Source organism: Elgaria multicarinata, chromosome 7, assembly GCF_023053635.1.
Source record: "Elgaria multicarinata webbii isolate HBS135686 ecotype San Diego chromosome 7, rElgMul1.1.pri, whole genome shotgun sequence".
Taxonomy (NCBI): Eukaryota; Metazoa; Chordata; class Lepidosauria; order Squamata; family Anguidae; genus Elgaria; species Elgaria multicarinata.
This window is the reverse complement of record NC_086177.1, coordinates 22,734,337-22,878,515: the sequence shown is the minus strand read 5'-3', so window position 1 is coordinate 22,878,515 and position 144,179 is coordinate 22,734,337. Positions and strand designations below refer to the sequence as shown.

General features: G+C 42.3%; 1 protein-coding gene across 4 annotated transcripts; it reads left to right on the top strand.

Moving 5' to 3' along the window:
• The first annotated feature begins 27,921 nt into the window (after positions 1-27,921).
• LOC134401045 (cadherin-9) lies at positions 27,922-142,565 on the top strand. 4 transcript variants are annotated; one of them, XM_063129749.1, is made up of 11 exons: positions 27,922-28,207; positions 56,525-56,819; positions 86,917-87,036; positions 89,711-89,878; positions 102,169-102,356; positions 107,371-107,624; positions 115,898-116,034; positions 118,239-118,353; positions 137,635-137,771; positions 137,868-138,119; positions 141,799-142,565. In XM_063129749.1, the coding sequence occupies exons 1-11, from the start codon at positions 27,977-27,979 to the stop codon at positions 142,287-142,289; spliced, it is 2,388 nt and encodes a 795-aa protein (XP_062985819.1). In that variant the 5' UTR covers positions 27,922-27,976; the 3' UTR covers positions 142,290-142,565. The 4 variants fall into 4 exon arrangements, with proteins under 4 accessions (XP_062985819.1, XP_062985818.1, XP_062985817.1 ...); XM_063129748.1 differs by having other exon boundaries at positions 118,239-118,360; positions 137,654-137,771; positions 141,805-142,565; XM_063129747.1 differs by having other exon boundaries at positions 118,239-118,360; positions 137,654-137,771.
• The last annotated feature ends 1,614 nt before the right edge of the window (positions 142,566-144,179 follow it).

The following is a 144,179-nucleotide window of genomic DNA, read 5'->3' as shown; positions in this document are numbered from 1 at the left end:
CTTGATCCAGGAAGGCAAAATCACCGCCACCACCACCACATTTATATCGTGACCATTCTCCAAATATCTCAGGGCAGCATATATGGAGTATTGAATCATAGAATGATAGAATAGTAGAGTTGGAAGGGGCCTATAAGGCCATCGAGTCCAACCCCCGCTCAATGCAGGAATCAACCCTAAAGCGTATCTGACAGATGGTTCTCCAGCTGCCTCTTGAAGGCCTCTAGTGTGGGAGAGCCCACAACCTCCCTAGGTAACTGATTCCATTGTCGTACTGCTCTAACAGTGAGGAAGTTTTTCCTGATGTCCAGCCAGAATCTGGCTTCCTTTAACTTGAGCCCGTTATTCCATGACCTGCACTCTGGGAGGATCAAGAAGAGATCCTGGCCCTCCTCTGTGTGACAACCTTTTAAGTATTTGAAGAGTGCTATCATGTCTCCCCTCAATCTTCTCTTCTCCAGGCTAAACATGCCCAGTTCTTTCAGTCTCTCTTCATAGGGCTTTGTTTCCAGACCCCTGAGTATCCCCAGTTTTTCCACATAAACAGCAGTCTGAGCCACCAATCCAAATGGGGGAGAAAGATCGCAGTCTTACCTGATCTGGATAATTAAGGATATATTTGTTCAGTGGGACTGCTTCATTTCATTACTGATTTTTATTTTCCTGTAAGTGGTGGCTGCCCATTTTTTAAATTTGTTTTGATCAGGTTGTGGCTGCAACCACAAAATTGCATTACCGAGAATCTGTCCTTAAATCTGGAGTATGTGCTACACTTTGGATTCAGAAAATTTTATGTACTGTAGCATGTTGAAAAGTTCATGGTGTTAAAATGCACCAAAGTTAACCAATGTCCCATAGTGTTCTGATAATAATAATAATAATAATAATAATAATAATAATAATAATAATAATAATAATTTATTTCTTACCTGCCTCTCCACTTGGATCGATGCGGGAACAACAGCAAATATAAAACACATAAAAACTGATTAAAACATAGTATACATGATTAGAACATCCTTAAAACATCCTAAAAACATTCTAAAATTCCACTGGATAGGCCTGCTCCTAGCTACCATACTGCCTACAGGAATGTACAGCTCTTATGCAATGCATTAGGTCTTAATGGCATCCTGTACAAAAATGCAGGTCTGAAGTGATATATTGAAATATAAGCTGAGACAGTAAAATAAGGCAAAGAAACCACAGGAATGAAAATGACAGATTTCTATTAGAATTCCTAAACTCAATAGGAGTCTCTCTAATAAGCCCACCTGGTGCTCCATGAGTGTCTCTGCACAGCTTTTTCAAAGGTATCGTGCTTACATGCAGGACCATATAAACAAAGCAGTGTTGCTCCTATTTACCTAGATGACTCAACACTCCTGAAAATGTGAGCAAAGGTGAGTCAATTAAAATTGCTCACTGCTCAGCACTTTTGAGAGTTTGGTTCAGATGCGGAGAACCTATTATTATTATTATTATTATTATTATTATTATTATTATTATTATTGCACCATCAGTGTACATGGTGCTGTACAGAGTAATCTGACCATTTACTCCTTCCAGGAGGGAGGGGGAGAATCTCGGGCTTTCCTGCCTCCAGGATCATCCAGCAGCATCCAAAAGCCACTGCAACATCCTGGAAGAGAAGAGGGATGTCCAGCATGGCATTTTTTTGTTTTTGAAGGGGACTTCAACAACCTGGGTGTGATTGTGCTGCAAAAAGTTTAATAAAAAAAAAAAAAGAGAGCCATCACTATGATGGCAAAACAACTCCCCCCTCACCCCCTGATGGGCACAGAGCCCCCTCAGAGAGCTCCATGTCTGGTGGCAGAGCCCCGCTATTCGCAAGGAAGAAGGGACAACCCCGAGAGCAGGTGCCACCCCGCCTGTGGTCCTCAGGTGTGTCCTGGGACTGTGGAAAAACTGGGAAATCCGCGGTCCCAGTTATCCCAAAGAAAGTCTCTGGTTGTCCCTGCTTGACCTCGGGATCCCCTGTGCATGATTTGGATGCACAGGGACAACCTAGAAACAACCATGGGATATATGCATCGTGGAGACATGCCCTCAGTCTTCTGTGTATGGCATGGGTGGGGGACCACTGCGAGTTGGGCTGGACTTTCACATCTCTGGTCAAGGATATCAGTGGCCAGTAGTTATGATGGCTAAATGTTGCCTCCAGAATCACAGGCAGTATGCCCACAATACTAGATGCTGTGAACAGACTTGAGAGGGTGGTATTGCAAGCGTGCTCTGGTTCTGGGCTTCCCAGACATCTGGTCGGATACTTTGGGAACAGAAATTTGGACTAAATAGACTTTTGGGTTGATCCAAAACAGCTTATTTTATGTTCTGAAGACCGCTGGAATAGGATGTATTCTGTAGGAGCACCCACCCTCTGAAGTTGCCTGCCTACAGTCACCCATAGATTTATTTCATAGAATCATAGAGTAGTAGAGTTGGAAGAGGGCTATAAGGCCATCAAGTCCAACCCCCTGCTCAGTGCTTTCTTTTCATTATCAGGGGAAAACATCCCTATATACTTTACCTGACCATTAAATGATCAATACTGCTGGTGTTTGATTTAGTTGTTGCAGGTTTCTATCTGTGCTTTAATCTGTTGATAGCATATTCGATAGTGTATTTGATCTTTATGATGTAAGCCAGTTTGAGAACTTATTTTACTGGAAAAATAAATAATGAGTTTATTGAATACAACAACAACAAAATTACAGGAAGCAAGGTCTGTAATGAATACTAGCTATATCAAAGTAAGAAGCCAAACAACATAAGACATTAATTCTGTAAACGCAATTGACACACATGTGTAAATGGTTGCAGTGGCAATGGAGGAGGATTGGGGCCACGGTGGGTGTGGAATACCAAGGATGTACCTGCAGTACTAAGGATGATGTTATTAGCCCTGGGGTAAACCAAAAAGATCTTCTCTCCTGATGCAAATAGCGGTTTAAGGATATATTTGTATCAGGACAATGGGGAGGAAAAAAGTTAAATATCCTCTTCTCTGCATGCCTAGCACAGTCCCAATCACGCTCAGCTGCTTACATTAAAAATGGATGGTTGTTGCTTTTATGCAATAAACATCACATCTAGTTTAGCTCTACAACTGGTACATGGCTTGATTATGCATTGAGATCTTCTGCATATTGGGAGGCCATAATGCCAAAGTAGCAGAGTTTCTATCTCGAGGAAGAGGAAAGCCCAAGAGTGCCACTTTGTTAATCACAGTGTTGCAGCCTGTGGGGCAGAAGGGAGGGAACCCTAGGTGGAATGTTGGTCTGCTCCATAGCTTCAGTGTAAAAATGTGATAAATAAATAAATACAGACTTGTTCTTTTAAACACACCTACAGAGCTATGCAGGGAGTACGGCCCTGACATCACCCAGTACAACCACACGTCCTGCCCATAGGTTCACTGACATCCATGAAAAGATGTCTCATTTGCATAGCCTCTACACATGTGCACATGAAAAATATATATTAACATAAGTAGGCTCAAATTGCATAATTAATATTTCACAGAATAAACTGGATGATAAGGGCCTACGTACCTTTGGATTTTTGCATGATTTTGTTATATTGCTTATACAAATAAGAAGCTCATCTTTGGACAACCAGCAGGAGCACAGGTGGGCGAGAGTGGCAGGCAGCCATGATCCCATTCCAAGTGCATCACACATAGCCAGTGAGTTGCCAACATCAGCCGTATGTTCGTTTTGGCATGGGGTCACCCTATTACTGCATAAGAAAATCATTTAGGCTTGTTTACGTAGTTAGATGCTTAGATCCTTCCTTGCTAGATTTATCCAAGGGTCAAAGCCTATGATAGTGCTTGTGCCGAAACCTGTCCTCTGATCTCCCAAATATTTCTTCCTCCTTGAAAGAAATTTCTGACACATTGTTAGGATGCTTAAAGTTTCCTGTGAATGTCTTTTGGCAGTCTTTTTCAGCTTTTTATTGTTGCAACATGGCCAAGGATGTACTGTCTTTCCTCCTTTTATATTACACATATTTTGTTGCTGTTCAGCCTCCCCAACAGCCCACACTTCCTGTTCTTAAGAAGTCATTGGAGAAAATTATTATTATTATCATCATCATCATCATCATCATCATCATCATCATCCCACCTTTTGCCCAATGCTGGGCCTCAAGGCAGCATCACAAAATTTAAAACATATACATTTAAAAACCTATAAATAGAGATATACAAAAATTAAAAGTATATTAAACACATTCCAATTTTAAAAAGCCCTTGACACATATGGAGGTCCAGTTCATTCACCAAAGGCCTGCTGGAACAGAAAAGTCTTTGATTGCCTCCTAAAGCACATCAGGGAGGGAGCCAGTCTAGCTTCCCTGGGAAAACAGTTCCAGAGTACTGGAGCAGCCACTGAGAAAGCCCTCACCACCCATGTTACCACCAGGCATGCCTGTGATGTTGGTGGGACTGAGAGAAGGGCTTCTCCTGAAGATCTTAAAACACAGGATCATACGATCTTTCAGATAACTCTTTTCTTTGGCTTTTCTTGAAGTGTGCTAAGCCAGGGGACCTTCAGACTGCCAGAGAGGCGATTTCACAATGAAAGAAAGAATACTCATATGCAAGAACCCTGCACCCCTCCCAGAAGAATTTTGTTCCTCTAAACCTGCCCCTTGCAAAGCAATTGAATAACAGTGGATGGGAAAAGTAGAATATATTTTTGGTCAGACTACTCATTAAAACTCCAAATGCTTTTTTTCTTTCCTTTTCAATGGAGCAAAACGTCTCAATCTTCATAACCATGAGATCATAAGAAATTGTTGGAGCAGGTTAATCTGGTCTTATCTCTCACTTACAGCACTTGGAAGTCATATGTTCCCTGGGAAACTCATAAACAGGGCATAAGAACGATGGTCATTCTACCTCTCTCCCCAATGTGTCTCCGACATCTGGAACTCAAAAGTATACTCCCAACATCAAGAGTGGCCAACTTGTAGGCCTCCAGATGTTTGGCTTCAATTCCCATCAGCCCAAATTAGCCTAGCCAATGGTGAGGGATCATGGGAATTGCAGGGCAAAACATCTGGAGAGCCACAAGTTACCACCACTGCTCAAAGTGGAGGATCATTTCTGTTATCATGAATAATAGCCATTGACTGAAGCTGTCTTCACCACACATTTTAAAGCAGGGGTAGGGAACCTATGTTCCTTCAGATATTGTTAGACTCTAACTCCCACCAGACCCAGCTGTCCCTAGCCACAACAGAGCTCATGTTCAGGGACAATGGGAGTTACAGTCCCATTGTCCCTGAACAAATATGGCCTGCAGCATTTGTAGCAGAAGAAATATTACAGTTGAAGATGGCGGCAAAGGCAACGACTACGAGTTATTATTATTATTATTATTATTATTATTATTATTATTATTATTATTTATATAGCACCATCAATGTACATGGTGCTGTACAGATTACACAGTAAATAGCAAGACCCTGCCGCATAGGCTTACAATCTAATAAAGTTGTAGTAAACAATAAGGAGGGAAAGAGAATGCAAACAGGCACAGGGAAGTGTAAACAGGCACCGGGTAGGGTGAGGCTAACAGTATAGAGTCAGAACAAACTCAATATTTAAAAGCTATAGGGAAAATCTTAGCGGCAGAGTGGTGGACAGAGACCAGCGGACTGATGTGAGACGAGGGAAGGCCAGAGAGAAGAAGGTTGCAGTAGTCCAACCGAGAAATAACCAGTACGTGAACGAGAGTCTTGGCAGAAGAGACAGACAAAAATGGTCGAATCCTGGCAATATTATACAGGAAGAAACGACAGGATTTAGCTACTGCCTCGATATGAGGAATAAAGGAGAGCGAGGAATCAAATATAAAGCCAAGACTACGAGCTTCCTTGACCGGAGTAAGCGTGACATCGTTGACAGTAAGAGAGAATGAGAGGTGAGGAGAAGGTTTACGAGGAAAAACAAGCAGTTCAGTTTTTGCCATATTGTTCGATGTAGCAATTTTCTCACTGAATTCAATGAGACTCAGGCTAGATCGAGTAGAATGAGATGCTCAGGTCCTGAGGTGGTAAAATGACCCAGTTCACAGGTGGGTCAAATCACATTTTTAATTCAAAAATAAGGAGAGGTGAAACTAGCAAAGGAGAGAGAGTGTTGGGCTAGTTTCTGTGTCCCTGCTTCACTAATTTTAGATTGCAAAATGTTTTGTTTCTCCCTGGAGCATTTAAAATCTCTCTCTCTCCCTCTCTCTCTCTCTCACACACACACACCTATAGTCTGAAATGGGAATACATTATCTATCACTCTGCTGCATATATAGTTCTACCATATGTCTGTTCTACACTCCTTAGGGTAGCAAGTTTGGGATTTGCCCTTCCTTATACATTCTTGGTGTTGTCTTTTGAGATTACAAATTTGAGAGCAGGCTCCTGTCCTTTTATTGTCATTATTTACAGCTCCTAGATGCTGAAGACCTTTATAATATTTTATTTCCAGGGGACCAAGGGTCCACCACCTCAACATAACCACCATTTTGTCTCTGTAAAGCACACTCAGGAATTTGGGCGTGACTGTGACAAAATGCTCGATTTAAATGCCTTGCCCCTTTCCAGTTTTATGGAAGCCCCCACCCAGGGTGCCTAGCAAACCTACCCACCTCCCACACAAATCTTGGAGCCTGGCATTGCAAACATCTTAACACTCTAGCATTTCATTCTGCTGCTTATGTAGATCCAGCTTTAAATCTTTATTGTAAGGACTACAGCTTTCATAACTCAAAACACAAGGTCAAAATCATGGCCTCATAAAGCTTGTACATGTCACATTGTTCCAGACCAATAAATCCAGGAAAAAACTTGGGGGGGGGGAGGAGAGGGGAGAGAGAGAGAGAGAGAGAGAGAGAGAGAGAGAGAGAGAGAGAGAGAGAGAGAGAGACTTATTTAAATAGGCTCTATATTTTTCAAAGGAACATCAGAAAAGAATATCATTAAGCTAATAGGAACATATGGATTATAGAATTATTTATGAAAAACATTCAGTCAGACGTATTGATCAGAGCAGCTTAAAGAACTGTTGCCTTTTCAGGGAACGCTACAAAGCCCTGTGGTTTATGTTCTACAAGATTCCATCGGTAAACAATGATTTGTCGCAAATGTTCACATTTGCAACATAGAACATCTAATCAAGTGTCTTCAGAATATTGGCTCTTTAGACGAACGTTGACACTTCAGAAACAAATCACTACAAAGAAAAACAGCAAAGCTGTTCTCCGTCTGAATATTAATACCCAAGTGAGAATGTGGCAGATGCAATGGAGGAATACATGAAAGGAAAAGCCTCATAAGTTCTGATCAAAAAAGCAAGGTCCCAAGGCATACTACACAGCCACGTCCTCTTGTTTCCCCCCTTTTTTTTAAGGACTGAGAAATATCACTTGCCCCTTATCTCCATATTACTAGATTTAAAACCAGCAGCCTTATATTACAGAAGTTTCTGCCTATCTGACAATAATCAACGTGGGTCATATGGACCGGTGAAGCTTCTTGATACTCACTCAGACCAAGTCTAAATGGCAGAGGCTCTTCACCATCTCAAGCAGAGGTTTATCCCACCTATGCTACTTGGGAGCCTCGTGTGGTGCAGAGCGGTAAAGCAGCAGTTTCTGCAGCTGAAACTCTCCCCACGGCCTGAGTTCGATCCCAGCAGAAGCTGGTTTCAGGCAGCCGGCTCGGGTTGACTCAGCCTTCCATCCTCCCGAGGTTGGTAAAATGAGTACCCAGTTAGCTGGGGGAAAGGTAGTAATGGCCGGGGAAGGCAATGGCAAACCACCCCGCTATAAGGCCTGCCAAGAAAACGTCAGCGAAAGCTGGCGTCCCTCCAAGAGTCAGTAATGACCCCGTGCTGGCAGGGGAATACTGGAAGTTGTAAAACTCCTCCCCCACTCTATAAACATGCATAGTATTGCACCTTAAACCATTCTTTCTTGCAAGGGAGGCTGGTGTCCTTGATTTCAGTAGGACTGTAAATCCATTCTGGGTTTCAGTCAGAATCAGCCAGTACTCTAAGGGAGCTATCCAAGGTGCTGAAACTAGTTGAGAATAGGGTTCAGCAGTTAGGATAGCTCTTTTAGAGTTCTGGCTAGAATACTGATTGAAATCTAGAATGAAGTCACAGCCCCATTGAAATTGGAGTCACCAGCCCCCACTGCTTTCCCTTGCTGTCCACTTCTCTTTCATCACTTTCTGTTCTACATCCATTCACTTTTTTTGTGATACTCCAGGAGTGACAAAGTGCTACAACTTCCCAGTGTGTTCCCATTTCTCACACCATTTATTCTTAGTGTACAAGGACGTGCGGCACAAATGAAGGTTTTGGGTATCAATATCACACATCTGTTAGACAGCACCAAACTGCCTTGACCAAGAACTAGGTCAGACACAACTACTGGTTTTCCTTAAGGATGGGTGAGTCTAACAGTTTCACTTTCTCCTGCAATTTTTTTTTAAAATACTCAAGTTCCTTCTTGCCCTAATATGAAGAACTTCACAAATTCTGGTAAATTCTTATCAAATACTAACTGGAAAAATAATCTCAGTTGTCTGTGTCAGCCAAATTCAATAGTTACAGCTGTTCCCAACACAGAGGGAACTATGATGTATCTCCCTGCCGTATACCTGTTAGAGATGAAGAAAAAAGGAACAGCAACCCAAATTAAGCACTAACATGGTTGGAAAATACAGGGACTGAAACCCAGACTTTTAAAAGCAAAGAACTCAAAATCCTGGGCCTGGATGGACTTATCTGTCAAGTTTTGGTTCTCCCACATTTTTTTTTTTTAAAAAGCTTCAATCTTCCCCCACATTCATTTTGTAGAGCTCTTTTTGCCCTGAATATGGAGAACTCTTATCAATTTTTGTAAATTCTTATCAAAACTTAACAGAAATGAATTTCTCCTATCCCTAATTTTCCTATCCAAGCAAAAAGAGCTAAGAAGGTGTGCATCTTTGGAGGCTCTCAGTTGGCATGATGGATCCTGGCATGATGGAGCTACACCTTGGGCTCCATCACACCTACTTTTCCCCCCTGCTATGCACCCACAATTTTGACCTCCGTTTCATTAGTGCAGCAAGCACTGGTAACTTACATAATTGCCACTGTTGTTTGCTCTCCTGCTACTGTTTTACTCTGTACAGCACCATGTACACTGATGGTGCTATATAAATAAATAAATAAATAAATAAATAAATAAATAATAATAATAATAATAATAATAATAATAATAATAATAATAACACTGTGCCCACTCCACTCCACCCTTTTTCTTTCCTCCTTGAGTTGATTGGTTCTTGTCGTGTGATGGATGTCGTTGCCTTCCCCCCTCCGCTCTGGTTTTGTTGTCTAGGGTTTTACCGATTCAGCATTTAATCAGCTGGATGTCGTGGGGTTGGAGCAGCAAAAGTCTGTTCTACCGGCTCTGCACAAGTCCATTCATTTGACCAACAGACTCAGCAAGCTGGAGGAGAACCGCCCCACCCTCCTCTTTCATCAGCAGGACCTCCCCCAACAAAAGCAACATAGTGGGAGGACAACAATACCCAGGACATAAGGGCACATTTATTTTGTGCGGAGAAAACATATTGGACTTTCTGGGTGGTTTTTTTTTGTGGCATGAGGAAGGCCAGAAGGGGCAGGAGGCATGAAGGAGGTAGACAACATTGTGAGAGGGACCTGCAAAAATCCCTGAGTGCTCCTTGTGTCCAATCATTACGAATGTGGGATAAAAAGCAGGATAATAACACTATGGAAGCGGTATATGGAATGTGGATTGGGTCTCAAGAGTTATCAGTATTTCAAGCAGTAGTGTGGACCTAGCCTTACAGTGGCTGACTGCTGCTATTTCTTCCTCTGATAGCATCAACTGTGCCATGGACACTGAACACACAGAAGTGCAAATGTGGGGCAATTTTGGGGGGGCAATTCACACAACAATAATAAATTGTTATAGTCATGTAGATCTTGCCAGTGTCTGCATTTACAGAGCCAACAATAGCTTTCTTTATGCATTACCCACATGAAGGTGCAACATGCATACAACACAAACCCCCGTGAGGATGCATGGCTCCCCTTGGCCTCCCATGTGCTGAGGGATAATGTCTGCAGTGCAGAGCTTTGTCTATATATGAAGACTCCTCAGACACTTTGGAAACCTGATCTTCCAGGGTTCTAAACTGTGTGGAGAGTGGCCACAGATAAAACAGCCCCCCTGGTACAGAAGTTTTTTGTCAACATGTGAGGGGCTGATGTGGGAGAGTGTCATGATCTACAGTCCATTTGTATCCGTCTTGTCCCTTCATTAGTGTGAAGAGAACTAATGTTGACAGTCTGTTCTGTGAAGAAGATCCAGTTAGATGGATCCCATACGTCTTAAAGACCCATGTTTGTAGAAAGTAAAGTCTTAAACCTGGGACCCAATGGGTTGTCAAGGATTCAGCTTGACTAGTAATACTGAGCGTTATTCAAATGAAGGAAGTGACAGAAGGCCACATGGCAGATTGTCTTGTTTTGTTCTGTACAGCGCCATGAAAATTGATAGCGCTTTATAAATAATAATAATAATAAGGCCAGCCATATTAGCACGGAGGCCACTAAGAGCAGTAGACCAGAGTAGTTCAGAATTTAACCTCTGAATATTACAAAGGTTTACAGGTTAGGCTTAATGACCCAAGCAACTTGGGCAGCCTTCTCCAACTGCTGCCCTCCAGATGTTTGGGACTAACTCCTATCAGGCCAGCCTACATGGCCAACAGTCACGAATTCTGGGAGTTGTCATCCAAAAGATTGGGGGAGACTGAACTAAGAGGAGTTGCTGTCTTTATTTTCCATATTTTGTGCTGGCAGACTGGTTTTACCTTTGCATTTCTTCTTTTCTGTCTTACCCCCAATTTAACATGGGGTGGTAAGTTTTGGGAGCAAATTGTGGCCATGTGGAGGGGAGGCTAAATTATTCAAATGTTTCTGGGGACATGAGGCTTATCATCCCAGTGTCAGTAGCAGCAGCACTGCTGGTCCTTTTTTGTTTTTTCTTTATTTTTAATTTCATTTTAGCTTTGTCACAATAGGCAACAATGGAAACATCCTTTTGTGTGTGCTAAAGTAATCTGGATGTAGCATCATTCTAGGGCATTCTGGGAGAAAATATCAGAAATTTTTTAAAAAAGAATTGTCACTGGTGCCATCACTACTATGGACACACACACACACACACACACACACACCAGTTTCAGGGAACACTAATTATGAAACACCATTCCATTTCAAGATGAAAATCCAGATATGAGAACTCTTGCCTCAGGACTGGTGGCATCATATTACAGTAAAAACTATTTCAATGCAGTGTTTAAATTATAAGCTTAAATTATTTTATTTTCCTTCACAAGGTTCCCACCTTAATTCTCTAGGGTTTTCTCCCATGTAAAAAAGGGGCAAAGAAAGCTTAAAGAAATTGCTAAGTGAACATATCATATCATCATCCTTGGATAGTCAAAATAATTAAGTGCTCCAAACTTTGATTATAGAGGGAAATAATTTTGCTTTGTCTTGCAGTGTGACAATATGCAACTCAAAGGCAAGGACTCCGAAAAAAGAAAGAAAGAGAATAACAACAATAAAAAGTTACATAGTCTGAAAGTAATGTAAAATTCAACATCTAGCACAATACTGTGGCTCCCTCTTTTGGATGGCACATACCTTGAATTTAGCAGTACACACACACACACACGCTAAAAAGTGACATATCCTTAGCATCACAAAATGAGCTTCTGTTTGTCTAAAGTTGTAAACAGAGTGAATAAAACATGTGTTTCTATAACAGTTTCTTGTAAAGTATAATCATTCTGTACATAGAGAATCTGTATCCTGTATAAAAATAGACATTCATTTGCCACTTAACTGCTGTGACAAGATTTTCCCAGGCAGCCAGTGCTTTGGAACAGGAGTACATTCCACGAAAAGAGCACAGGATGAGAGAAAAGGGGAGAGACAGGGAAAAAAATTGTAATAGATGGTGCCTTCTTTTCAGGTAGATGAGCCCCTACTTTTAAAAATAAGGCCAAATGAAACTGCAAACACCCAGTGCAGAATAAAAGCAATTGAAAGCCAGTAATTTGCTGGTGAACACTTTGCTCATGAACCTAAAATAATAAATAAATAAATAAATAAATAAATAAATAAATAAATAAATAAATAATCCACCCAAAACAGGAAGAAGAGAAGAGCTTGACATGACCATCTTCAGATAAATGAGGGTGCATCCTTCAAGGCAGCTGGCTTGCGGAGCAAAGGTTCAAATGTGCTCTGAAAAGTTGATTTAAAATCCACTCTGGTAAGCTTATCACTCTTCCATAGCTCTTGTGCAGGATTAATTCTTCAAAGGAATATTAGCATACCCCCAACATCTCCAGGTATAGTTCAAGATCAGCTAAGGTGAGCCCTGTAATTGATAGTGCCAGCTTCAAAGTACCAACAATATCTTAGAACTTTGGAATAATAGTAATATGCTATTATACCCTAGATAAATCAGGGCCCCTTTCTGATGTGTTACCATTAGCAGGAACTGGAGCAAATCTGTACTGTAGACTACTTCTAATGTCTGAGTGCCGCAGTTCTACACCAATAGAAGTAGTATTGCAAGAGATGAATTTGGGATGAAATTTTATTGTGACGACTGAATAGGGATAGACAGAACTATTTTTGCCCTCCTCACTGAGATGGTTGGATTTTCAAGAAAAAAAAATCATTCCATCCCATTTCTGCATAGGTTTGTGAGATTTTTTTTAAAAAATTAAGTATTCATGGAAATTCACCCTTTTTTTGTTCACATTTTCCCCAAATGTGCCCATTTCTGGGCAAGTCTTCAAAATATTTGATGATTTTCCAAGTATGTTACCAATGATGTAATGCTGCTTTGTGTCTGCTTTTCTCATACTCTGTACAGCACCTTGTACATTGATGGTGCTATATAAATAAATAATAATAATAATAATATGTATTCTGCATTACATGCAATTAATACTGATATGTGCTTTTTTTGGTGTGCATTCCCCCCCCCCCCCCCGACAAACTGCATCAGCAAGCTAGAAAAAGTGCAGATTTTGGCACATAATTTTGTTTTGCCTCACTTATCAAGTCAGAGAGGCAAATTTAGTAAGTTCCTAGAGAAATCTCCACCGAACAATTTTCTCACCCACCCCTATGGCTGAGGAAGAGATATTCCAATACCTCTTTCTGTGAAGTATGTACTTAACCAATAGCTGGAGATGAAGGGAAGAGAAATGAATTATAATAATGCTGAATTGGATGTAGTCCAGAGATGGGCAACACAGAAGCGGCTCCTGCCACCCCCTTTGCCAAAAACTGTGGTGGCAACCCTACCCTCCACCCCCTAATTTGCCACACAAAATCATCAAAAAAACACACTAAAGAACAGTACAATGAACTGCACTGCAAACTTCAAAAATGTCCAGATTTCGTCAGCAAACTACAATTATGTTTGGGAACACCACAGTGTGTGTGTGTTTTGCCATAGGGGCAAAAAGTCAGTTTTGAGGGCAGAGCTAAGCTCCCCTTTGTCTGATTTGCCCCAAATTTTGCATGTACATAGCTGTGGTAATTTGGTGGCAGATTCTCTTGGATTGATGCATAACAAAGTTTATTATGGGATGTTATAGGGAAAAAGGATTCCCCCATGTAGGGCTTCATGGTCAGAAGTTAATGTTGCCCTTCAAAATATAAAGCCATGGGGAGTTCCTCTGGTGCATAGGCTGTGGTAGAAGGTTTTTTTAGTTTGAACATTCAAGGAAAAAATGAGTGAAAAGGCATGCTCAACCACCTGCTGTGAGAAATATGGATGGAAAGCCACCAAATTTGCCAGGCTGGAGGAGAATGGGTCAACTAGCAGTGAGGTTCAAATCCAGCAAGATCGGTGAAAATTTGGGGAGCTTCTACCCCCCCCCCCAATTTTTTGTACTGAGGGAAATTAGTTGGAGGCTTTGGAATGTTCATGCTGAAAAATGATCTGCCAGCTTTTGTGTGTCCAGTTCAAACATAACTCATGAACCACCATAGGTTTTGCCACTGATTGCTTTTTATTTGGGGCAGTGGAATGAAGAAGGAAAGCAAAGGTAGGTTAATGAGGGAACATTCTTTCTGCACTCATTGGCTCTTAAGTATATGCCAATGGACTATTGGATTGCAAAATGGTAAAATGTGATTGGCTAGAGAGAATAGATGGCCAAGCATCACATGATGAGAAGCAGTTGGAATTAGAGTGAGTCAGAGAGGAATCCAAGGAAGAAAGGTGGTAGCAAAACTTCGAAGAAGAAGCAGAGCTGAGAGCTGAAAGGTCAGAGTCGGCAAGCAGTGGCTTTCCAGAAGAAAACAGACAACAGAACAGAGTTGAAATCTATGCTGGGAAAGGATCTCTCCAGCAGCATTGATTGATTTAATATTCCTGTAGCACTTTTCACTGATTGGGATACCAGGATGGTGTGCAATATACATAATACATTATTTAAAACTTGATAAGCTACAACAAAACTAACATTCAACAGCCATAATAAAAGCAGACTGAGAAGTTATACAAATGAAGATGATGGAGTCACAGAATCACAGAATAGTAGAGTTGGAAGGGGCCTATAAGGCCATTGAGCCCAACCCCCTGCTCAAGCATGCCCCTTTAAGGAGGGAATACTAAAGCCAGAGTGCCACCACAAAGAAACCCCTATCATCTGTGATTACATAGCACATTTCTGACAAGGAAGGCATTTGGACTAGGGCATCAGAGATCTTAACACCCAGGCAGGCTTGTGTGGGAAAGGTGCTCTTTCAAGTAGTTTCAAGTAGCTAGATGGGGCTTTATCCCAGGGCAATCCCCAGGACCATTTCTGTGTGTTCACATGACACACAGGGGATCCCGGGATCAGGGAGGGATGAACCTTCCCTTGCTCCAGGATATGGCCCTACAATTTAGGCCCACTTTTCCCACAGTCTAAGGATGATCCCGAGACTGCGGAAAGTGTGGCCCACCGTCACTGTTTGTACCAGCTCCTCGCTCTGAGGTCATCACGCACCATGTGTAAACAGAGATCTCGTAAAATATTGTGAGATCCTCACCCCTCCATCACACTAGACTGGTAGGTCTAGCTGAGGCCTTAGAGTTTTAAAGGGAAGTGTCAGTAGTTCCCCCCCCCCCACAATTTTAAAAGAAAACTCAAGTCAGCTCAAGAAAGTTGATATCAAGAGGCTGTGAGTCTTCAGAGAAAACAACCAAAAGCCTTCTATGTGGTATCCTTATTAGCTGGTTCCTGGCCAGACGAGTTCAGTGATATGCTGTGATGGCTAACTGGGGAGGATGTAGGAAAAGGGCAATTCACTGTTGGTTTTCATTAAAGAAATGAACTAGTTTAAGGAAACAGTAACAAAAAGTAGCATACCTCCCCCCAAAAGCACTATTTTAACATCTAACCTGCTAAATAATTACCTTATAGAGTAAATAATTTTTAAATCAATAGTAATACATATTTCTTCATCCTTAAAGTAAATCTCTTATTCTGTTTCTCATATGCCTATAGCCTAAACCGCGCGTGTGGTGTGTGTGTGATTGTGTGTGAGAGAGGGGTGGTGGTAGGTGGGAATAGGGATAAAATATTCTTAGATATAATGGATGGCAATGGAGATTAAGGGATAAGGTAAGCAGTACATCCATCACATGCACTAGAAACTTTGTGAGATAAAAGCACATGTAGTGTTGCCAAGCTCCCAAAAGGTTTGGTGACCAGGTCCAGGGAACACAAATCTGCATAAAATTTGCATATACTAATTTAGCATGCATATGGAACTGTAGAAATAATCACTAGGATTTATTAAAATCTTACAGGAAGCAATTCATGTTCACACTGCCCCTAGATCATCCCAAATCAGTAATTCCTCTTCAGTTACAATGAATTTGCAATGGCTGTGAAAAGGTGCATTGAAAGAGTGGCTGGTAGGTTGTTGTTGTTGTTGTTGTTTTCATGAGCCTGTTCATACACACACACATTTATACACACACTAAAAATAGCAACTTTTACACCAAGGTTTGGTTCAAAAATTTGAGAGAGCACTGGTCACCCCCAATTAACCTCCCAAATCAATCTGTATCCTGCTCCTCATTTCCCTTTCAATTAATTATCCCATTCATCAATCACTATTGCCGCTGGAAATAACGGGCAAGTGGAAGTGTTTGTCCTAAGCGTCCAATTTATGAGTTTTCCCTAAGTTTATGGCACAGTCCTATGTATGTGGAGACAGCATGGCAGGCTTGGGAACGCTACAAATTGTGGGGGTTATTTTTGTCTAAACTTGCTTAGGATTGTACCTTTAATTGCAAGGTGGGGGTGATCTTCTTGGGGGTGTTGCAGCACATGTGGAAGGGAGAATTAATCCTTCTCTCCCCAGCAGTGATCCCCCTGAAAATCTGCTCACCCCCATATGCCAATTGAGGTTAGCAAAAACTTTCATTGGCCTCCAGTAGACAATCAGTGCTCAACCCAGAGTCCTGGGAAATAGCTATGGGGCGGGGATGGGAGATCCATGAGGGTCTATCCACACGGTGATGGGAGTTCCATGAGAGTCTACCAATGTCCCTGGTCACAGTCTTCCAGATTTGGCATTATAGTATGGATCCTTCCTTTACAGGTTGTCTGCAGACTTATTGGTGGTCAGCAACTGTGACAGGGCAAGGCAGCACGTTAGCATACCAAAGGAATTGTGGAATAAAGAAATTAAGTAGCACTGCCACTAGGCCTGATAAATTATATGACATGATGCTGTCAAAGGTGACCCTCACCCATTCCATGGAGAGATGCTTATAAGAACAGACTTTTATGGAATATTATGCCATGTACACCTGTGCCTTTCTCTTTAGAATTTGGGAGACATAAGGTTTTGGTATTCATGAAACACCAGAATGCCTTAAATAATGCTGAGTGTCAATATGGGAGAGCAGGCAAGCAGCTTATGAGCGAGAGGGCTTGTCATTTTGAATAAACACAGAATTTCTACAAGGGGAAAATAAGCTGTGGGAAGAAAAGTAGGAAAACTCCTGCCTTATATGAGTCCATTTAATTCCTCCTACCCCTTGTTCTCTTTAGCTATGAGGAATATCCCCCTTAATACACTAGGCTAATTATGTCAGAGAAATCCATTTGGGGGGGGGGGTGGAGTTCAACACATTTTCCCAGGCTTGGACCCCCTCCCCCCCTCCAGGTTTCATTTTTATTCACACTACGGCAGCTGACACAATCTGCAGCAAGTTGGGCCAAATTTTGTGGGAATTTTGCACATTTTGGGAGTGGGAGAAGGTTCTGTAATTTGCACAAATTGAGACATAATTTATGCAAATATCAGAAATTTGCACAAACTGCAGAAGCTTCCAAATAATGCACAAAATTATTTCCAGAGTCCGTTGAACAGCCCTCAGCTCAAGTCACAGAAGCAAAGTGAGTTGTACACGCTGTGGAACTCACACAAGTCAAAAGAGAGCCAGATTTTCCAATGATGGACATCTCTACACTGAGCATGTTGACTTTGTAAACAATGGATGGTATGTCAAGATGTGAAGCTCTCTAATTTTATTATATGGTAAGGGTAAAAATAGTTTCCATAGGAGTAAAGTCAAAAGCAAAAGGTCAAAGGAGCAAGTTTAGAAGGCTTGATTGTAGGGTTTTTACAAATACTGTTTCTTATTCTCACTCTACCTTCCCCCAACCCCATCTGAAAATGAAGAAGGTGATACACTGTAAATAGGGGCAGTGTCCTGTCTTTAATGAGACTATACGTGGGCTTTTCTTGAATTAACTGAGAAGGTTAGCACTTCAAGTCTTCTTCTTAATGGCTGGGCTGCAGATCATGAAACTGCCACAGAATCAATGTGGCAAGTCCACAACATCCACTCCAGCCACAGTGCTGAACATGTTCTTACAGGCTGTCTTGGTATCACCACATGATGGACATCCTAATGCCCTCTAGCAGCCCCCATTGATGTGGGAATCCTCCCAATGGGATGCTACTGCATCATGCATTAAGAGAGTTCATCAGTTTTGCTAGATGTTAGCAGTACGACAATGGAACCAAATACCTGGGGAGGTTGTGGGCTCTCCCACAATAGAGGCATTCAAGTTGCAGGTGGATGCCCAGCTGCCAGGTGTGTTTTAAGGTGGATTCCTGCATGGAGCAGGGGGTTGGACTCAATGGCCCTTCCAAGTCTACTCTTCTATGTTTCTATGTATGAGAATCCATATGCACAGATAAATAAATTGTCTCTGCTTGAGGTGCAAAGCCTTTGGTGTCCTCATGTGCCAATATATGAGAATTAAAAATTGCTCAGTGTAGCTAACTCAGATAGCACCATAGCAGGTCCTTCCTGGTATGACCGACAAGTCTTGAGCAAGAGCATGAGTGAGAAGATATGCTGGACAGCTAGAGAGGGGGCAGCAAAGGAGAACTCTAGTTGTGGACCATCAGACCCTGTGACAGCAGTACATGTAGCCGTGAATTATGGGGAATGTGGACTCCCTTCCCTCTCGTTTCTTTGGACTTATTTATGTGGAGTTTAGGCTGCTTCCCTCCCCTAGCAGTGCCACTTGGGGGAGATGAGTTGAGTGAAATATAATTTATTTATTTTTAAAATAAGAGAGCAGTTTAGTGATGGGGGAGCGAACAGTCAAGAAAGGGAGAATCCATCTTTTGCAGCTCTCTATTAACTTAAGTTGTAGGGGTAACATTACACTATCAGAAGTGGTAGGAACAAGACATGAGAGAGCATAACATTTCTCCTAAATTGGCCTTTCCCCCACCATGCCTCATTCTGCCTACTTTTCTCACTTTGCCCTGCTGGCTGGGTGTCAATACACTGCAGCATCTTTGGTCTCAGCTGATGTAGGATTTATAAATAAGAGATCCTATCAGTGGATATAATTTCAGGATGGCACCACACTGCTTGGCAACTAATTGGGCAGCCTTATACCAAGAAGTGACTATCCTCAGATGGAGGATGGCAAAGCTGACATTTGGACTACCAAGGAAGATGTCAGATGCACAATAACAAGCTTCTGTGTTGGCTGCTGAGTTGCTTGGAAGAAATCCAAGACTCGTTTTTCTGTCAGAATAAGAGCTTAGCAACTGTGGATGTCTGGATCATTTTAAACTGCAATGCTAATTAAATCATTTGGGAGTTATTGCTCAGCAATTGGTTTGATCTCCAGTCCACTGAAGTAGTAAATTTTCCATTCGCCAATCATTTGATATACAAGCGTTGGACATATTGCATTTGATGTACAAACAGTTGGACATATATCCATTGTAAAAGTGTTTTGTTTAAGATGGTTTTGGTGTCTAGGACCAATCTGAGAGGTGGGTGTGTTTTTAGTACTTTGTTTTACCTACTTTAATGTATCAGGATGAGATTACACACTTATTCTATCTATCTCACTTTTAAAGGATTGGTTTTTGCTGCAAAAGTGGGGGAAGGGGACAAACATCTTTAAAACACACACACAAAAACACCTCCCCATATTCCACTTTCTCCAAGCCAAGCTGCAGCCACTGTTCCTCCGATCTCCTGTTCTGCCATGTGCCAATGGCAACTGAAGCCCACTTCCCTTACCATTGGGATGCACAGCCTAGTGGGCGGAGTGTCAGCCGAGACATCTCAGCAATGGGGATGCCCCCTCTTCCTCTTGACCTTCCTTCCTTGTGAACGCTTCCACATCCTTTCCCAAAGGGCTCTGAAGTTGCCAAAGGAGGGCTTCATTGGACTAGGGGATATATTCATAAAATATACCCACTCCATGTTTGGCTCAGCATTGCTGTACCTACTACTAAATGCCTGAGCCAAAGAGTTGCCTTACTTGAAACAGTATTAAAGGATTTCTGTTTATTTCATGTTTACAACTCCTGGCCATGTATATATTTCCTCTCCATTCATACTCTCTCCCAGCTCTCACTTTCATTCTCTGACTTCTCCCACTAACCTGCTCCTTTTAGGATTGAACTCTACATTGAAAGTGCAATCCTATAAATATTAGACGCACATACAAAAAAGTCCTGCAACTCCCAGCATGTCCCAGCCAGCCATGAGTTAATAGTGTAGCTGAGCCTGTTCGCTTTCTTTACTCGAGAATAGGTGTGTGTAGCTCTGATTCAGATTGGAACCACTATGCACCTGTTTGCTTCCCAAAATTCTGCTGGCACAGGGATGAAAAGAAGAAAAAAGCCTCTATTGACTCCAGTGGAGATTTGTGTTTGTTTGTTTTTTGAATCCCCAGGAAACAAACAGCTGTGGGAAGGAGGTTTACACTGGTGTCTACTGCTCCCGGTCCAAAATGGGGCCACAAGCACTTACTCTCAATTAAAAAGAAAATAGAACGGGTTCAGCCACACTCTATGCAGCGTGTAGTTTCCCTTTCCTTTTTTTCCTTCTGGACCAATCCTTATAACAAAACTTCCCTTCCTAGAAGAACTCCCTGCTTCCCTTGGTTGTTCTTTCTCAGGCCTGTTTAGACCCTTCTATTCCCTCCCCATCTCTGGAACCTCAGCAGCTCAACCAATGGCAGGCAGAAACTCCGAGGATGAGAGCCGTTTAGCCAATGGCATACTACCTCCTAGACCATCTGTGATAGCTAGACAATTGAGCCAGCCACTGTCAAATGTTCCATTTCCATCAATACATAGAATCCTAGAATAGTAGAGTTGGAAGGGGCCTATAAGGCCATCGAGTCTGCTCAATGTAGGAAACATACACATTCACACACACACACACACACACACACACACACACACACACTGCAGGGTTGGGCAACATGCAACTCATGCTGCTCCCCAGTTCTGCCATCACTGCACCCCGTCCAACCCCTATTTTACAAAGAAGGGGAAAAAGTCATGGTTTGCTGCCAAAATTCAGTGGCAAACTGCTACAGTGGCTTAAAAGGGACAAAATTAGTTTGTCCCCCACCCCTACCCCATTTAACCTCTCTCTCTGTGTGTGTGTGTGTGTGCGTGGGTGGGTGGGTGTGTAGCAGTGGGAGGAGTGTGGCCTGCAGCAGGTCGGGTGTGTGTGTCAGAATTCTGCCTGAAGATGCCCACCTCTGCCTTAGTGCATTATAGACATTTATTTCCTGCTCATGATTTTGAGATGAGTAGGCTAGTCATATAAAACAGCCAGGGAACATTAAAAACACACAACACCACTTAATTTGCTTACATTGTAGTTTAGCCCCTTTTGTTGCTGCCAGTAGAAGGTTTGGCTCACATTTGCAAGGCTTCCCTATTCAATCTGCTTAAGAGCTTAGGTTTTATTTCTAGAAGAGTAACCGTTGCAGCAAAGCCCACTGAGAGTCTCCTGCGGTACTGTAAAATTAGTCTTTAAGGCACCACCACACACTGTAAACTTGTTTATGCCTTATATTTCCATAATGGGAATTCTTCCTCAATGGTGTATGTTACACTTTCCTCCCTCTTACTTGTAAATAGACTTTGCCATTTTTAGACTGGCCTAAGTGAAATATGTTGTTGTTGTTGTTGTTGTTGTTGTTGTTGTTTTAAAAGTTAAGGTTCAGCAAGTAGCAGACATTGAACAAAATCTTGGACAAAAACGGTGTTGCCTGCCTCCCAACTACCTGTGTGTTGATAACATGCCCCGCTGGGTCTTGCCCTTCTTAACAGTGGACAGTTAGAGACCAACGTACATCCAGAAAACATTACATAATGCTCCCTTGCCATACACACACACACACACACACACACATACACACACACTCCTACACCAAGAAAACTAGAATATCAGGGATAAAGGCTGGGCCAGGACCCTTCTCTCTGAGAAGGCTGTTTCCTATGTGGATGAAAATTTATTTGTGAGGAAGCATCCAAATCTGTGAGCCCTCATCTATGGTCTGAGGTAGTACAGCCCAGACACAGAGCCCAAGAACACACTATGTTAAATGTGTAGCCTGCAGCTTTGTCAGTTTGTTTTTAAATTAATATTAAGTGTGGGGGAATCGTTGGGTCTGCAAAAGGAGAGGAAAAGATAAACATTCCTTTCAGCACTGTAATTCCAACAAAAAATACCCTCCCTTTTTGCATATGGCAATGGGGGGAGCATTGGCACCAAATGGAGCCTTTTTTTTCTACTGCTATTTGTAGCACAAGAGATGTTTTTTGTTGAGACCGATCTCCCCTCCCAACACAGTACAGTCCTGATTTAAAAACACAAACAAAGAAAGCAAGGGACCATTTTTGTTTTTGTTTTTAAAGAAGCCCTGTCAATGATATGAACATTCATGTTGCAACTCTATGTATCTTTAGACAGAAAAAGGCCTACAACCAGCATCCTCCTCCATGCATAGGTTTGCGCCCTTTATATAACATAAAAGTCCACAGATATAGTGAGAATTAAGCTTTAAATGGGTTTAAGTTTGGACATAAATGAAAATGGCCTAATGATCACTCAGGGCTCATCTACACCAAGCAGGATATTGCACTATGAAAGCGGTATCTAAAAGGCAGGAGCCACACCAAGTAGGATATAGTGGTATGAAAGCAGTATATGGTATGTGCCAATGGGCCCCAACAGTTTCAAGTGCACTTCAATACTGCTATAAAGCAGCAGTGTGGCTCCTGCCTTTTAGATACTGCTTTCATACCACTTTCATAGTGCAATTACCTGCTTGGTGTAGACAATGCCCTGTTATAAAACCTGCTGGGTGGCCTTGATGGTTTGCCATCTTTCACTCTAAATTCCTTCACAGGAATGCCGGTGGCATGAAGTAAAATCATAGTATTTTGTAACCCCACAGAATGGGGTGAAGGGACATGTAAAATTAGTGAGATATTTTGAAAGAATATTGCTGTTTCCTAATGAAAGTAGATGCAGTTGGGTTTTGTCAGACACTTTAATCCTCCAGAGTTGACAAGGAAATGCATTTCAATGAAAGCAGGACAACCATTCAGCAGAATATAGCAAACCTTCCCAGTATCTTCCCTCAATGATGAGTGGCAATGTTGTCCTAAACAGGCAATAGCTCCCTCCTCTGACCAGTTGTTCAAGTTAGTAGGAACCCAACATTTGGTTTCCAAGGTTCCTGCAGCACTCTTGCGACAATTTCGACAGCACTTTCCCCGTCTTTCGGAAACAAATTTTGTGACTTCGAGCACTGTTCAGTATGCTCTGCTTTAAAGTTGCCAGAGCTTAGGATAAACTCAGTATCATGGTTGTGAGTGACTATGCAGAAGTAATTAAAAACATTACCATGGTGATTGCTATAGTAACATTTAAACTGACATAATTGCTAACAAATCCTCACCATTGATCTCAGCAGGGCTCATTATATCATGAATCTAAACACAACCTTGAATACTCAACACCATATATGTGGGAAAATATGTATTGCAGGCATGTCCCTACAAAGGTTTACTCAGTTAAAATCGTGGGCTCCCAGGAATGCAATGTTGAATCTACTCACTGTTAAAGCCCTGTTATTTGTACCAGCAAGGGTACAAGGAAAGGGGACTAAAGTTCACCCACTCCAGAGCTAGCATATTTTCCTCCCTGGTCAGGGGAATTTCTCTAATACCTTTTTGAAGTCCACTACACCACTGGTCATTAGGGATGGACTGTGTTTTGAAGATTGTCAAGTGCCTTTCTTTTCCCCCATCCACTCACTGACAGAATCAGATATTTCCCATTTCCCCAAATTTGTGCAAATTTGTACTTGTAAAAATGCACAAATATCCACCAAAATGTATGTGCACGCGCACACACACACACACACACACACACACTGCACATTTTCATGCTTTAGCCTATGGGAAATGCACTTTTTTGGCATTTTTTTTTCTATTTTACATATTTTTCTATGACTAAATTTGCATAAAATTCCAGAAAGTTTTTTTTTAAAAAACAAACAAAACAAAAACAGTCCACAAATCCACAGAATTATGGAATTTGGGGAAAGCTGGTATGCTGAAGAATCCATGGGTTGGATTCATGGAAATCCAAACTTATTTGATTCCATTATGGATTTCTCTGACATTGTTAGCTGTCATCACTACCGGCTGTGAAAGTAAATATCATGCATTGGGTGATATTTATTATCTTTTCTCAGCCTCTTGCTGGTCAATTTCATTGAATGATTCTTAGTTCTAAAATTATGAAAAAGGGAGAAAACACTTCTCTAGCCATGTGTGTTATTGTAGTCATATTTCACATTCACCCTCTCTCTTGTACTCATCCACATAGAAGTCCCCCCACTCTCACAACGAAGATGTTAAAGGAGGGGTAGCTCTAGTTAGCTATGGAACTAGGGATAAAAAAAGAATATAAATCACATGAGGGTTTTATAGGGCTATTCTTCTACCACCACCACCTGCCCCACAAGTGTTGAAAATGATAGAGGCATTGATGTCCATTATGTGCTCACTTATTTCATTTGGGAACTGACACATGATGTCTCCGATTGCAAATTGCAGTGGCCGCCCATACATATATATAGTCCCCATGTGCATTCACTACGTCATATGAATGGGACATCCATCAGAACATGGCCCAACCTCAGCCCACTGACAGCCTCACAAAATCTCTCAAGGCCACCAGCAAACATGAACTGGTTCCTTGTGTATTTATTACTGTTATCTCTACAGTGACACAGAATGGGTGCCAACATCTATGAAATGGAATTCAGGTGTATATCAACAAATCACATGCTGATTGGGGAATGCTGGGAGTTATAGGCCTTTTTCCCCTGTCTGAACATGCATATAAGATTGCACCCTTAGTATATTTTGGCGGGACTAGCTTCAATAAATAGTGTCCTCCAAAGATTCCCTCCTTCCCCCAGGCTAGCTTCAATGAGCAGTGTTCTCAATATGTAAAAAGAGAACAATTTAAGATGCTAGATCTAGACCAATGATGCAATATCCTATGCATGTTTAGACGGTAATAAAAGTCCAACAACCAAGCATACCCCAGCCAGCATCCCTAAGTGGGGCATGCAGGACTTTTTGCTGTATTAACATGTATTGAATTGCACCTTAAGCTAGCTGAATTTAAGATCCAGTGAAATCACTGGGAAAAGTTAGTCATGACTTAAGACTTAAGTCACATTAATTTCAATGGGAATTAAGTGCAACTAATTTAGTCTGGAAGTAGCCCAAGGAGTATTTTCCTTCATCTTCTTCACATTTAACTAGGGCTGAGTGAAAAAGTCATAATTTGTTTCTTATGAAGAACTGTTGTGCAATTAGAATAATAATCAAATACAATCTGTTTATGAGATGCTTTGTGCCTCCCCCACCACCAACACAAAAATATCTTTTCTGCTGCTGTGGTCATGATTCATTGCTGAGATTCTTAGATAAAATAACATGGATCTATTCACTGATACACTGTTATCCAAGATACTGTTTGCCTTTTGTGCAGGTTCTCTAGAGAGGAGTTCGAACCACTCAAAACATGGGTGAGATATTAAACAAAGGTCACTAAAAATCATAAAATGTTAAAGTATTTTTCAATCTGAGTAATTTTGGCTCAGCCCTGCATCCAAAGCGTTTCTAGCTTTCAGGCTTATGGGACCCAGAAGCCCATATTCTGGAGAAATATCCACCTCACATTTCAAGTTGGATAAGCAAACACAATCAGCATATGTTATGCTGTATAGCTTGTATTATATTGTACATGATGCAGACATAACTAAATTAATTCTCTTCTGTGATTTCTGATTGAAGGACATATCTTTTGCTTTAGCCCTGTGTCTACATCCACATTTTTGTTTGTTACTGTTACAAGCGGAATTCTATTAGATTACACTTAATGGGATCCACAGTTTCTTATGCCTCAAATAAACTGGGAAATCCAGTTCACACACAACCTTATTAAAAGTGTTATTTACCACGCTATGCTTTGATTTGTCAATAGGAATGCTAGCCTAGTATAGTCCTGGTGTGAGATAATCAATATGCATATTTATTTTTAAATAGCCCCATGAGAGTATGGATTCACTGAGAACACTATCCATTAAACTACACAATCTTCTTTAATAACAAGGGGATTTACGGATTTAAGCTAACAACAGAAGAGTTCCCTGGTTGAAATAGCAACACGCTGAAGAGTATGGTAGTAGTAAACACATTATTTACAGCTTATTAAATATCAAACCTCTAATAATAATTTATATCTATGACTGCAGCACCATTGTTATATTAGGCAAAATTGTTAGGGGGAGACAGGGTTTAAGTTGAAAATGAAATAAACAAAGATAGTACTTGTGTATTACAATAACTATATGTATATTACATCCCAAGATAATATTTGACTCAACATTATTAGCCAAACGCTCCCACTACAATTATCAAACCCCAATGCTCTAATTTAATTATGTTTAATTGTACTAGGTATCAAAAGTTTGTCAAACCCAAGGCTATTTTAATGGGCAATTCAGGCAGTACTTTAAAGACATAGCTAGCAGCTACATCTTTCTTCCATTTTTACTCTATAGTAGAGCAGGTAGCTTGATCCCAATTGGGACCCTTGTGTAGGGGTAGGCCCAGTCCAAATGGGGGTACACCTGCAATTGGCATTGCAAAATAGTAATCCACAAATCAAAAGGGATCAATAGTTTTGCACAAAAAAATCAACTATAAGACCCCTCAACTCAAGACTGGACATAGAACGTGTGCATGTATAATGGATTCCTGAAGTGATGGAATGGACTGTCCCCATTTCAGACTACAGGTGTGTAAGAGGGGGGGGGAGGAGAGAGGGAGGAAGGATTAAAGACCATTACTCCTATGCAAGAGTCCAAATCTGGCTTGTGCCCCCTGCCTGTACTTAAAGTAGAAATGAATGTCTGTCCCCCCACCCAATGTAACTGAATTAAAGAAAGTTACCTATTTTTTAATGAGCAATCATCTTTATGTAGATCATGGGTGGGTTGGATCCAGACTTAGTCATCCATAGAGTAGACCAATGAAATCAATGGCACAAGCTAAGACTCTTTGGCCCTCTTCAGATAACATGCTAAATCATGATGGTTAAGTGTTTTGAGCTAAACATTATAGCTTAGTGTGTCGTGTGAACTATTCCTAACCATGGTGGCTACATAACCACAGTTTAAGCATGCGTAATAACCACTGCTGCAAAAGGGTTAGCAGCCTAACCATGGCTTAGTGTGATGTCTGAACAGGCCCACTGAAATCTATTCTAAACATGACCAGGGCTAGATCTACACCAAGCAGGATATGACACTTTAAAAACAGTTTGAAAACCATATATGGAGTGTGTCCTGGGTCACAACTGTTGTCACTACTATTATAAAACATTTTAAAGCAGTACTGTAGATCCTGCCTAAGTTTGGATTAACTAAATTTGGACTAAGATGCAGTTTCCAAGTGGTGCTTTGAGGTATGCTGGGAAGCTTATCAGGAATCTCTCAGTGAGAAGGTCATTAACTGCAGATGATCTTCTTGGAAAGATAGTTGGCCCACAAAGGCCAATATTCACTTGCAAGGTCAGCTGCAGGAAAATGTTGAGTGTATCTAGGTTCAGATTACATTTTCATTCACACTTGTTAACACACTGGATTTGCATATGACCTAGAATCCTTGGCAAAGCATCAGCTTTTTGTGGGGGGAGATGTTTTACATGAATCAAAATAGGAATGTTCTCTGATGACAGAAAAATCTGAAAACCAATCTGGCAAAACCTCAAGTTGTGTATTTATTCAGATTTTTGTTTTAAAAGGTTCTTAAAAGTCACCTAAATTTTTATCCAATTCACAGGTCACTTGAAAGCGGAACACGACAATAATATTTGCGAAGGATTCTTCTGGCTAAAGCAAGCGGAGCACAGCCACCTTTTTGCAGAAGGCACAAATGATGAGAACTTGCTACTGCTTGTCATTTCTAATCTGGACTTGTATATTTCACGAGGTTCCCACTTCACCGTCACCAAAAAGGACTAACATGTATTTGCAAGCTGAAAGGATACTGGGGCTGTCTAAAGATCATGGGAAAGCATTGCATCGAACGAAGCGAGGATGGATGTGGAATCAATTTTTTTTATTGGAGGAGTACACTGGTCCGGATACTCAGTATGTTGGCAAGGTAAGCACTGTGATCCAAAGACTATTTGATGAGATGACAGGATCCTTGAATAAATATAATACATGCAAATTCTCTCAGCAGCAGCACTGAAGCAAGGCAGATTGAGTGCAGCTTTCTGCTGGGAACAAAAAGGTTTTAGCACTAATAGTTTGCAATGGTGGACAGAAAAGTGATCTCCAAATGTTTTGAAATTCCATTCCTGACCATTGGCCATGATGGCAAGGACGTCTGGGAGTTGAAGTCTAAAACATCTGGGAATCTACCTTCAGTTCATCCCTAATTTAAGGAATGCTTTAGTAGAGGGAGAATGCTTCCCTGATACCAGGCTGCATATTTGGAGGAGAGCATTATTCTTCTAGCCATTTTAATTAATGTATTTATTTACTATACTTTTAAACCACCCAATAATCTAAGTTTTCTGGACAGTGTACAATTCAGAGTTATTTGTAATCTAAGTACTTTTGTTTATTTTTAGTTTCTTTGCACCTTGCAATTTATTTATTTATTTATTTATTACATTTTTGTACCATCCAATAGCCAAAGCTCTAGGGGCGGTTCACAAAAATTAAAACCATAATGAAACAACCAACAGTCTAAAAATACAAATACAAAATACAGTATAAAAAGCACAACCAGGATAAAACCATGCAGCAGAAATTGATATAAGATTAAAATACAGAGTAAGAACAGTAAAATTTAAATTTAAGTTAAAATTAAGTGTTAAAATACTGAGAGAATAAAAAGGTCTTCAGCTGGCGACAAAAGGAGTACAGTGTAGGTGCCTGGCAGACCTCTCTGGGGAGCTCATTCCACAGCCGGGGTGCTACAGCGGAGAAGGCCCTGCTCCTAGTATTGAAAGTTGCATAGTTTGCCTGTAGGTACCAGCATTTATCCACATGAATGTTATGTATAGAGAGAGTACTTAACAAGAATGTAAGTTCAACTACGACCAAAATATTATGGGATGAGAACTAATCGAATCTGCACCCAAATCAAAAGACAGATATATAAGATGTTAATACAGTTCCCACATAAACATTTTTCCTAAGAGCGCAAAGTGGTTTAGATAAAATGTTGCAACAGTTCTGTAAAATAGGCTAGTATTCCTACCCCCATGACACAGATGAGGGGCTGAAGTAACATAGTGACTTCATGGCTGAAGGAAGGTTAATATTTATTTAGGAAATTGATAGCCCACCTTCCTCCTAAAATAACTGTTAAAAGAGGTTTAAAAAAATTAAACTGTTCAAAAATACAATGTGTTTTTTCTATGTTCCGAATCAAGTGGTTATCTGATTATTATTATGGTTATTATTATTATTATGAGAGAGAGAGAGAGAGAGAGAGAGAGAGAGAGAGAGAGAGAGAGAGAGAGAGAATGAATACCTTTTCTGGGTTTTTTTTAAAAAAATTGAATATAGGTTAAATTAGGTATATAATTGATATTTGACTAAAAATCACTTTTTGTTAGAGGTAATATTTTACAAATATTGGATATCAGATTTTATACTGTTAAATACTAACCTGTTGTTACACTTATAATGTTTCTTTTTTTGTTTTGTGTGCTTGGTTTTGCAGTAAAAACGAATAAAAAATAAAAATAAAATCAATTATACAAATCTAATAAATAACTCTTCTAAAATACATTAAAGACTTCAGCTAAACTCCAATAAAACAGTTGCAGTAGGACTAGAATCACAGTGTTAAAAGGATTTTGCTTGGCACCAAAAAGATAGAAATGATAGTGACGGGTGAATTTGCCTGGGAAGAGAATTTCACAAGTAGGACACAGTCACAGGATCCACCGAGAGCTAAGCAGTGAAAGCCCTGTCAGTTTCACTTTCTCCCACATTTGATTTCAGCCCCCCACCCCAAATCTCAAGTTCGTACCATTCCATTTATGGAGAAATTTGCAAATTAAACAAAAGCATTGATAAGTGTGTGTGTGTGTGTGTGTGTTTATGTATATGTATGTGTATATATATATATATATATATATATATATATATATATATATATGTGTGTGTGTGTGTGTGTGTGTGTGTTTATGTATATGTATATATATATATATATATATATATATATATATCTATCTCCAAACAAACCCTCATCCATACCAAAGCACAACAGTATTTACACTGGGCCTGTTCAGATGACACACTAAGCTATGGTTAGACCACTAACCCTTTTGCAGCAAATGGTTCATGACCATGTGGTTATGTAGCCACCATAGCAAAGAATGGTTCACATGACACACCAAGGGCATGGCTAGTTGGGGCGATATCCCGGGGATCACCCCGGGATCGTCCTTGTGCATCCACATGATGTACAGGAGATCCCGGGAGCAGGAAGGGATGATTCCTCCCTTTCCCTAGGATATTGCCCTACCCTTTAATCCCGACTTTGCCCGTGGTCCCAGGATGATGTCAAGACTGTGGGATGTGTGGCATCCCGTTTTCATCCCAGCTCCTCATGAGTAACCAGGAACTGGGCATAGGGTGCGGAGCTCCTCAGGAGCTCCGTGCCCATCAGGGTGGGGTGGGGGGAGCAGAGTTTTTCTTTAAAAAACCCTGACATTTTGTGCAGGAGCTCTTCTGCACTCTTCTTCAATTAAACAGTTTTAAAAATGGTGGCCGCGATATCCTCTTCCTCCAGGGACGTCATGCGCTGCATGTAGACTAAGGGGGAGGATCTCGTGATCATCATATCGCGAGATCATCCCCCTCCACCCTCCCTCATCTAGCCATGCCCTAAGTCATGGTTCACATGACACACTAAGCCATCATTTGTAGCTCAAAATGCTTAAGCACCATGCCTTAGTGTGTCGTCTGAACAGGGTCATTGTGAGCAGAGCTAAACGTCTCACTAAATACACAACTGCTGCTGAATATGTCAACCTGTGTGTCTTGCTCCTCCCATGCCCTATGTAATGTCTCACAGAATTTACTAGCATGACGATGGCATGACACTCCATTCTACCCCACCTACAGCAGCACATAAGGAACAGGTCACGACAGAGACAAGTTTTGCAGCAGTCACACATATTTAGAGTAACATCTAATTAGGTCCCCAGCGACTATCGTGAGATATTAAAAGGCAAGGCAAGGCATGGCAACTATCATGGTGGTATGTTATATGCCAATAAAAAGCCCTAAACAGGGAGTGGAAAACCTGTAAGAACGAACTCATACATAACGACTCTGGCAGAACAATCTGGCTGTCTGCTTCAAAGGGGGATGTTTTCCAATGACTTGCCTGTCTCAGTGAGGCTTTGTGCATAGTCACCTTGAAGAGGAAAAGAAACGCTGTCAACAAGCAACTGTCACAATCCTCAAGTCTCCCCTCCCCGCCTTGCATATGTCTGATACGTTTGATCTTGTTCTTTTTCTGACAGTGATTTGCACATTGAACTCTATTGTAAACCTGAAAGACAAGTGCAGCCTGTTCTCAACAATAAAATATTTTATTGGTAGACCTGTCTCTGTGAATGTTAGGGATAGGCTAATGTTTTTATATCTGGTCTGTGTTGCTCTCACATACGTTCACCCATGCTGTCCCTTTTCTGCATTTTAAGAAATCTGCACAAAAAAATTATTTACATATGTAATTAGACACATATTTTTAACATAGTCTCTCATAAAATAAACATTTCTAAATGCATTCGTTTTCAAAAATACACTTGTTTAAACAAAGTTTGATATTTTGACCCAAGAACTGCAACAGAATGTTCAGGAAGTCTGAAAGCCAGGGGATAACTAAGGTGTGATCTGCACATTCGTGCAGGAAGTGTTCTTCAAGTATTACTTGTGTTTGTGTACGTGTGAATGTGTGTCCCAGCTAGGATGAATTCATCATGTTGGCTGGGGCTGATGGGAGTTAAAGTCCAAAACCTCTGGAAGACACCAGGTTGGGGAAGGTGGTGTGCACACATGTGCATTTGTATGTATACAACTAGGTAGACAATAGAAAACTGACTTCTTACTAGATCTTATAAGCATGTTGTTATGATTACATGGACCACTTAAGTACACTGCCACACAATCAAAGAGAGGGTCAAACCCTGATATCAGCTATACTGTTTTGGAGCTAAACTATGTACGACATAACCAGAACCAGAACCTTTAATGTGGGCCTGCCTTCCATTTATATGTAAATTAAGGGATTGTACATATGAATAGTACAAAGAGGCGCAGTGGCCAAATGGTGATGAATGTTCCTCCTGCCAGCCATTCCTCAAGTGATGTTCTCCCAGGTGGATTCTACAACCAGAAGTGAGTCAGGCTGGGAGGAAGGCACCTGGAAGGGTTGTGCAGGGAAAAGCCATCTGCAGGGAGAGGATGGGTCAGAATCCCTGTCACAGCACCCCTTCTGTCTCATCCGTTTTCCTCTTTTTCAGTAGATGGACAGCTATCCACATATCACTAATGGTTTATAAACACTGGAAAACAATTATTATTATTAATAATAATAATAATAATAATAATAATAATAATAATAATAACAACAAATACAACATAAAAACAACCAAGAATCATGTGCCACATTAAAGACTAACACACACACAGAATAAGCTTTCATGGACTATAGTAACAGACTAATGCAGCTAGCCCTCCAGAAAATAACAACAAACATGAAACAAACAATAGATGTGCATTTATTAAAAGTGCTTTGAGTGTTCAAATAGCTTCATCTACCAGTAATCCTTACAAAATCCTATCAACCATCCAGAGAGCTTCAGCTATTGGTTGGTATAAAAATGCAATAAATAAATAATAAATAAATAATAAACTACACCAGCAGTATCACCCCACTGTAGACGGGGGATTAAGATAGAGAGATAGCATCTTTTCTGAGACCACCTAGCGAGTTCATGAAGAGTCTTCCTGGCTGACAATTATATGGCCAGATCTAGGTTTGAAAGCAATCTTGGCAAAGTGCCCACTGATGTGGGTCTTCCTATGCTGGTGGGTCCTTACAGTCTTACCTGGTGGTGGCAGCAGAAACCAACAGCACTGTGATCAGTATGGGGGGTGGCTTGGAACAGCCATTTAAACCTCCCACAATGCCCTGGATTGATGCTATATCAGGAGCAGGTTGGGACATAACAATGGTACCTCTAAGCTATCTAATGCACAAACTTCAGGGCAGGGGTGACTTCAGTCAGCACAAAAGCTGCATACTAGAGAGTGCAGGGCCATTTCAAATGCATTATGTGTGCGGGGATATTTTTATTAATGCTGCAGCTGTCAACACTTTTATTCAACTATCTCAGGAAGCAAGCCTGTTTGACACAGCTTCCAGCATGGTTAAGTCTGAGAGGCTTATCACTTTAAAGAATTATGTTACCCAACTTCATCAGTGCAACTTGATTAGTATTGGAACCAGCCTACAGTGCTATTAAGGATGTTTTATACACAGGAGTAAGCCATCAAAATGATGCCTTACTGATAACAGCTATTTGATTCCTTTGACAGTTTACAAATGGATGTGGGGTTTTTTTCTGTTATAAATTAGCATTTGTGATGGATAAACACTATAGAACACCAGGCGGTAAAATGTCTTTAAAAGCCCCAATTTTCCCAGGGAGGAAACCTACAATCACGTGCCAGACTTAGCAAGTGTGAGAGAGAAATGAAATGTAAATGAATTCATTGAAAGGATTTGTATCAGTCTTCCGGAAAATTAAAAGGCTGGCATGGATCAGTGAATGCCTTTAGGTACAGAAAAACGGAACATCCCTGGTGACAGTAACATCCCTTAGATCATGGGTGGGCAGAAGGTAGATCTCCAGATTTGGCCTAGACATTTTGGACTTCAACTCCCTGCAGCCCCAGCCAGTATAGCCATTGATCAGGAATTCTAGGAATTCCTGCTCTAGATAGTGGCATCCTCCCACCACATGGATACCACTTATCCACGAGCACCACCCATGTACCTGGGAGAATATCTAAATACCTAGCCACATGGGTGGGGGTAGATTCTGTTGTGTGGGTTTTTGCCACTAATAAGCAATCATATAACCATCATGTTTGGACTGTAAATCTTATGCCTTTTTCTTAAAAACCAGCATGGAAACCCTTTCCAGAAAGACAGATTTCCTGCTATCCTCTGTTATTATTTTTGTGGTACTTTTTACACCACAGATCTCATCTACCCACACAGAGACATATTAGAGTTAGGGGGGTCTGCTGAATTTTAGCGAATATTTGAACATCATCCAAAGCCAGTTTTATAACTATTTCATCATTTTACATTCCAGAAAGAAGAAAAAGATATTATTTTTGTTTGAAATAGAAATTCTGGCTTTATAAAATTAATACAAGACAGTCCTTAAACTGTGGGTATTCTCATACTGTGGGTATGAGAATACCCACAGTATTCTCATACTGTGGGTGAATCATAGATAAGAAGGGGTGTCTAACCACCATATCTCAACATGGTATAACCATCTCAACATGGCATAACAAGGGAGATGCCTCTTATCTACCTGTATCCACCTTATGTATCCACTGAGAAATTTCAGAATTATCAATATCTTTGCTGTACTGGAGAGCTCCAAATTCCATGTTTTGAAAGCATCCCTATGTAGATGTAGAGTGTTTCCATATGAGGCATTTATGGTAAACAACACACTGTTATTTACAGGTTCTTTAGATGCCATCACAATCCTCCAGTTCCATGCCTGTTTTGTCAGAGCACTTTCCTGATTTTTTTTTTTTTTAGAATGGAGAAAATGGGGTATTATTTCTGAAAGCTCAGTTTCTACTGGTGTATTTGTGCTATTCTGCTAGAGCACAGCTCCACCTAGAGGTTAGGTAGCAGAAAAGCATAAAGGAAAGGTTCTTTTATTTAGAGCTCAGATTCCAATTCTGTGATGAAAGCAAAAGTAAATAGAGCAATTAACAACCTCATAGCTGGCATGACAAGAATTTCATTTTTCATTCATGGCAGGGGTTAGTGAACCCCCCTGTGTGCCAGAAGATCTGTATATAGAACTGTGACAAGTCATTGGAGCGAATGGGAAATCTTAAAGCTTCTGCATGTGAATGAATTTCTGACATGTGCAGCAATGCCTCTGGATTGGGGCAAATAACATGGTGCCTTCTACTGTGTACTTGAAGCATCATGTATCTGGCAATGTGTTTACTACTAGTACAGGCTGGTGGCTGATTTCAGTGGGACTGTAAATCCATTCTGGGTTTCAGCCAGAACTCTAAAGGATTTATCCGGGGTGCTAAACCATATGTCCAAAAATAGGTCCAGCGCCTTGGATAGCTCAACATTCTGAAAGACAGAATGGATTCACAGCCCCACCGCAATTGGAGCCACCAGCCTCCCCTTGTGTTTACACTGCAAAAGTGAATCCACATAAGTAGCAGTGCTCAAACCAATAGTTTGTAGAGGAAGGGAACTGAAAACTAAGATGGACGTTTCAGCCTTTACGACACAGTTAAAGGACCAGGGTGTTTAATGTGCCCTTGAAAGAGAGTTGTTTGGAGATTTCAAATTTAACTTTCTGAAAGAAAAGGCAAAGGTCTGTTAGCTTTAAATCAATGTCAAATAATATGATAGAAACAGAAAGTAGCAACTCTCCGGAACTTTCTGCCTTCACACTCCACATTTTCTCTCACAGGCTATAATTTTACAAAATGGGCCAAAAGCAGAAACACACAGCTTCAAGGCCTGGCTTGAAAGGATTGGACTTTTAAGTATTTGGACTATGCCATCTCTACATTCATGGCCAATGCTTGACACCACTGCTCTTTCCTTCAAATTTCATGAAACAGTTAAAGACCGCCAAGGGAGCTTCAGCTCTTGGGCGGTATAAAAATTCAACAAATAAATAAATATTGGAACCTATTTCACCTCCAAAACAACAAACACTAGGCTGGTACAAATGCTGCTGCTTAATCAACCAGAAAAAAAATGTAGCTCTTGTAAGGCCATGTACTCGACTGCTGAAAAAACCCAAGGGAGAGAAAGAAACATAATCTCCCATCAGTTCCATTCTAAGTTTTATTCAGGGAACTTTCATATGGGTGCTTCCATTGCTTCTTATTTTCATTTAAACATACATCACATTGTGTATATACTAACCTTTCTCCAATTAGCTGAAGTTGGTATGCATGAAGTAACTCCCATTTTCTCCTCATAACAACCCTGTAATGTAGGTTAGGCTGAGGTACATTAGCAACACCACATTGTCTCGCAAAAAGGGAAACAGGCACAGATTTCTCCCAACAGTAGGACTGTATTGCACTTTCCTGACCCCTGGAAAGTGGAAAGTGGAAACATGAGAAGCTGTACTAGAAACAAAAGGTGCCGTCACGTTGCATGAGTTTGTGCATATCCTTCCAGCAGACAGACTACATTCCGGGGTTATCTATTGAAGCTGGATGGCAGGAAGTTTAGGACAGACAAAAGGAGTGCATAGTTCTCACAGTGCATAGTTAAACTATATGCGATGATGGGTGTGTTATCTCCAGTATTCGAGGCAGTAAGACTATGTGCACCAGTTGGTGTGGAACATGGGTGGGAGGGTGCTGTTGCACCATGTCCTGCCTTGTTGGTCCCTGGCCAATGGCTGGTTGGCCACTGTGTGAACAGAGTGCTGGACTAGATGGAACCTTGGTCTGATCCAGCATGGCACTCCTTATGTTCTTAAATTAAGGTAGCTTTTAAAAAGGGATTAGAGAAATTCATGGAAGGTAAGACTATGAATCACAAGCAGTTTTGAACTTTTGATGGCTGTATGCCTCATGTAAAAAAGCCCTTTACGAGGTTATGTGCAGCATTCTGGTTCTCTCTTCCTCCTTTGCTTTAACACACCACCATTTGTTTTGAAATTGGTTCAGTTTCATAAAGCGATTGTGTGTAAATGACAATATGGTTCCATGACAAAGACTTGCCTTTTGTGATGTTCCGTTTGCATGGTGCAATGCCGACTGAACGATCTATTCTCTATGTGAAAAAAGGCTAAAAATAATAACCATGGCAGCAGCTTTTTCACTGCATTTCCTCTATACCTTCTTGGCATTGCCATGCTTAGTTGTGACAACTAGGGCAAGTTGTCAGCTGCATGTTTAATATACATACATAGTTCAATTGCTAAACAGTTACATTTAGGGTAGGAATATTCATTTTTAAAAAAGTTCTTACTATCCATATGCCACAACATATACATGCATACTGCAATGTTGCATAATCTGGAGTTGCTCTATTACAGCCTTACCCAGCCTGGAAGTCTCCAGCTGTTTTGGACTGTGACCCCCTAGCATCCTTGACCATTGGCCATGCAGACAGGGGGGAATGGGAGTTGTTGTAAACCAAAAGATCTGGAGGACAGTAGGTTGGGGAAGGTTGCTGTGTTAACTTCAACATTCAGTCATGGGAATCTCTGCTAGACAGCTTACGTAAGTTGTTGTAGCCAAGGCTATTGCAAAAACATAATTCCAAGATTTTAGTGGCGTACATGTTAAATCTGAATTGCATATGTGTGTGAGAGCCAGTGTGGTGTAGTGGTTAGGGCATTGGGCTGGGTCTTGGGAGATCCAGGTTCCAGTCCCTGCTCAGCCATGAAGTTCTCTTGGTGACTTTGGGCCAGTCACTGGCTCAGACTGGTATGCAGCATCTTCAGCTTAAATTGAGGTTCTGATTTGGGAGGGTTTCAGGGACATAGATATTTACTATACCCACATATATAAGACATACAGGGCATATTTAACCCTTCCTATATTCTGGCTATACTCCAATGACTTTGAGAATGTTTACACACTCTTGCAAAGTGAAAGGATCAGCTCTACATGACCATTCCAGATACTCCCACCTACAGGAGGAGACAGACCTTGAGATTTAGCCAAGGCTTATCTAAAGATATTGCTTTTAGTTTCTCAGTTCTTGAACAAATAGCTGACTCTGACAAGGAGAAGCAGAAGCATAACTAACCACTAAAAGCAAAAGGCCCTACTGGAAGTCTAGGCAAGAGAAGGATTTATTTATTTTACTATTAAGTCCTCTAAATAACAATTGTCTTCTGCATTTCCACTACCTGGGGTTCCCCTCCCCCTAAAAGGTCAGGTGCCATAGTTCAGTGGTGCTCATTGGAGGCACAGAGCACCTTTAGAGAGAGTTTAGCTACCGTTATCCATGCTCTGAAAATCTCTTGTTTGGATTATTATAATGCAATATAAACTGCCCAGAGACCTGACTAGACTCTAATATCATCCTCAGAGGCCCTTCTCCAGGTACCCCTGCCAAATGAGGTGTGGCACGTGGCTATTGAGAGGTCCTTTTCTGTGGTGGCACTCAAGTTGTGGAATGAGTTCCCACGTTATAGTCTTTTTGGCACCAGATGGAGGCGTTTTCTTTCCCCAGGCATTTTAGCCCTTCAGTTTTAAAAATCACATTAATGCATTTTTAGATTTTTTGCACTGCGGCTGGCTTTTATTTTGGTTACTTCTTTAGTTGTGTTCTGTTTAAAACTGATGGTTTTATATTATGTTTTATGATGTTATTGTATTTCATGGTTTTAAACTTTGTCTTGTAAGTTGCCCAGAGAGCTTCATCTAATGGGCAGTATAAAAATATAATAAATATATAAGTTCAGTAACAAGGAGCTGCCCCTACAAAAACACCTCCTGAAGTCCCACCAAAGCTTGAGCCTGGATATTCTCTCAAAGAAGTGCAAGATGTCATTATTCAATGTGGATTTTGGCAACCAGAGTTAAAAAAATGATTTGATAGAATGGGTAACATATTGTTATCCTACCCCAAGCCATTAATTAAATATATACTTGAATAATCCAAGGCCAAACCACCAGCACAGTCAACAGCTCTGATAAGCTTAGATTTTTAAGGTTTGGCCAACCCAACACTACTAGCCTCCATTTTAAAAATGCAAGATGATGTTCTGGGAATCTGCAGAACTAGTTTGCCTTAGATATCATGTTAAATGTATAGCTAGTAACTACTTCTGGGGTCAATCACAGCCAGGGAAGGGGGGAAGTTGCACCAGAACCACAGTGTGTAGGGAGGTGTTATGCTGCCCAAGTCTAAGCCAAGCCTTCCAAAACAAAGAGAGACCAGCAAGGTCTCAACAGTCCAGGTCACAGGCAACAAGGTTCCAAGGCAAGATAACGGACAACAGCCAGGCAGGAGGAGGGCCAGAATTCAGTTCAGAAGAACTCATGCCAGAAATCAGTCAAGGACACAGGCAAGCTTGACTCAGGAAGATCTGGTAATGTTTCTATCAACTCTCCCAGCCTGACACTGCTGATTTTATGCAGAGGCTGTCAGAGCCACACCCAAGCCTCAGCTATGTGTGGTCAGTGACTGTATCTGAAAAGGTCTACTTGTCAGCAAGCCTCCTTTGTGCAAGTAGACCTTTTCCCACAAGAAGGCCTCTGGCTCAGTCTAGCACTCCTTCTGAGTTCCTGTCTTTTCAGGGAGTATCTCTCTCGATGACTTGGGGATTTCTCTTCCTTTACTTCTGAGGCCGAGTACTTGTACTCCACAGGTGATGCCATCATGGTAGTCATCCCTGAGGATCTGGGCTCTACCTGGTCTACTGGCAGATCCTGGGCATTTCTGGTGGTGAGTGGTTCCTGGTCCTCCAGCTCTTCCTCTGAGCAGGAAGGGCATGACAGAAGGAGAAGTCCAACTTTCCCTCCCTAGTTGTACTTCTGAAGAAAATCCCTCCCCCTACCATATGCAGTAACTAGCTCCAGGGGGAAAGCTCCCACTGGCAGAAATAGGTCCATCCCATCACCCAAGCTGCATTCCAGCTTTATGTGTGTGCCTGGGAGAAGGGCAGGATGCTAGGTTAGGGGCTGCAAAAGGAAGGCTTAAACCTCCCCTCGCCATGAACTGTGGTTCTGATGAGACTCACCCCATCATTGCTTATGATTACTCCCATGCTTGTGATTAAATAAAGAAAGATATCCAGACAGAGTTGCTAGCTAAACATTTAGCATAATGTCTACTTCCACCCTTAATTCCTAAGTGCATTTCTCAGTCTGTCACCCAGGCAACGACATCTCATTCTTTCCCCTCTTCATTCTACCTAATTTATTGTCATCCAATGAGTGCCTGTCCATACGTTGACTCAGATTAGCCTCAGAGAATTATTATCCTTTCTGCAACCGTTGCTTTGGTTTAATCTTTGGATCAGCACCCGCCCTCCAAGCTTTGTTCTTCCCGGAGGAAAGTTTCGGAGGAAAGTTCCCATTGGTGCACTGTCAATACATGGAAGGCAGGGAAGTCCACTTAATGTGGAGCTTGTATGCAATGATAATCCCCCTTAAAGCAGACCCACTGAAATGAATAGAATATTGGATACAATCCTGAAAGCATAAGGATTCCTTGGCAGCGTCTGTCCCTGAACTTCCTGCAACAAGTGTGTTCTGCTCACCTTTCAGGACAAATTGCAGCTAGGGCCCTGTGTTCACAGCACTCATGTGGTGCCACCTCCCCTCAAAGCCCTGAAGTTTTACTCACCCAGGGTGGCATCAGGTAATCCCAACACCAAGGAGAAAGCACGGAGCAGGGGGTTGGATTTGATGGCCTTATAGGCCCCTTCCAACTCGATTCTATGATTCTATGAGTTTCTGACAGTCATCTGGGTACCAGAGCTACTCTGCACCCTCTTCCTGGTAGAAGGCAACCAATCACCAGTCGCCTCCCACCAGGATCTCCCTCTGGATTGGCCCAAGGAACGAGGTCAGACGGCAGAAGAGACATAATGACCTCATTCCCAAAGAATAAGTCCCTGGCTTTTTCAATGTCCTATCCCTCCTCCTCCCTCCCAATCCCCTTTCCTTTTGTGTCATGTCTTTTAGATTGTAAGCCTGTGGGCAGGGACTGTCAAGAAATACTTTTGTAAGCCACCATGAGAGCCTTTTTTGGCTGAATGGCGGCATAAAAATCCTTAAATAAATAAAAATAAATAAATAAAAAAATGTGCAGTTTTGGGGGGAAGCCCCACAGTGGCTACAAAGCTGCATCCGCATCATACAGCTAGTGCTGTGCCAAAAATTTCTACCATGAAAATTTCAACCATTCTCATTCAATTTGATAGAAAAGAAATTGCTTTTAAAAAGGAATTCAAAGGAGATGAAATTTCAGACAAATTCTCATGGGTTTGGTCTAGGGTTCTTGTGCTTAACTTACGTCTGAGATAGCTGAGGAGTGTGTGTGAGTGTCCTGTTTTTCATTGTGTAGTCACCTCTGTGACAGCCTGTAGCTTGCTTGACTTCCTGCACTTCCCACCCAGGGGAAGACGTCATAATTTTACTCCTCCCATAGGGTGTGTTCAGATCAGGACAATGCAGGCAACCTGGAAGACTGTAGAGCAATGGTGAGATGTGTAATAGGAAGAAAATATAGACAGTACCCTCCGCCACCTCACAGTGATTGGTTAAGATCAAAATCACCACCAACACACATTCAAAATAAATTACGAAGTGCCCTGAGAATGAGGCAGAAAATGGAAGACCCTTTCATGGGAGAGCTTCGGCTATTGGGCGGTATAAAAATGTAAAAGAAAAAAAAAATGGGGAAAGAAAACTTTCAGGAAAATCCTGAGATTTTTCTTTTCTTACCCCTAGGAATAGAAGGACACTTTTAAGAAGTTTCTCCACATTTTCTTCACCATTATTTTTTGTGGTGGCTGCATTCCCTCCCATCAATGCCCTGGAGTGACACTAGGGCCATGGCTAGACAAGGGCTTACCCTGGGGATCAGCCTGGGATCATCCCTGTGCGTCCAGATGATGCACAGGGGATCCTGGGGACAGGGAGGGATGATCCGTCCATTTCCCCGGGATTTTGCCCAACACTTCTAGCCCGTTTTTTCCATGGTCCTGGGCTGATCTTGAGACCGCGGAACGTGTGGCCAGGCATTGTGGTTTGTCCTGGCTAACTGCGAGGAGCCAGGACCTGGGTGGGGTAGGGGGAGCTGGAGCGGGTTTTGTTTTTTAAAAAATGCTCATGGTTTGCACAGGACCACTCCTGCGCTCCTCTGCAATAGAAAAAACAAACAAAACAAAATTGTCCTCTTCCTCCTAGGACATTGCGTGCTGTGTGTAGACAAGGGGGGAATCTCACAATCATAACATCGCAAGACCATCGCCGTCAAACCCCCCCCCCCATCTACCAATAGTCTAGGTATATTGGGCCTTGTGGAGAATGCAAAATGGGGGCCATGCTGCCAACACAGTTGATGCTGCTGCCACTTGCAGCAGCAAAAAACAACCCTTAGGAAAAAAGAAAGAAAGAAGCTGTTCTGCAACCATTGCCAATGGTGATGCCTATCTGTGAGAAATTATTGGAGAAATTCTTCTGCCCTTGGGGAAATTCAGTAAAATTATCCTCCCCACCCCCTCAATTTCTCTACCCAAAATTAGAGTGGAAAATTTTGAGAGGCCACTTGTGCACATCGCTACATATAACTGATGCAGCCCAGATTCACAACCACTGAATCTATATGTGGCTGTCCCCACATATAGACAGCTCCTAGGAGGTGTCACAGGAATCCAGTTGGGAGGCGGTAGTACATCTTGACAAGCTTTACATGGCTCAGCCCCCCCCATGCCCCCCCATTCCAATTCACAGTGAGTCAGGCTAGCTAGCAGATTTTCTATATTATTTATTTGCACAAATAGATATTTACACAAATTGCACAATATCTACTTAGGTATTTTTTAAAAAAATAATAATGGGAAAGTTCCCAGATTTCTGGGGAAAACCTGCAGCTTGGCCCACAAATGTTAGTCAAGTCTGGTGGACAGTGGGAGCCCATCAAGACCATTCATTTCATTGAATGTATTCTAAGTAGGCCTTATGTTAGATTTTACCCCATGTATGTCCCTACCTTGTGAAAACAACGCCCTGCGAGTGACATAGCCTGGGCCCTGTTACTTGGGGTGTGTGAACATCTTTTCTTTGTCACAAAATGCAATTTGAAATCTGCCTGGGCACCTATTTTATATATAAGTTAAGAAATTGGGAAGAAGCAAAAAGCACCAAATGTTGTGGTTCCTTCCTCCTGATTATTCTGCAAATGGGATATTTACATTTCTTTCAGAAACTGAAGGCTTAGACTAAGCAATACCAGGACATGTCCAGCGATGGCAGCGTTTAGATTCTTTAGTCATTCAGATCGCACTGGTGCTAGTGATCAATCTTTGCTTGAATAATGAAAACACGCAAGGTCATTAGATAGCTATCCAACCTCAGTACAACTACAGGCAGTACAGATATGACAGATTCTATCAATGAATTTTGAGTTTTGGTGGCAACCCTAGTAACTGGAACATTGGGAGTGGGGAACAGCTGTGCTAAACAAAAATTATCATCAGAACTATGGTGCTAAGCAGGTAACAAAAGAAAGAGGAAGTGCCAGCCAGGAGAGTTCACAGGAGCAGAAATCAAATTTGATGGGTTCATATTTGCACCTCAGCTACATTCTTTGCTGCATCACACCTCCATTCTTTTTCTTGTCTTTTCATACCAGGGTATGGCAGGGTGTGACACTGCAATCCTAAGAGAAAGGTTACTCAGGAGACCCCTTGTGTTCAACCAGACATGCTCCAGAGTATGGTGCATAGGATAGCTGCCTAAAGGTGCAATCCTATGCTGAGAGAGGAATGCTGGGAACTGTAGGACTCCCCCCTCCCAAATGTTCAGTAAACACACACAGAGCACCATCCAACATACACACACACATCCATCCATGCATGCAAGAATGTATGTGTTTCAATATTTATTTCATAAAGTCGAAAGCACAGCTGTGGCCTTTGTTCCATTTAATACACATGCACTGTCTATTTCGCTATCAATGGAAGAAGAGAGAGAGAAAGAGAGATTGGTTTTTGATGGGATGTTGGGCTCCATACAAGGTAATGCAGTGTAGTTAGACTGTGCAGGAGAACTGACAAGGTTGCTGGTGCCCACTGTGAATTTTGATGCATATTGGTAGACTGCTAAAACACAGGGAGGCTCTGTTGCATCGCAGCATACTTACCCCAAAGGGACATAAAAAGAGCCCTGCTGATTCAGACCAAGGGTCCATCTAATCCAGCACTCTGTTCACACAGTGGCCAACCAGCTGTTGACCAGGGCCCCAGAAGCAAGACATGGTGCAACAGCACCCTCCCGCCCATGTTCCCCAGCAACTAGTGTATGCAGGCTTACTGCCTCTGATACTTGAGGTTGCACTTTGCCATCAGGAGTAGTAACAGCCAGTTTAAATCCTAACAAAGGAAAGGAAAACAAAGGTTTTTTAAAAAAACAAAACCCTCTTCCTCCCATCAGCCAGCCACTCTTCACTATTAACCAGCAACCTCCCTAACTAAGCAAAGGATTTTGCCCAGTAGACATGTCCTCACCAAGAGTTCCAGAAAGGGGGGCATGTGGTTAGGTAGATCAGATGAGCAGCATCCCTAACAAAATCAAGCAAGGGCAAGAGGAGGCTTCAGTCCAGCATTGTCCCCGAGTGTGCCTCAGGTGTGCCCCTTCATATGGAAAAGAATTAAGCATGACACCTGGAGGTGACATTGCATAAAGAGATACACTGCACACTACAATATACAAGTCCTCTGTCTACCTGACATAACAAGTCATTTTGTCTCTCTTATCTGATGGAGGGAACAATCCTAAGGCCCCTTGACATTGTCTGAAGGTAGTGTGGATTTCCCCCTCTGAGGTCAGAGACAGCGCTGTGATGTCAGAACTCTCCTCTTCCACCCTTCTCAGCCAGTGTGGAAAGAACCAAGATGGATACCCTCTAAGGTTGGAAAATCAAACTCAGAGAGGGGAAAGGAGATCATTCTGATGGCCGAGGAGTGAAAGAGACGAGAGAGGCCAGGATACAAGTTATTTTGAGCCTCTGCCAGCCTCCTTCCCTCCCCCTCTGAAGCACCATCACTGAAATGCTGATCTACCAAAACATGCTGGGTGGAAGGACAGGGAGGTGGAGATGGCCTCCGCTCCTCCTCCTATCATTCACTAGAAGTTCAGAAGCCTATGGGCTCATCTACACCAAGCAGGATATCCCACTATGAAAGTGGTATATAAAAGGCAGGAGCCACACTGACAACTGTTGGGGCTCATGACCCATACAGTATACCACTTTCATACCACTTTCATAGTGTTATATCCTGCATGGCATAGATGTGTCATGGGCCCCAACAGTTGTCAGTGCACTTCAGTATTACTATAAAGCAGTAGTGTAGATCCTGCAGTACACTTCAATACCACTATAAAGCAGTAGTGTGATTCCTGCCTTTTATATACTGCTTTCATACTACTTTCATAGTGGAATATCCTGCTGGGTGTAGATGAGCCCTATGAGTTCAGGGAGTCCTGATCCTTGAGGGTACAATTGAAAGGACTGCACCCCAAATTTGACATGTTATAAATTACATAGAACATTGCATATACACTGAAGTTCGTTATTTGTGATTGACGTTTTCACTTTGGCTGGGCAACAGAGATCCACAGGTGGAAACAAGTCCCTATGCACGAAACAGGTCATGATCCTTATCTGCACAGTCATGCTCATAGCTGATGGCTTCATGTGTTGATGTGGATCCATCCAAGGCCACTAGTTAAGTGCTAATGCTTTGTCCCAATAGTATTTTCATATGGTAATGAGGCATAAATCATGTTGTAGCACCCTGATTGTATCCTAACTGAATAAGAATCCTCAGATGCTCATTTGTTTGTGAAAATAACTAACATGATCAGTTCAGTTAGTAGCTATCAAGTGGCACAGTCTTATCCTTGTTTTACTCAGAAGTAAATCCCATTGAGTTCAATGATACTTACTCCCATGTAAGTAGGTATAGAATTGCAGCCTAGCTCGTTGAGGCTGATGGCTCTGATTTTGGTGGGGCAGTGAATCTATTTAATCAGAACTAGCCAGAACTCCAAAGAACCTTTCCAAGGTTCAGCACTTTGGACAGCTCCTGAAGAGTTCTGGCTACTTGTGTCTGAAACCCAGAATGGATTCACTGCCCCAGTGAGATCTGAGCCATCAGCCTTCACTGGCCTAACCTATTGAGAAAGTCTACTTGAGACAAAGGAGCAGTGCCCTCAATGCAAACTTCAAGTTAATTCCTATGACCCGTCCAACTACCACGAGGACCTCTTGCCTGTTACTGGTGCTCCCTTCTCACCTTGCTAATGGTATTAAGCCTGAAGGGCTGCTGCAATTGCCACTAAAGCAAATCCAAAGTTAACTAGAGTGTCCTTCGTCAGTTGAAATATCAGAAGAATTTTTGAGGGGAGTCAAGCTTTTTTATAAAGAAAACACTTGGCTTCTGTTGGGAGAATGGAGAGGGGTTGATTCCACATCTTCTCTGTGAGCATCTGCCACATCCTCAACGTCTGCACCAGAGTTGCCCACCCTGGACCAGATGGGGCCCCAAGGGGCTTCGCAGGGACATTTTGTTGCAGGAGCAGACATCTGACTGTGTAATGCTGGACTTTGCCCAACGCTTCCACAGATCCCCTCCTCAAATTAGAGCCTTTTGCTCTTCTTTCACCCTTTGTATTAGAATTATGTGCATTAAGATGGCATTGGAAATAGAAATTCTCTTTCATTAGCGGCAGCCATTGAAATATGGCCCTGTACAAAATGCTACCCTGGGCTGGCCTTGAGAGAAATAAAACACCATTCTCTGGGACTCATTCTAGTTTAATGTAGTTTAGCATTTTATTCTCTTCCAAAGTTCATATACAATAAAATACATGCATTCTTTACCAGAGTCTGAAATCTGAGCTATTTATTCAAATTTCGTTCACACACTTTTTATTATTATTTTTATTATTATTTTAGCGGCTTATGAGTAACACATACTTTGTAAGAAAAGCTGCTTCTTGTTATAATTATGAATATTGGAAAGAAACCCCACTTATAGAAAACCAAGCACTTTATTGTGCCCTGTATACATATATTAATAGGATAATTTACAAAGACTTGAATTATGAAACCACTTACCAACACAGATCTCCCTTGAGCCAACTAAAAACGAAATTAGTTAATTTGTAGTCTTCAATCCAGTCAGTTATGCTTTAGCAAACACTGACAACTACAAATCTATGGTCAGAGCACTAATTTGCTAGGTAGAATGCAAGTTTCTACTCAATATGCAACAAAAGCTCAACTTCTGAATCAAATATCCTGTGAAAGCTACTTACTATTTGACACGAGGCTTTCCACAGAGAGCCAAACTCCATTTTATGCAAATTGCGTAGTTGAGGCTTCCCTTAAGTTTTACTCTATTGTAAGCGTGGATGGTCCCAATTTGGTTCAGCACCATCCCACTTCAGGCGAGGATGATTAAGCATTACTGTTTACTTCCCAGATATGAAAGAGGGCAGGGCTCCTGTAGCTTTAACTGTTGTGATGAAGAGGGAATTTAACCAGGTACTTTGTTGTTGTTGTTTATTCATTCAGTCGCTTCCGACTCTTCGTGACTTCATGGACCAGCCCACACCAGAGCTTTCGGTCGGCTGTCGCCACCCCCAGCTCCCTCAAGGTCAAGTCTGTCCCCTCCAGAATATCATCCATCCATCTTGCCCTTGGTCAGCCCCTCTTCCTTTTGCCTTCCACTTTCCCTGACACCTGCTGAAAATCCCTTTTCAATACAACTGTTAATGATACAGGAGCCCTGTCCTCCTTTCCATATGGTCACCCTGTTGTTAATTGCTGGTATTGATATTATAGCCAAGTTCAGTAAATCTGAACTTGATTTTATTTATTTATTTATTTATTTATTTATTACATTTTTATACCACCCAATAGCTGAAGCTATTGTAATGGTGCAAGTAAACTTCTTGGAAGGTCTGGGCTGGCATAGCAATACATACATTTTACCTATTTTTAAAGTTACATATATCTAAAACACCAATGCATTTGGGACACATTCCACTGTGACATAAACCCTATTTTAGGGTTATTAAGAACTACTTAAACTACTATGCAGGTGAGGATGGGGCCATGAGTAGCAATTGACTGAGAAATTGTTATATTCGTAAAATGGCACCTGATTGGCTAGGATTGCCCACATAACCAGTATAGAAGGAATCTCCTTCATTGTAGTAGGCTTCATTTGCCTGCAGTAATGTTAACGTATATTCAATAAACAAAAAACCTACGGTTTATAAAACAACGTTAAGGATGTACACTTTTCTACCAAGCACCAAAAAGAGGGGAAATTGGGAGTTAAGGCTCACCAGCCTTAACGCCACATCCTCCCTAAGGAGGTAGAAAGTACCAGTAACATTCTCATTCTCCCAAAGCAGATAAACCATGAGGAGAGGATGGAGAATAGGATATGCAGAGGTGACTGTGGGGTTGTGGAAAACTGATGACGAACAACTTAGAGCCACCTACTTCTTTTTTTGTTTAGAGCAGCCCTTCCCCAACCTGGTGCCCAAGTCACTTGTAATAGCCACATCAGAGATTTAAATGCATTTTAAAATAGTGCTTCCAAGAACTGCATTTGCCTTGTATGCTGCAACCTAACAAGGCTAGCTCACATTGAGAAATCCATCCAAAAGGTTAGCTTCTTTCCACCTGGCTATCCCAAAGCACATATCTCATATGACTTGGATGTACTTTGGAATAGGCAGGTGAAAAGAAGCTAACATTTTGGATGGATTTCTCAATGTGAGCTAACCGTGTAAGGTTGCAGCATACAAGGCAAATGCAGTTTTTAGAAGCAGTATTTTAAAATGTATTTAAATCTCTGATGTGGCTATTACATGTGACTTCCAAGTCACATGTAATAGGCACATCTGAGATTTAAATGCCCCCCCACCAGCACTTAACGCCCCCTCCCACACCACTTACCTTCTCCGTTGGCGCTGTGCCCAGGCTTGAACTGAGTGCCCTGGCCCAACCAGAAGCAGGGCCGCACCTGCAGCCTTCCTTCCTGGTGCAGCCGGGGGCTCAATTCAAACCCGGGCCAAGCGCTGACGGATCAGGTAAGGGCACACACATACCTCGTCCCACCTGGCCCCGCTGCCGCACGAACTACAGCAGCGGCAGCACCAGGCAAGCCCACCCACCCCCACTTCACTTACCCGGTTCATATCTGTAACAGTTGTATTGAAAAGAAAATTTCAGCGGGTGTCATTTGTATATATGGGGAACCTGGTGAAATTCCCTATTTATCACAACACATAAAGCTGCAGCTGCCCTGCCCTCTTTTAAATCTGGTCACTCTAGTATAGCTCCTGCAGCTTTAACTGTTGTGACGAAGAGGAAATTTCAACAGGTTCCCCCTATATACAAACAATACCTGCTGAAATTCCTTTTTCAATACAACTGTTAAAGATACAGGAGCCCTGTGCTCCTTTGCATATGGTCACCCTTATTGAGGCCCACAGTAGATCAGGGGATGCGTGGGAAGGCTGGGTGTAAGCTTGGTGAGCTGAATAGCTGCTGGTGCTGCCCAGAACTCCTGTGCTGCTGCCTGCCATGGGGATTTGTTGCTTCCACCCTATAGCTGTGATGCTTCAGGGTTTTGAAGGAACAAATGCCAAAGTGTCACCATCAAGACACCTCTCTTATAGCATGAGGATGATCAGGGGTCTGGAAACAAAGCCCTATGAGGAGAGACTGAAAGAATGGGGCTTCTTTAGCCTGGAGAAAAGAAGATTGAGGGGAGACATGATAGCACTCCTCAAATACTTGAAAGGTTTTCTCACATAGGAGGGCCAGGATCTCTTCTCGATCCTCCCAGAGTGCAGGACACAGAATAACGGGCTCAAGTTACAGGAAGTCAGATTCCGGCTGGCCATCAGGAAAAACGTCCTGACTGTTAGAGCAGTACGACAATGGAACCAGTTACCTAGGGAGGTTGTGGGCTCTCCCACATTAGAGGCATTCAAGAGGCAGCTGGACAACCATCTGTCAAGTATGCTTTAGGGTGGATTCCTGCACTGAGCAGGGAGTTGGACTCAATGGCCTTTTAGGCCCCTTCCAACTCTACTATTCTATGATAAACTTGAGACCTTTCACATGCAAAACATGTGCTCCATCATTGCACTTGTCTCTCTGCTTCTCTTTCGATTTTGGCTAGGCTTTGAAGTGAGGATGGTTCATTGCGCATGCTATTAGTTTATTGGCAAGGACAATGTGGGATATTGGGTTTTCTTTGGTGAGTACCATGAGTCATCCTTTTGGATGAAGAAAGGTTTCTTTATAGTAGCGCCTTTAGAGTCATGGGGCCACTGATAATAGGGTCAGGACTTTCATTTGGGATGTGCCTGGGTCACCTACAGGGACTAAATGGAGATGATGCAGGCAGACCTTTATTGTTCCACTTAAATGTGTGAGCTGGGAAGGGGTAGGAATAGAGGCATGGGTCGCCATTGCCCCTAAGCCAGGGGAGGGGGCATTTGTCTGGCAGACATACAAGGAGGGAACTTTATTTCCTCCTTCAGCCTAGTAGGAACACTGAAGGGTAGTCATTAATTATATAGACAGTGGAATGCTTTCCTATGTAGATCTGCCTTTGTCAAATTAACTTATTTACTGCGTATGGGTACAAAGTAAGTATTTCAAAGAGAAGATTGGGCTGGAACTCAGATTCCTGATTTTTACTAGTTTTTCATGGCTGAGAAGTGTTGATGTAAGAACAACTTCAAATATGTAACCTCCATTTGCAGTCTGAACTGAATCAGCCCAGGAAGAGCTATACCATATTATGTAATTATACTGAGTATATTTTCTGTCTTATGATTTTTGATATTCCTTCCAACTAGCCCATATGAGTCATACTGAATTTTCTGCAAAGAATAAAAATATTGCTTTGCAGTATAAAATGTTTTGTGGGTGGATAATCAAAGCTCAAATTTCACCTGCTCACAATAATGCCCTCCTTTGACCATAGAAATGGGAGCAGAAGACACAACACATTTTGGTAGGACTATCTGCTTCTTTGAGGAGGTCTGCAGAAGCAGAAAACTTAAACACATTGTCACTGAAATTAAATGCCATTTAAGGAATTAAACAATCTTGTGCAGAAGTATATGCCAAAAGATATTTCTATTAGTGCAAGAGGAATATGGAGGGATGTGTATCATGTAAAAATGATAATATACCAGTGCAGTCATTAATATACCAGTGCAGTCATTAATTTTTATTGCATCGTGACAGTTCCCAGTATAGGAAGATGTAAAAATAATATTTGCAAATATCCTGTTACAGATTTGTCTTTGTCTTGGAATATAGGATTTGGGTATTTAGTCCACATGGATCAGCAGGTACATTTTATGCATATTCCAGGTACAAAGGTGTTACCTAGGAACTGTAAGTTTACAATATTCCTGGTACTAACACAGTGAATTTATAGAAATAGAGGACTCTGGTTTCTGGAATGTCTTTTTATATTTTAGTTCAGAAAAGCACTTTTTACATTTCATGATATAATAACATTAAACACACGAGGATACATAGTGGTTGTAAATAAAACACAGTTTAAGCTTTTAAAGACTTATTTAAGAGCATTGCCTTTAAGGATTAAAATATCTTACCCAATGACATTTTTAAGCTGGAAGCAAAATGGAACAGAGAAGTCAGCGAGGACTGATGTCATTGTCCTTATGAGGACAGGTGTAGCATCCTATGAGAACTGACATTGGGTTTTATGAGGACAGGTGGAATGTATTTTGCCTCTCATATTTAAATGAGTTCTGACATATGTTTCTCACAAAACAGGAATTCCTCTAACAATTAGTTAACCGCCCCCCTGCAAAATTCTAAGCTATGCTTTTGGGAAGTAATATATTTATTTTATTATTTGCCAGCTTGTTGAGCCACATTTCCTTAAGTCTCCCAAAAAAGACACTAACTGCCTCCTTCTCATAGGTCCTGCTTTTTTCTTTTTCTTTTTTTTAAATCTTAAATGTTTCTTAGATCTGTTTATTTCTCAGAATATTTATGTTTATTCATTTCTGCCATAACTTGAACATGTACTTAGCACCTATTCTCCGGTTACCAACTTTCTTCTATGAAACACATTTGATTCCTTTCCTAAGATCACCTGGGCAAATTTCATCTTCATATGTCTGGCTCCTAGGTCAATGAAAGGTTCAGTCAAAAATCACAGCCTGTCAGCACAAACCCTTCTGTTGGAATGCCTCTATAAGAATCAAACTGATTCAGCCTTCATATGATGATACAGTTCAATATATCATTTATTTCTCTATGAAAAAGATAAAATTGCAAGAGAGATACACGTATGATAAATATGTGGAAGACCAAATATTTCTTATTATGCAGGTTGAGGCAGGAGTCTTTGTTACAGTCCATAAACATAAAGCTCCAAATTGATCCACTGGTTGAATCAATACTTATTCAGAATTAAAACAGATGCATTAAAATCAATGAGGCTTAAGTTAGTCATGACTAATTTGTCACATCTGCTCTAAGTATGACTTGTGTCTGGATCCAACCCATGTTTTGTTTTGGGTTTTTTGTTTTTTAAAAACATTTATTTCAGTGGAGGAAAACTGTGAACTTCCATATGTTGTTGGACTCCAATTCCCATCAGCCCCAGCCAGGGATGATGTGAATTGGGAGACCAGCAACATCTGGAGAGCCAAAATCCTGTCACACTTTCAGAATATGACTGGCAACTATTTTTCTCAGGGGCAAGTGAATTTCCCCCATTCCTTTATCGTTTCATGGGTTTCATGGTTCTGCCCCTTGTTCTACTTCTCCAAAATTTAGTTTAACCAGGAGAATTTCTAAAATTATTTCTGGAATTGGTACATGTGAAGTTGTTTACCACTGCTTTTAGTTCCTACAGTTTATTTGAATCTTTTCCTATCCTGCTTCTCATGCATATTAACAATTCTGCACATGCAAATTGGTAAATCACAACCCAAAAGCAATCTTGGTATATGTGTTTTATAGATGTGCACATATGTGGTACTGCATGTTGGTGAAACACTACACAAAAATAATCTTGATGTAATTGTATGTACCATTGCATGTAGGGATGTGCTCCGCTTCTAATCGGACCGGCGAATTAGAAGCGGAGCGGGGTGCTTCACCTCCCCTTAAGGCGGAGGCGAAGAGGATTGGGGGGCCGGCGGAGCGTGGCAAAGAGGATCGAGGTGAAGGCGGATCCTTCGCCTCGATCTGGAGCTCTGCCGGAAAGGTAAGTGGGGTTTACCGGGCTCTGCTGCTGTCGCCCATGCGGCGACAGTGGCAGGGCCCAGTACCCCCCCCCCCCCCGCCCTCCTCTCCCTTACCTGCCTCCATCCGCGGTCCGTCGGCTTCTTCAATTGAGCCCACGGTTCAACCAGGAAGTCTGGGCACTTCCGGCCCAGACTTCCTGGTTGAACCGCAGGCTCAATTGAAGAAGCCGACGGACCACGGACGGAGGCAGGTAAGGCCCCCCTCCCTCTTGGTCCCTTACCGGGCTCTGCCGCCGTCGCCGCACGGGCGGTGACAGCAGCAGGGCCCGGTAACCCCCCCCGCCCTCCTCTCCCGGCCTTACCTGGCACCACTCCCCTCCACTGCAGAGCTCAGATTCGGAGCCGGAGCCGGAGCCGGAGCTCTGCGGCGAAGAGGAGCGGAGTATGGGCGGAGCAGTGCGGGGTGGAGCGGGCCGATCTGAAATTTTCGGATCGGCCCACGGGGTGGAGCGGGGGGTCCGTGCACACCCCTAATTGCATGTACCAGAGTGCTGGACTCGATGGGCCCTTGGTCTGATCCAGCATGGCACTTCTTATGTTCTTATGAAGATTGCTTTTCCCCCAAAACAACATTAATTTTTTTGCAGTACTTTATTGATATGAACACATGCTCTGGTAACACCAAGGGGAGACAAAGATACAAAAGAACTCAGAGGTGTGGCAGCCTCTGTATCCACAACATTCTATATAGGATTTGGGAAATAACAACCAAAAGAAGACAAACAATGCACAATTGCTAAAACATCAGTGACACTTCAAAAATAAGACTAGGTAATTTGGAACTTCCAAAACTGGAAGGTGGGGTGGCAAAATTGATGAGGAGAATTGCAGAAGCATCCCTGGTTTTCCTGGAAGGCCACGTTGAGGAGAGATTAAGGGATGGCGGACCAGTGCCTCGACATTATGGCCCCTAACTTTGCCAGCCAGCTCTACAGCTCATTACATTTTTTATCCCACCTTTCCTCTAAGGAGGTACAATGCACCAGGTATTTTTTTTTCCTCACAAGAGCCCTGTAGGATGGATTACATGGAGACTGAGAGAGAGAGAGACTTTCATAAGGCTACCCAGGGAGCTTCATGCCAATGGGGAAACTAATCTGTTCTCCCTGGTCCAAACGGGATACTTTATCAACTATACCACATTGGACAGTATGCCAGATGCCACAGATGCCACTTTCCCCACACCTCTTTGACTCCTTAGAGCAACTGGGATGGGGTGTGGCAGGGGAGTGGAACATCTCATGGAGTCAGATGGAACAAGTTTAGCCCTCTTCTCAATAGTACCCTGGGTGCACCTGTTCACTTTCTTAAAAAGTGAACGCATGCCACTCCCACTTGTTTTCCATTAGCTACTGAACAGAGTTGTCTGGAGTATACATAATGGGGTTCATTACATTTAAAGATTTCAGGTCTTGGGAAAATTATACATACAACCATAAGTACATCATTAGCAGATTAGACATGTTTAAGAATGAGTTGCATGTCTTCTTACCAAGACTTGACCCTAGCTTTATATGGCAAACTTTTAATCTTTCAATTCCCTCATCATTCTCTAAAATGCTTTAAGGAGGGTTAATCTGTAAGAATTCATGAGGCACATTTCCCATTGGACTTCCAATTTTAGGCACATGTTCAGGCAAAATTAAAAGGCCTTTTCAATGGCAGGATCTACTCTGTGGGAATTTGTAACCTAGAACAGCTGATACAAAGATTTTGGAAAGATGGAGAAAAGGTTATCTACTTGATTTGCTTATTTTAGCCATTTTTTTATATTTTTGTGTTGCAGGTTTGTTTGTTTTTTATTGGGCTTTTATGGTAAGCCATCTTGAGGACTCCTCGGAGGTCAGAAAGGCAGGTATTAAATTGTAAAGAAGGCTTAGTTATGAAATAGCTTACCCAGAAAGGTTCACCTATACCATCCCTGTGATCTTTTTGGTGCCAGGTGAAGACCTTTCTGTTTACCCAGTACATTTAAATAATTCATATAGTCTGGGTCCCTCAGTTTTAAAATGGCCTGGTTCAGACAACACACTAAACCATGCTGCTTAACCACAAAGTGGTTAATGGAATGCATTAACGTTAATGCATTCCCTTAACCATTTGTGGTTAAACAGCATGGTTTAGCGTGCTGTCTGAACCAAGCCAAAGTGTGTTTAATTTTGGGCTTTTGTTTTGTTGTCATATTTTATGTTGATTTAGATTGCATGGTTCTATGTTCCGTTTTGCATTTAAATTGTTTTTATGTTCGTTTCTTGTAGGCCACCTAGATAATGTATGGCATACAAGTCTTTTAACATAAAGAACTATGTAAATCAGTTAAAAAATGTCATGTAACTCCAGCACGAGCTATTTAGTTACTGGTATACTCAAGTGTGTGTATATACATAACACACACACACACACACACACACAGAGAGAGAGAGAGAGAGAGAGAGAGAGAGAGAGAGAGAGAGAGAGAGAGATTTAAGCTTCCCATTTTACACGTGGTTTCAAAAAGAAATTGCAAAAGTTCTAATCCTTAAATCCCATCTCCTTGTTATTATTATACAGAAAGTGGTCCTACATAAAACACACACATAACTGGTTCATGCCCAGCAGGAAGAGAGTGTTTGAATATGTAGTTTGTCAATAACAGCTTTCAATATTTTAGGGCAAATGTCTTTCAAAAGCCCTTGGATAAACACCTGAAGTAGCTCTTTGGATCATGGCCTAGATTTTTGTTGTTGCTGTTAATTTATTTATCTATCTTACAGGAAGCAAGCCGATAACTTTCTTCCAGAAGAGAACAGGTTTCTGAAAGTACATTGCAAAACTAATAGACATCTTGCTAACTTTAATGCTACCACCTTATCTTCTATTCTCTTGTGTCCTTCATCAATTTGTTTAGAGTTACTTTGCATGTGCGACCAAAATCTTAGTTTAGTAATTTTCCCCTCAACAGTGAGACAGAAGATAACCACTGCTGACCTCAATTACAAAAAAAGATTTGCGGAGCCTTATTCATATGTGCTGAAAGATTTGGTCTAAAATAACAATGCATATATTTATAGAGCTCTCTCTCTCTCTCTCTCTCTCTCTCTCTCTTTTTACTTCCCTAAAGCTACACACTGACCAAGATAAAGGAGATGGAAATTTAAAATACATATTAACAGGAGATGGGGCTGGCAGTGTATTCGTTATAGATGAAAATACAGGAGATATTCATGCCGCAAAAAGGCTGGACAGAGAAGAAAAGTCCCTGTATGTGCTACGTGCCAAGGCTATCGACCGAAAGACTGGAAGGCAAGTGGAGCCAGAATCAGAATTTATCATTAAAATCCATGATATCAATGACAATGAACCTAAATTTATCAAGGACATTTACACGGCCAGTGTTCCTGAAAAGTCTGGAGTTGGTAAGTGTAATTTATTACCATATAACAAAAGGTACTTTAAAAAAAAATAGATTGAAGGTTAAGTCATTTCTCAACAATACTGGAGAGGCTATTCGTGGTATTTAAGTAGTAATAAAAGTTTCTGTAAATATCAAGTTCACCAGCTCTTGTTTGCCGGCAATATCTGCTTTTTTCCACCCTATTGGTTATTATATGGCTTTCACAAACTGGCAGCAGTCAAATGGAAACACATCATATATTGTATAGTCATAGCAATTTTTGCCATACAGTACTGAACCACTGAAAACAATGCTGAATAGGATCATCCTTATGCATAGTCAGTAATGGCAATTTCTTGGACACTTCCTCACTTTTGCATCCAAAGGGCAGTAAATGTATCATGCTGGTTTGCCCCGCTCTAGGAAAAAGCATCTAAAACATCCTAAACACATACATTTGTTTAATACAAATAATCTAGTATAATCTAGATCTACATAACAATTTCTTGTCCTTATTGAGGCAAGGGTGCAAGATCTGTATCTAGAATGGTAAGAAAAGTTGTAGCACCTTGCCAGGTGTTTGCCAGTACAGTGCAAATCTATCATTTCTGATCTCCAAGCTACCATATGTGCCAAGAGACTCATGCACTCACTCCTGCTCCATCACCTCTCTGTTTTATAGCTTCCTTTATCCATGGTTTAATGATACATCTGCATCAGTATTTAACTTTGTTAACGATAAGCAAGATTGCGCTCCTAACCATAATTTGCCACCATGGAGCAATATCCAAGCTTGTCTACATGGCTAGTACAACAGGGAGCTAGAGGTTCTAAAAGTGAAATGAGCAGAAATGCCGACTTTTGGAAAGGAACAGGTCAGCAGAGTTAGCAGAAGGAAGTGCTGCTGACCTGTCCTAACCTGGCAACAAGTATTTCCACTCATTTCCAGGGTTCTTTTTGAATTGCTAGCTTTCTGTGGCACAAGCGGTGGGTTCTGCTTGCACAACAGACTGAGTGGAAGAACAGAAGCAGTATTGGTTACTGGCCATTGTTTTCTAACCATGATTTGCAAGCTCTGGTTAGAAAGCCAGTCCTGATTTAAGGTATCCGTGGTTTGTACCAATGGATGTGTGATAGTACCCAATGATGAAAGCAAATTATGGAAGGGAAAGGAAGGAATTTGCACCAGTGAGGGAACTATGTAGCACATCGTTATGACATCAGCAATGTTACATTTGCACTGGCTGAAACAGTTGCTTGGATAATTGAAAGTAGCATAATAGAGCTATTCTTGCTCATCATATGGATGTTTCCCATCAATAGACATTTCTGATCAGGCTTGGGAAGCACTGAAAAATCTTGCAAACACTTAAGAGAACTTATAATAGAAAAGTATAGACAACACAGGCAATTATGCCTTTCTCATACTAACGTCAACTCTCAGAGGTGGTGGGGCCTCAGGTTTGCATACCACTTGTGTTGTTATGAACGAGTCTGGTTATTAAGATCTGTGGGAGAGGCCCTATAGAGGACACACATGAAAGGTCTTTTTTCTGAATTGCTCCCAAATTGTGGAATGCTCTCGCTTCAGAGCTAATGTTGCCCCCCCCCATACACACACACACTTGACTGTATTGGAAAGGAGTTAAGATACATCTCTTAATTTGGCCTTTTAAATTGTAAATAGAGATCTTAGTATTGTTAAATGGTTTCTTTTAATTGCTTGTTATGTTTTTATGCTTTATTGTTTTTATTTCAAATGTTGTATATCACCTTGGTGACATTTGAGGAAAGGCAGAATATAAATATTATCAATAAATTAAGATAAAATAAAATAAGCTCCAGGGAGACCTGGGTGGGGATATAGGGCATGTCTACACAATGCCTTATCCCATGGATCGCCCCGGGATCATCCCTGTGCATCCACATGACATACAGGGGATCCCAGGGGCAAGGAGGAATGATCCCTCCATTTCCCCAGGATAACCGGGATGGCTTTTAGCCTGATTTTTCCCACGGTCTTGGGATCGTCCCGAGACTGTGGGAGTTGTGGGAGGCCATCCTGGTTTACTCGTGAGGAGCCAAGAACCAGGCTCGGGGCACAGAGCTCTTCAGGCACTCTGTGCCCAATGGGGGTGGGAGGGGGGAGTGTGATTGGTTTTTTTTTAAAAAAAAGGAAGTCAAAAAACATCGTGCTTTCCCATTAGAGTGCTCGTGTGCTCACCTTCAGTAAAAAAAAAAAAATGGCAGCTGCAACATCCTTCATTCCTCCAAGGATGTCATGTGCTCCATTTGTCCAAAGGGGAGGATCTCGCAAGCAGAATACTGTGAGATCCCCTCCCCTACCTCCCAGAATGCAGGGAGGTGTACACATTCCCAAAGACAGGAAGGGGATCCCTGAAAAAGCACCAGAACCACAAAGCCAGCCACAAAAGAGGTATCCAAGTGAGACCTGGATTAACTTTCTTGTCGATGAGGGTGCTGCTTGGCCCCTCGGAGATTCTGAATGACTTGCGAAGGGAAGTGAAGACAGCCTGAAGTGCTGCTCCAACAGATGAATGGCTTGGAGCAGAGTAAGAGGAGATGGATGCTAATTCAACCTCTCCCCTCTAGGTCTCAGCCTTCTTCAACTAAAGAAGAAGATAAAAGTCCCTGCAAGCAGATAAAATTTAAATACACTTGTGCCAGGCACCCTATGCTAATGTACGAGGACATGGCTGCTGAGGCTGCTGTATGTGCCATGGTAATACTGCATGAATTCATGTGGAAAGTTGTTTAAAACATGACAAGGGCATGTGACATGCTTACATGAGTGATTTCTGTTATCCATTCACACACCCTTTTTAAAAGTACAACAGTTGTGCCCACGTATTCTTTGGAGATAATAGGTGATTCAGAGGTATAATCAACAACAGGTATTGTAAGGACGAGAAATATGCACTTCTACTGAGGTGTAAAGTCATCTAGGTAGTTAGATCTCAGTTCAGTTTGACAACTTAAATTAGTGTGTGTGTTTTCAAAATGTGTATGTATAGACAATACAGAACGCAGTTTCAGCAAATCAGACCTGAAAGTAGGCATGACATTTTAGGCAGTTTCTTTTCAACTAAATGTTAATGCTGGGTTGTTGCTGCTGTTTTTAAATCAAACTGAGTTCAACCTTTTAGATGGGGTGGCCTTTCAAAAAGCCTTCAGAAAAAGTATTTTGGTTTTACCTATACTGAAGACAAACTGTATACCCCAAAATGAGTGCAGCATATCTCCAACCGTATTTTTAGGATAGAACTGTTGGCATGCAACTGCACAGAAGCTTAGAGGAATGGCTCAGATTTGGGATTCCCATATCCTAGCCTGAGAAGTGTCCCTGTCTTTCAAAATGGAATAACATTCAGCAGGAGCAAGCTTTTCTCCTAAATTTCTAGTCTCTTCTGGATAACAGCCCATTACATATTTGGAGACATCTCTCATGTCTCCCCTTAACCTTCTCTTCTCCTGGCTAAACATATCAGTCTCTTTCAACCGTTCCTTGTGTGACCTGGTTTCCAGACACCTTACATTCCTGGTGTTCATTCTCTTGGAGACTAGAAATTGAAGGGAAGTAGAGTTCAGCTAAACTTTAGGAGAAACATTGTTCTTCAACAATGGGACAAATTGCCTTGAGAAATGGCAGGCCCTCCTTTGCTGCAGGTATTTAAGCAGATATTGGAAGGCTGTCTCTCAGGAATGTTGTAGTTACACCCTGTATTGCAGATCCTTAATTGAAAAGAGAGGGTTGTATTGGACTATGGAGCTTCATCACACCAGTGTTATTTATTTATTGTTATTTATTTATTTATTACATTTTTATACCGCCCAATAGCCGAAGCTCTCTGGGCAGTTCACAAAAATTAAAACCATAATAAAACAACCAACAGGTTAAAAGCACAAATACAAAATACAGTATAAAAAACACAACCAGGATAAAACCACGCAGCAAAATTGATATAAGATTAAAATACAGAGTTAGAACAGTAAAATTTAAATTTAAGTTAAAATTAAGTGTTAAAATACTGAAAGAATAAAAAGGTATTTTTTTTAACATGTTGGTTGTTTTATTATGGTTTAAATTTTTGTGAACTACCCAGAGAGCTTCGGCTATTGGGTGGTATAAAAATGTAATAAATAAATAAATAAATAAATAAATAAAATACAGCAGCCTCAGTATGGAAGTTGAGATCCCCCAGAACCACCATCCTGGGGGTCCTCAACACCAGGTGCGAGACAACCTCCATCAGCTCAGGCAGGGAGACTGTTGGGCAGCAGGGTGGACAGTACACCAGCAGAATCCCTAATCTGTCTCGAGTACCAAACACACAATACAAACACACAAGATCAGCACTCGAAGTTATACTGTGCAATCACTGTGTATTGCATGCAAAGGACTGCAAAGTTTTCCATCTTATAATCTGCTTTCACTGTGAAGTACTCCCAAGCAACCTGCTTTAATTGTGCTTCTTAGCCAAAAGAACCGTCGTATTTTACTAACCCTCCAAGCGGCCACTGTGGGCGCAGGAGAAGGATTTGATATGTTTAAACTACCAATTAAACAAATGCTTACATCTGCATAAGTTTTAAAGATAAAGAGATCAAAATTGGCACAGTAATAGATATTAAGGAGTGCTTTAAGCATACCTAATTTGAATTGGATTGGGACATCTGTTGATTTTTTATGATTGTTTACATTTCTCCCCCTTAAACCCTTTTCCTGGTACACAAAGGATCTTAGGAGCGCCGTTGCCTGGGGTGTGATTTAGCTAACAACAACAACAACAACAACTTTACGCTCTGGGGATAATTCGAGGGAAATGGGTACGTGGGATGAAGCTTTACAAGAATTCCAAGATGCCTTACAAATCTATTATTTTCCCATTGTTACCTATCAGTAACTGGTATTTAGAAGTGTACTTCTACTGAGTGTGGAGGCTCCATTTAGCTATGATGGCTTTGATAGACATATCCTTTGATATGCCTTTGACTGACATATCCTCAATTCTTTTTTTTAGAGCTATCTAAAATTAAGTGGCCATCACACAACTTGTCCTAGAAAATTCCATACTGTGTGCTGTAGTGTAAAGCGTTCCTTAACAGACAGCCATAGCTTTTATTGGCATCCTGTTTTCAAAAAGTGTAACTTTAATATGATGTTTTAAACTTTTTATTTTTTTAGTCCTTATGTTCATCAATCTAGGACCTGTTTTAGATATGAAGCTGTATACAAATTTTGTAAAAAAATAAATAAGAGTTTTTTGTTGTCAGTCTTGAATTTACTACCTCTCTATTTAATTGGTTGAACCCAAGTTCTAGTATTCTAAGAGGGGGGGATCTCTCGGGAACTCTCTCTCTCTCTCTCCTTGCGCCATACCATTCATAGGTGTATAAACCGCCTATCATATATCAAATGTTTTAAACATTAAGTTTAGGCTTCCCTTGCATGGAAAGTGCTCCAAACCATTGATTATTCTCACTGCCGATTTTAAGGTCTTTTGTTCTGTACCGACATTTTAATTTTGGTTTGGCTCATGGCCAACCAGATAAAGTTTAGCTCTGTAATATCCTCTTTGAAATGGGGCAACCAGAACTAGAAACAGTATTCTAAATGCAGTTCCGCCACAGATTTATAAAGGTGTTACAAACTGACTGAACATTTCCCAGTTGTTCTGTACTGTTCCCTAATAAAGAACTCCCAATTCTCACTGCTGCTGCACACTGATTTAATAGTTTCATTGAGCTGTACACCATATCCCCAAAATTCCTTCCTGAATAATCAAAACCAGATGAGATGCCATCAGGGAATGTTAATTTCCCCCCATCTTGTTTTGCTTAATATTTAGGTATATTTAATATCATTTGTCAATTTGTTGCCCATTCACCCAAAATGGAGATATATTTTTGACACTGTTACCAGCCTGCCTAAGTTTTCCTTGCCCTGAGTGTTTTGGCTTTGTCTGCAAACTTGCCTACAGGACTACTCGCTTCTGACTCCAAGGCCACAGCTAGACCTAAGGTTTATCCTGGGATCATCCAGGGTTCGCCCCTGCCTGAGCACTGGATCCCCTGTGTGTCACCTAGATGAACAGGTTTGAACCCTAGATGATCCAGGGATAATCCTTAGGTCTAGCTATGGACCAAATTACTTACACAAAGATGAACTAGCACTGGTCCCATAGCGTGTCTTATCTTTTACAATATAGCAGAGCATAATGTGTAGCCTAAATGTGAAAACACTCCCATCCACTGAAAAGTGGGGAAAGATAAGGACTTAAATGTTTGTGGGGGGAAAGTCATTAAAATATTAAGGACACAACACAATGGGGCACTTAAACCCCCTGCCCTTTGGAATAGCATTAGCCTCAGCCATGGCATAAGGATCATGCATACCAGGAACCAAGGATATTGCCCCATATTAGCCAGCCTGGAAGGGCCTTGCCACACTGAGACACCAGCCACGATTGCGGGGAAAGCTATTGTGTATGTAGCATGGAAAATACTGCTGGAGTGTTGCTAGGGGGTGCTATTGTAGGGACCACTCGCTTGCTCACCACAGGTGAAGATGCAGCATCTTTCTCCTTCGCAGGTGCAGCAGATATAGCAGGTGGGGCAACAGGTGTGCCCTCTGGCTGTTGTGTATGAGCAGTAGGCCCCTCGCGCTGAGGTGGTACAAAAGGCCAGCCAAACCTGGACAGAAGGGGGGCATCCAAATGGCCCAAAAGGGCCCCAGTTGCTGGCCCCTGACTCAACTCACCTTGATCTTTTGCCCCATCGGCTAGAATATCTACAACTGTGCTCTGCTCCACAAGGGCAAGTGCCACCAGAGCTGGCATTGGCACTGCCCCCACTGATGGGACCACTGGAAAGCCAAAGATCACGATGGGTTTGCTTTCTGGTCTGCCTTGCTCATGAGTACTGCCCAGCTTGTGTGGCGGGCATGGGAGAGTGTTTGTTGCCCATTGACCCAAAACCTTTTTCTTTTTCCACCACTGCCAGGCAGGGCAAAATAATGGACACATCAGGCTCATCCTCAGAAGAAGAAACTGCAACAGGTTGACTCGCTGGCCTCTTATTTATTTATTTATTTAATTACATTTATATACCGCCCCACAGCCAAAGCTCTCTGGGCGGTTTACAACATTTTAAAATAGTAAACATTAAAAGTATACAATTTAAAACACACACACACACACACACACACACACACACACACATAAAAACAGTATAAAAACAACAGTATCCATTTAAAAACAACAATTGTGGGGTCCATTAAAAACAAACTTAACGTTGTTAAATGCTGTTAAAATGCTGTTAAAAATGCCTGGGAGAAGAGAAAAGTCTTGACCTGGCGCCGAAAAGATAACAATGTTGGCGCCAGGCGAGCCTCATCGGGGAGATCATTCCACAGTCGGGGGGCCACCACTGAAAAGGCCCTCTCCCTTGTTGCCATCCTCCTAGCTTCCCTTGGAGTAGGCACTCGGAGGAGGACCTTAGATGTTGAGCGCAGTGGGGGGCAGGGGGCTTTACCCCTATCCTTCTTGCCTTCTTTTCCTTTCTTGGGTGGCATCACAAGACTTATGAGAGATCTAATGCAGATGACAAGGCTGTCTTAACCCCTAACCAGAAATAGCAGGAATAGAGTGGCAAAAGAAAGAACTTAGGGCTGAATTCAATGGGGGCCTACACCCCACTCCACAGCTGCTCGCCTTTATCCCGGTGGAGGGAGGAATGCAAAAAGATCTGGACTGCAATTTGTACAACCCAGGGGACTAGGGGCCCAGCTTCCAACAGCCACTTAATGCATGGCTCTGAAAGGTAAACCCAGGCACAAAACCACCATGCCCTAGCAGAGGCCCTGGTTCACACAGAAGAGAAGACCCTGTAGGCCTGCACAGCCAAACCAGGCTTGTTGGCCCATCGACACCATGCCTTGGGAAAGACAACAATATCCATGATGCAGTCTGCTGCTGTCACAATTTGCAAGAGGCCCTGACTGCCCCGGGGAGGGAAAGGCCCTACAGGCCTTCCCCACAAACCTGGGGCCTGCTAAGCCCACTGCTTAGAAAGGCCACACCTTCAGAAAGGCCCTGAACTAAACCTGATGCTGCCGCCATGGCTACGATCCACACCATGGACAGCCCCAGCTGGCAGCCACGCCAGAAAGGAGGTGAGCAGGCATGGGCAAAAGCTGTTGCTCCTTGGTTGCTGCATCCTTGCTACTCTCCACGCCAATCCTGGAGCAGAGGACACAAGGCCAAAACGCCCAGCCGCTGCAGTGTCCCCACCCAGACTCAGCCGCAAGAGCATGACTTGTCATTCCAAGAGCCACGACCTGAAGAGGCTGAGGATGGGGTCCCAGGGGCTAATAACACCTTGTAGATCCCTCCCCCAACTGGTGGTGCCACCTTGTCACTGCCAATAGTGACAAGCCATGTCTCTCTCTCTGCCCCCCCCCCGCACCCTCCTCCCCACAGCTAGGCAAGCCAGGCATGGGGTATGGCACATTCCATAATTGAGTGTTTCTGCATGTTTGGGAGCTTTCTCTAGAAAGCACCAAATCTCCCTTGTGTAAGCAGTGGGTAAAACTTATGCGAAGGAATCAGCAGGACCCACTGCTTATGGAAGGGAATTGGTAGGAATATAAGCACCTGGTTGGATTCTGCTCTTTGTGATTAAGAATCTCCAGTCTTATGCCATCTAGCCAATTAAATTTGCCTAACCTTGAAGGATGAGGCACCACTGAAGGGCCAGGAAACATAACATAACTGCTGTAATGAAAGCAGCCTTAAGAAATATTTCTAAAATGTAAATCGGTGTAGTGCTGGAAAGAGTAGTGACAAGAGAAGAGGCTCCTTCTGGCATTTCATTTTTTTTTAAGGCACTTATGGGATTCAGTTTTGTGGGGGATGTGGTCCATCCAATCACTGTCCAACAAAAGCTACTTCAGGAAACCCAAAGAATGTAAAACAATAGTTCTCATCACACTCACCAGAGTTTATCTCTTTCTCCAAAAATCCCACCTCCAAAAGAAGAGTCATGGTCCATTAAAAATACTAGCTTGCACAATTGTGGGTTTTCTCTCTATTTTGGGAGCATTGCCTGATGGGGAAAAAAAATCACATTTCCCCATGGTCGCTTCCCCCCCCCACACACACACTTCTGTCCCACAATACTTCCTATTTATATGGGGAAGAAAGAGGAAGTAAACTATCATCATGTGGCCCATTCAGTGGGTGTTTTTGTCCTGCTGCTTCTGCACACAGCAGGACATGGTGGCCCATTTTGCTACACACAAAAAGTCAGATTTTCTGGGTCCTTTTTTGTGATGGGAAAATTAGCAGAAGGGGCAGGAGACGCACAGGAGGGGGATGGCATCACAAAAGCTCCCGTGAATAACTGAGTGGGCAGTAACAAGTGTGCAATAAAGCACTCATCTGATGATGCTCTCTGTACTGTAATTACAGCACGTTCATATTGCTTCCTCTCCCTCTTGAATTGCTACTATGCCTCTGTTTTGAATAAGTACTGTGTTGTATATTACATATCACATTACTTTGCATATTACATGAATTAAAGTATTAATTATCATATTATCCAGTCTCATCCATGAAAAACCCATCAGTTTTTTTTAAGAAGGGCTTACAGATATGTCACTTGTTCCTACATTGTCACCGATTCATTTTCTATACTGCAAAAGTAAAGTATTCTTTTATTCTAAGCCATGACAGTAATAGGTTAAGCAGAGCAAATACGGTTTTGTTGCAATCCTTTGCTTGTCTACTGAACTGTGTTCATTGGGACTCTCTCTGGCCCTGTTCAGACAACACACTAAACCATGCTGCTTAACCACAAAATGGTTAATGGAATTCCATTAACCATTTTGTGGTTAAGCAGCATGGTTTAGTGTGTTGTTTGAATGGGGCCTCTAAGTACGTGACTGTAGCCTCGAGCCCTGAAGCATGACAAAGTTAATTTCCCTCCTCTCTCTCCAGCTCCCTCCCATCAATCAACAGATTATCATCTACATGGTTATTTTCTATTTTTATTTCCCATAACTGTAACATCAAAGGGAGAATTGTCAGCTGACTAGTTCAAACGAAGAGTGACCGTTAAATCAACACTAAAATGTGTGGGGTTTTTGTGGTTTGTTTTTTTAAAATCAAACAACTACTCTGAAAATATTGGACAGATGCATTTTCCTATCCACTTTTATTGGAGTATACCCCCACCCCACCCCCATCTATGGCTCTCTAATCTCTAGGCAAAAAAAATTACAGGCTCAAAGTCCACACCTCAGCACTTTTCACTCACACCTAATGCTGACACTGCAGTGCAGTATTAAGGGATGTGTTCTGCACAGTTAGAGATGTCGTCCTTCAGATAAGATGTTAAGTCAAGGTCCCTTCATTCAGCCCTGATATAGCTGCACAGGACAAAATTTATAATCCCAGTGGTGGTCTACGAAAAACACGGAGAACTGGAGGAAATGTCATGAGAAGAATTTCCTTTCTTACTGTTCCAACGAGAAAGAAACTGTGCAGTTCCCTGACAAATGAATGGGCAAGTAGTTTCCCAAAGCGCCATCCCATAGAGGTGTGCAAGCACACCTGCGCCAGGCTTGGGGGGGTGCTCTCCCTATGCTGCAGCCATCCACCCCTGCTTGCCGAGATGTGTGAGCCTCTTCTGAGGCTCAGATTAGCCCGATGAGCACTCAACAGCCTCCTGTGTGCTCTGAAATGGTGCATCTCCCTTTTCCTGCACCAGCAGTGGCTGCCCTTGACACAACGTGGGGGGGGGGAGTACACATTTGGGGAGCCTTTGCACCTTTACCTTTGCATCAATGGGGCCTTTAAGGCCACCATTGGTGCAGGGGGAAATGCACAATTTATGGAGGTTCCTGAAAATGTGCACTACCTCCATTGCAGCAATTGCAGCCACCACTGGTGTAGTCCAGGGGAAATGTGCTATTTCAGCTGCTGAGCACTTGCCAGGGCCTCATGAGCACACAGGGGGCATCTATGTTCGCAAGAAGTAGTGCCTGACTGCCTCCAGGGAGCTGGGTGTGGGGGTGTCTGCGCGGCTCTAGACCCAGTTGAGTGCTCATGATAGCCCTACTCTTAATATGCCCTGGAAATTTTCTTCCAAATTTGGCAATGCAATTCTCGATCAAAGGCTGTGTACAAAAATGTGCACGTTAGGCAAGATTGCATGTAAAAATGCATACGTTATGGAAAACTGCATGCAAAAAAAGCTATTTGTTACGGAAGAATGTATACAAAAAGCATATGGATTTTCATGATTAGGAAAAACGTGCACAGAAAACATGTACGAATATGTGTACAGATAACATTTTAATTCACAACCTGATTAGGACATAGGATGGCTACACTCAGCTTTTGTTTCCTTTAAAATCAAGGCCTAAAGTATAACATGGTCACTTCCCCCCAGAGTTCCCATAACTGCCACTTTATCCACTAGGTCATCCCTTTTAGTCAGTATCAAGTGAAGGATAGCTGATACGCTAGTTCCTTCCTCCACTTTCTGTATGAGAAAGGTATCAGCCACACATGTCAAGAATTCCTTGGACGGGGCACTTTTGGCAGAATTCCTCTCCTAACAGATACATTTTTGTGAACCGCCCAGAGAGCTCCAGCTATTGGGCAGTATAGAAATGTAATAAATAAATAAATAAATAAATAAATAAATAAATAAATAACATATTGGGGTAACTGAAGTCCCCCATTACTGCTTCTTTGAAACACTGGCAATTTGCGTTTCAAAAGTTTCATCCTCATCTTCTCCTTGATTGGGTGGTTGGTAGTAGACTCCGATTATCATGTTCCTTTTATTCTTTGCCCCATTTATTTTAATTCAGATGCTCTCGATGGGGCTCCCGGGCAAGTCCTCCTGTATTTCTGTGCACAGATAAGTATTTTTAACTAATAGTTCAACTCTGCCTCCCTTTCCATTTCTGCTGTTCTTTTTGAACAAGTTATACCGTTCAATTGTTATAGCCCAGTCATGGGAGTCATCCCACCAAGTTTCAGTTATACCTATTAAGTCATATTTGCCTTCATGTATTAAGAGTTCAAGTGCATTCCATTTGTTTACCATACTCTGGGCATTAGTAGACATTGAAGACAATGTGCTTTTTGGTCTGGCTTCTTTCCTACATTATTGTGAATATTTCTGGGTGCTATTAGAGCTCTCTGTTATGTTGCATAAGCCTTCATCCATTGTTGCCTACAAGTTTATGTCTCCCTCCCCAATAGCATGCAGTTTAAAGCCTTCCTGATGAAGTCGTTCAAGCTGTGGCCAAACACATTCTTTCCAGCCCTTGTGAGGTGCAACCCATCTGTTGCCAGCAGACCATCTTCCAAGTAGCGTAGCCTGTGGTCCCAGAATACAAATTTCTCACATTGGCACCACCTTTTTAGCCAGTTGTTCATGAGAAGTATTTTTCTTTCCCTTTCTATTCCTCTTCCAAGAACTGGAAGGATGAATGAGAAAACTATCTATGCCCCAAAGTTCTTGAGTTTCCTTCCCAAAGCTTCAGAGTCTGATGTGATTTCTTTGTAGCTCCGCTTGGCAGTATCATTTGTTCTCACATGGATGATAAGAAAAGGATGTGCGTCAGTGGGCTTTATGAGCTTTGGCAACTCTTCAGTCACATCTCTAATCTGTGCTCTAGGGAGACAGCATATCTGGTGAGTCAATAGGTCTTCACGACGTACTTGAATTTCAATACCACACAGCAGGAAGTCTCCCACAATGACTACTCTTCTTTTCTTGATCAACTGACCTTCTGCCTCTTTCTCACTGTTGCATGGGGTCCCCTTTAATGCTTCGTCTGCAGGCTGTCCTCCAGTCTCATTGTCCAGTAGCTGGAAGCAGTTACACAGCTCCAGTGGTTCCACTGGCGCAGAGTGTCTTCTAGTTCCCTGCTCCTTTTCCAGGGAGTTTCCTCTTCATTGGCTTTCCTTACCTCAGCATTCTCTACTTCTGCTTCAACCAACTTACTGTTGGTCTTCCATCTCTTGTGCTTCTTGTTGCTGTTGCAGTTCCACTGTTCTGTCTAAGAACTGATCACCTTCTCTTATTCCTTGGAGGGTGGACACCCACCACTCAAGTACTCTCACTTTTTCTTCCAATAATGCAACCAGCTTTCACTTGTTGCAGGTGTATGCCATGTTGATCTCAGATAGGAACACAAACATTGTACGCACTTTGCAGGTCACCACCACTGGAGACTCTTCTCCATCCATTATATGCTATAAAGGAAGACAAGACAGGGAAAAAACTAACCTTCTGTGCACGGGCCACTATCTTGAGCCAGTCAGTCGAAGTCTGACTTCTCTGCTGCTCACTTCCTAGAATTCCTCAGGAGTATGCAAATTATCCCTGCTGCCTCAGAGTTCCTTCTGAGAATAGCAAAAACATAAGGGATGGAGTGATCCCTAAGATAACCTGGTTCCAAGTTGATTAGGGCTTTATATGTTGACAACAAAACTAGGGATTTGTCAGTCAGTCATTTGCCAAGGCACTGACACCGCTTGCTCCACTGCATTAGCGTCTTCATGGCCCAGAGAAGCCTCACAAAGCTGCGGGGCCACCCTCAACCATAGCCACCTTGTTCGCAATAACACCAGCTCCGGAAATTGCATATTTCCACAATAGTGGAAATAGTGGCTATAAAAGGCCCCAGTTACACAACATTAAAGGTGTGAGCATTCACATCTTTAATGTTGCATAAATGGAGCCTTTGTGGCCACTGTTTCTGCAACTTTGGAAATATGCAATTTTTGGAGTCACCACTGTTGCACACAGTGGCAGTTCTGGATGAAGACAGGCATCTGCTGGTTGGTTGCCAAGCTGTGGGGTTTTCAAAGAGTGGACCAGTGAATGCATCACAGCTCAGTGAGCTGAGTCCTGGTGGGGGGACAAGGGGAAGTCCGCCAGACTCCTAGACCCAGTCAGGCGACCACGACATCCCTAAACAAAACCTTAAACATGGCTTAGTAGCTTATCGGCAGCTAGAGGTGAAGCTCGTGCTGGAAAGAATCTAGAGGAATTCACCAGCTTCTTCCAATTGATCATAAAAGATGGAGGGTCAATTCATACAGTAATTGTTTAGTTTATATATTTCTTCAACCAACTCATGATTATTATTATTATTATTATTATTTATTTATTTATTTATTTATTTATTTATTTATATAGCACCATCAATGTACATGGTGCTGTACAGAGTAAAACAGTAAATAGCAAGGCCCTGCCGCATAGGCTTACAATCTAATAAAGTCATAGTAAAACAATAAGGAGGGGAAGAGAATGCCAACAGGTACAGGGTAGGGTAAAACTAACAGTATAAAGTCCAAACAACATCAAGTTTTAAAAGCTTTAGGAAAAAGAAAAGTTTTTAGTTGAGCTTTAAAAGCTGTGATTGAACTTGTAGTTCTCAAATGTTCTGGAAGAGCGTTCCAGGCATAAGGGGCAGCAGAAGAAAATGGACGAAGCCGAGCAAGGGAAGTAGAGGCCCTTGGGCAGGCGAGAAACATGGCATCAGAGGAGCGAAGAGCACGAGCGGGGCAATAGTGTGAGATGAGAGAGGAGAGATAGGAAGGAGCTAATTTGCCATTATTTTCTGGGGGGTGCCAAGTCGGGGAAGGCTACTTTAGCCATTACATGTACTGATAAACCAAACATGTAGACAAATAATAATTAGTGATGGCTCCAGATGAATTTATTATTTCCTTGGAAAATAATATATTCACCCATGTTAGCTTGGATGAGAAGTCTACTTAAATACGAACTCTTGTTTCGTATGTGTGTGTGTGCGTGCATACACACACACACATAATATCAAGGTGCTTCTTGGGAACTGTAGTTTGGAAACACACAATGGGTCATAATGTCTTACATGCCCATGTTATGTAAGACATGGTTGTTTGTCCAGAGTTAATCTATCTCAGCAGTGCATGTGCAGAAATGCCAGAGTTTAGAAGCAGGCTACTCATGCTCCAAAGCTCGTGATCATTTTGGAAGTTAATACTGAATTTGTAAAATACTGATCTAGGCTTATTATAAAGGTGAGCAATATGAACAGATGAGTTTCAACCAGAGAGTCCACTAATTATGAAATTCAGGAGCATTGCTAACAATAGTGAGTATAAAAGAGTTTTCAGGAGCTGATTTGGTAGAAGGAGTTTCCGCAGGTGGAGCTTTTTGTGCAGGGATGAAAAAGCTGCTCTTGCATTCCTTGTTCTACATAACAATGCAAGAAGGTACAGGAGCTGTCTCCTCCTGCATCTGATCACCACAGACCTTATACAACTAAATCATGTAATCATATGACCCGCCTCCCTTTTTTAAAGGGAAAACAACCCTGGAGACATAGCAAAAACATACCACAAATAACTAGGTAACTTTTGGAAGAAGCCAGGAGACAGATTAGCCAATACAGCAGCAGTTCAAACACATAAGATTGCCTCAGTGGATTAGACCAAGGTCTATCTAATTTAGCATTCCATTTTCAACAAAAGAAAACTTATTTTTATCCCTGGCCTCCCATAAACAGAGTTATTGGGAGATCAGGGAGGTTCTATTAGACAATAACAGATCTATCCTCCATGTATTTTTCTACCCTTTTTTAAGGCCACCTAAACTACGGAAATCATCACATCTTATGCTGAACACATTCCATAAAATGATGCATTATGTGAAGTAGCATTCTGAATAATGAAGAAACTTTAGACCAAGCAGAAAAAAATGTGTCCTCTAGGGTTATGCAAGCCTCAGGCCTTGGATTTGAAAATCCAAATCACGATGGCCATTTCATGACAGATATGCCATTTTATGATGGAACCATCATTTTAATGCATAGCCCTAGGTCTCCATTAAGAAGAAACAGCCTACAACTCTCAGCATGCACTGCCTGGGAGGGCTGAACCTACCAGAGCCCAGTGACAGTGGGCACTCATGTCCTTCCTTTAGCTACCATGGCAATCACCCACTCACAAGCATGCACACTTGCTTGCCACCATGATTAGCCACCCACTGAAGTGATCACCCTCTCCCTGATGTGATCCAGGATAGTCGAGTTCCTGGAGGAGTCATTGGGTGTTCCACAGGTGCCCCACAGCCATCTGCTTCCCCTGATTGCCACCCACTTCCTTGTGGAATACAGGCTGCTGCGGGGTGTCTGTGGAATGCCCAACAACCCCTCCAGGGTCTGAAGTAAATAAAAAATAAATAAACATGTCAGGGAGTGAGCAATCACACCCTAGTGTTCTCAAGGTGGGTAGAAGATCTGTGACTGTCGATTGCAACCATTCTCCACTCACTGTCACTGTGTTCATAATTGGCGTTTGTTCATGGGTCAGTGTTTTATGCACATGATTTACCTTAAGAAGTTTTGATGTGCATGTGCTTTTTGGTTGCACTAATCACAGGTGGAGTGCATGCACACGATCCTATCATCTTTCATCCAATATGCTCACAAGGTCTAGCTCATATTATCAATTGGAGGGAAGAAGCTCAACAAGAGCAGCTATGTTGGGACAGTCAAGGGAGTGAATGCCTCAGAGCTGGACGGGTGGGAGGAAGTCCAAGTATGTGACCACCATTTTGTAGATGAGGCACATAAGTGTGTGTGTGGGGGGATCAGCAGAGCTCACACATATCTGTTGCAGCTTCTCCCAACTCAATGGGCTTCCCACCCAAGGTTTCCCTGATTTCCCAGTATTTAAAGTAAAAATGTTGCTTAGAACTGGTATTCTCAATGTGGTGATACCCTACAAAGTTATTATCTTTGCCATTTTTCAGTATTTAAAATGAAATTAATAATACCACTGACCCCAGATCAAATGCCAATTTTGCACACAGAATTATTGAGTGAATAGCTCTTCTCTACTTGCTATTTACAACAGACTCTTAGTGAACCCCAGAGCCTTGATAAAAGAAAAGATCACACATGCCTGAAGTTTATTAACTTAGGAATGTAGAGAGTAGAGACTCAAAAATGGGGAGAAAAGACATACACAAAAAGATATATGCAAATCATTTCAATGCATGCATTCTAATGCAAGAAATTCTGCAACAGATGCCACCTCCCTTCAAAAAGTTTATATTTCAGTATTTCTTCACCTTTCACTTCAGCAGTTTAAAGGAATAGCAGGGAATACTGTATTATTCTTTTGTGAGACGGTCAGTAAATAAAGAGATGACACACATAACTTTGGGTTTAAACAGGGCCACATTTATTAAAGATCTGCAAAGGGGGAACCTAAAGGGGCATCCAGTCTGGCCTGGTTTTCAGACCTTTCTGCATAGGACAAGCCATTCATGGCCCGTGGGTTGGCGCTGAACAATTCACCACCACCCCACAGGCCACCCCTTTTGGGATAGGGAGACCTTCCAGTGTCACCCCCGATGTATGCCTCAAGGCTATGAGTGGGTGAGAAAGGTTGGCCTCAGAGGAAACCCTTAACTCCCAGCCCAACCATGGGGCTCATCGCTGGGAGCCCTCAGGAATTACCAGTCACTGCAACAGTGCCTGTGAATGCTCACCATTACAAAATCCCTCTGGATGCCTGTTCCTTCCTGCCTACCATCAAATGTGACCAAATTAATAAGCAATGCCAAATCAACCTATTTATACTCCCAGGCTGGCTTACAGTGTGGAGTAGGCACACCTCATGAACAATTTAGAACATGAGCAAAAATATCCTACTCAGCCCCGAATGGCAACCAGAGAGCTCACACTGCATACAGGGAGGGAGGGAGGGAGGGAGCAGCACAAACAAGAAGGAAAGTGGGAGGGTTAAGTGCCTCTTTATAGGCCAAGTTGATACCCCTCCCCACATGGTGGCACCACCTGCTCTCAGCCAGTATCGAGAGGGCACGTCTCCATTCTTCCTCCGCTCACAAATGCTTCCCCATGCCCAGGCTGTGCTGGGCATGGCAGAATGGCTCTTTGTGGGGGAAGTGGAAATGTTGAACACATAAACCTTACTGGGGGTTTTAGATACAAAATTACTTATATTAACTTAGATAAAATACTGACATCAGTTAAAAGCTGTTTTGTATCTGTTTTGCACCAACCATTTTGCACACTCTAGTTGTTCCTTCCATTCTTTAGCCGGATATCTTTGATCTGTGTTGCAATTTTCACTGCTGTCCATGATTTATGCAAACAATGTTTCAGCTAAGGTTGTTTGAGGATTTGGTTCAATCTACATCTGGAAGCTAACTAACCCAATGTGTGGATGAGAATACAGTTATCCTTTCAATAATGCACTTCTCCAAATTGTGTGTTGCAGTTTTCAGCATTAAAAATGTACCAGTGTGTAAATTGCATGTTTTATGATAAAATGCATATTAAATATGTATTTTGCAATAAAAAGCATGGAATACATATGCTTAATAATAATAATAATAATGGGGAGATAGGATGGGATGGATCTAAAAATAAACACGTACAAAACTGATAAGGACCAAAATAGATTGGTCTGTTCACCCCTAGTTTCAGCAATGGCAAATTGCTACTTTACCAATTCCTGGCAATTAATATTTTAATTTTTGTCATATTGTTGTGGTTAATACACTGGATCATTTTTGTAATGCTCGACACAAATACTTGCTCCCATTTATCCCAGCAACACAAAGAGAAGATTTAATAAGGATGAGCGAACCTGTCTAGCTCAATTTTGCTCAGTTTCTTGTTATTCCATTGCTGCAGTTATCCTGTGCCATTCCCACATTGGATTGTGATATAGATTATATATATATATATATATATATATATATATATATATATATAAAGGAATCAGCTCTAACTGTATGATTTCATGTCTGATTCTTGTGTTTGGTTGTTTGTTGTTTGTTTCTTTTCTTTTTATGGACCTATAGATCGCAATAAAGAAAGTTAAGTTATATATATATTTAAAGGAATCAGCATGAACATCTATACATATTTCTGTGCACATTTTCCCAATGTATGCATTCAGGTGCATATTTTATTTCAAATGTGCTTACAAAAATGCATCATTTCAAGTGTACACATTGTATATGCGTTTTAGCAAACTGTATCACAAACTTCAGAAAGTAAAGGTTTTGATATTTAAATTCTGGTTCATGTTTTGGTTCAAGTCATGCGAACTTGGATAGTTTGCAATGAAATGTGAAATGTGAACTACAAACCTTTCTCATCCATCCCTAGGATTTAAGAAACTGCACAAAGAACTATTAATTCTATTGTATAAAAAACATTCCCTACCCAATATATATTACACACACACATTTCACTGACCTTGTTTAGCGAGAACACTGCCTGTATTGAAGGGAAGGTAAACTTTTGAAAGACCTGAGGAGAACATCCCACCTCTATTTATTTTTAAGTCAAGTTTTACATATTCTGGTAGCTAACTTATGCACTTTGCATAGAAAGTGCCAGACCTCTTCCATAAACCATGAAAAACACAAGCATATCAAATGGGAGTTATTTTGAAAACAGAATGCAAAGACAATCTCCTTTACACAGACTCTTCTCAACACTACAGAGTATTTCCAAAGAATGCAAATGTGTCTTCAGCATAGACAGAGACAATGCACTTCAGTTTTTCTAAGGCAACCTACATTAGTATAAAGTCTTTTTCGCATATGGCATATGCAGGCAAGGACTCTTTGAAAAGTATTTCCAACTTTCCAAGATGGTAAAGAACACATCAAATACACAAATTTGGGCGTAAGAACAAATTGTCAGATTCTAACATTCACAGGAAAGGAGAACAGCACCTGCACACTATGACCCATCTCACTCTTTATTGTTGGGGCAATCTCAGTATTTGCTCAGTACTGTACAAAAACAAAATGAGGCCATCTGGTATAAAGAGAACGGTTTTGCTGCTGTTCGGTAATTTAGACATGGGACAAGGAGGCATCAGTCTCTCCTCAACATTGTGCTTGCTGAGACAACTGTGACTACTATTTAGCAATCTGTAATGACCGTGGGTCTGTTTTTGGGCTCATTGTTTTTAAAGTTGTTGAAGTGGTTTTAAATGTATGTGTATTTTGCTTGTTTTTGTGGTTTTTAATCTTCGAATGTTGTTTTTAAGTGTTTTTATCTGATGTGGACCACCCAGAGAACTTCGGCGATAGGGTGGTATACAAATGCAATAAATCATCATCATCATCTTACTAGTGTAAATCCCATGTCAACATGCGTGCTAGTAGTCCTGCTCGTTTCCCAATTCCCCACCCCCCTCAGTCCCGCCACCTCAGAGGGGCTCATGAATAATGCAAAGGTGGGCCGTGCACAGTGAATTTGCATGTGGTGTGGCCCTGCCTCCTTCCTTGCACCCCCCGCCATTACCAGCCACCACCACCTTCTCCTTCCCTGCTTGCAGTGACACCCTATCCATATGGCTGTGCCTGGGGCTTGCCTTTGTGCCACACTGACTGTCTGAGCTGAGCTGTCCATCATCCCGATGGCGGAGGGATTGCCCTACCTGTTTAGCATGGGATTTAATTTCTATTTAATGAGAAATTTAATTTACAGTGGTGGCCAAAATTGTGGACACTTTTTGAAATGTTCATGTTTTGCAACTTTGCATGCTTATAGGAAATGTTCTGTTTCACAAAATCCAAATGTTTATATATCAGTTGAAAGACCTGATTCACATAATACAACTTCTTTTCCTGGGTGTCCAATCAACCCTTTTCTTTGGAGCCATTGCTCTATTTATGATGTATGTATGTACACTTTTAATTTGAGAAACACTTCAAATATTAGTCACACAATCTCCAATTGCGCTTCAGGTACAGAAGAAACAGCAAAACGGACTTTCCCCAACTTGGAACATGATGTATTGCAGCTACTGCCATGTAATTGGTCCTCAGAACAAGGACTGTGATTGGCCAGTAGGGTTTGCAATTCCAATCCGCTTCTTCACTCAATCACACCTGTGTTTGTTTTTAGACTAAAGTAAGCATAACTTTTTTGTACTGCAGATATTTGCATTCTGTTTTTTTGTATTGAATTCAGCATTAAATTCTCTTTTGTGAAACAGAACATTTTCTATAAGCATGCAAAGTTGCAAAACATGAACATTTCAAAAAGTGCCCACAATTTTGGCCACCACTGTCATTTCTATTAAAATTCAAACTTTGAACTTTTTCAAACTCTCAAAAATTTCTGCATGTCTACACTGCTCAAACTCCAGTTTAAAACCAAAACGAGCAAAATTAGCCTGGTAGATCTTGAGTAACAAGCCTTACACTATCATATTCTTATATAGATTACTATATATAGATCAATGCAACTGTATGGGGCTGAGCTGTACACAGCACAGGAACAACAATTTCCTTGCACAAAGGGCTACAAGGTCATGATCAGAGTACTATATTTGGGCTGGAAAAACTAGAGTTCAAATTCCCATTGAACCATCAAGTTCACTGAACAAGCTTGGCCAAGTCAAACCCTCAGCCAAACCAACTTCACAGGATGGTTGTTTTGAGACTAAAATGGGATGATCCCACACATCATCCTCTGAATTTCAGGGGAAAGGCAGCATACAAATCTAAGAAATTAAATAATACACCTGCTCTGGCCTTACAAGTCGACAATAACTTCTCATAAGAAAGAAAAAGTAGTGGTTGCAACTCTAACTGCAACCACTAACGGGTTTTACGAAGACAGATCTGCACCAGAAAATGGCATCTTAGGTAGCACTCATATCCTCTAAAACAGTGAAGGGGGTGGCATGCTCTCCAACATTTCACAGAGAGAAATAGAGATGCATCATAGCAACATTATGAAAAGGCCTCTTCAACATCTGCCCAAAAGCAAAATAGGGAGGTGATTTACCAGGGTCAAGGCCCAAAAAATCTGGATGGTCCCTCAGTCTCTGGTAAATGAGGACAATTGGAACAGATGAGCTTTGTGACTCAGAGAATATTTGGCGTTTTATAGCAATGGCCAACTGTGAGCTCCTGTCGTATCAAAGTCTCTGAAACTAGACTTCCAGCTGTCCAGCCCTGTCAACATCCTATATAAAGAAATCTTGTTCCTTCTAAATATTTTTAGACAAGTTTAATTGCAGATCTCAACACATTTAATATCCTCCACAAATTTCAGGTCAGTGCTTTTTCTAGAACACCCACTCCTGTTTCCTATTGCATTCAAAAGAAATGTACTTTGTCTTGCATTCCCAATGACTATATTACTCATACCCAACATTATTTGATGGAGGCTGGCAAACTTTTGACAATAGACGTACAAATAGTTCAAAGTAAGCCAGAGAAAGCAAAGGCAGATCTAACATTTTATTGCAGTGAGGCTGATTTGGAAACACTGTATTTAATCCAAACATAGCTTTCTTCTCTAGGGTTGAACTTTGAAAATTTCAGTTCTTCAAGCTCGCAGCAGAAACACTAATTGGACAGCACTGATTGGCTGGTGCCTGTGATATAACCAAAATGCCCCTTCTTCCCTGCAGCAGTATTTGCACTTTGAAAACAATATCTGTTTTTATTACTGTCATAGGAAGCTGCCCTTTATCAGGTCAGACCACTGGTCCATGTAGCTCAGACCTGTCTTCACTGATTGGTGTTTGAAGCCCATCAGAGTTTCCCTGCCATACCTGAATATGCCAGAGATCAAACGTGGGACCTTCTGCGCGCAAAGCATATTCTCTGCTACCGAGCTGTGGCCCTTGAACATCATCAGTAAGGCTCACAGAGATCTCATAAATGGATGTGTACATGTAGCACTTCAAATACATAGACACCAGACAATCTGCCTGAAGAATGAGAGGAGGGAAAGGCAAATAGCGAAAATAGTGTTTGATTTGCTGGAATGTACATCTATCATTCTATTCAAACTGTAAAGCTAGGTACACACTGAAGCAGAGGGAACTTGCTGAGAGTTCCCTTTCTTACTATTTTTATTTTCATCCTAAATCACTGGATTTTGCTGACAAAGAGATTTTGGATTGTCAAGTGAGCTTCGTGGAGGCTAGAACTTGGCTCTACTGAGTCCCGGTCCAACAATCTAACCACCATACCACACTGGCTCTCACTGGTTTTATGCATTTCACGATGACGACTCATCACTTCAGGAAAACTTTGAAAATGTATGTAAGCATGATGTATCTCAGAAATCCATATGAGTAGCTCTGAGAAATATATATGAAATACAACTGGCCATCATACTACTGTACTAATGGAAAACATCACCACATAGACCCTATTTAGATGATATGCTAAACAACGGTGGTTAAATGATTTGAGCAAACATTACAGCTGAGAAAATGGTGTGAACTATTCATAACCATATTGGCTACATACACATGGTTTAAACACACTTGTTAAGCATTTGCTGCAAAAGGGTTAGCAGCCTAACCATGGCTTATTGTGTCATCTGAACAGGGCCATAATAGCTCCACTCTTCAGTCAAAACCCCCCCAAAAAAATTGGGGTGGAGGGGGATAATCTTGCAATATGATGATCGCGAGATCCTCCCCCTCAGTCTACATGTGGCGTGCAACATCCCGGGAGGAAGAGAACATTGCGCCCGCCATTTTGTTTTATGTTTTTATTGGAAAAGAGTGCACGAGCGCTCAATAGCAAAAGATAGGGTGTGTTTTTCTGTTTTAGAAAAGGCCCCACTCACCACACCACACCCCTGGTTCCTCGCTCCTCGCAGTTACTCACGAGGAGCCAGGACGAAAACAGGACACCTCCCGCAGTCTCAGGATCATCCCAAGACTGGGGGAAAACCCATGATTAAAGGGTAGGGCAATATCCAGGGGCAAGGGGGGAATCATCCCTCCCTGCCCCCAGGATCCCCTGTGCATCATGTGGACACACAGGGATGATCCCGGGGATATCCCCAGGTCTAGCCACACCCTGAATCTCCCCTTCTCCTTGGCCCCTCAAGCTGGTGAGGGCACCCTCTTCCCACAACATCTTACAGCTGCATCCCCTCCCCCAACATATTAGCCATGATCCTCATGATCACAAACTCCCATGTAGACCAGCCCACTGAACTAAAAATATATATTCTGAAGTTAACTTTGATGGAGGGAGGATGGGAGAGTAGCCTTGGAATCTGAATCTGAATTCTCAAGATGTGCAATAAAGATAAGTCAGAAAATTGCTTCACTTCGGACTTCTGGATTTTTCTTTGAACCTATAGTCCTTTGTTCTGTTTTCCACAAACCAAGGACCACTAAATATGTAAGTACTACAGAAGCTAGATGTTCCCTCCATGGCTTGCATGTTAAATTAGTAGAATGTTTCTTTCCAGTTGCAAATGATACCTTGGTTTGACTGCAGTCATGACTATTTGCAACAATCACAGCAATGTTTTATCAACAGACACACAGGAGTCCCCTTCAGTGACTAAACAAATCTCTAAACCAAATGCATTCCACAGCAAGGGCATTCCTGAGTAATAATAGCAGCATGTTTTACTCACATCACCATGTCAGAACAATTTTTTTTTTAAAAAAAAAAACTTAGGCTCTGGTATACAGAGTAGATATATTGCATTGGGCTGCCTGTTTTACAATCACAGAATGAACAACAACCATTATTGGCTCTTTGTGGGCAAAACAGGCAGAAGTGAGAGGCGACTCAGAGGTGAAATTGCTTCCTCAAAAGCAACAGGAGGCAGGAGGAGGTTAGTAATGGAGAGCTAGAAGGAAGTTCGGGGTCTGAAAACTCACAGTTGGGTGTAACTCTCTTTTTTAGCTCACACTATGATCAGGAAGGTACTGGTCCCCATGTCACAAACAGAATATTGCAGGGCTGGAAAAGATACAGAAAAAAACAATTAAAACCATCACATGGCTGGAATACTTTCCTTATACATAAAATGTTACATTTGGAGCATTCTATTTAAGGGGGCGGGGGGAAGGTGACCAAAAGGGGCCTGATAGAGGTTAATGCAACAATATTATGAATTGTGTAGGAAACTCTCTCAAAATCTCTCACTTACCTGGTGCCTCCGCCTTCTGCTGCCGTGGGCAGTGGAGGTACCAGTTAAGCCCCCCTCCCCCCTTCACCACTCGCCAGCATCTGCAGCCTACCGCTGCTGCCTTGCATCTGGAGGCTTCCACTCCGATGATGCTGAAGCCTGGAAGTAGGCTGCGGCGTACTTCTAGGCTTCAGCATCATTGGAGTGGAAGCCGCTGGATGCAAGCCTGCAGCAGTGGTGGATGCAGGTAGGTGGGGAAGGGGGGCTTACCTGCTGTCTCTGTTGCCGCCATCTTTCTTCTGGTGGCTTCTGGTGCCGCTACCAGAAATGAAAGGGAGTAGGTCACATGATAACTTAAAATCAGGCGGCCTACTCCCTTTCATTTCTGGCAGAGGCACCGTAAGCCACCAGAAGAAAGATGGTGGTGGAAACAGAGGCAGCAGGTAAGGAGACTTGTGGGGGTGGGGGCAGCTCTGAAGTGTGGCCCAAAGCTTTGGAGCCAACTGGCTTCGGGCCACCTTGGCCTTTGCCCAAACGGCCTCGGATCTGGTTCGGAAGGGTACGAACTACCACGATCTGCTTCAGATTCGGGGTTCAGTTCCGAGGCGGTGCATAGCCCTAGTTGTGAGAGAATAGTTTACAAGAGTTCTGCAGTTTATTAAAGGTAGGACTGAGAGTGGCTTGTATTGCAGGCCAAAAGTGCCCCAAATGAAATACACTGCAGATTGTATATATTCACTCCTAATCCATATTTCCTCCCAATCCAAATCCATATTCGCTCCCAATTCAAATCCAGTACTCAACTGCATGCAGATAAGTCACACTTTCAAATGTTTAAAAAGTAAAAAAAATTAAATCCCCACATAAAATAAGACCCACATTTTTGAAGAGTATAAATAAATGCCTTTGCTGCTGTCCTTAATTTTGAGGGGGGGGGGGAATTCCTGTCAATTCATGGCTGTGCTACAATCATTAATTTCTTAATTGATTTTTATGGGCACTTTACCAAGGGGTGTGGTCTGGTGAAGCAGCAAGAATGTCTATAAACCCTGTGAATGAAGTTCACCCTTTTGGGAGAGTCTTCAATGTTAAGTCTATTGGTGGGACCACCACTGAACTTTATTAACCTGCTCCTTCCTACACAATACCACCTAGGGCAGATCTACACCTTGTGTCAAATCATTACCAATGTAGGATAAAAAGCAGGAAGTAACACTATGAAAGTGGTATCTAGAATATGGTTTTGACTCAGCAATTATCAGTGCACTTCAATACCGCTTCAAAACAGTAGCATAGATCTAACCCAAATGAGCTTTGTGGTTTTATTGCAAAATTGCAGATCCTGTCATTTTACTGCGATATTATTGTTATTTTGATGCCATCAGTTACTCTGTGTTTCCTTTGAAAAAGAAAAGTAGGCTATAACTTGAGTGGAAAAAAATAGTAATATTAACTTGAGCTTGAAGTTCATTGGCAGTGGGTCAAAATCTTGCTTGAAGAGGGGCTGCAGCCAGGGTATAGTTGAGTACTGACAAGCATCAGAATGGCTATAGGCATGGTCACAGATGGGCTGGGAATTGGGACCCGATTAGGCAGACAAGGAGCAGAGCCAGAGGTAAGTATAGAGGCAGAGACAAAAGATAACATTCAAAGGCTGAAATAGAAAATCCACGGTAACAGAGGCAGATGAAAGATCAAAAGCAGGCAGGGGGCACAGCATTGCCTGGTCACTAGGGGTGTGCAGAGTGGCTCTGCTCTGCTCCAAAATTCACTGACCATGTTGTCTGCTCTGATTTCAGAGCAGCTCCCCTTGCTCTGCTTCATTGGATTACCCGATGGAGCTCCGTTCCATTTTCGGATAACTGCTCTATTGTAGTCTATGGAAATTAACAAAAATGCTTACATCTCTGTCATTTTTAAAGATAAAGAGATGAAACTTGGCCCCATGATAGCTCTTAAGGAGAGATATAAACATGCCAAGTTTTAATCAGATCCCTTCAGCCCTTGATTTTTAGAAACGTTTATGGAATAATGGTTATGGAATAATGTGCCACTGGAGATTAGACAGGCTCCCACTCTCCCACTCTCCATTGCTTCAAACGCCTTTGTAAGGCGTTTTTATTTTCACAAGAGTTTGGGGAGGGGGTGGTTTAAATTGGGTTGAGGGCTTTTAATGGTTTGAGGTTGAAGGTTTTAATGGAATTGTCTTAATGTGGGTTGAGGGTTTTAATGGAATTGTTTTATATGTTATTGTAAAGCACCTCAATGCCGGAAATGGTGAGGCGGCGCTATAAAAAAGCTTTAAATAAATAAAACACATAAATCCCCCCCCCTCAAACCATCCCCCTCCATGCACGCACACACACACCTGATTCTGTGTTAATTCACCCCTGCAGATTTATGGAGGACGCTTTTATCTTTTACTTTGCTGATGCACAGCTGTGGATCTTCAGTTTATAAAAATAGAGATCTGCTGCATTCCCTGACTGTTTGCTCTAATGGGGTGAAATGGGAGGGGGATTTTCAATGTGGAGTGCACAGCCCTACTGGTCACATTCCAAGGAAGCTGTCAGAAGAAGGAAACCAAGGCCTTAGCTAGACAGGGCTTTATTCTGGGGTGAACCCCGGGATCATCCCTGTGTGTCCACATGACGTACAGGGGATCCCGGGATCAGGGAGGGATGATCCCTCCCTTGCCCCAGGATGTCATCCTACACTTTGGCCCCGGTTTTTCCATGGACTTGGGCTAGACCATGGAACATGTGGCCCATTGCCATGGGTTGACCCGGCTCTGTGTGATTCCAAGCTGGGAGCCGCGTAAGGGGGGCAGTGCTCCTCAGGAGTGCTGTGCCCATCAGGGGTAGGGTGGCTGGGGTGGGAATTTAAATCATTTTTTTTAAAAAAAAACCATACCTTTAGCGCATGAGCGTTCATGCACTCCTTCCTCTTTAAAAAATAAAAATGGCAGATGCGACGCCTCTCCTGCTGAGGTCGTCGCGTGTCACGTGTAGACAGAGGAGGGATCTCATGATAAACACATTGCAGGATCTTCCCTCTTCTGTCGTGGGGTAAAAAAGTGGTCTAGCTCAGGCCCAAGTCTTTATACTCAAGATGAGTTCCTCAGACAGATGTGAGTTTGGCTGCATGGGCTTTATAGAGCCTAGTCTGCACCAATTGGCATGAAGAATCAAGTGACAGTACTCAGCTGACTCCTTTTTTCAGGTTGGAACTGCACTGCTTTCCCTATGGCCTAACCTCCTGAGGATCCAGAAAGCTAGTGATGATATAGGAGGTGATGTGCCAGAAACCGCTCCTGATTTGTGATTCCATTGGCACAGACTGTAGTGTTGGCTATTAGCTTAGATGATGGCTTTAAAAACGAGTTAAGACAAATTAATGGAAGGCAGATTCTATGAAGAATGATAAATATGCCCCTCTGGCAGCATCAAGGTGTCATATTTCAGATTCCTGGATCTGAGATCAGAGACAGTGCTCAGATCTCACAGCCAAGAATCCATACCCCTTGCCTCCTCCTTCCCCTTCCCCTCACAGCTGGCATGGAGCTGTGCCTGCTGCCTCTCTGAGGTCACAAAAGCAACCTTAAAGATGGGTAAAAGGGGGTGTTCCTTTGGCAGAGGGGGGAGAAGACTGAAGAGGTTGGGTTACAATGTATTCTCAGGCCTCCCCCCCCCCAAATGTGCTAGATGGGTGAAAAAGCCTGTCTAGCAAAAATCCAGAGTGAGAAGAGTGGGGAGGTGGAGATTGCATCTGCTGCTCCTCCTGCCCTGTATTGGATGGCACCTCTGGAAGAAATTGTGTTGGTTGAAGAGAAGCAAGCTGTGTCAGCCAACATAAATGCATACTTATCACAGGCTATCACCACTACATCCCCCTGCCTCTTCCCCACGCAAAGGTGGTGGGGAGGAGGAAAGGAGGGAAGATAAACTGGACAGGTTAGATGATTGGAAGACTTGGTTGGGGATAGGTAAGACATACTACTGAAGAGACATGTAAAGGACTGAGCTACCAGGTGTCAATATTATGCACAATTACATGGGAGTAAGTTATGTTTTCCGAGGGCTTTTCTATACCTTGACCTCTATTTCTTACAGTTCTCCATTCTTAGGATCCTTCTTCCTTTGGCTCCTTTGCCCCATTCTCTTTAGCTTCTTACTGCCATTTACAGTATATCCCCATACTTCCTTTGCACTCCTACCTGGTCCTACCCTAGATTCCCCTCCCTTGAAACCTCTTTCTCAATATTTCCTCTCCTAGGCTGCCAGTTTTGCAGAATACCACGTTTTCTATTCTATTATTGTTGTTGTGTATTTACATCCTCTTCCTACTGTTTGTGCACAGTGTTTCCCTTCCCAAACCCTAACTTTAGACTAAATTGCAGTGTGATGAATCCTTGGTTGGTCAACTTTTGCATCCCCTAGCATCATTTTGGTACTTGTACAAATAGAGCAGAGGACAGGGATGGGTTAGTTGGCATCTCATATCACTAAAGTATCCTATCAAACAGCTTGGTTCTGGTTGGTTAGGATTGCATTCATCCACAATTTAAACTTTACAGCCAGCTGTAATTGAACTGAGAACTGAATTCTGCCTGCTTACCTCCGTCTTGATAAGCAAGACATAAACATATTTCAACCACACGCCTTTAATTTTTCCAGCTTTCTTCCAAGGTGTTTGAGGCAGCATACATAAGGTTTCTCCCTATTTTGTCCTGTGAAGTTGCCTAGCTGAGCAACAGTGGCTGAACCAAGAAACTTAATGAACTTTGTTAGCTGAGCAGGGATTTATACCTGGTTCTCCACAGGCCATGTCCGATGCTCTATCCAATAAACCAGACCGTTAAGGTATGGAAGGCACTTTTACTTCCATTTTCGATTGTAGAAAGATGACAATGAAGGAAATGTTTTTGCTACTGTGAAAACAGTGGGGGTTCCTTCTCTGTATTGTATTTCAAATAAATATTGCACTGGTACACAAGAAGGGTTCTCTATATGCTCATTGTAAACCGATCACCGTTTAATTATTACTCTACCAGTACATTTCATTTCATATTGTGGATTTTTTTTCTTGTTGTTGCTGTTTTGCTTCTACTCAGGCACTTCTGTTATACAAGTGACAGCTACAGACGATGATGATGCTAACTATGGCAACAGTGCCAAGATCGTATATAGCATTCTCCAGGGCCAGCCGTACTTCTCAGTGGATCCAGAAACAGGTTAGAATACCTTTTGACTTCACTTTGTTCTAATTATGTATAGGAATTGATGGCTATATTTTTTAAAAAAATCTCAAATATTTATGCCCACTTTTCTTTTGTTTTAAATTATTTCATGAACTTATTCAAATATTACTCACTACTGGCTCTGTGATTGGGGTGGGGGGATCCTTGGGCAAGCTATCCTCTGTACCCCTCTTAACTTGGCAGGATGAACAAGCTGTCAGTTGTCTCATGGTGTTTCTTCAATGGTGCTCAGGGCAGGGGACTTAGTTTACTAATATTGGGATGCCAGCAAATGCCCAACCTCACCACCCTGTTAACCCAATTCAACAGACTAAAAAATTTAGAAAAGCTGATTCAGAAACCTGGTCATCTGGCTTCACCAGGGCCTGGCAAAGCTGGTAATAGGCCCGGGCCAGATGGGAAATGTAGGCCCCATTTCAAACTGCTCATTAAGTATTTTTTAATCAGTTCTAAATACATATGAACTAGAACAATTTATAAAAAAGGGAATGGCAAGCGCTTTTATTCAAGATGTATAAAAGACATCACTTCTTCACATTCAGAAATGCATTACGTGCTTTTCTTTGGGCAAATTCATCATCAACAACAGAAAAATCAAGCAACTTTGCCTTGTCAATGTTAATGTTCAAAACTGCTAATCCATTCAAACATTCTTGCACCATTGCAGACTGAAAGTATGACTTGATTCGTTTTTGGACAGTGAAGCTCCTCTCATTAGAGGCCACTTTTGCTGGCAATGACAGAAAAATTGCTACTTTGTAACAAATCTTTACCAGAGTGTCCCCCTTTTGCCTCTACCAGGAGGACTCGGAGTAGGCCCCTTCAAAATTGTAGGCCCATGCCAACTGGCCCCACTGCCCAGCCCTGGGCTTCACTTGCATACTATTTACAGGAGCATGACAAACACTGAGCCACAGCTGCTGGATAGATTGAGTTGAATAGATTGCATTAGCTATTCCAAAAGATCACACAAAGTGAGATGATGAGGAACTTCTGAGCCAATGCAGTAAACACTGTGACAAGGTTTTAACAATTATGAAATTTGAAAAGCAAAATATAATTAAAAATCTTGCCTTGTGGTTTCTTCTAAATTCCACATGAACAAAAGAACATAAGAAGAGCCATGCTGGATCAGGCTAAAGGACCATCTAGTCCAGCACTCTGTTCACATAGTGGCCAACTAGCTGTTGACCAGGGACCCACTAGGAGGACACAGGTGGAACAGCAGCCTCCTGCCCATGACCCCAGCAACTGGCGTATATAGGCTTACTGCCTTGGATACTGGGAATAATACCTAGTACCCATTATTTGTATGCTGACATGATACAGTCAGCATACAAATAATAAAAAGGATAGCAGATAGAAAGGAAACATGCTTGCTGTTTCCTTACCACCTCAAACCCCACTGTAGGCATTGCAACAACTGTCAAGGGTAGGCAGCAGTCCATTTAAAAGGGAACTATCCCCTTTGGATAGGTAAATGCATGCAGCTTAATCAGCTAAGTATCTTGTGGCACATAATACATTTATTCTGGCATAAGCTTTCATGGGCAAAGTCCACTTCATCAGAGGTGTGAAGCATCCAGGACAGAATGATGACTCTACTCACATGTTAGGAAACTAAGCATAAATGTCTAGGGTAAAATATACTTTACATCAGTAATTTTAATAAATAATGAAAGAAATAACGATGCTGGGAATTTTACAGAGAGAATAAAAAAAATCCCCCATGGCTTCATTATTTCCAGACATTTTGCATCTATGGTCTTTCTATAAAAGTGTTCTTATTAAATCGTTTTAAGTGAAGAAACAGCTGGGTAACAATAGGTAAATACTTTGTCTTAAAAAAAAAATTAAAAAGAAAGAAATCAGAATCCAAAACTTTCCCATTATTTAAAAAAGGGGGAAAAAATGGTCCTCGGGGGGAGGGTGAATGGGACAGCCCCCAATTTCTCCATTCTTCCCCCACCTCCAAGCCTTCATATCTCTAGCTGCAATAGAGTAAGATGGTTACTCCTCTGGAAATTGTAATATGCAACAAAATGACAGTAGTATACTTCCAAGGTGGTAGAATAGACGGCACCACTTCAGATAGTAGGTGGTGGATGCTGGTTTTAATTGGCCCCACCCCAATAAAAAATCTCCTTCTGTGTAGTAAACTAAAATATCGAAGAAAAAGGCTCTTTGCATACCATTTGAAATAGTACAGTATATTTTACCACCTCATTCTGCTGTATTTGGAGATCTAGTCCCTACCACAATTTTGTTCACTACATCCTTGGATAGTAGCTTAAAAATAATTGCCACTGGAACTTTTTAAAAAGCTTTTATTATGACAGATGTAGCCTTTTTTGTTTTGTTTTTACAGATGGATAATTACATTGATTTCGTGCCAATTTTAAAACACTGAGTAATAGGAGCTTCTTGTTTCCCTCGTTTCTTGCTGTGACATTGAACTGGTCATGGACTGAAAACCCTATTTCAATGCATACACCTTCAATTTTGTTTATTTGCTGTGGATTAACTGGTACAGCATATCCGACACAAATCCATTTTAATACTCTCCTTCATCCAACCCACCCACCCCCAACCCTCAATCTCTTACTTGTGTTTTTGTTTCATCCCTCCCCACCCCCTTCTCTACAAGGCATCATCAAGACTGCTTTGCCAGATATGAGCAGAGAAAACCGAGAGCAGTACCAAGTGGTCATCCAGGCAAAAGACATGGGAGGCCAGATGGGCGGATTATCAGGAACCACCACAGTGAACATCACGCTGACCGACGTCAACGACAATCCGCCTCGATTCCCCCAGAGTATGAAGCATTAATATTTCCTATGTGTTCCAAAAGCCTCTTTAAACTTAGTACTTCAACATTCGCCATCTGGGATACAAATACCGATGCAGTTCTGGGGTTGTTGAAGCTGTAGCTATATAAGGTCATATAGGATTGTGTGTGTGTGTACACACACACACACACACTAAAACACATGCTTTAAGTTAAAACTAAAAGCCACATACATCTACCAAAAGGCTCAAAATAAAACAGAGCGTCTACATTATAGGTGGGCAAATTTTTCATCACCGAAGCTTTCAAGTGGTGATGGGTGGGAGTTCAGCAGGGATGTCAAAGAAATCCATTTGGGGTGTGGAGCTTGGTGGGCTTTCACTGGTTCACACCACTACCACCACCACCACTGCTGGGATTCTGGCTCAATTAACCATGAGCTGAACCGACTCAGCATGGGTTTTGGAAACTATCCTGCAGCTCAGCTTGTAAATGCAACCCAAGCCAGGTCTATGATTTATTTATTTATTAAATTTATATACTGCCCCATAGCCGAAGCTCTCTGGGCAGTTGATAAAAGTTAAAAACAGACTATCAAAAATATAAAAACAACAGTATAAAACAGTGGGGATCCATCAGGACCAAAAGGGTCAGATTTCCCCCAATGAACTGTCTTAGAACTCAGGTCACATCCTATGCATACTTTAATTTGCATGCACACACATGCTCACACATACAAACACTCTCAGGTACATAGACTCCCCATACACACACTCATGCATGCGCACACACACACAACCTCTCCCCCCTCAAGTGATTTTCATCAAGTAACTGCGAGACAGAGAGAAATTTTAATCTCACGCCCCCCCTCCCTCAGCTGCTATTAGCATCAAGGAAACAACAATCTTGATCAGGATTGATCAAGGGAGAGTCTCTAAACTTGCTTACCCCAGTGATCCTTATAATATCCATGGAGAAACAGTGATCTTCATCAGGATCACTGGGAGGTGGGAGCAGCTTTAGGAGGAGAGGTCTTCCCACTATCCATCATTCCTGATCAAGATCATTCTTTCCCTGCTGGTAGTAGCAGTTTGGAACAGCTATCTATTCCTCAACAACCAGCAGATGGCTGAACAGATTGGCAGTGGGGAAAAGTGAGTGGAGCACTCCGGGGATTCAATGTGTCACGTAGACAGTAGCCCAGGGCTACCTGAGGCCTATAGGCCAAGGTTTGCCCACATGGGCCTTTGTGAAACTCCACTGAGCACACTCTCTTCGACAATGGAGTCTGTAGAGTTGTAAATAAACAGTTACACATAAACAGAGTGGGTAGCCCTTGCCCTTTTATTTTCAATTTTAAATAACCTCTCTCCAAAGGTCACAGATCAGGGGTGTGGGGCCCTTCTCCTGCTGAAATTCACTGGCCTCAGGCTTACAGCAGCAGTACAGAAGATGTTCCTGTGCTGATGTTACAGACCTCAGTGCTGTTCCCACTCTGCTAATAGAGCCACACAGATTCCCAAGAGGTCACAGTTCAAGAAGGGGAGTCCTTCCACCCAACATCAACTTCTATTGTAGTCAATAGACCCTTCTACACCACCTTTCCTTTCTCTGATGTTGTTTGTTTGCACGAGTGGATTGTAGTATCAGTGAAGGAGGCACATCTGCAGGATTCAGTATGGGGATATTTCCATAATCTCTGGATGGGAGCGTGAAATAGGAGCAGCAACAACTGCCATGCCTATTGCTCCGTTTGGCCCATTTCATTTAAAAGAGTCAGGAAGGTGCTGGGATCACTATAATGTTTGCAGCCCAATAGGCCTCACACAATGGCACTGTTCTGAAAACCAGCACCTTCATGCGGAGGCTGTTTGTGTCATGTCTCACCTCGAAGAAGAGTCCTCTGAGGAAGAGGGAGAGAGCCAGCACATTGTGCCACAGCCAGAAGCACAGGGAGGGGTGGAGGCCCTGACCGACAGTGTTCCAGAGGTTTGTCAAGTGCAACAGGCAGAAGAACAGCCTGGCACATCTAGCTGCATGCCGGAGATGCCTAAGCTGCAGGAGGCGGAGCTGGACTTAATTCAGCCGGTGTAGCGGAGAAGAAGTAAATGGCAGGAACAACGAAGGAAGGAAAGCCAATCACAGCAAGAAAGAGTGCTTTAAGTACCACACACAGCCTTAATGGCCCAGCTGTGCTAATTAACAGGCAGCTATAAATCATACCAGGCCCAGGCATACCTGGCTGAAGGCAAAACTGGTGTGTTTAGAGATATTCTGTGCCCTAAGCAGGATTTGCAGAGCAGGCAGTCCAGGTCCTCTCAGTGAATTTCCAGTAATGTATCAAAAAGCAGAAGCGTAGTCATGTCAGTCCATAGTCTGTTGCCAAGGGGTCATGGAGCCAGTCTAAGCCAGTCAGGAATTGTCCAGAAAAGCAGTATCAGAAACATTGCTGAGGGTGGCTCCTCAAACTACACACTTGCCTTCCCTCCCTCCAACCTGGGGAGATGGCTCATCTGTGAGACTTTCCTTGAGGGCGACCAGTCATGGATGATGAAATCATGTTGACATAGATGGCAGCATTATGGAAGGGGTGAGCTGGGAGGAACAAGAGAGAGAACTACACATGTCAAGAGTCCTATGAGGCCAATGGGGTCTTCATAGGGCAGAATCACAGCACACATGAATGAAATTGGCTATTAAAGCTCAAGCTTTGAACTTTAAAAATGTTCTGCACATCTACACTGCTTAAGCTTCAGTTTATAACAAGAATGAGCAAAATTGGTCTGGTAGGACTTGTAGGAAGCCTTACACTACCATATTCTTATATAAGAAGATTCTAGCTCTGTAGGAACTGAAAATATTCAAACATATAAAACTGCCTAATACTGTTTCAGAGCCTTGGTCAATTTAGAAGCATTGTCACTGCCATAGCTTTTATGCTGCTGAAGTAATGTGTGTACCAGGCCTTTGACATTTATACTAAAACAACAGATGAATATGGCTACTCAGTCTGAATCCAACAGTTAAAATGTGTCCTCCCTGATTAAAATTTGCCCTCACCTGAACTGAAATTGCAGTCCAGATGACTATACACCTGTGCATATATAGGAGATGCATGGGAATCTTTAAGAAACACATCAACATTTGACAGTCCTTTTTCTTTTCCAGTCCAAACCTTGGCTGACAGCTGACTGATAACCCTCAGGGATTATAAGGACTGCCTGCTCCAATTTGAATTCGACACAATTCTGAAAGAATTTCATCTTCCTCAGTGATCTTATTTTCAGAGATTGCTTCTTTTCAAAACTGGGGAGGCGAGCTATACTTCTTCCAAGACCTCCTTTCCAGTTGATAGAGTGATAAGGATTATTTTTTATTGTGAAAGGAGTCAGTTGGGAGTCATTAAATTGGAATAATGAGCAGGATGTTAGTTAGGGTGACCGCTCCTGTATCTTTAACAGATGTACAGAAAAGGGAATTTCAGCAGGTTTCATTTGTACGCATGCAGCACCTGGTGAAATCCCCTCTTCATCACAACAGTTAAAGCTGCAGGAGCCCTGCCCACTTTTGTATCTGGAACAAAATTTTGCTCTGCATTTATTTTAAGAGTATTGGAAAAAGTTTTGATCAACAGCAGGCAGCAAAGGTGACCAACACAACTCCCATTTAGGGCCTGTTCAGAAAACATGATAACCTATGGTTAGGTCATTAGCTGTTTTGCATCAAATGGTTAGTGATGATTTCTGCATTGTCATTATGTAGCCACCATGGTGAGGAATGGTTCACATGACATGCTAAATCATGGTTCACAAAACACACTAAGCCATAATGTTTAGCTCAAAATGCTTTACCGCTGTGGCTTAGCGTGTCATCAGAGCAGTGTTGTCCAGGTCAAATCCTGCTCACCCTTCCTGTAGAAATAGCGTATCTGAGGGAAAGAGCATCCAAGCAACACACACACAGAGAGAACAAAATGTATAATGCATTGGGACTGGAGTGTAGCATCATGTAGAACTCATACTGGAAGCACCAAGTAGATACAGGAACAGGAAGTACAGCTGCCTTTAAACTAGGAAAGCTAGAGAGATAGTGAGCGATACAGCTTACATACATCTGTGGTTATCTTGCAAAGGGTCATTAGACTTTGCCTCTCAGCCATTGTTGGTATGCTGAAAGCAGGTAAACTGCACCTTATATGCTGAATTAAGTGTAGGCACAGCCCCACAGCTCCCCCTAAAGGACCCTTTCCCCATTCATTATACCTTGATCCAACGCTTTTACAGAACTGGCATGCTACAATTTACATCAAATAGGTTATTCTCATTTTTAAAAAACAAACAAAGAAAGGAACTCATTTTAAAAAATAAATAAATCCAAATGTGTCCCTTTTTACATTGACATTTTATCAGATTTCTTTTGTGCCAGCATGTATTTGCCAACATTGATTTAACGCTGTTTCAGCTTTGTCTCTTGCCAATTGAAATTCAAGCTCTAATGCCGAGTTGTGATTACATGCTATTGCTTTTGTTTATTGACTATGTGAGCACAAGTTTAATTAGGTTCTTGCTGCAAACGCAAGTAGAGAACTATACATTTGAAATTCCCAATCCCCCCTAACTCAGTACTCATGAAATCCCTTTGTTTCACTTAAAATCATACTAAGGGTGTGAACCTGTACGCACACACCTGGGGGAGTAAGCCCCATTGAATTCATTGGGGCTTACCTCTGAGTAGAGATTTATAGAATTGAGTTGTAAGGCTTGTACATTAAACAGAATGTGGTGGCAGATGTCTGAACCAGGGAATACAAGAATTTTGTTTCAGTCTGCACCGGAACTTGTCCTGTGTGCATCCATGAGCACATTTTTGGAGCAACGCCTGCGATCATATTCACAAAATTCATCCGTTAGAACAGGGGTAACGAACTGGAATGCTCTATACAGTCTAATCAATGGACGGTTGCCTTAGCTTCACTACGGACTATTTATGTAGATTTAAAACTGAGACTGACTCAACAGCAATTGATGTTTCACATATGTTGGACACCGCAGAGGCTTGTTAAGCTGGTGTTGCAATGAAGACAATGCCTATTTGATGTGGTCATCTGCTGTAGTGGCTTCATTTTGGTTGGATGTCATTCCCCATGTAAATTTTGTTGTTGAAAAATCTGTGATAATAGTGGATGTACATCCCTGTGACGTGAGGATTAACAGATGGACAAATAAAAGAGGATACTGAAAGCCCTTACAGTTGCAAAGAGATTTATATTTCAAGCTTGGAAGGAAAAATCAGCCACCATCTATCACTCCGTAGACTGACGATCTCATTGCTCTTGCAACATTTGAGCATATCTCCTACAACCGTCAAAGTCGTAGAAATTTAGAAATACGGACTGCGTATATGAAGTTACATATTTGAAATGGAAACGTTAAATGCTCTCCTGCCTTCTTTGTGTTCTTTCCACCCTCACTCCCATATCAAGGGAGATCTTATTTATTACTATGCGTTTAGATGTTTTGTTATATGAATTCTCCGCTTTTTGTTTTATTCTTCCTGTTATTGCATGGAATATATATATATATATATATATATATATATATTAAAAAAATAGGAGTGGAAAACATTTGGCCCCTCTTGCTCACCAATATGGGTCCTGTTGCCTACCAGTGTGGCACTCTCCACATCTCATACTTTGAAGAAGTTATTTTTTTATCTGGGAATATGTCATCTGGAGCACTGTGGAGGCCAAAACATTGCTCCTTGTGCTCTAAATGCCTATATTTATTTTTTTTAAGGTTGATTGGTAGACTGTGCTTTGTGGGAAGGCATCTGTAGAGCAAAAATTCTGCACCTGACTGATGTTGCCCACCCCTGTATTAAAAAAGTGTGCTTTAAAAACATGTTGGGGGGATCATATTAGTCCATTGGGGGAAAATAATGCATTTGGGGTGCACTTTAAAATACTGTGCACCGAAATGTGCTCTTTCCCTTTCAAGCAACACCAAGAACAAGAAAGGATCAAATTCAGGACAGGGAGATACGAGGACCAAGAACTGAAGTGGAACTCAGGCAGGATCTATACTACTGGTTTATAACAGTTTATAATGGTATTGTCAACTGTTGGGGCCCAGGACACACACCATATGCTGTTTTCAAACCATTTCCAAAGTGTTATATCCTGCTTGGTGTAGATCTGGCAAACCTTGAAAAAAGCTTGAGCTTCACACCCATAAATAGTCTGAATCTATTCTTCCTGCAAATGGAAGCTGGCCTATTCTTTAAAACACACTAAAAAAGAAAACCTCCCTGCATGATGTAAACTAGAACATCAGCCAGAAAGGATTAGCCTAGTCCACTTCCTGATAGGATAGTTTAATACATGGAAGGGAGTTTTATTTTGTTTCTTTACATGGGATGGGGAAGAACTACAGAATAGGACCTTACATGGAATACGTAATGGTATAGTCCATAATTTTAATGCTTCAGTCTGTCAATAGACTTCAGTCTATTGCACCTTGAGGTTGTTGTTTTTGTGAACCAGCCAGAGAGCTTTGGCTATGGGATGGTATAGAAATGTAATAAATAAATAAAATATCACTTCATTCAGCATAAGGTGTCACAAGTACCAGAAAAGAGTATAGAAAAGTAGCCAAAAACACACACAAAAGTAATACCAGATCCCACAGCTGCCAGTTGACTTTGTGTCAGCTTCCCCGACAGTGATTATTATTATATTTATTTATTTATTTATTTATTTATTTATTTATATAGCACCATCAGTGTACATGGTGCTGTACAGAGTAAAACAGTAAATAGCAAGACCCTGCCGCATAGGCTTACATTCTAATAAAATCATAGTAAAGCAATAAGGAGGGGAAGAGAATGGAAACAGGCACTGGGTAGGGTAAACAGGCACAGGGTAGGGAAAAACTAACAGTATAGAGTCCAAACAACATCAGGTTTTAAAAACTTTAGGAAAAAGAAAAGTTTTTAGCTGAGCTTTAAAAGCTGCGATTGAACTTGTGGATCTCAGATGTTCTGGAAGAGCGTTCCAGGCGTAAGGGGCAGCAGAAGAAAATGGACGAAGCTGAGCAAGGGAAGTAGAGACCCTTGGGCAGGTGAGAAACATGGCATCAGAGGAACGAAGAGCACGAGCCGGGCAATAGTGTGAGATGAGAGAGGAGAGATAGGAAGGAGCTAGACAGTGAAAAGCTTTGAAGGTCAACAGAAGAAGTTTATATTGGATTCTGAAGTGAATTGGAAGCCAATGAAGAGATTTCAGAAGTGGAGTAACATGATCAGAGCGGCGAGCCAAGAAGATGATCTTAGCGGCAGAGCGGTGGACCGAGACCAACGGACTGAAGTGAGAAGAAGGAAGGCCAGTGAGAAGAAGGTTGCAGTAGTCCAACCGAGAAATAACCAGTGCATGAACAAGCGTCTTGGCAGAAGAGACAGACAGAAATGATCGAATCCTGGCAATATTATACAGGAAAAAATGACAGGATTTAGCTACTGCCTCAATATGAGGAATAAAGGAGAGCGAGGAATCAAATATAAAGCCAAGACTACGAGCTTCCTTGACCGGAGTAAGCGTAACATCATTGACAGTAAGAGAGAATGAGAGATGAGGGGAAGGTTTTGGAGGAAAAACAAGCAATTCAGTCTTTGCCATATTAAGTTTCAAACGACGATGAAGCAGCCAAGCTGAGATATCTGAAAGACATGCCGAGATACGATCGTGAACATCAGGAGAAAGTTCCGGAGATGAGAGATATAATTGTGTATCATCGGCATACAGATGATATTGGAGGCCGTGAGATTGAATAAGCTTACCCAAGGGCAACATGTATAAGGAAAACAACAACGGGCCAAGCACTGAGCCTTGCGGGACCCCTACTGAAAGGGGAAAAGAGGAAGACGAGCTGCCATTAGCCAACACGCTGAAAGAGCGACCCGCTAGATAGGAGGCAAACCAGTTATAGACAGAGCCACAAAGTCCAAGGTCATGAAGGAAGTCTAAGAGAAGATCATGATCAACCGTGTCAAAGGCTGCAGTTAGATCAAGGAGAATAAGAACGGAATAAAGGCCTTTAGACTTGGCAGTAAGAAGATCATTGGTGATCTTAGTAAGGGCTGTTTCAGTGGAATGTAAAGGACGGAATCCAGATTGAAAAGGATCCAGAGCAGAGTTACTAGACAGAAAGTCAAGACAATGAGAGTAGACCACACGCTCCAGGATCTTTGAAACAAAAGGCAACAAAGAGACAGGTCGGTAGTTAGACAGAGATAGCCTATCAAGAGTAGGTTTCTTGAGAATGGGAGAGACTGTAGCATGTTTAAAAGCAGAAGGAAATGAACCAGAGGACAGAGAAAAATTAATAATATGAAGCAAGGAGGTGAGGATAGCGGGAATAAGATGTATAAAGACGCGAGAAGGGATCGGATCACGAGAACAAGTGGAAGGCTTCGAAGAGCGCAGTATTGTAGACAGTTCATCAGCTGAGACCGAAGGAAACGCAGAGAAATTTGCAGGAGGGACTGACAGATGAGGAACAAGAACTGGAAGAGGAGCAGAGCTGGCCAGATCAGAGCGAATAGTTTGGATTTTAGCATTGAAAAAAGTGGCAAAGTTATTAGCAGACAGAGAGGTGGGGAGAGATGGTGGATTAGGCTTCAGAAGAGAATTGAAGGATGCAAAGAGCCGCTGAGGATGCCTAGCATTTGACTGGATCAACGTTGAGTAGTACTGCTGTTTGGCCAGTGAAATGGCAGAAGAGAAAGAGGAGAGTACAAATTTGTAATGGACAATGTCCGCCCAGTCCCTGGTCCTGTGCCAAAGGCGTTCAGCTGCCCGGGAACAAGAGCGAAGGTAGCGAAGGAAAGAGGTGAGCCACGGTTGGGGTTGAGAAGGGTGAACTATCCGAGTTGTAGATGGTCAAGATTATCAAGAGTTGAAGATAAGGAGGAATTAAAGGAGGAAACAGCTGAGTCCAAGGAGACAGCCGAAAAGACAGAAGGAAGAGAGGAGGCTAGAGACTGAGAAAAAGCCTCATAGTTGATAGATTGCAAGTCACGACAAGAGCGAGAAGCGGGACGTGAAGGAGGAGGATTGTGAGTAATATTGAAAGAAATTAGATGATGATCTGACAAAGGAAAGTCAGCAGTAGAAAAGTCCAAAACAGAGCAGTTCCGAGTGAGAACAAGATCCAGACAGTGCCCAAGGGAATGTGTGGGCCCATCAGACCAAAGCTTGAGATCATAGGAGGAAGATAAGGAGCGAAATCGTAGAGCTGCAGCGTCTTGAGGGTCATCCACATGGATATTGAAGTCACCCAAGATAAGAGTAGGACAGTTATCAGAGAGGAAAAAGGACAGCCACGAACCAAAATCAGAGAGAAATTTTGAGGATGAGCCTGGGGGGCGGTACAAAACTGCAATCCGCAGTCGTAATGGAGCAAAGAGCCTCACCACATGTGCCTCAAAGGAGGAGAAACAATGTGAAGGTGGAATGGAGAGAGACTGGACTGTCACAAACTAGATAATAAAAGACCCACACCACCACCCCGACCCTCTGGGCGACTCGAGTGAGAGAAAGAGAGTTCTCCAAGAGAGAGGGCAGCCGAGATGGCGGTATCATGGGCCGGAAGCCAGGTTTCAGTAAGAGCAAGGAGGTGAAGAGATCTAGAGATAAACAAGTCCTGAATGACAGGGGCCTTAGAAGCAACAGAGCGACAGTTCCATAAGGAACACGAAAAAGGCAGCTGAGAAGAGGGAAGACACCGAATAGGAACTAAGTTGGGAGAGATGAAATTGGAACAAGCCATAAGGAACAGATATGAGGGGAAAGGAATTAAGAGAAGAAATGAGGAGAGCGATAGCAAGTAGGCAGAGAAGTAAAACAAGCGCAGGACAGGATTAACCAGAACTAGCCTGGCCAAGACCAGTAGCAAGCAAGCAAGGCAGGCACAGAGAAATGAAGAGAACAGCTACTTCCTCAGGTGCTCCTGTGTGTTCTTGTTTTACTTCTGCTGTTTTTCAAACCCAAAGAAAAGAACCAATGAGTCTTTGATGACCTTCAAATCGATAACTCTCTACATGTCCCTCTCTCCCTCAGGAGTGTGGCCCAAAGACAAGCCACCATGGTAGCTTGAGGCCTGAAGTACTACAGACAAATCCTGTTACATGGAACTGTCGCTTCAGCTGCATAAAAGTTTCACTTGCATAGATGCCATTAGCCTATTCTAGAGAACAGATAAATCTGGGATTTAGGTCCACCACCCTTCCACTGAGAGCCGTCCAGCACCTAGTGGAGAAACTGGAACTAGCCACATCATAGGATACCATACCCTGAGCCTGTTCACACATAAGGCTAAGCCACTGTGGTTTGCATTGGGAAGTGAACCGTGGTGGCTTAGCATGTCATGTAGGGGAGGCAAAACCCAACAAAGATGACTAATTAATTGCCATGGATAAGCCCCCTCCCCCTCCAGGAGGGCTAAACATGTTGTCTGTAGGGCTATATATGGTTTAAAATGGTCGTTCCTTGCAAAAGCGTAATGACCATAATTTTCCAACCAAAAATGCCATTTCCCATGATGCTCTGAGCATTGTGATTGGACTCTATGGTCATTGTCACATAGTGACAGATGGAGTGGCATCTGTGTGTGTTTTCTCGGCATGACTTGCACTGGGATAACCAGCGCTGGTGGCAGGAGACCAGGGGACTAACTACAATGCAGGGAATTGTAAATAAGCCACATGTACCACGTGGTTCCCAGTTTTGTGATGGGTGCACATGTTGTGGTTTTGCTGACTTTCCCTGCTTTGTAGTTTCCCTAACTCTGCTTCCCCCAGTCGTGTCTGAATAGGACCCTTATCTCTATTCCTTAAATGATTTCTTTATTCATTTTATTTTTAGCTCACCTTTTAATCCAGAAGGATCCCCATGACAGTCTCCATAAAGTGCACTTATGCTTTTCAACCATACCATTAAAATATACCATTAAAACTATCCAATTACTATATGCAGTTAAAATCACCAACCACAAAAACAGTAAACACGAGCACAGAGGTAACTAGATTAACCTCTCAAAAACTTTAAGAAACTCCCTGCCTAACACAGGCTTCCTTAGGCAGGGAGTTCCACAGGGAAGGGGTAGTCCTGCTTCTCATCATTTGTGGGACTCAGATATCTGATGACCTAACCCAGGAGTGGGAAAGTTGTAGCCCTCCAGATGTTTTGGCCTACAACTCCCATCAGCCACACCTAGTATAGACAATACAGGGAAGTTCATATAAGAACAAGCATTCCCTTCAGTAGCTTATTGTGTAATTCTGTGTGTGTTTACTCTGATATAATTCTCACAATATTCAGTGGAGCTTACTCCTAGTTATGTATGCATAAGATTGCAGCCTTAAACATTCTTTGTGCACTGTGATGTGCATCTTTCACTCTGAATGTGTGGAACTGCCTCTTCTATTCTATTAAAGAAGAAAGAATTTGCAAGTACTGGAACACTGAGCTACATTTTTGAACCTTCACAAAAAATTGCTTGTTTGAGACAGCTGTTTTCAGATTTCTCAGTTTTCCCTATAGCCAAAAAGGCTGCAGAGTTGGGGTGGGGGGAATGCTATGCATAAGTTTCTAATTAGAACCCATAGACTGAACATAAACGCCCCACTGCTTGCTCAGAAGTGGGCTCTTGCCTTGAAATCTGTAAGAATATGCCAAAAAGGGTAAATCAGCCGAATGTTACTCAACATTTTCCCCAAGCAATACAGGATAAACCTTTCTGAGAAATTCAACTGATCTCATTGAAATTCTTTTAAACTTCCTTTGATAATTCCAACAGATGTGCTACCTGAACCAAACCCTCCCAAAAGCACCTCAAATTTTGCTTCAAGCAAAATTCAGCAGCAGTTCTATCCCCAAGATCCATCAGTTTCCATGGCTATGTAAAATAAAGAAAAAAACAAATCTTGTTATAGCTATAATTTCTTAAAATATGCCACAAAACATTAATGCCACTGGACAGTTAGAGTCAAAGCCAGTTTACATTAGAGGTACTACATAAGAATTGCAGTTCTAAGAGGCTTTTGAAACATCAACATCACGTGTATTTTTCAACCTTTGTGTTTTCCAATGTCCAGGTGACTCAGGGTGCATTTCTTTAAATGGTTCCACTCACAAAGAAACTGAGGAGCCATTTCTGTTGTTTCTCCTGGATTTTTTTTATTAAATTATTTATACAGATGAAACACTGATGCACACCCATAGATGCTCACACAAATTCTTGTGGTGTTGTTTTATTTCCCAGGCACATATCAATTCAGCTCGCTAGAATCTGCACCACTCGGGACTTCACTCGGCAGAATAAAAGCCAATGACCCCGATGTGGGTGAAAATGCTGAGATTGAGTACAGTGTTGCTGCCGGCGATGGCTCAGACATGTTTGATATCATCACTGACAAGGACACACAGGAAGGGATTATAACTGTCAAAAAGGTTTATTTCTCTCCTTCTATTTTATTGGACTTAGCACTCCAGGTCTTAGGGTTCTTTTTTTTTTTCAGGCAGGAGGGAAGACAAGTTTTCATGTGGGGTCAACTGCAGAGAAGCTAGCATATTAGGCCTGCTTTTCTCTCTCTTCACCAGGTAACTGTTAAACTTCAAACCTTGTTGAGGATTTATTTTGTTGGAACATGTCAATTCACTTAAAGGGATATTCTCAGCAGCACTGGCCTGTCAGATATGCTCAATTGTACCTGCATGATAACTTTTGAAGGATGGATACCAAAACCCTGCTGAGGCTGTAAGGGAGGCAGGATCACTTCACAACATGGCCCACCAGCTGAATTATGTCATTTGTTTGACAAAGACTGGGTACAGACATACTGTTCCATGTTGTCCTGAAGGTAGGGATGTGAGGAATTCCAGCCTCTAATGAGCACGTTATATGGACAACCCTGGGTCTACTAATGAGACTCTCACCCCTACCAGGACACTGTCAAACAGCTGTGGAAGAAAGCAACTGTAAAAACACTTATTAAACTTCAAATTGGGCTGAGAGCTACCATTTCAGTGAGTTAAATCAAAGAAAGGGAGACAGGCAAAAAAAAAATGAACTTATTGTATCAGCAATATTTAGGTTCTAGAGCTGCTTCCCTGCCTGTTATTCTAATGGGAACTAAATCACCATGAGATTTTTTTGGGATGCTTCATTCCTATGTCCTGCCAAAGTAAGCTGGGAAATGCCTGCTGGCCAAAGACATTCGGGAGGCAAATTAAACTTCCTGTAAGGAATTGCTAGCTCAGGGAATCTGATTTCAGGTCTCTCTCTTGGTGGCCAGTCAGCTAACAAGCCGATGGCTTCTATTCAAAGATGAACTTTAAAAAGAAAGAACCCCAAGTTGTGTGCCAGACAGTAAATCTGTACCAAGTCTTCCCATAGTACGTGGAGGCTGGGGAAAATGCACATTATGCACCTTCAGCGATGCAGTGAAGTGAAACGCCAAGCATTCCTCACCCTATTTTAACCAGGAGTGAAATTTCAATTATCCACTTTGTTAGACAACCTTCCCCAGCCTGATGCCCTCCAGACATGTTGGACTACAACCGCCATAATCATCAAATAACATAGCCAATAAATTCCAATGGTCGTGCTTGTTGGTGTGATGGGAGATGGAGTCTAATGTGTATGGAGAGCACCAGGCTGGGGAAGGCTGTTGTCAGGTTTGGAGGATGAGATATTAGGGTTTTGATATTGGTCCAGGAACTGGTCCTCCTGTTGTGAGAAAGAAGTCCAGATTAGAGACTTGGAACAGGTTCAGGTACACTATATAGAGGTAGATTAGAGTAGCATGGAAACCATGAAATCACAAGAAAATTGTAACAGTGAACTAGAGACTCTCTAGGGGCATGTATAGACCAGGTGTTATCCTGGGGATCATCCCAGGTTAGTCACAGTGCATCCAGGTGATGCACAGGGGATCCCTGGAGCAGGGAAGGATGATCCCTCCATTTCCCCAGGATATCGGCATACACTTTTTTGGCATTTTCTCCTTTAGATGATCCTGAGGACTGTGGGTAGTGTGGCTACTCATCCCGGCTTCTTTCCTCTTCCCCATGAGTAGTGGAGATCATCAGAGGGAAGGAGCTGGGCTGGTGGGAGTCCAGGACCATCGGGGGTTGGGGGAGAGGGGTTGGAGCTTTTTATTAAAAAAAAAAACTTACCTTTTCACTGGAGTGCAGGTGTGCTCTAGCTCCTGTATTTATTTATTTTTTAAAAAAATGGTGGGCACAATGTCCTGATCCCTCCCTGCTGTGTGTGAACCCAGGGGGAGGATCTCGCGATCAACATATTGCGAGATCCTCCCTCCTCCCTCCCCTGGTCTAGACATGCCCTAGGTGACATAACCCTTTCCCCATCTTTCCTATAACTAGAACTTTGAGCCCTGATTCATACATTGAACCAGACCCCATTGAGAAGGAATAATATGAATGAGTTCCCTTTCTCTATCATACCTGTAAATTCCAGTCTGAACTACAACCTTCATATAAAGCAGATTGTAAAAAAAAATATGGGAGAAGATCATGTGAGCAGGCCTTCCTCTGTACAATCAGGTGCGAACTGAAGTCCAGTTTATGCTGGAGACTGTCTGGAAGAAGAGCTTGTAGTATTCCTGCACCTTTGGGATTTCGGCACCATCCCAAATGAATGTAGGAACCATGATGAGAGTTGCCCAATGAAATTTACAGGTTTATGGGACATAGTAAAGAGCAAAGAAGAAAAGAAAAAAGCATGGTTTTATTAAAACAATTAGTAGCTAGGGCCCTCCCATGTTTAGAATGGGACCTAACAACTGCTGTACCAGTAAAATATCACAAGTCATGACTCTACATGATAGTTACAAGGATATTACTATGGGCATGGCTAGACGAGAGGGATGGAGGGGGAATGATCTTGTGATATGATGATCATGAGATCGTCCCCCTTGTCTACACGTGGCACACAACGTCCCGGGAGGAAGGAGGACATCGTGCCTGCCATTTTTTTAAAAAAGAAACAGGAGCTGGAGTGCACCAGTGCTTGAGCACAAAGGTAAGTCTTTTTGTTTTTTTTAAAAAAAGAAGAAGCCCCAACTGCACTCCCCCCACCTTCGATGGGCACGGAGCACTTGCAGAGCTCCGTGCCCATGCCCGATTCCCAGCTCCTCACGTTGGCTCACGAGGAGCCGGGACGAAAGCGGGATGCCCGGCCACACGTCCCTTGGTTTCAGGATCATCCCAGGAAAAGTCGGGATAGAAGGGCAGGACGCTATCCTAGGCAAAGGGAGGGATCATCCCTCCCTGCTCCCAGGGTCCCCTGTGCGTCATATCACCCTGTCTAGCCATGCCCAGAGTGACTCCAAGAAACTAAACTCTCAGTACTGGGCATAAGGGCTAAACCAAATATTACATGAATAGTCCATTCTCGACTATATCTCTCCATTGTAACACTATTACAGGGCCAGGTATAGGAATGGGAAGAAATTTGTTCAGTTTACTTTTTACTCCAAATTTATCTAATTAGTAGATAATTAGTTCTTGAAACAATATGTATTCACTGGGATGGAGAGTTCCACACTGGCTGCCTCTCAGAGGTCAAAAAAGCAATCTTAGAGGGACGGCGAAGAGGGCGTTCCCATGGGCGGGGAAGGGTCTAGGGAGGCCAACTTATGAGGAATCCTCTGGCCTTTCCAGCCTCCTTCCCACCCCCTCCCTGACACCTCAGCTAAATGTGGGGGGGGGGGAGGAAGCATTGCTTTGGATGGTCGCAAGCCTTCCAGTTTGGAGGCTTATGGACATACCCATAGGATTGTGCTCCAACACATTTTAAAATAAAACTTAAGGACTAAGAAGCCTGGGGAAATAAAAAAATAAAGATATTTTTTAATATTTCTAATATTATTCAGAATTAGGATTTTTTAACAAAATTGAGCTTGCAAAAATGTAGATAGATAGATAGATAGATAGATAGATAGATAGATAGATAGATAGATAGACTTACATTGTATACTTCTTTTAATCTGCTGAGTTCAGATTTATTTAAATTGATAACCCTCAATGTGGGGATAATTTATCCCAAATGAGAACAATTGTTGGCTGACCTATATTTAGAACGCATTATTGCAGGACTATTCTGTTTAGAATGGGTGCAATTCTGAATCACTCAAATCAACAGCAATTTAGGGATTGATTTCACTGGGCTGCAGATTGCACCTAATGGTGCATGCAAAATGTAGCATGTTTCAACAATTCTCAGTGAGATGAAACAGTGATTTGTATTGACTGATGGTCAACAACCAACCCCATTAGACAAAATTAAATGGATGAAGGTCTGTTTCAGAGCGTTTGTTATTTCTGAGCTCCTTACTACTACAGCCATTAATGCTACAATGCTAAGCTCACTCACTTGGAAATAAATCTCATTGATTTCAATGGAACATTGAAGAAAATATAGGAATTTTATATGAACTTGGTATGTATCCGCAGGAGTTCAGGAAGACGTCTTTATAAAGATAAAATACTTGTTTCTTACTGATTCACACTGATTGTGAGTCTAGTTCACCAAGAAATAGATTCACACACAGTCCAACACTTCCTGGCTGAAAATGGAACATTACTTACTTCTCTGTTTTGAAACCTGGGACATGAAGTCTTCAGCCAACAATTATAGACTAACCCAAGCCAAAATGAATTGAACGTTAGCTTGTGAGAGTGCCCTTTTATAAACTTGAAACTAGTGAATTTGCCTCATATTGGGAAAGGATGCATTTACTGTGGCAACCAGGGACGTGAACTTAGGTTTTGGGGCAAGTTACTGTTGTTCTAGTTTCACTAGTTTGCCTTCTGGGTAATGAGGGTTTACTGATTAGCCATGCCAACCATGGCAGCCATTATATGAATGGCCATTCTCCCCATGGCAGCCATTTTGTGAGAGTGCCCACAACACTCTAAACATTTAAAATGTGCTCACTGATCCAAAATGGCTGGAGAGCCCTGAAATAATATCATAAAATGTAGTAAGAATAAAACTGTTGTAAAATACCACATGCATATCCTGTACCCCCAAATGCCTACTTAAATAGAAACAATCTGCATATTCTCCAGAAAACATTGTGGCTCATTTAAGAGGAAGCTCCCAAGATCATACTGCATTTTTTTGTTTTTGTTTTCCACCATTCAAAAGATTGCTCTTAGTGTACGATAGACAGTATGACTGGAAAGAGCAGAGATAACTACTTAGCAAGGGGGATTTATAGTGCAATCTTATACATGTCTACTCAGAAATTAGCCCCATTGAATTCAGTGGGACAGGTAAGTATATATAGGACTGCAGTCTTAATATATAGCTATTGGTTTTCAATAATACAGGTACTAGTTCTGTTTCTTTAGCCTTCAGAAATGTGCTTATTTTGCTATGTAATAGTCTTTCTCTCTCTCTCTTTTTCTTTCCCACTCTATATTTGGATGCAAGCAATTAGATTTTGAAAAGAAGAATCTATATACCTTAAAAGTAGAAGCTACCAACACTCATCCTGACCCACAATTTTTCTACCTGGGACCGTTTAAGGATTCAGCTTTGGTCAAAGTATACGTAGAAGACATAGATGAGCCACCAGTGTTTAACATACCATCTAATTTAATAGAGGTAGATGAAGATGCCAGGGAAGGAAGTATCATTGGGCAAGTGATAGCTCAGGATCCAGATGCAGCAAGGAACATAATAAAGTAAGTCACCTTTGATGAACAACATGGAAATGCATTAAAAGCAGGTGGTTGTCATACATTTCTGAGAAAAGAAAAATGGCTTTTAAGCATACTTTTTTTAATTTTTAAACAAAACAGAAAATACATCGTGAAAACTGGTGGGGGGGAGGGGGGAAACCCATACATTGTGTATATAGAATTATCATCATTTCCATCGTATGAACCATTACAAAAAGAAAGTAATGGGAGAGAGTTATACAAAGATTTCAAGAAAAGCAGACCAGATATCTGTATATTTATCCACTTGCAAGTTGTGTTTATATAACACTCATTCAAAAGTTGAATGTTATTAGAACCTCGATCCATTGCATTATGAGAGGTGTGGATTTGTCCTTCCAATGTTTAGTATAAGTCCTTTGGCTCTCATAAGGGCTCTGAAGATCCAGCTGTACTGACCTTGTGTTAACTTCCAAGAAGCCGGTAGGTAGTTTAGGAGGACATGCGCATTGTTCCATATTATAGATCGTTTCAGTACAAAGTCCATACTTTTGCTGGGAAAATCCATCCTACCCATCCCCACTCCCAGCCACTGGGAGAATTGCAGCTAAGTTCAGAAGGAACAGGGAATTCTGAATGGGTGGCCAATGATCTCAACATTCCTGCTAATAAAAAAAAGTGCTGGTACTGTATCCCTGTGAACCCTGGTTCCACTACACCCCTGATTATATGTCCAGAACAGCTAGTACTTTTTCTGACACACCCCAGTGTCTAATGGCAAAATCAACAGTCTTGCTGCCATTATAGAATCATAGAATAGTAGAGTTGGGTGGGACCTATTACGCCATCAAGTTCAGCTCTCTGCTCAATGCAGGAATCAACCTTAAAGCATACCTGACAGGTGGTTGTCTAGCTGCCTCTTGAATGCCTCTAGCGTGGGAGAGCCCACAACCACCCTAGGTAATTGGTTCCATTGACGTACTGCTCTAACAGGCAGGAAGTTTTTCCTGATGTCCAGCCAGAATCTGGCTTCCTGTAACTTGACCCCATTATTCTGTGTCCTGCACTTTGGGATGATTGAGAAGAGATCCTGGCCCTCCACTGTGTGACAACCTTTCAAGTATTTAAAGGGTGCTATGCTTAATTTACATTCATATGGCTGTACGAGTGTACAAAAACAACTAAAGGGATTGGAACAGCTGCTAGAAAACATATGCAGGCACAACAAGAGCAGCTGTGTAGGAAAAGACAGCACCCCTTTATTCTTAATATGTTTTGAGTTGAGATCTTTTTAAAGGAAAATTTTCTTAACAATTCAGACATTGATAAATAAAATGAACATATCAACATCTGTATTCTTCCACAACATCATTGGTACCAAGACAATATTTCACACTACTTAAATAATTTGAATTATGAAAAGAAGAAACAATTTACTAATCCTCACATTTATTACGATCCAAGATTCTGGAAAAGAGGGGATTGTCTTATGATGATATACAGGTAACTTTACACTTTCCTGAGCACTTGCTCTCAACATCAAATGATTTCCATAAAATATTTTTTTTAAATGATGAAAGACCCCTTCCATATCATTCAGACACTCTTCATTTGGTTTTCCTTTTAAAACATGTTGCATCTCTATAGTGGTAATTTTAAAACTATCACTACAGGACAGCCAGTGTGGTGTGATGGTTAGAGGTTTGGACTGGGACTTGGGAGATCCAGGGTCTAGTCCCCGCTCAGCCATGGAAACTCACTGGGGCCATAGATAGACCTAATGTTTATCCCAGGATTGTCCTGGGGTCAAATCAGTTCATCTAAGTGCCACACAGAGCATCCAGAACTCAGGCAGGGACGAACCCTTGATGATCCTGGGATAAACCTTAGGTCTAGCTATGGCCTGGGTGACTTTGGGTAGGGTGACCATATGAAAAGGAGGACAGGGCTCCGATATCTTTAACAGTTGTATTGAAAAGGGAATTTCAGCAGCTGTCATTAACCTGGTGAAATTTCCTCTTCATCGTAACAGTTAAAGCTGCAGGTGCCCTGCTCTCTTTTAAATCTGGTCACAGTATAGCTGCAGTATAGCTCCTTCAGCTTTAACTGTTGTGATGAAGCGGAAATTTCACCAGGTGCGACATGCATACAAATGACACCTGCTGAAATTCCCTTTTCTATGCAACTGTTAAAGATACAGGAGCCCTGTCCTCTTTTTCATATGGTCACCCTACTTTGGGCCAGTTATAGACTCTCAGCCCCAGCCTTCTTCATGGGGTTGTGGTTGTGAGGATCAAATGAAGAAGAGAATTATGTATGTTGCCTTGGTTTGCATGGAGGAGGAAAAAAGGCAGGATATTAATACAAAAACCAAAGGAGGAAAGCATCCAATTCAGGTGAAAAAAAGGGAGAAACAGTTTCTCAGGATGCAAAGGATGTATCGATACAAAGCCCAACGCGTTTCAGCCTGTGTCTTTTCAAAAGGCCTTTTTCCGGGGGTTGTAGGAAGAAGTCTGCAGATTTTCCTCTAACACTTGGCTGCCAATGAGTATTAGATGATGCAGCCCTTATTCTTACAACCCTCTGAAGAAGGCTTTTTGGAAAGACACAGGCCGAAACACATTGGGCTTTGTATCAATAAATCCTTTCCACCCTGAGAACCTGTTTCTTCCTTCTTTTCACAGGATATTAATACAAGAAAGAAAGAAAACTCCTAGATCATGTGGAGCATTCTTGAGCTGCTGCTTCTGCTTCTTTCCCTTTAAAATTTGAGAAAATATCTATAAAGACTTGCATTGGATATGTTATCTTAAACCTCTTTGATATCAAGAGCAAGCTTTTAGAGAAGTTTAAAATTAATTATTGTCATCACAACAACTCCTTTTTCTGGAAATTCTTGGTCATTATAAAGCAAAGTATTTGTAAGTTTGTTGTTGTCATTATTCTAACGTTTTAAAGTAATGGCATGGACGGCTGTTTTGTGCACCCACACATCTTATATAACATGTGATTGGCAAAACCAAGAGAAGCTTACAATTAGTTAAAAAGCTCTTACCTCTGTGTTTGTTATTTACACACTTATTTCAAAGCATTGCTGGAAAGAGAATTCTTATGATGCCGAAGAGGGAGAGAATTTTAAGGAAGTTGTCAGCCTGCAATTTTAAATTCGAGATGCGGAATTAAAGCCATAGGGCACAATCCTATGCATGCTTAGGCAGAGAAAATCCCTACAGCTCCCAATATCTCCCAGCCTCTGTGTTTGTACTGATTTCAATGGGGCTTACCACCAAGAAGTATATTTACAACTGTTGCCCATGTTAAGGCCATAAAGTTTTAAGAGTCCACAAAACAAAAGTTCTCTCTTGTATCTCGGAGTTTGTTTTTATTTTACCATTGGACATATTTCCAAGAATGAAAGATTGTGGCTATCTAAATAAAAATGACTAGCGGCAGGTTGTTTGAGACATTTTGTTGTGATTTCTGACTTGGGATTTATGAAACCGGGATGAAGATTTGTAGCCGTTTCCACAATGTACGATGTGCAGCATCCAGAGTATTTGCATTTGGTCGTATATTATGTTGCCGAATTTGCAAGTGATGTTCCACTCAATGTAACAGGTCCAAAGGCAATGGTTTAATTTTTGAAGGTGACCATTTTCCTGAAATGAGTGTAGATGGTATAGTGATTGGATTCACAATGATGCAATCCACTGTTGATAGACGGTAGGTCGTTTTGGTTCAGCTTTCAGAAGCTAATTTCTAAGTCTGCAGGCTGGTGGAAGGAATGAAAGGAGTCCTGCTGAGAATTTCCTCAAGGTATTGGGTGAATGTCAACTACAAAAGTACATGCAGTGTTCCTTCTTAGGCCTTAGCTAGACCTACAGTAAAGCCCGGGGGAGAGGAGGGGAGACCTCGCATTGTGAATAACGCAAGATCTTGCCCACATTTACATGCAAGGCGCGACGACCTCAAGAAGAGAGGTGTTGCGCCCGCCATTTTAAAAAAAATTCTTAAAGGGCCAGCAGCAGTGCACAAGCGCTGAAGCAGAAAGGTAAGGTTTTTTTTTGTTATTTTAAAAAATTGATTCACTCCCCACACCCTAGCCCCGATGGGCGGAGCACTCCTGAGGAGCACTGCGCCCCATGTGCGGCTTCTGGCTCCATGTGAGTAAAGGCACAGAACCAGCTCAAGCTGCGGCAATGGGCCACACCTTCTGCAGTCCCGGGCTCAGCCTGAGACCATGGAAAAAGCGGGCCCAAAGTGTAGGGCTGTATCCTGTGGCCAGGGAGGGATGATCCATCCCTGATCCCTGGATCCCCTGTGCGTCATCTGGACACACAGGGACGATCCTGGGGTTCACCCTGGGATAAAGGCTGGTCTAGCTAAGGCCTCTGTGTCTTCCTCACCTTGATGAAATAAGTATCTCTGGATAGATGACAGGTGGGTGTTACGGTTGGGGACAAGAGGAGGCATTTCAGTCATGTTCTTCCATTCCAGCTCTCAAGAGCAAGGCTCAAAGCCCAGCAGCAGCCCAATGACAAAAGCCCCCTGGACCTGCTCCTCTTCTTCGACATCACAACCTAGCCTGCTGGTTCACCTATTTCTCTACCTGGCCAGGTGGTGAGAAGGAGAAGCAGTCAATGCTACTTCCTACTTGCTTACTGGCCCTCTGCCTGTCAAGTTAGAAAGTGGTAACAATGAAGAGAAAGAAGAAGAGGAGCAAGAGCAGCCCCTGACTGTGTCAGTGAGAAGGTAGACCCATAGAGAGAGGGAGCGCCCACTGAGGGTGTTTTGCCCGAGAACCCTCAAAAGACTGCTCAAGAGCTCCTGATGGTGCTTCACTCACTCCCACACACCTGCTCCCAGGTGCAATCTTTTCAGCCTCTTTCTGTTTTTTCCTCCTTTTTTAGCCACTTTCCCCCTAGGCTGACAACCATTACCCAGAGTACCTTCCTTTATGCAGCTCCCAGACTGTGGAATGACCTTAACAGTCTTTCTGAATTTTACAAAGCTTTGAAGACTGATCTCTTTCGGCAAACCTACCCAGTCAAATTTTAAGATGTTTGGCTGTTATTTTAATAATGTATTTGTTTTATATGTTTTTAATCACTTTTATGTATTTTTGTATTTGGTGTTGTTACCCGCCTCAATCCAGAGGGAGAGGCAGGTTAGAAATAAATTATTATTTCTTCTTCTTCTTCTTCTTCTTCTTCTTCTTCTTCTTCTTCTTCTTCTTCTTCTTCTTCTTCTTCTCCTCCTCCTCCTCCTCCTCCTCCTCCTCCTCCCTCAGCCCCACTAGGAAGGGCCACTCACCTTCGCAGGTCAGAGTCATGGGCTAATATAGTCCCTAGACTCAGCAGTCTCATTGCTCTTCCTAGACTATCCTATTTCTTGCTGCAAGCATGGGGATTGCATAGTATTAGTGCTGGTATCAACATTCAAAGCCCTAAACAGTTTGGGGCCAGGTTATTTGAAGGAACGCCTCCTCCCATATGTGCCTGCCCGGACCTTAAGTTCATCCACAGGGGTCCTTTTATGTGAGCCCCTGCCAAAGGAAGTGAGGCAGGTGGCTATTAAGAGGAGCGCTTTCTCCGCTCTGGCACCCCGGTTGTGGAACAAGCTCCCCAGAAAGGTTCGCTTGGCACCTACATTGTTTTCTTTCCGTCGCCAGCTGAAGACCGTTTTATTTTCTCAGTATTTTAACACCTAATTTAACTTAAATTTAAACTTTGCTGTTTTAATCTCATATTTTAACCTATATTAATTTTTGCTGTGTGGTTTTATTCTGGTTGTGCTTTTTATATTGTATTTTATATTTGTGTTTTAAATTTGTCGGTTGTTTTTATGCTCTTCATGGTTTTAATTTTTGTGAACTGCCCGGAGAGCTTCAGCTATTGGGCGGTATAAAAATGTAATAAATAAATAAATAAATAAATAAATAAATAGTTTCAAGTACCCCCATGATAAACAAAGAAAAAAAAAACACCTACATGCAGAAGACCAGTATGTCATGGAGTACATTTTTATTATTTATTTATTTTTGTTCTTATTATTCTTATTATTCTTATTATCTGTCTTTTCTCACTCATGTCATTTCTTTCTAGAAGGACATCATGGGCTTTGTCAAGTCATGCTGTCTTTTATTGACTCAGGAACTTCCTTTCTATTGCACATGTTTTGATTATGATTGCTTTCTGGATGTCGGTGTGGGTGTATTTCCATAGGCTCAGTTTCTGAAGGTTTTCTGTATAGTTTTTTATGTGATGCTGGTGACTGATTTATTTATTTATTTATTTATTTATTTATTTATTACATTTTTATGCTGCCCAATAGCCGGAGCTCTCTGGGCGGTTCACAAAAATTAATAATATGTGACTAATGTGACTAATGGAATAATTGTGTCCTTTTCCTGTTGCCATAGTTCTTTAATTTCCATAGACAGTGGTGTATATTTTTCCTCTCTTTTCCTCATTATTATTATTATTATTATTATTATTATTATTATTATTATTATTACCTGTGCAAATCTGGGCCTCAGATTCAAATAATGGAATCACAACAGCCGTTTTATGATGGATCCACCATTTTGCTATAGAGCCCTAGGCCCCCATTCAGCCTACAACTCCCAGCATGCAGTGCCTTGGAGGGCTGTACTTACTGGGGTCTAGGAACAGAGGGCATATGTCTACTCATCACCACCATTGCCCGCTCCTCTGTGCAATCACCGGCTTCCTACAGGGCACATGAGGAACTCACAGGGATTCCTCCAATGTCAATGGAGTATTTGTGATAGTGCCACCAGCAGCTGACCACCCAAGAAGAAGATATTGTTGGGTTATTGTGCCAGAACTTTTCTCTCTCTGGAACTCTGTTTGTGCTCAGAAACAAACACACATCACGCAGGTCTTACACAGCAGAGCTGGTTTATTTCCTTCAGGCTTCTGTGCAGTTCAATTCAGATCAGTTCAGATCAGCACACTGAGGCATACACAGAGAGCAGTGATCAGTAAGCAGTGATCAGTAAGCAGTGATCAGTTCCATTTTACAAAGTGAGAAACTATATACACATCTTACACAATTCTTATCTACATTACATACAGCTGTGATGAGGCTAACTTAGAATCTTGGCAAGGTTCCCAGAACAGCCTCTATCTCAAGGTAATTGCCCACAGATATACTTTCTCTGTTTAACCCTGAGATAGCCATACACACACAATTTTAATGACTAAGCAAGTATTTCTTTTCATATACTTAACAGATATGCACCACAAAAATGGAAGACAAATGAAGAGACCTATTTTCATAAAATTTGCATATGTAATTTTAGAAATAATAATGACAATTAAGTAGACATACAGTACATATCACCATAATGTAGAAGACTGCAACCAGGTGACCTGTGTGCCTTGCTCACTCAGTCAGGTGATGTTGATGGGCAACTTCAAGGCCCAGCTCATCCTTCTGATGGTACTTTTTCTTTAAATTGGACCTGGGCTGGACAACCCTTTAAACAGAAGACATCTTCAAAACAAAGGGCAGTCCTCTGACAGCTTTTCAAGGAGAGGACTGCCCTCTGTAAAAGAGGGCACATGGCCACCTTATTGGGAATGTGTGTGTATAGTGAGTGAAATCTGCCCTCCCAATGATATACCAGATTCTATACTACTCAAATTAAATCATCAGTGAATAATTGTACATAAAGCCATGCATATATATATATTTTTCTTGTCTATACATTCTAAAGAGACTACCTATTCACACGTTGCCTACTTGCATGAGGAATGTGACTTCAAAAGAAGAATTAATCACTTGATAATTGTGGCTATAGTTCTGTGGTTAGAAAAAATGGCATCTTCCAATTTTTGTAATCACGTAGAAAGAGCATGAATCTTGCAGTAGTCACCTCTTCTGACATTATTCTGCTCACACATGTAGACCCTTCCCATGGAATTTTTAATGTTTTTAGAACATATGCGCTCTCTCTCTCTCTCTCATATTCTGTGGAAATGTGGAATGATTTAATGGTAACTAGTACATGAAAAACAAAGACAAAATACATATTTTGTCATGTTCCCATTTCATATGTTCCCCTCTTTCTTCCAGATATATCATTTTATTTTTATTTTGGGTGTAGGTAAAGGGGGTAATCATTTCAGTCACTAGTTGGATAATTTAAAATGCTTACGTTGCTAATCTGAATGAACTTCTATAGCTGCACGTTATTTAAAATCTCTGTCAAGCAGAAATCAAACCACAACATAACAGAGAATCATGAGGCATGTGCTTTCATTTGACAGATATTCTTTGGATCGGCACACTGATTTGGACAGAATATTCAACATCCACTCAGGAAATGGGTCCATATTTGTCTCAAAGACACTTGACCGAGAAGCAGCCCCTTGGCATAACCTCACTGTCATAGCAACTGAAATCAGTAAGTTGCAGGCGCTTCATACAATGATTTGGAGGGAAAGGAAGGGGCATTGCATGTTGAAAGCTGTGGTCCTATACATCTACCTAAAGCACCATTGAACTCAATAGGGCTTATGCCTGGGTTTCCCAATATTTTTCTTATTGCACAATATCATAGTCAGTACTGTACATCTATATTACACACACATACACAAATTATGCACCAAATCCCCTGTGAAAAGTACAGTTTAATTTAAATGCCTAAAGTTTTCGAATGTAATCACTCTCAAACAGGGAGGTGGGAATTGGGAGGCAAGGATTTATAAGTTATATTTATACATCACAAATGTGTTTTGATAGTTCTTATTCCACTTTAACTGTTTAACTATCGAGCCTTTCCTCAAGTATTCCGAGAGTAATAATTTGATGAGAAGGCTGAAAGTTCTCTCTTAGTTGTCTTTAAGATCACTTCATAGTTCTATGGTACCCAGAAAGAGGGGATTATTGTGAGTTTTAAACCCACTTTAGATGTTCTTTTACTGTGTAGTTAGAGCAGCTTCCAATGCTAGTCAGAGAACACCTAAATATATCTGCCCACATGAGTTGCTGTGATGACACAATTAGCAATGATGCAGGCAATGCGCCCTATCTCCATAGTTGCTCAGCATATCATCAATATTTGTTATCTCCAGGAACCTGCCTTATATGGAGTCAGTCGAACAGTCCTACTAGCTCATGCTTCTCTGCACTGACTGGCAGAGACTCACCAGAGTTTCAGACAAGAGTCTTTCCTACCCCTCCATCTGTAAGATTGTGCTGTTTCATTATCAATGGGAATTAGTGTTGCACTGTATTAGTGCTCCTGCATAAGATGCTAGCTCATCAGCCTACCATACTCCATCCTATTCCCCCTTGCCCCATTTTTCCATCCCCTTTCACAACAGATCTCCCACATTAGGCATGCTCTGTCCTCACTGGATAGTTCCTGGTGTCCCCAATAAGGATTTCTTCCAAATGTTTTGTGCAAACCTTAGGGTTCTTCCAAGCCTCATGACATGCCTCCCTCTTGTGCATGGGTGGAGCCATGTGGGCTACAGGAGGATCAGCACTTGGAGAATGAGCTTACTCTTAGTATATGTTGCATGTCTGTGTGAGCAGCATTGAAAGCTCCCTCTCTCAGGAAGAAAAGTTACCTGGAATGGTAAACCCCACTAGTTGAGGAGAGGGAGCTTTGAAGGCACAATCCTCAAATTCAGAGAATCTCCTGTTAGAAAAGGAAGAGCTTTGAAGGGACTAATAGTGCAGAGTGGAGAAGGAGGCTACGTCTTGTTGGGAGGGGCAGACCTGCAGTTGTGACTCAGGTAACCACTTTGCTAGAATTTCATTACATGCTTGTTCCTGCTTTCCTTGTTCTTCAGGCAAGTGTACACATGCACAGTCTGTCATTGTTATGTTCCTACTGAAGGACTCCTCCTCCTCCTCCTCCTCGGAGCTAGAATTTCCAGCGACAGATGATGCCATTGAGCCATCTATCTCAGGACATATAGGCCGTAGCTAGACCTAAGGTTTATCCCAGGATCATCCTGGGTTCGTCCCTGCCTGAGCGCTGGATGCCCTGTGTGGCACTTAGATGAACAGGTTTGACCCCAGGACAATCCTGGGATAAACCTTAGGTCTAGCTACAGCCATAGATGGCTCAATGGCAAGAGAAAGTGACTCCTCATGTATAGGGCTCTGGCCAGAGAGCTCTAATGTACTGCAGCTGAACTCTGGGTGGGGCTCAGCAGACTTTCAGATAGAAATAATATCATCCTCCCAGCTCCTTTGTCTTCTACCACTGCTTGATGTCTTGACCACTCCTACTTTAGCCTGACTTCAAGTATCTGTCTGCTTGTGTGTGCTTTGACCTTTGTTTGTTTCATTATCTTGCTTAGTTCCGTCACTCCGAGTCTGTTGCAGCCCATGCAGGACAATCACCACCCATCAATTTAAGTTTTTTTAAAATAAATAAATAAATAAATAAATAAATAAATAAATACTTTTTTGTTTTTTAAAAGGTACTTCTGCAAACCTCATGCCCACTCCTGAAGTACTGATACATGTTTGGTGCCAATTTTGCTCCTCTATATGTTTGGTGCCAATTTTTCTACCTAAGGGTTGGCATTCATACCTGGAAATCAGAAATAGAAGTAGTGATGCATTTATCATATATTTTTTTTATTTCAGGTAACCCCAAACAAAGCACTCAGGCACCCATCTTCATCCGGATTTTAGATATAAATGACCATGCACCAGAGTTTGCCAAATACTATGAAACCTTTGTTTGTGAAAATGCAAAAGCAGGACAGGTAACTGTAAATTTACTATACTATAACTGGTTTATAACACTTTCTGCATATTGTAGTGGCGATCTGACACTTTCTTGAGTAGTAGAAATGGAGAAAAAATATTATGAAAAGTAAGGAGTGTTTGAATGTTTGCAACTGTAAATATTATTTACCTTCACAAAAAGTTCTGAATCAAAAAGTTCAGAAGTTGACCCTGTTTAATCATAACCTCAGCTGTTGGAAGCTCCATTACATTCAGCAGCATGGACAAATCAAAATAGGCAATTATGGATATAGGCTAGGAATGTGCAAATTTGGGCTTGTCAGGGTCCTCCAAATTCCATCTTAAAGCTTGTTCTGACTCATGTCTATATTAAATTGTAACCTTTGGTTTGTCATTGGTTTTTTTGCATGAAAATTCATGCATACTTTCATTTGCATTTCCTCCAATGTACACAACAATTGTGCATATTTTTAAAATGCATATTTCTCCCATTGATTAAAGTGACTATGTGCATTTTAAAAACATGCATTTTGTGCACATTTTTATATATAGTTTTTTTTAAAAAAAAACAAAAACACTTTTTTTGTCCTGCAAAAGCTCAGAAATGTATGAAATGCAGACCACAGATTATGTTTTGGTCTGCGTCAAGTTCTGGGTATTGTGAAGTGGGTAAATGTTGGTCAAAACCAAACTGAAATGAATTTCTTATACATCCTAATATAGATGACAATTCACATCCCACTAAAGGTACTTGCAGTAAGAGGACTCTTATCACTGTTTAGCAGAAGCCATTGTGCAGCAAATCCATTGTTGTTGTTGTTGTTAATGAGTTTTTTGCAATAATAAAAAAGACAGGATACATATTGGGACGGTAATGAGAGGAAGACAACGTCTGGACTCTCAGAAAACTCTGTGAATGAGACATGGTGGTAGCACTGGAAAAGTACCCTGAATCTGATTGGATTCTCTACCATTGTCAGCAACAATTATTGTGATCATGGCAACACCTTTTTTCCATTGCCAAAGAGAAATGTTGGGAACTATATTAGTATTTGCTGAATTCACAAAGATCATTTGCCTGTGTATATGGTTTTTAATGGGACTTAGTTTAATGCCAGGATTGCAGCCTCAATGGGTATATAGGATTGCTTCCAACACTCAAGCATATTCACTGTATCAGATTCTCCTACCCTTGCTTATGAGATAAAGGGACACAGAGATACGCACACCAAGGCAACTGAAAGGAAAATTTTGTAAGGGGAGAAATATCTGGGTTTTCTTTTGCATCTAATCAATTTCTGGCCCAGGGTGGACAGGAAGAATTATATGCTTTGGCTGAAATTACTTTGATAAGAAAAAAAGGTAGGGTTGTCAACTGACTAAAGATTTTTTTTAGTTGATTAATTATCTAGCTTTCCACTGATTAATAAATCGATTACATGGAAATAAAATGTATGGTTTGCAAAACCTCAGTGGAGGTGCCCCTTTATAGTATTCCGAAGAAAAGGGGCAGATACCAAAATGGCTCAAGTGGATTTTGGACAAATCCATTCCATATGTTGTCACTGGATTCCCCATCCATCATCTTAACTCACTTAAGATCAGATTGGCTGAGGGGACTACACAGCTTCCCTGTTACCAAGGCCCTTCCTACACCATATGGGTATAGAGGGAGGGAGGGGGAGGATCTCGTGATATTCTGATCGCAAGATCCTCCCCGTAGTCCAATCGCCTGCACAACATCCCAGGAGTGAGAGATGTCATGCCCACCATTTTTTAAAAAAACAGAAGATGAGTGCACGTGTGCTCCAACTAAGGTTAATATTTTTTTAAAAAACGACTCCCTCCACTCCCGATATGCATGGAGAACCTGAAGAGCTCCATGCCCGGTGTCCATTTCCTGCCTCTTCACGTTTATTCACGAGGAAGAGGGACTAAGCTGAGACAGGTGGCCACACATCTCCCACGGTCTCGGATCATCCCGAGACCGTGGGAAGAATCGGGTTTTCCCACGGATAAATAACCCGTGCTAGTCCCCGCTTGTCCCTGGGAGATGGCCAAGTCTCTGAGCATCTTCTGAACACACAGGGACTCGGCCATGACCAGCCCACATTTTCGGGCTGGTGTAGAAATGGCCTAAGACTCAGGAGCTTCCCAGAGCTCAGCTCTTATAGACTAACACAGGTAATGCACCAGGGTTCAAACTACCAAGGGAGGGTGGATGAAGACAGTCCTCCCCCTTAACTTTTGTGGTCCCCCCTTCCCCGGCTACTAGTTAGTTAGTTTGTTTTGAAAACTATGGAGGCATGATTTGGTGGGAGTCAGGGAGTGGACCTTGTGCATTTCACCATAACTCCAGTCCCAGAATGCAGAGTTTTCTGGATATCCCCCTTTTGGGACTTTCTGTGAGCAGTTCTTTGTATCAATGACAGATGAAAAAGAGCAAAATTTCATAGGCTGCCTAAAATACAGCAATAATGGAAATTTCTCTTTTTCTTTCTGATAAAATTGCAGAGATAGTGGATCAATCCTAAGGGTACTTAACAGTAGATGGATACAGATAGATGTAGATGTAGATTGATGTCCCAAATCTGCTATCTGAGGTGACCACCTCACTCTACTGCTTGGTATGGACAGCCCATATAGTCCTTTTACTATCTCATTACTTTACTATTTATTATTCAGATAAGGCTACCATGATTTCTTTTGATTTTTGACATTTACCTTGTCCTAACCAAATGCATTAACTTTGTTCATATTGGGAGGATTTGAACAGAAGTTTGATTGAACCGATGAAGGTCTTCAAATGCTGCAAAGACTGAAAGGAAGGATTTGAGCCTTTATAGTTTGTGTAATAGCCTATGGCCATATATTGCTAATGCAATATATCAGAAATTAAGACAATCGAACAATGAATTACATTGAACACATGCATCTCTACCTTGACCTAATTCTTAGGTTACAAAAGTGATGGTGTAGCCAATATCCCTGTTTCTATCTCAACCTTTATCAACCTGGTGCCAGGTGACTTGGACTGCAACTCCCATTGTCCCCATCTGATGGAGGATGATGGAAATTTTAGGCCAACATATCTGGACAGCGCTGGATTGGAGGAGACTGTTCTTTCTCATGTTCCTCCAGGAATTCAGGAATATTGAAACCACATGAGAGGGTTGGAGTCCAAGGCAGGATCAGGGGACTGTATGTGTGTGGTTTTTCCCACATTATCCTCTCTTTTCCACCTAGTTTATAAATTCCAGGAACAGCACACATTTGTCTCATAAGACTCATATCTTTAACAGTTCAAGAAGTACATATGCCTAAAACATTCCCAGGTTTTTTTAGAAGTGTTGATTACAATCAACAGATGCACCTCATATGTATAGCTTTCTCTTTCCGTTAAACATAAATTTACACTGGCATTGCTACACTTCTTCGAAAAATGAATATTTATTCTTAAAATTTCTAACACAGAATGATGCAGATATTGAGTCATCTCACCTGGGATGTATGAATCAGCAAAACTTGAGCTTGCTGAAGTTCTCTGAATTCCATCTCGAAGCTTGTTCCAACTCAAGGCCATAGCAGATTATGACTTTTGCTTTGTTTTGTTTTCGCATTAAAACCTGCATCAATTTTTATGTGCATTTCCCCCCAAATGTATGCATCAATTGTGCCCATGTTTGAAATGTACGTATTCAGGTTTTGTTGATTGATTAGACCATATTTCTGCACAATTTTCAAAAGTACACATTTTTCATGTGCATTTTCCAAATGTACGGATGCTGCCAAATGCATTTTTGGAGGTCCACATATCATTGGTCCATGCATGGAGAGCTTGGAAATGTATGGATTTTGACCACAGATTGTGTCCGAGTCCAGGTTCATTCCAGAAGGTGAGAAATGAGTGAATCCTGATCAAAAATGAACCAAAACAAATTTCTCATGCAACTCTGCATGTCACTAGTAAAACATCTTCAGAAGGAAAACTGAGAAATCAGAATTTCTTTTCAATCTCATACTGGCAGTGGCAATTAAGAGCCACATGGTGGCACAGGAACTGCAAAGGACTTCAAGCAACACTCTCACATTTTCAGAATGAAAGTAAAAATACTAGTAGTTCACTTAGGGGGTGATCTTGTGCCTGTTTAGACAGGCAAAAAAATGCCCTACAACTCCCAGCATTTGACAGCCAGCCAGTGGGAAGGAGAGATAGGCCCTCTTTCTGTCTAAATAGGTATAGCATTGCATCCTTAATAGACATTTAAGTGTAGAGATACATGACACACTACTTTGGGTCAGTTCAGACATCATTACAAACTATCGTTAGAACTACAGCTTTCAGCAGCCATGAGGAGGAGATTGGAAACTTTCACTTCTATTTTTTTATTAACCCCATTTTCATATTATTTTTTAGCCCTAAACTGTGATTAATCTTAACTATGGTTTGTTGAAACAAGCCAGCTTCATGATCATAATCCATATTTTGAAGTTGGCTTATTCGAACAACATCTTTCAATCTCCTCATTGCATCTGTGAAGGAGGCAACTGATTTGGGGCAACTCCTTTCCATCATAATAAACCATGTTTTATAAAACAAGCTCTATTTGTTGTTGTTTTTCTTTGTCATATTAAAAAATAGTAAGTTCTAATGTAGTACATATGAATGATTTCACATTGGCATTGTATGACCTTTTTTTAATAATAATAAAATTATCTTACTTTCTTTGGAGATACGTTTTTGCCATCCTTTGGAAGGCTATAGCATTTTAAAAGCATAAACTGGTTAATCTATTTTCACGGATATGTATCATGTTGATTCCCAACAGAAGCCCACATCCTATTACTTAGACCATTCTGATTTTATTAAAAATAAATGTTAGTTTGCTAAACAGATATTTATTCTGTCATGTTTATAAAAAGTATTAGTGATCCAGACGTTACTGTTTTTTAATACAAATCTTGGAAAGATGTTTTGTAGGGAACATGTTCCACATTGTTGAAGATTTTTATTCAGTAATATTATGGGTCCAGGTGGGGGAATCCATTGTACACAGTCTCATTGTATCACATCTTACAAGAGGAGAATCCTGAAGGCAAAGGAATGTGCTGAGTCCAATATCACAGTAAGGAAGTCTTTGGCTGGTAATGTAAGAACTGGGCCTAACAGCTATTGGATAAATTGCTAGAATTTGTCTTCTAGTTGGACACTTCTTGCATTCTTCAAGGCAGTAATTGCAGAGATCTAATTACATGGCTTTTTAATTAACTTGCTTATCTTAGCCTTTCATTGTTTCGTAGGCATCTACAAAGTTTTGCCTAGTTGATTTGATGCTTATACAAAAGGAATTTTCTCATATAATATTTCAAGAAAAGTTGCAGGGCCTGGTTGTGACACAGGTGTTGAAATTGTTGACAGCTATTTGCCCCGTCTAGGCTGCTGTACCTGCAAATGTTATTCTGCCTGCAAACATTATTGCAGGAGGAATGAAAAATGCAGCAGCAACTATGAAAACCCCCCTCAACATTTGAAATCAAGGATCACCTTTGACAATAAGGTTGCTTTATGATGCATGCAGGAGGATTGTTGATGCATACTCAAAATGTACGTTGCCTAGTGCAATATATTTCTTCATGGCCCTGCCTTAGCTCAATTATGTGGGAGGATGACTCAGATATATATATATATATTCACCCAGTGCTACAAGAAAGTCTTATCCACAGAATAGTGTTATAATGCGAGCAGAAAGGGACAGTTTCTGGAAGCTTTATATGATGATTTAAGATTGCATCGAAAGCAAAAAGAAACACAAAATGATCTTTTTATCAGAGATCAACAATTTTGTCCAAAAATGTATCTCTTTCTTAATGTCTCTAGTATAGTGGGAAGCTAAATTGGGAGGTGGAAAGCAGAAGGCTCATGTCAAACAGATGAGTGAAGTGTGGGTAGGTGGCTGGACTCTCACACTTTGGCAAGAGATGCTGTGAAAAATGCACCAACGTCCCACTTCACCTGAGCCTGTCAACAATGAGAGCTTGGTGTAGAAGCAACCCTTTACTCTGAAGATGCCTCTGGGTGCTCACCAAGTTAGCTTAGATTTGAATACCTCCCAATTAGCACTGAACCTGTCAGACATGACCAGATCTACACCTCGTGTCAAATCATAGTATTATAGAATAGCAGAGTTGGAAGGGGCCTACAAGGCCATCGAGTCCAATCCCCTGCTCAATGCAGGAATCCACCCTAAGGCATCCCTGACAGATGGTTGTCCATCAAGGTAACACTATATCCCTCTTGCCCGTTCATATCTCATAGGACACAAAGTGACATTTGTTGAGATATTTTGGATAATGTGGAATAAAAAGCAAGAAATAACACTATGAAAGTGGCATATGGAACTTGTATTCAGTTTGACCCTCGTAACTTCTGTGATTTTGGATCAGTGATTCTACCATGTTTGATGGCTTCCATCTCCCCCCCCCCCCCCCCCCGGTTTTGCTTACCATGGACTGTGGAGTAGGGAAGAAGTGACACCCTATCTAAAATCTTCTTTAACAATCCTCTGGTTTCTGAGATTTTTTTCAGGCATTGCATACATTGCTGCCTCAGTATTTAGAGTTGGGATGTTCTCATGGTCTGGTCCTGTCTGTACTTGGATATTTTCGGTCCCTTATGAGGCTGACACATTGGTATCTTCAGCCTGTGTCTGGGACTCATGAGGTGTCTTTGCTTTTTGAAGTAGTTGTGGATATCCATAACTAAAAAAAATAAATAGAAACAGCTCTGCTTCTTTGCTTTCTCTGTTTAATAACTTTCTATAGAAAACCCTTGTGCCTTTCTTTCAACCTTCAACCAGTTAAAACAGTAGCGTGAAGCTTCTCATTCTCAAGACTAGGATTTTGGCTACCCATTTCCTGAAAACCTTGTCAGCTCTGTTGGTTTCTATTCATGGCTACCAGAAGCAGGGCCTGGTCCAGCAGCACCCCCAAGATTCTCACCTAATCACAAAAACACACCACAACTTCTGTGATTATATTATCATTGTATTTCTAGGGCCTTTAAACCTCCAATTGGCAGTGGGGGATTGAAGAAGGGTTTTTTGCCTTTGAGCTTGCCAGATGCCCCTTGTCCAGCCCTCTCTGGTCCCAGTGAACGTGCCCAGTGGATTTTTGCCCCATGGCCCCTATAATGACAATGAGGGCACAGGTCCACCGGAACTCACTTCCACCTGGAACTGTGCATGACATTTGTCTTTTCCTCCTGCTGCAGTAATGGCAGCCGCTCTTACCGCAACAGGTAAAAATTAGGGGTGTGCATGGACCCCCCGCTCCGCTTCACTTGCAGATCCGCGATTTTTGGAGCAGGCAGCTTCGCCCCACCCCCGCTCTGCCCACTTCCGCTCCGCTCCGCTCGGAGCTCCGGATCCGGATCGGAGCTCAGTTTTTTCCCCACCATAGGCTTGCATTGAAAGCTAAAAAATTATACAACTTTTTTTCTGTTCAAGTTAGAAACCTCACGTTTGGCACCATGACACCTCATGGGGGTATACACACGCACACCAAGTTTCAAAGCAATCCCATCATCCCCTGATTTTTGGGGAATTTTTGAAAATTGGGCACCCCATTCACACCCCTTTCGATAGCTCCGTCAATTTGCACGTTAGAAACCTCAAACTCACCACCATGACAGCTTATCCACGTGTCCCCATGGACACCAAGTTACAAGGCAATCCCATCATCCCCTGATTTTTGGGGAATTTTTGAAAATCGGGCACCCCATTCACACCCCTTTCCATAGCTCCGTCAATTTGCACGTTAGAAACCTCAAACTCGCCACCAGGACAGCTTATCCATGTGTCCACACGCACACCAAGTTTCAAGCAAATCCCATCATCCCCTGATTTTTGGGGAATTTATGAAAACCCAACACCCCTTTCCATAGCTCCGTCAATTTTGCACGTTAAAAAAAAACCTCAAACTCACCACCATGAAAGCTTATCCAGGGATACATACGCACGCCGAGACTCAAGGCAGTCCCATCATCCCCTGTTTTTTGGTGGGGCTTAAACCTGCAAAATTTGGAACTTCCAAAACTCCAAGTGAGCGCAGGAAGGACTTCTCCCCTGAGTCAAAGCCACACACACACAACATCCCTGCGAGGTGGGCAGGGGAGGAGGGAGGGAAGGCAGGCAGGCATGCACCTGGCATTTCTGGGGGCATAAGGAAGTGAGCCAAGGATAAGCCAGTAATGCATATAAAATGGAATAAATAAACAAATAAATAAATGAAGGAGGGGTGGAATTAAAAGCAGCAGTGTTGCTGAATAAACAGCAAGAAGAACTTTTAAAAAAAGGCTATATCTGTCTTTTACCAGCAATAGGGGGACGTGCCCGGGGGAGAGGGAAGCAGCTGCCAGTTCAACTCAAGAAAGCCATTGCTTCACCAACAGCTCTAAGAAGTAAACGCTCACTTCAACTCATAATAGGCATCGCTCCACCACTAAGAAGTAAACGCTCACTTCGACTCATGATAGGCATTGCTCCACCGTTTTACTCTCTTTGGAAGGCTCTGATGGCCTTCCAGTGCAGGAGAGAGTGGGGGCACGTCCACGATGAGATGCCCTAGGGGAGCTCATCCCCTTGCACCACATCTTTTCAGTTGTTCCCCAAAGTTAGGGTGGGTAGCAGTGCAGTGTTTCTATCTCTTATTCTTGGCTTAGTATATGATTTCAGGTTGTGTTTGTGCATTTGGTGGGGCTACTGTGTTAAAAAACACTGGGAAAAGTCCGTTCAGATTAAGAAAGAGAAGTTTCCCAGAATCCCAAGTTACCCGTTTTGCCTATGCCCTCCTCTAACTTTGGGATCATGTGATCATGACCGGGAGCTGACTCTGCCCCTCAGCCCTTTGAAAAAGGTATTTTTCCCGCGATTTTTAAAAAAATTCTAGCACACGACCCGCACCACGCAGAGAGGTGAGAGTAGTCTCAAAATGACCCCCATCCACGACTCTCTGTTCACAAGAATTTTCAGAACGATAGCTTAAAAATCAACCCAGTTATCCCCGATTGTTTTCCGCAATGCAATCCTATAGGCGAAATGTTTCAAGATGGCGATCGGAGCGCTCCGCCTGAACTAGGAGCTCCGAAAAATGGGCGCTTCTCTTCGCCTTGCTTCTAGGGGTCTGCGGTCTGCTTCTACTCCGCCTCTGGGTAAGGCGGAGCAGGCCAATCCGCTACTGCTTCTCCGCTCCTAATCGGAGCGGAGCACATGCCTAGTAAAAATACACAATTTCCCCAGTCTTGGGGAAGCTGCATAATTCATCCCCCCTGCCAATGATGGTCTTAAAGGCCCTATTAACAGGACCTTTAAGCCCCCCATTGGCAGTGGGGGATTGAAGAAGGGTTTTTTCCTTCTACTGTAATAGTAGCCCCCCATTAGAGTAGAAGGGGGAAAGCCCTCTCCTACTCACCCCCCTCACGCTCATCGGAGCCTGAAAGGGCCCCTTAACATTTGCATTAAGAGGCCCTTTCAGGCCTCACTAGGTGCAGGGAGGGGGGTAAGTTAATGGTGTGGCATGGGAATTGTGCACTTTCTGGAGGCCCCAGACACACGCAACACTGAGTGCTCACTGGGCCAGTAAAGCCGGAAGAAGGCCAGTCAGGCAGTGTTCAGTGAGCTCATGGGCTGGAGGAGCTCAAGGAGAGACTTCTTGGACCACTATCTGCTGGTCCAAGAAGGCTCTCCTTGAGAAGAGTGGAGAGAGTTTCCTTGTGGCAGCTACTTTCAATAGGAGTGGTCTGAGAGATCACTCTAAACCTCTTGTCAACTAGCTAAGGGTGTGTGTGTGTGTGTGTTTGTGTGTGTAAATTATAATAAATACATGTATATTTAGTATTGGGGAGAAGTGCCCTTCTTGCCCCTCCCCCACAGATACCCATGATCCAATGTCTGCTGGGGGTTTGTGATGGCCTTGGTAAGGGAAGACACACATGATTGGATATAATAACTTTTCCACTGCTAAGCTCGGAGAAAACCTGACTCTTTTCGGTGCTCAGCAGGGAAATGTTACTGATGAGAGAAAAAGAGCTTTTCCCTGCTGGAAGGAGGCAGGCAGGGCCTGGAGAAGTAGCTGGCAAGTGGATGAGCTGGGCTGTAGGAAAAGGTGGGAGGAGGGCCACTGACTTCAGGATGCTGCTAGGAGCTCTAGAACGTACTAGAAGAAGGTCCCTATCACAGGCAGTAAAGGAGAATTGGGTGAAGAGAGGGCTCTTCCTTTTCTTTTGGGAAATGGTTGCCATTCTCTTATGAAGGAAAAAGTAAAGGAGGTTTCTTAGGGAAGGGATGGCTGAAGCTGTCACTTGTGCTTTCTCCTGCCTTTGAATTGTTTAAGGCTCAAGCTCTGTGCCTCCCAAATATGAACTTTTTGGAGAAATTTGTGTTAAAAATGAACTGAAACTAAATTCTCACCCATCTGCACCAGCCAAATTCAATACCTACAGCTGTTTTCTGTGTGGAGAGGACCACAATTTACCTGCCTGCCATATGGATTTTATGGATGTGGAGCCTGTCAAAAAGAAAGAAAGAAGTGGTGATCATAACGCAGTACCACAAACATGGTTTGAATACACAGGAATTCAAGCCCAGGCTTTTAAAAGCTAAGCACTCAAATCCCTAGGCCCGGTTGGACCAATCTGTTGCCTTTGGATTCATTCTCATTCAACTTTTTCTTCAATCGCACGTTTTACCAAATGTGGAGAAGTTTGCGAATGCTGGTAAATTCTTATCAAAACCAAACTGAAATTAAACTCTCACCCATTTCTCACCCTATTTCTGATTACTTTAGCTGTTAGAAATCAACCTTGCACTCTAACTTGAAAATTGTAAATGGGCAGATAGATAGATGAACATTTGTCAACCTACATATTTCAGTGCATGTTCGAGTTGTGGAAATTTTCCTGCCACTTTCCCATGCTCACTCTTTCTGGCGCATGTCAGCATCTTTTCAGAAAAAAAAAAGATGAAGCGGTCTCGCTCTGCTTTTTGAGTTTGCCAGCCATCGCCCTTCAGATAGTGCCACATAGCATGTTCATGGGTGGGTTTCCCCCCTCTCCCCTTGCAGCTAAAGCTGAGCATTCTGCTTTGTCCCTGGGACTTGAGCAGGGACTTGAAATCTACTTGACAGTGGGTAGTGCCCGTGGAGTAGCTGTAATTGTAACATGAGGCATTAGAAGTGGCTGGAGATTTCAGAAGGTCACTCTTGAGCTTGCTGAACAGAGCGCTGAGAATTATTCAGAGCACTGAGTGCTGCCTGCTGAAGCTTGGAGCAAGCCATTGTTTATGCACTTCTAAGGAGGATGCAAAGGTACGAAACCCGAAGCGATGTCACAATGTCACATAGAAATACATCTGGGCAGGATCTACACTACTGCTTTAAAGTGCTTTATTTATAACAGTTTTGACAACTGTTGGAGCCCAGGACACACTGCGTATACCATTTTCAAAACATTTTCAAAGTGCTTTAAAGTGCTTGAAAGGCAGTAGTGTAGATCCCCCCCCTGGTTTTCATGCCTTTATCACAGAGAGAAGTTAAGTGTGATGTGGGTAGGGGAAAGCAGGGCTTTGCAAGGCATAGAAAGCAAAGTGTGCAAAGATACACAGATTCCAAAGTGGGGAACCAAAAGTGCCATTTAGGCATAGTCAGGTAGGGAAGAATTGCCTTTCCAGTCCCAGTGTTTCAGACTGCATGGGGTTATTCCTTTGACTTACCTGTTCCTCTGTGTTTTATGAAGTATTTCAAAGTGATCACAATTAAGCTTCATAAAAAAGAGATCTCTCTCTTTTCATCTAATACTGGCAAGGCAATTGAAGTTTATGTAGTAAGCCACCATGGATGTGCTTTTGCCATGAAAAGCGGCCAATACATATTTTAAATAAATAGAATAAAGTAATGTTTTGAGTAGGGGTGTGCACGGACCCCCCGCTCCGCTTCACTTGCAGATCCGCCATTTTTCGGAGCGGGTCGCTCCGCCCCGCCCCCGCTCCGCCCACTTCCGCTCCGCTCCGCTCGGAGCTCCGGATCGGATCCGGAGCTCCGTTTTTGCCCCCCCATAGGCTTGCATTGAAAGCTAAAAAAGTAAACAACTTTTTTTCCGTTGAAGTTAGAAACCTCACGTTTGGCACCATGACACCTCATGGGCGTATACACACACACGCCAAGTTTCAAGGCAATCCCATCATCCCCTGATTTTTGGCGAATTTTTGAAAATCGGGCACCCCATTCACACCCCTTGGGATAGCTCCGTCAATTTGCATGTTACAAACCTCAAACTCGGCACCAGGGCAGCTTATCCATGTGTCCACATGCACGCCAAGTTGCAAGCAAATCCCATCATCCCCTGATTTTTGGCGCGGCTCTACCCTCTAACGCACCTCCCATAACCCTAATTCACACCCCTTTAGATAGCTCCGTCAATTTGCACGTTAGAAAGCTCAAACTCAGCACCATGATAGCTTATCCACGTGTCCACATGCACGCCAAGTTTCAAGGCAATCCCATCATCCCCTGATTTTTGGGGAATTTATGAAAATCGGGCACCCCATTCACACCCCTTGGGATAGCTCCGTCAATTTGCATGTTAGAAACCTCAAACTCGGCACCAGGAGAGCTTATCCATGTGTCCACATGCACGCCAAGTTGCAAGCAAATCCCATCATCCCCTGATTTTTGGCATGGCTTAACTCACCCCAAATTGTCCCATTCTACAACTACGTCAATTTGCACGTTAGAAACCTCAAACTCAGCACCATGATAGCTTATCCACGTGTCCACATGCACGCCAAGTTTCAAGGCAATCCCATCATCCCCTGATTTTTGGGGAATTTATGAAAATCGGGCACCCCATTCACACCCCTTGGGATAGCTCCGTCAATTTGCATGTTAGAAACCTCAAACTCGGCACCAGGAGAGCTTATCCATGTGTCCACATGCACGCCAAGTTGCAAGCAAATCCCATCATCCCCTGATTTTTGGCGCGGCTTAAACTTTTTAACTCACCCCAAATCAAGTCCCATTCTACAACTACGTCAATTTGCACGTTAGAAACCTATCCTTTGGTCCCATGACAGCTTACCCATGTGTCCCCATGGACACCAAGTTTCAAGGCAATCCCATCATCCCCTGATGTTAGGGGAACTTTTGAAATTTGAACACTCCAGTATGTCAGGGATTTAAAGTTGCAATTGCAGACAGCTCAATGGGGCCAGTTCCAAGGCAATCCCAACATGCCACGAGATAACCCTAAATCTTCTGGCACATTTGAAAAAGGGATTATTGAATTTGATAAAGTCTAAGTGAGCGCAGGAAGGACTTCTCCCCTTAGTCAAAGCAAGACACATACACCATCGCTGCAAGGCGGGAAGGGGAGAATTATTATTATTATTATTATTTATTTATATAGCACCATCAATGGAAAGCAGGCAGGCAGCATGCATTGTAGTGCCGCAAGGATGGCTTGAGCACTAACGCATAGCAAACCAACCCATAAGTGGGCGCAAAGTGAGGCAAAGATGGCTGGTTGTTTCTTTCTAAGCCAGCAGTTACGCCTTGAGGGGCACAGAGGAGGACGATTGGGAGCAAACCAGGCACCAGGCGGGCAGAGAGGCAGGCAGAGTAGGCGAGGAGTCAGTCCTGGCAGATGCCCCACCACAGCAGCACCCCGGGGGAGGCGGGCAGGCAGGCAGGCAGGCTGCGGGCATTTCTGGGGGCACAAGGAAGTGATGGCTGGTTTCTAAGCCAGCATTGCAGTTAGTCACGCATTGCAAACGCAAACCATCCCAGCGAGTCGGTCACCGAGGAGGACAGGCTAGCAGAGGGGCAGGCAGAGTGACATGTCATAGATCTAGTATTGGGGAGGAGTCAGTCCCGGCAGATGCCCCAACACAGTAGCACCCTGGGTGGGCATTGGAAAACGCCATCTTGTGGGTCAATACTTCCCCCACCCCATGTCCTGCAGGGTTGCCTGCCTAACCCTTGTGGGGATGGGAGATGGAGAGCTTAGAGTGGCAGTGCCAGCAGCAGCCTTCGGCTTTCCCCTGGAACCAGTCGCCTTGCCCGCCTCTTTCCCCAGCAAGATCGCCTGGTGCTGCCTATGAAGATGCATCTTCATGCTGCTGGTTCCATAATGCCCTGTCGATGAACCCCTGCTTAGGCTGAGTTTGCAGTGGCGACAGACAGCAAAGCGGGGATCCGCTCCCAACTCAAAGTGGTCCCACACGATGCTTGTCTTTCGTTTCTGTGGTGACACCACCAATTGCCCGCCTGAGCTCTCTGGTGTTGCCACAGAAACAGGGGTGTGGGATGAGACTGGGGAGAGAGCCTCGGCCTGCTGCTGCTCCTCCTCAGCCCCCACATCCTGGAGGCCCACCGCCTCCTCCTCCTCCCCCCCCTCCACTGTGCTGAGGACCTCGTCTAGGTCCATCAGCGGGCTCGTGGGCTGAAAGGAGAATGAAGGAGTTGGGGATACTCCTCCTCCTCTAATGGCACTGCTGCCACGTGCCTCTTGCAAACGGGCACTTTTCCCATTCCCACCCTCAAAAAGAGAACGCCGGGCACAAGTTGCAGAAGAGAGTGGCTCTGCCTGCTGCTTGTCCTGCTTCTGTTTTGGAGCAGTCAGCCAAGGAGTTGCCCGTTTGAGTTTCACAGGAGGAGAGGAAGCCCTGCTGGCAGACTGAGCCTTGCTGCTTTCAGCACGCCTGCTTTCTCTTTTCATGATGACTAACAAAATATTAATACTACTAATACTATGTATAAGGTACTACTAAGAATATGTATAAGAAGAATATAATATGTTTAAATGTAGGGAAATGGGACAAGAACAATAAAATATACTACTACTAATATGTATGAGAATATACTACTAAGAATATCTACAAGAATATAATAATATGTTTTAGAATATTACTAATAAATGTAGGGAAATGGGACAAGAAATGGGACAACCACTACTATAAGAAGAACAAAATATGAATACTACTACTAATATGTATGAGAATGTATACTAATAGACTACTAAGACTATGTCAAAGAATATAATAATAATATGTTTAAGAATAGGGAAATGGTGTGCGTATGCTTTCCCCAAAATGCTCAATCTGTGGCTGCCTGTTGAACTTGACAAAAGCAGCCCACTCCGTCGAAGTTACACAGAGAAGAAAAAGAGAATCCAATTTTTTTGGTATATTTGGTATATAGAAGATAGAAGGAAACACAATCAGGATTTAAGAGAGGGGAGGGGGAAAAAGAACCAACCACTACTATAAGAAGAACAAAATATGAATACTAATATAATATGTATGAGAATATATACTAATGGACTATGTGAAAGAATATAATAAAATATGTTTAAGAATATAAATGTAGGGAAATGGGACAAAAAGTGTGTGTATGCTTTCAAAAGAAAGCTTTCACAAAAGCAGAACAGTCAGGCTTTAATACAGGGAAGGGGGGGGGCAACCAACCCAACCACACACTCCAAAATTCAAAAATAAAGTTTATATTAAATCAAAGTAAGGGGAAAACACAGGGCAAACTAAGCTACAAGTCAGAAAGAAGCAAACAAACACACACACGCGCCAAACTAAACCTATATTAAATTAATCTATCTCCAAAGCAGGAGCACTAGCTAAGTAAGTGTTCCCTCCACGAACGCCAACCCACAAAGAGACACAAAACAGAAAGTTCTCAGGGTGGGTCTGCCTTAGTCCCCCCTCCAACGCTGGGATTGGAGGAGGATGCTTTCTGAGGAGATGAATTCTCATCAGGATTGGGAGTTGAATGTGCCTGTCATCGCTTCCAAAAAAATAATAATAATAAAAAAAAAAAACCCAAACCCCGATTTTTAAAAAAATATTGCACGTGAACCACAGCACGCAGAAAGTTGAGAGTGGTCTCAAAATGACCCCCATCCACGACTCTCTGTGCACAAGAATTTTCAGAACGATAGCTTAAACCCCCCCCCAGTTATCCCCGATTCTTTCCCTCAATGCAATCCTATGGGCGAAAAGCCGAAACGGAGCCCCGCGGTTGACCCTATTTTTAAAAAACTTCTAGCCCGCGACCCGTACGATGCAGAAAGTTGAGAGTGGTCTCAAAATGACCCCCATCCACGACTCTCTGTGCACAAGAATTTTCAGAACGATAGCTTAAACCCCCCCCCAGTTATCCCCGATTCTTTCCCTCAATGCAATCCTATGGGCGAAAAGCCGAAACGCAGTTTGAGCCCCGCGGTTGACCCGATTTTTAAAAAAATATTGCACGTGAACCACAGCACGCAGAGAGGTGAGAGTGGTCTCAAAATGACCCCCATCCACGACTCTCTGTGCACAAGAATTTCCAGAACGATAGCTTCAAAAACAACGTAGTTATGCGCGATTATTTGCCGCAATGCAATCCTATGGCGAAATGTTTTCAAGATGGCGACCGGAGCGCTCCGACTGAACTCGGAGCTCCGAAAAATGGTCGCTTCTCTTCGCCTTGCTTCTAGGGGGTCCGCGGTCCGCTCCTACTCCGCCTCTGGGTAAGGCGGAGCAGGCCAATCCGCTACTGCTTCTACGCTCCTAATCGGAGCGGAGCACATCCCTAGTTTTGAGGCCATCAACCTGTTTTGAGCAGGATGATGGAGTGGATGAGGGCCAAACAAGCACTCCATTCAGTTAGGAAATATATATTGTTTGTTCATGTTTGTCTAGTTAAGTGATGTTCAGCCGGTTTTGGATTGGACTCCCCCTAAAGCAGGGGTAGGTCCCACACGGCTTATAGTTTGCATGCAACCCTTGCTACCCCCATTGTCCCCACCTTGCATTTGGTAGCAAACCTCTTCAAAGCCTTAGGGCATGTCTACATGATGGGTTATCCCAGGGATCACCCCTGTGCATCCACATGATGCACAAGGGATCCCAGGGGCAGGAAGGGATAATAATAATGCCTCCCTTTCCCTGGGATAACCGGGACAGCTTTAATCCTGACTTTTCCCACAGTCTCGGGATCGTGCCGAGACTGCAGGATGTGTGGGCAGCCGTCATGGTTTAGTCCTGGCTCCTCATGAGTAAACGTGAGGAGCCAGGAACTGGGAATGGAGCATGGAGCTTTTCGGGAGCTCTGTGCCCATCAGGGGTGGGAGGGGGAGCGGGTTTTTTTTAAACCCTAACCTTTTCGATGGAGCGCTCATGCGCCCACCTTCAAGAAAGAAAAAAACCCAAAATGGCTGGTGCGACGTCCTCTTCCTCCCAGGATGTTGCACGCCACATGTGGAATGAGGGGGAGGATCACATGATCACCATATTGCGAGATCCTCCTCCTCCCCTCCCTAGGTCTAGACATGCCCTTTGACATGCACAAATTTAATTTGTTTTCAAGCTAAATTTGTCAGATTCAATTTATTTTAAATCCCCATAGCAGCTTAGAATGGTGGCATGGCAATGGTGGTAGTCTGAGGTGTTCTTGGATCTGTCTTTAGAGGCACAAGCGGCCTGGGCGATTGGAACCCCTTTTATCAGCATATGGTTGTTTTACCAGCTACGCTCCGTCCCAGACAGAAATAGCCTTGCAGTGGTTATTTATGCTCTGGTAACTTGTTGTTTGGATTATTACAATGTGCTTTATGGGGACTGCCTTTGAAAATAGTCCCAAAACTTCAGTTAATCCAAAAACATGGCAGTTAAATTGTTGACTGGGACTGGCAGATTTAATTGCATTACACCAGTACATTGCAATCTTCACTGGCTGCAAGTCTTTTTCTGGGTTTTACTTATAAAGCTGTAAATTGTAGGGCTGTGATCTGCTCCGTTTTGGATCCCCAAATCTGAAGCGGAGCGGGCCGATCCGGACCTGTGAATCCTGGTTCCAAAGTGGATCGGGGTAGGTCCGGATTGGCACAAAGCGGTTCGGAACGGTCCTAAGCAATTCGGACCGTTCTGAAGCTCTGGACACAGGTAAGTTGGGGGGAGGGGGGCTTACCTGACTCCACCGCCGCAGTCCGTGCAATGATGGTGGTTTAGCCAGGTAAGGGGGCAGGGGCTTACCTGCATCCGTCGCAGTCCGGGCGGCGGCTTCAACTGAGGCCCAGGCCTCAAGGCAGAAATAGGCCACGGCTTGCTTCCAGCTTGAGGCCTGGGCCTCAGTTGAAGCCACCGCCCAGACCGCAATGGATGCAGATAAGTGGGGGGGGAGGGGGCTTACCTGGGTCCACCGCCCACCACCACCCGTGCAGTGGCAGATGGCGAAGCCAGGTAAGGGGGAGGGGGACCTATTCAGCCCCTATTTTGTCCCCCCTTCCCCACTTACCTGACTTTGCTGTCTGCCGTGGAGGCAAGTAAGTGGGGAAAGGGGGCAAAATGGGTTCGAATCTTGATCTTGATCTCCGGATCTCGCTCTGGATCCAGTTCTGGAGTGGATCGGGGAGGGTTGGATTGTCCTGAAGCGTTTCGGGTGTGTGCATGCACAGCCCTAATAAATTGCTTGGGACCAGCTTACTCCAAAGAGTCACACCTTGCATACCTTCCCATACCCACCCACTTCTTCCATACTATTGTCTGAAGTCTTCCTCCAGGTGCCTCCTGAAGGTGGCTATGATGGGAGAGAAGGCATTTTCAGTGGAAGCACTCCATCTATAGAATGGTATCACCTGGCATTTATTTGAAAATAACTTTTACTATGTTCAATGGGGCCTTTTCTGGGATAAGTGTGAATAGGGTTGCAGCCTAAGGATTGTTTACTTATTCATAAATTTAAATATGTATCCATGTCCTAGGGTTAATCCAGTCTTTCCCAACCTAGTGCCCTTCAGATGTGTTCATCTACAACTCCCAGCATCCCTTAGATCACAGGATCTAGGCAGCTATATTGGTCCTCATCATTGTCCCACATGAACTGAGAATGTGTCCCAGAACACACCAACATGCTCCCATGATTATATACTGCTGGGGAAGATAGACGATGTAAGCAAGCCATCTTTCAAGGATGATCATCCAATTTATAAGCTTCCAGTCAATCTCCAGGTTTTCTGGAACACAGTTGGAGAGTCACTATGCAAGGGCAATAGATGGTCCCACTTCCTCTCAACTGTTGGGAGCTGTGCTTTCATTCCCTTACCCACAAACCAATCTCTTGTATTGAGTCTGTACAACCATAGTGAAAGGCCATTGGCCTGGGTCTTCTTCCTAAGTCATTTAGGACATTTCTCAGAAAAGATGTATTACAGGGTGAAGAGGTTATATTTTGTTTTGCTGACAACATGTCCCCCTATTTCCTGGCAGCTTATACAAACCGTTAGTGCAGTGGACAAAGACGAGCCACCTCGCGGACATAAATTTTTTTTTGAGCTGGTGCCAGAATACACAGTCCATCCAAACTTCTCTATTGTAGACAACAAAGGTAGGCTTTCATGATTGCCCTGAGATGTTCTTTTTCCTTCTTTTTACCTAAAACTTCTTAACGTAATGTTTCACTTCTCCTCATCATCTGGCTCAGATAACACAGCAGGAGTTATAACAAGAAGGAATGGATACAACCGCAATAAAATGGGCACCTACCTCCTGCCAGTGATAATATTTGACAATGACTACCCCATCCAAAGTAGCACTGGCACACTGACGATCCGGGTGTGTGCCTGTGACAGCCGGGGGAACATGCAGTCCTGTAACGCTGAAGCTTTGCTGCTTCCAGCTGGCCTCAGCACAGGAGCGCTCATTGCCATTCTGCTCTGCATCATCATTCTGTTGGGTAAGTAACTCATTCCCTCTTTCCTGCTTTACAACTGAAAATGTTTTAATTAAAAAAAAGAGAGAGGATTTTGAACTGGGGTCCATCTTCTCAACATTCCTTAGTCCAGGCCTGCAGAAACTGTGACCCATTAAGCTGTTAGATGTTTGACCACGTTCTTAGTTTTGAAGTCTCAGGGCCACAACAGACATTACTTTAAATCTGTATCTAGAAGCTATGGGTTTTTTTCATTATTACTCTAGAGTAGGCATAGGGCCCCCAATTTAGATTGCAACCCTATCATGGGGGTAGGGGGGGTTTATAATCTGTATCAAATGTTAATGGCAGCACATTTTGGGGGAGGGAAATTTGCACTTTTCTGAGTTTTTGATCACATTTTTTAAAAAGTGTATTTTTAAAACTATGCACTCTTCAAGTGCCTGTTTCCCAAAAGGTATGTATTTTAGTCAATGGGGGTGAAGTTTTGAAAAATGTGCACATAAATGTGCATTTTCCCTCATTCGAATGAAAAGGAAACAGGTGGAAAATGCAAATGGGAGTGTGCTGAATCAAACTTCAAAATGGAGTTTAGAAATCTTGGAGAGCTAAACCATCCCTGGTTCTTCTATTCCTATCTGTAGGATCTATCTGTCAAGAAATATTTTTGTAAGCTGCCATGAGAGCCTTTTTTGGCTGAATGGTGGGATAAAAATGCCTAAAATAAAATAAATAAAACTGGCCCACATGTTTAGCCTTGTGTGTGGCTCCAGACCTGGCCTACAAAGAGTGTGCGGTCACGACCTCACAGGGGTTACAGGAGCTCAAAGGGTCATATCTAGTGGTGATGCAATGTTAGTACTAATGATGCTGTACTAGCACTGGGCAATGCCAGCACAACATTACCAGCACTAGTGCTGCACCACCATTGGATACAACCCAAAGTCAGCCTATTTCATGGGAATGGATATACCTGGCCCATGTACCAAAATGTCAGTACTCTGCCAGGTAAATGGTATCATTAGGAGGATGGCAGGTTTTGGGTTTTTTTTTGTTGTTGTTGTTGTTGTTGTTGCTAAAATTATTACCCCATCATTACTGTCATTGTGAACAACAGCCCTTACAATAGGGAAAGTGCTGTTTAGGGGACAACAGTTATGCAATCCTTGCAATCCAACATCCCGCTAATTTGGAAAGCATAAACACCAACAGATTATGAAGCTTTAATCACACATTATTCTGGAAAGTGTTGATCAGGTCAGTCCATATCAGAAATCATGGAGGTTGAATTCCTGACTGAGGCAACTCCTGTGGAGGCTGGTGGCCCTGATTCCAGTGGGCTGTGAATCCATTTTGGGTTTCAGTCAGGACCAGCCAGAACTCTACCGATGCCATCCAAGGTGCAGAATTATATTAGGGGTTGTTTTCGGCACCTTTGATAGCTGGAAACCCAGAATGGATTCACAGTCCCACTGAAATCGGAGCCACCAGCCTATATAAAATTTGGGGTAGATAAGAAAATGTACCAGACAGCAGAGAACCACACAATCCATTGTCCAGAAGGACTTTGGTGAAAAAGCTCAATTGTAAACCTGAACATTAGCATCAGTGTTTCGATTCTGGATCTGAAGATGGCAACAATGAATAGCAAATTAAAATATATATTATTAGGGGAAAAAATGAAAGCTTGGTCAAAAATGAAAAGTTGTGGAATAGATGATTCTACTATAGTGAAACAGACATAGCTGTAATGCTGATTGTTTGGCTATGGGGACAGGATAACAACAAATGACCAAAGATATATAAGTAGTACTTAAAGTGGAGGTAAAAAAAACACACACTTACATATTGGATCACCTCCTGCAGCTTACTGTGGTGATTGAATTTATGGGGAGAGTTCACAAATTCATAAGTGGTCCAAATACCAAAATGAGCAGAAGACATTGCATCTCCTAATATGACAGCACCTTCCCTAAAGATCAAACTGTTAAGTATCAGTCATTAAGTATGACACTTGATACATTGGTGCTTACAACAAAGATGAAATATGCTAAAAGGAGCTAATACAGGTTGAAGAGCCATTAAGAGATGGCTTCATGAATAAGGCAAAAAGAAAGTCAGCTTATATTTCATGCAGGCGATGTGAGAAATGTATTCTCTAGAAACAGTGTCTGTTGCATGCAAACAATGTAAATGGACCACGCCAGATAAGCCAGCTGCATATATATGTCTCATTGCTTCAGCAATGTTCTTTTTTTATGGCTCTCAGTGCAGAATAGGCCCTCTTCAGTCATTCAGTACCTGTGGATACCAGATGAGTAAAGAGTCTTCCAAGAATATGTAGCTACTCTTCCCCGGAGATGCTGACACCTATGTCCCCCTGTCAAAGCACTATCTGGATCAGTCTGAACAGGGCCCTACACATGTACGGGTTATGGTGTAGTGTTGCCATCATTGCATTGAGAACCCTGATTCACCAGGGCTCCTGTGCCTTGGAAGGAAGCCCTATGTACATACATCTACGCATACTCCCCCCTCCATTGAGACTAATGCCCATCACACATGAGTAATGTATGCATTTGTGTCTAGGGGGGCTGGGCTAGCTAGCATGCACATTCTCAAAAACACATTCAAACATTCATTACCAAATCCCTGAAGAGGCTCTGGGGCTTCCAGTCCAGCACTCTGTAATTCCTAAAAAGGCTGTGCCCCCCTTCCCCTTCCCCCAAATGCTTTCACCCAACTACCAATCATTTGTTGGTTTCTCCTCATTATAAAAGGTTAAAATGTCTCTCGTAAGGCTTCATTACTGGGAGTAAGAGCTTTAAGCTACAATTTGCTTGTATTTTGGCCTTGCCTCCTTTCCCCCTTGGCCCTGTCCATTACTGGAATGCAGCCTCCAAAAGCTTTGCTGAAATGGGATTTGGACCTTGGGCCAGAAGAGGTTCTGCACCCCTGCTATAGCATCATGGCCTTTACCAGCCCAGAATTGTGGTTGGATACTCAGGGGTGATTTCCTTTGAGTTAAATGAGAATACGTTCAATATGTATGCATAGAATTGCAAAGCACAATAAGGGTGATAACACTCAACCACAAAAATTCACTTAGAGATGTAAAATAGACACAATATATTAGAGATATAAGTGATATATACAACATATATATATATATATATATATATATATATATATATATATAGTTTGTAATCAATCTACAGAACAATTTCTCCTAGCTGGTACATCCCTTTAAACAAATCCAACAGTGCAAAACCTCCACAATAAAAATTAATAAAGAAAATCAGAAACAGAAATAATGTCCAATGTCACCAGCACTGAAGTTCACAGTAGCATTTTATATTTACAAAAAACTGCCTAAGAGCAAAACTTTTAGATAATAATAGTTCAGAAGTATATCACTCCACACATGCACAATGTCAGGTGTCTAGATGAAATTCATAAGGCGTCTATTGAACATTCATAATAAAGCGTCTAATAAATTCATAATAAGGCATCTAATAAAACAGTTGTCTGGTACATATCCTGTTTCAGTGGGAGAGTCGAGCATGTTCTTTCACCTTTCCAGCCATTATCAGTGAGGCTTGGAAGTGCTAACTATCTGAAATTTGCCTTACGTTTTTAATAAACTTCCCAGTCTTCCCCTATTTGCGTCTCCTGCTCATCACAGTTGCTTGTTTGCTTCCAGTTTTAGTTGTCCTGTTCGCAGCAATGAAGCGGCAGAGGAAGAAAGAGCCCCTGATCATTTCCAAGGACGATGTCCGAGACAACATTGTGACCTACAACGACGAAGGGGGCGGGGAAGAAGATACCCAAGCCTTTGACATTGGCACGCTAAGAAATCCGGAAGCCAGAGAAGAAAGCAAACTGAGAAGAGACGTGATGCCGGAAGCTATCTTCCAGATACGGAGAACTGCACCTCTGTGGGAAAATATTGACGTCCAAGATTTTATCCACCGGAGGCTAAAGGAAAATGATTTGGATCCAAGTGCACCTCCTTATGATTCTTTAGCAACCTACGCGTATGAAGGGAACGATTCTATAGCAAATTCACTGAGCTCTTTAGAATCGCTTACTACAGATGGTGGCAACCAAGATTATGATTACCTCAGTGACTGGGGACCTCGATTTAAAAAGTTAGCAGATATGTACGGCGGAGATGAGAGTGACCAAGATTGACACCCCTCTCCCAGGGGGTTCTACTGCAGATAAAGAGTTCCACGTGAACACGGGCTGCCTCATTTTTTCCAGTGACAATGGCTCTGTGCATTCATCCCCAATACATACGCTCAGCATTTCTTGAAATTGTAGAGAACGTGTGGGCGCACAACTGCATGAAGGAGCTCTATGCGTACTTTGGAAACCGTGGAGCATTGGGACTTGGCCGGAGAATAGCATTGTGTGACTTGGTCAGTCAGTGTTGATGGAATTAATGCCTCTGTAACTACTAGATAAAAGTGGCCTACATTCTCTTACTTGGAAAAATACAAAAAATAAAATAAAATAGGTGTTTGTCTTAGTAAGGGTTTTCTTAATAAGTCAACGTGAATAAAAAAAAAAAGGTTAGTTTTTTTAAAAAGAAGACAAAAACAACCCTATACTTCACCTTCTCTGCCTAAGATGATGGAAAGCACTTACAAAAAATACCTAAAAAGGCTTTTTGTGCCTTTAATAATGACTTGGAAAGTTTAACTTTTCTAAGGAACGCTTTGCTTCACTTTTCCTACTACTATTTGGGACAATCTTATAATGTACCCATCTTATAATGTAATATCTGAGTACACCTTAAAAATAAGAATGAATATTACTGCCATATTTATTGAGTAAAAGAATGTCTCTGTGTTGATTCATGATATTTTTCTATATGTATATTTATATTTTTGTATTTTTATTAAATAAATTAGTATTTATACATAGATTACTGTTCATTCACTCAGCACACATAGCCCTTTAGTCAACAACAGGAACTATGTGTTGGATTAGAACCAGATTTACAGTGCAATCCTATGCTGAACTACTCAGAAGTAAGCCTGACTGAGTTCAATGGAGCTTTCTCCCAGTTAAGTGTGTTTGGCATTGAAGCCTTTGTCATGCCTAGAGCACCCATTAAAATCAGTGGGAAAAGTTAATCATGGGTCCAACCCATTTGTAAACTTTTTTTTTAGGTGGGAGGGTACACTACTTAGAGTTTCCACTAGTCTCCAAGAAGATTGGAGCTACACCTTGAGGGGGAGGATGAACTTAAAATACTATGTTAGGGAAGATTGGAGTTACACCAAGCAATAGAGGCTTGTGGCTCTGATTTCGGTGGGGCTGTGAAACCATTCTAGGTTTCAGTCAGAACTAGCCAGAACTTTCAAGGAGCTGTCCAAGGTACTGAACCCACACCCAAAATAGGTTCAGCACCTTGGATCACTCCATTAGAGTCCTGGCAGATTCTGTTTGAAACCCAGAATGGATTCACACCCCTACCGAAATCAGAGCCACCAGCCTCCACTAAGTCAGACTATTTATTAGGGATGAAAGAACTCACCTCCGTCCATGCCATGTGCTGCTCACTGAACCCCCACTGGTCGCCCTCCCCTTTTTGGCTCCCTGGACAAGCCACAGTGTGGTCAACAGGCACCCGGAGAGTGGTGCCTAGCTACCCAATCCATAGCTGAACTTCCATTTCGTGGGGGGGGGGGGAATGATGTCCCATTGTTGTTGTTTTTCTAAATGCCAAAGCATTAAGTGGCCATTGACATAACAATGTAGGTGTCAATGAACTCTTCACACCTGTAATCTTACATAAGTCACTAGGGCCATTATTTGCGTAAATGGGAATAAAACAAGACATCATTTTACACAAAATGGGAGCTCGCTCAGGGGTTGGATGACAATGCACCACTCACCAGCGCCCGCAGACCATAAAACACCTTGTGTAGCGTGGCCAACAGAGTCCGGTAAGCCCAGGGGTCCATGGGCTGGAGTCTGGGAGGATGAGCAGGGGAGGGGGAGACCACTGGAGTCCATCCCCGTCTCGAACGTCTGTGACATCCCTACTGTTTGTCTGACCAGGCCAGTGTT

What these genes read in the sequence shown, in the direction of transcription:
- LOC134401045 (XM_063129749.1), top strand. Translation starts at nt 27,977, where the DNA reads ATGATGAGAACTTGCTACTGCTTGTCATTTCTAATCTGGACTTGTATA. An exon ending in CTCAGTGGATCCAGAAACAG is followed by an intron (nt 87,037 to 89,710) that starts GTTAGAATACCT and finishes CTTCTCTACAAG; the next exon opens with GCATCATCAAGACTGCTTTG. An exon ending in GGATTATAACTGTCAAAAAG is followed by an intron (nt 102,357 to 107,370) that starts GTTTATTTCTCT and finishes TTTGGATGCAAG; the next exon opens with CAATTAGATTTTGAAAAGAA.